Below are 142,923 nucleotides of genomic sequence, written 5' to 3'. Positions count from 1 at the left end.
CAGAGCGTCTATGGGTTTTCCGTCTGCCACCCGGCTTTCTGGCTGGCTCAGCATTTTGGGAAGGAACCGAAACTTCAAAGAGAGAGGGAATGGCAGGACATGGTCAATTTTCCACTATCTGAGAAGCCAGAACAGTGGTCTGAGCCCTCTTTGCTGTAAAAAAGGGGAGATAAAGGCTGTTGTTGACATGGTGAGTGTTGAGGGTGAGGAAGGCAGCTTCATCAATGCAGAGCTGTGAGTGTCTGCGTCTCTGGTGGCTGAAGTATCTGCAAGATCTAAGGGAGGATCTGGTATTCACATGTCTGCATGTGCACATCTGTGTGGGAGTAGGGTTTGTTTATATTATAACGATAAGTTGCAGATGGAAACAACCCATTTTGGTGTCTAAGACCTGGTTCAAAACCCATTAAAATCAGCAGGAGTCATTCCCCTTACAGTAGTGGGTTTTGGCCACATCTCTCCTTGACCTTGGGAAACAACCCATTTTGGTGTCTAAGACCTGGCTCAAAACCCATTAAAATCAGCAGAAGTCATTCCCCTACAGTAGCGGGTTTTGGCCACATCTCTCCTTGCCCTTTCCCAACATGCCTATGACCTCAAGAGCTGCTCCTTGCTGCATATCCTCAATTTAACCCTGTGAGCAGTGGGGCTTCCCATGTTTCCCAGAGTAGCGGCTTTACTGGGGATCTGTGGACATGCCCCACCTCTGCTGTCACACCCTGCAGTTACTGAGAGGCAAGTTCTGCTCATTCATCTCTCTTTGCTCAAGATACCAAGCAAGGAGAGGCACCTAGCAAGTTGCCTCTGTTTGATTTGGTTTAGTAATTTGGCGTCACCAGGCGTTTTTATTTCCATCTTTTGTGTGGGTTTTATCTGAACACACTTCAGCATCATCTCCCTCCTCAGAAGTCAGAAGTTGAGATCAGAAGGGCTCACCATCCTGTCACCTTCATCCAGTCTATCACATTTCTCCCAGCTTTGCCTGAACTGTGTTTAACTTGTCTGCATCCATTTCTGAAAGGTCTTCATTCTAGGTGTCAGACATCAAAAGCTGATGAACCTTTGGTCTAATGGCTGCATTCTGTGCACAGTGATGGCATTGCTTTCCCTCCTTTGGTTTTGTCACATTATTGCTGCACTCCCGTGTATAAAAGAGCCCTTTAAGATCTTATCAATTCCACGTAAGTGGAAATTGATAAGATCAATCAATTTACAGGATGCCTGTAAATAAGGCGCATCCCTACCTTTTGTTTTGCAGTAAAATCACAGGATTATGCTCCTGAAAACTTTCACTGTAAGGCATTTCATTTCATGTTTTCCATTTGTAGCATTTTAAAATGTGGATGTTGGAACAGGACCAAGCACAAGGGTATCAGTCATAAAGATGCAGGGCTATTTCCACTCGTCACTCCATCATTTATGCAGACACAGATTGCAGCAGCTTTGTTTGCCACAACGTTGATTTAGATGTCAAAATTAAGCTGCTTCTGCTTTCTGTACCACAAACCCTCATCAGAAGTATTGATGTCTGCTCTCCCCCTTGTCCTTCCCGAAATACCTCCCCAGCACCATGGCTCTCTGGATCTGTATCACCCAAGTCTTGACCAGGCTGAACAGATCCATTCAGCTTTTCCATCCTGATAACATCACAGGTTGGAGTGGAATGAGCAGAAAGTGAAGGGTTGAGCCATCGAAGCGGATCGCGATCTACCACTGGGGTGCCACGGACAGTAATGTAATGTTCCACGTGAGTGTGCAGGAGATGTGTTCAGGGATAATGAACTTACATAGATAGAGAATTTTTTTAATTCCAGGATTTTATCAGATCTGGAAAAATGCTGAATGAGTGGGTCACTGCAGTATCAGTGTATGGCTAGACCATGAAGAGGGAGCTGTGTTCCTTCTTTAACATCCACACTTTGTACAGCCTCTGCAAATAATTAACTGAGTCTAACCAGACTCTTTTCCCTGCATTAAATCTGTATTAAATGTTCACTCCCTACCTCAAAAATTAATTTTCACTCTCAGACCCACACCCCTTTATTATAATAGATAATGTGACATTTTATCCCAAATAATTTGGTGGGAATACTAGAAAGAAAGGATTTTCAGCTTGTTTGGGAAGAAGGGAAAGTCAGGGGAGACAAAAACTGCAAAAAAAACAGGTTATAAGCTGATCACAGATACATTCATGCATACACATGTAGGCGTAGTCATCTCATTACTGCCACATGTTGTGGTCTGCTTTCAGCAGCAAAGGCTTTCCTAGCACTGAACTAGGAGATAAAATTGCACTGCTTGATCCCTGGAACTCCATGCCTAAAATGCGTGCTTGCCCTGTTGAGCTGGGACTTTTAGGGACAGATATAACCATAAACTTTGCTTAATAGTCCTGTAGTCTGCTCCAAACTGGGCCACTCGCCTGGGAGCAGAGACACAGGGAGATGTTGAAGTTTGCTAACACCCCTCCACTGTATACCTCAGCATCTCCCAGAGCTCTCACCACTCCATCCTGTAGCCCACAGCCAGTACTAACTCCCAGGTATGGCAATGCTGCCTGACAAAGTGTTTTTCTTCAGTGCTTCTGTGTGATATCAACCCAAGGATCCCTATGAGGCAAGGGGTGGCTGGGGCAGAATAGCCAGGGGGTGGCAAATGTAGAAGTGGGAAGGCTACACAAGTGTGGGTGTAGCTCAGTCAACAGAGAGGAAATAAGAATTGAGCTGAAGCTTCCCATTAGTTGGACTCCCAGTGGTCTGTCACCATGGAAAGCTCCCTTAATTAAAAGTTCCCAACACAAGCATTTATTCCAGATAACCAAGAAACTTAAGACTAAACGGGTGAGTGTCTCGTAAGGCAATTTGCCGGGTGCAGGTTGCTTACTGTGGTGTCTATTCTCTGAAGCAAATACCACTTGTGGCCCAGGGCCACAGGCAGCCCTTTGAGCTGAGGGACTCCTCCTACTCAGACAAACAAGATACAAGGGCTGGAAAAGGGGAAAGTGACATTTCTACCAGGAGTGAGCTTCTCAGGAACTCATGTCCAGTCCTTTTCAGAGCCTGGAAAAGCGGCTTTGTAAGTTGCCACTTATATTGAAATTGTGAATGTAGATTCTAAGGTTGGCTTCAGAGCACTCACTTCCTGGGAAGGTTTGAAGACTTCACACAGTCTCGTATGGTCTCAGTATGGACAAAGCACTGAGAGAATGCTACACAAAACCAACCACAATTGAACTGATGAAGATTTAAATGAGATCAAATCAATGAGGAAACAAAATTGTGTACGTGCTGTCTTTATTCAGTTAAAATATAAAAGAAAAGCTAATCTGAAAATAAAATCCCCATGCAGAAGAAGCTACAGCAAAAAGGACTAAGTTGCAAACCACTGCTGGGGTTTGCTGTGGGTTTTGCTCAACGCAGCACTAGTGAGATTCAGAAAAGTACCTTCTCCAGGATGAATCCTGATAGGACAGGAAGGAAGGTCGTGTGTGGAGGGGCAATCCCAGCACTGTACACCACGCTGTACATAGCAGAAGCTGGTCTGCATTGGAACCGTTTCAACTTTATGTCCATCATCCCCAGGCTGTTTTTTCCATCTCCTACCATACTGCATTCAGAAATGGTAGTGCAACCCTTCATGGCAGCTTTCAGAGACAGTCCACCTGTGCAGGGGAAATACAAGAAATGCATACCATGTATCAGGGGATCCAATCCCCAACATTAATCCCACCCTGGCCAGTGCAGTCCCCATTTCCAAGCTAAGAACTGCCCATTCATTACATCCAATTGGTTCCAAACCCACCAGCACTGTCTGTTCCCATCCCCTGAATAAAGCTGAGGAATCAGCAAGGCCATCTTGGTTGACTAGAAATACAAGTGATTTAAGGTTTGTCTCCTTTCTTTCTGCTAAATAAAGATGACTTTTAAAAATTCTAAGCATTTAAATATAAAAAGTGAAAATGCTTTAAGTAGTTCTCTTTCTCACGTTTAAAGATTCTTCTGCCCAAACTTTGGCTTCCTAAAGAAACCAGGGCTGTGTAACAATACATCAGGTATTCATTGTCTCCTTCTCTCTCTGACCGTCTCATGACATTCAAACTGAATGACTTTCTCTCAGTCAGATTTGACAAGGAATTGAGAAGTCTCAATGACAATACAGCCTCAGCCACTTATTAAGAGGAATTCATTCTCAAAGTCTTTATAGGATTTTAGCCAAACCAAGAGAGAAACCTACTGACAGGCCCACTGAAACCTGAACTTGCCCTTTGCTACCACTGGAGCATTTACAAGAGGAGACCTGAGCAGGTACTGAGTGCCTAACTCCCCATTCAGATATTCTTGCTCCTGTTGCTTGCTTTTGCTAGTGCTGCTCTCTACTGTGCAGATTACACAGGTCTGGAATACTTTGTTGGAAAATTTTATCTCAAATACAAAGAGCAGGTAAAGGCACTTCATTAGCTCCTCACCTTCCTGTGCTCCCCTACACTGCTGCTTTCTCTGCACAGTTTATCACGCAGCACAATCCTTCTCCATTCACAGTGGCTGATCAAGTTAAGACAAGTTGGGAGGATTTTTTATTTCAGTCGTACACTGAATTAATTTTGCCACTCTATTTTCATTGCTGTGACTATGAAAATTCTTATTTTCCTTCATGTTGTCTCTGTAAAACATGATCTAACTCAGGGTTGGGACAGCACATTAATAAAGTCTATAGGAAGGGCCTTCAGGCATCACATCATCACCTAGCAATATTATCAACTCAAAGAAACTTCATCCATAACCATATACAAGATAATTGTTTTTTCAGTCTGGTCCTACAGCTGGTATTTATGTCCTTTATTTCCATGGGTTTTTCCTGCCTTCTGGAGCACAGGTGGACCATGACAGGTGGAAGTCTTTTACCTGCAACAGGGGTGGAAATGAGAATGACCAGAAAAATTGCTGTCTACCTTCCTCTCTGTAATTACAGGACCTGAGGTGGGAAAAAGATTTCTGATGGAGCTGTTCAAAGGCTGGACTACAAGGCAGGGGACCTGTCCCCGGCTTTCCTCCTGCAGAAGCACAACGGCAACAGTGTCTTGTCCTAGGTGACTGGTATTACCCCATGGGAAAGCAATGTTTCTGCAAAGCTCCACCTGAACCTCCACTGAGCTGCCAACTGGCTTAAATCCAGACTCACCCTCATACATCCTAGCAAGGGCCAGCAGGTTCAGGGGCTCAGTCAAGTTTGTTACACACCCATGTACCAGGCTACCCCAAGAAAACAGTTCCACTCTTGATCTCAGTTATGCCACGCTATGAAGAATTCCAGCAATTATCCATGCATGACTAGGAAGAAGGAAAGGGAAACAACACTTCCCCTTTAATCATCTTGAAGTTTTCAGTTTTCAGCTTTAAGTTCCTTCTATCTTCCTCTTTTTTTTATTTCACATCTTTTGCCCATTCTTATCTCAGTAGTGCTTTATCTTAGACTAGTTTCACCCATTTTACCAAGAAGATGAAAAATAGCCCCAAATGATAGGCAGTTACCAGCATTCATTAACCCAGCAAGGTCAACACATTGGTCTTCAGATCCAGTGCAGTTTACAACTTCATTGCTGCACTGAAAGGAGTCCACACTGTAGCAGGCAGGACACTGGTATCCATTGGGCACATCATTATCTGGTGGCACTGGAATGAAAGACATGGCCTGTAGCTGGTTTCAATAACAGAATGAGAGGAATAACACAGGTGATGGCTTAGCCTGGAAGGCCTCACCATGGGATGGATCAGAGAGGGGATGGGCTAAAAGGACAATAAATAGTTTACATGACACAGATGTGGTCCGACAGTCATCACCTGTGCAGCAAACCAAGTGGCTCTTTGCTTTCACCTTCCCATAGTTCACGGTGACAGGACCAAGGTGGCAGACATGGGATGGCAGGCAGGACTTGATGGATGAAGAGATGGCCATCCCCCCTGTCATGAAGCAGAAGGCAGTGCCCAGTCATTCAACACAAAGTAACTCCCTTCCCCTCCTGTTAGTTCATGTACCAACTTCTAGGCAGGTGTCCCAGGGCCTAAAAGGGACCCCTGAGCCCCCTGAGAAGCATCACCAGTGCTCCGGGACACTGCAGAGATTATGGTGTGGCACATGCCTCTGACCCATAGCACAAGCTTGCTCAACCTGTGTAAAATCTGCAGAGTGCACAGTCCATCCCAGCCACAAGAATCCTGACACGGGCAATTCTGGCCTACCCTCTCAGCCAAGCCCAAAAGGTATAAAGGGGAGCAGAACAGCTAAATGGAGTCTGCTGAAGTGCTTGAAGGATGAAACGTGGGTGCAGCAGCAGAAGGCAGGCACTGGAACTGCCAGCCCCAAAGCTGGTAGGATATGAGCCAGACTCCAGTTTAAAAGGCAACAATCAAATCACTAAGGCTGAGTGACAACTGAGGCCATGCCTAACACAATTGAGTGACCAGCTGTGTCAGGGCTCAGCACCAGCTTTGACTTATCAGCTACAGGGACATGGTTACTGGTTAACAACCTTTCCTCTGAGGACAAGATGAAAGAGTTGCAGTTGTTCAGCCTGGAGAAGGGCAGGCTCCTCCAGTGACCTCATAGCAACTTTCAGTACCTAAAGGAGCTACAAGAGAGATGGAGAGGGGCTTTGGACAAGGACATGAACTAATAGGGTTGAGGGAAAGGCATCAGACTGAAAGAGAGTAGATTAAGATTAGATATTAAGAAAAACTTCTAGACAGTGAGGGTGGTGAGACGCTGGAACAAGTTGCCAGGGGAAGCTGTGGATGTCTCCCATCTCTGGCAGTGTTCAAGGCCAAGTGGATGGGCTCTAAGCAATCTGGTCTAGTGAAAGGTCTCCCTGCCCAGGGCAGGGGGTTTGAAACTAGATGATCTTCAAGGTTTCTTCCAACATAAACCGATTGATGATGATGACGATTATGATGATAAGGGGATAGCTCAGCCGTAGTGGCACTGCACGATTGCATGGTGACCCCGTCCCTGCTTGAGGACAGCCAAGCTTCTCTCTCCACACATCATCAGTGTATCCCCAGTACTAGGCATCAGCAGCTTAGTGTAAGTCATGGTTCAGTCTCCCAACTTCCTGACTCAACTACTCACCTTCATCAGAATTAAAAGCCAGTGTCTCCTCCCACTATGAGGTTTTGGTCCTTCCCTCCACAACTAAGAACCAAACCCTCCCAGTAGAAAACTGCTTCTCAAAATAGAAGAATAAAGAGCTTTTTCTATCCCAGACTATTCTGATCTCTGGGTCATCTGTCAATAAAAGAAAAATGAACAGTTTATCCAAGGATGGACCATACTACCAGTGACAGAAGCGGGGAGAGAGAGACAAGTCCCCAGGCCACCCCACTCTGAAAGCCACACTGGCTTAGAGGATGTCTCACCTATTAGGACTTCATGCAGAATAATGCCACAAGTGTCTTCACCACCAGTGCAGGTTTTCATGGGGCCAGAGCAGCTTTTTCCTATGCTGTGACATATCTCACACTGGAGGCAGGTCCCTGTGGAGAGGAGGACACATTCCTGAGCAGCAGGGATAAGGGATCCCACTTCCTCTTTCACTGATGTTTGATTTCAGCACTGATCAGCACTTTTCACATTTCCCTTATATTTCATTGTGCAATATGTGTTGGGCTCTTTCAGAGCTGCTGATGACAGCAGCCCTACAAATGCCCCTTCATCCTGGCAGGCACTCAGGTGTTCCTGGATTCACAGACCCCAGATTCTTTATTTGTAGAGAGTAAGGGCACCTGAGTGGCTGGGGAACAAGAGCTGCAAGCAGGTACAGCCTGTACTCTGTACAAACTCCAGACTTTCTCCGTAACCTTTATCTCTTTGTATATCTCTTTGTAGGCATTAGGGGAAACCACTTCACCAGATACCTGCTGGAACACTTTAAGCAGATCAGAATATCAGATACTCATCAGGAAACACTTAGAAAGGAATAGCATGTATTTCAACAGAGAGCAAACAGGACCTTTTCCATGACACACACCCACAAGAGTCCAGCACATAGATTAACAGGTCCAAGGCATGTGTCACTTCCCTAAACCCAGGTGCCAGCTAGGGCACCTTGCAGTCGCCGTGGCATCTGCTGCAAGCCAAGACCTCCAAGATAGCTTTGTTTTTCTGGAGCAGAGCTGAGATGGCAGCTGAGATGACATTATGTCCAAAATGTCCCAGAGCCCTGGATATGAATAAAATAAATGATCCTGGAGATCAATTCAGCTTACTAAAGGTCTGGCTGCCTCAGGGTAATCTCACTCTGATGCCTGTCCTGGCTATACCACCAGTGAGGACACAGAAAATCAGACCGTGAGCTCACGTTGTAAATGCCAACACCTTCATGTGCACATTGGCTCATAGGACCAAAGATCCCCTCAAGACCAGTCGCCCTCACCCCTCTGCAGTGCAAATCCCACAAGATGAGGGGAGTTCACGGCTCAGATAGCAGCAATTGCCTCACACACAATGCACTCCAATCCCAGACCTCTTTTGTGTCTTACAACCCCACAGGTCTCAGTGAAAAACTCACCTGGGTCCAGGAAAGCCAGGAGGAAGCTGAGTCCAAGGGATAGCCTCATGATGAGACGTAAGCACAGGGAGCTGCCAAGTCTCACTCAACAAAGCACTGTGTGCCACAAGGGTTTTATAAACTGGAAGGAAAGGGTTTTATTGGGGAAGTAGAGGTTGGGCAAGTTTTCTGAATTATATATATACACTGCTGAGCACTAACACCCATGTTTGCTTTTTCTTTTAAAACACAGGTTTTGCCTTTTTCTTCACATGAGTGATGTTTGATTTTCTCCTGTTTAGAGCATGCATCCTGTGGGATAAGACTGGTTTTCCTGGTGATACCAGGTATGTCTCTGGTAAAGACTTTGAACAACGTTCAGCCTCCACCATCCATACGGATGATGGAGAGGAAACCATTTGAAAAGTCCTCCCACTGTGCTCCCTGAGTATGCTCTCACGGTTAGGCCCAAAGAAACAAAGTACAGCAAGGAGCAGCCAGGAAATTCCCCTGTGGCTGAGTTTTTGATGGGTGGTTTCCCATTTTGTCATTCCCATCATAGAGTCAGGAGCTCTCATGCCCAGAGTACAACCAGAAAGCAGCAGTTCCAAAGCAGAGAGCTTCCTCTCCAAGCTGGAGTGCAGCTTCAGTTTGCAAAGTGACTGCCAAAGCACGTCTTGGAGCAGACTCAGTCCAGGGTTCTAGGGGTTGAATACATCAGAGCAGCAAAGCCAGTACTCCAGGGTTTGGGTTTTGATATAAAACACTTGGCAGTTGATAAGGAAGTCTCCTATTTTCTTTCTGGGCTTTAAATTAAACCAAGACAGCATAGAGAAAGCATCGATGTGGTTGCAAGACAGCCTGGTCACAGACTAGGTAAGTTTATAGCAGTTTTCCATGCCCTGGCATCTCATGATGGGCTAATGACAAGCAGCAGTGACCACCTTGCCATTGCCCACAGGCTCCCTGCCTCATGTCCAGGCTTTATCAGGATGTGCTGACTCACTGAAACCATACCATACTCTGAAGATATCCTCTTGTTCTGCACCATATTGGACACAGATCCTTTAGGACTTTTTGCATTGACAGGAAGAACTGAAGTGCCCTCATGCTCCCTTCCCTTTTGAGACTAACCTCTTCAAAGGACAGTTGTCTTTTGACATTTCCCAATATATTGAATAGTCCAGTGGGACCACTTCTTAGCTAAGCCCACAGTGCTATAAGAATGGGAATCACATTGGGTAAGAGCCTTGGTCCCCCATTGTCCAAAAAGCTGATATCACAAGAAAACCAGGGAGAATTATATCTTCACACAGAAATTCTTTTTCATTTCAGAAATGGTCTCATGCCACAGTAGGTATGTGAAAATGAAATCAATGTCCTGACTGCAGCCTGCTCAGGATCAAAATTAATTTCTTATTAGTCTTAAACCTCACAAATAATAAAATCATGTCCCCAGGCAGGCAGAGGTACCTGGATTGAGGTGATTCTGCCATTTGACTAAATATGGGACTGCAGATACAGATAGGAAGATGAGAAGATGTGACTGTCTCTGGTGATTTTAATTTCATGCCCTTTCATTTAAGATGATTAGTGAAGTGCTTGGGGGCTTTCCCTGAACAACATGACCACACTAGTCTCACTGAATTACACAGAACTCACCTGTTTCCCACCTCACAGGGAGGGAGGGTATGAAGCTGCAGCCTTTTCATGTGCTCTTTTAGAGATGAAACCAAGCACAGCAAGAAGAAGGCACAATCTGCAGCAATAAGAGACCTGGAAAATAAGACTTATTAGAGAAGATGAAGACAATAAAGGTGCTCAGGGGACACCCAGTCACAGGGTTGGATAAGAAAAACTATTGTGGGGGGTTTACATTAGGTATTGGGGGAATTTCAAGCAGTGACAATAGCGAAGCTGATTGCCTGGGAAGGTGTGTATCCTCCATCCTGGGTGGCTTGGTAAAACAGACTAGACCAGTATTTATTAGGGGATTATATAAGTAGATAGGATCCTGCTCCAGGGCTGAGAGATTGATTTGATGCTCTCTCTCAAGATTCCTTCTAAATTGGTTCTTATATTTTAATTTCATGGTGTGCATGAAGTGCCTGTCTCTGCAGCACATCCATGTTTTCAGGAGGACAGAAGGATGTTAACACAGCAGTCACACTTCCCACAGAGGCTGGAGAGGTCAAAAAGATCTGTAAGATGAGAAAAGTTAAAAATCCAACCCTGAAAATAGCATTGGTAGGGAGGGGAGATGAAAAGAGATAAAATGAAAAGGAAGCTGATTCTATGATCAGCAGAAGAAAGACATTCATCTAGGCTAAAGCATCTAAAAAAATATATGTGAATTTGTTCTGCAGAGTTGTAGCAGAAAATTTGAATTTCCAGTGGGTTTCACAAAATCAGAGAATTGTTTAGATTGGAAAAGACCTTTAAGAACATTGAGTCCGGCCATGAACCCAATAGTGCCAAGCCTACCAGTAAACCATGTTCCTAAATGAAATATCTACATATCTTTTAAATATCTCCAGAGATGGTGATGTCACTGCTTCCCTGGGCAGCCTCTTCCAGTGCTTGACCACCCTTTCAGTGAAGAAATTTGCCTAATATCCAATATAAATCTCTCATGGGAAAACCTAATACTATTTTCTCTCATTCCAAGAGCCCAAACATAAAGGTATGTGTTCAAAGCATGAAATTAATATATCAGATTAACATCACAGCTGAAGAACCCAGGTCAGAAAGCTCTGAAAAAGAAATAAAAGTGACAAAGGTGTGACCAAGAAAGTAAAGGTTAGAAAGGACTGGATGGAACAGTTCCTGCAGGAGATACTGAAGGAACGGTTTGCACAGTCCTAACTGGCATTCAAAGGGAGGACTGCTAAGGGAGAATTACAATGTTGGCTTTAAAAAAGAAGAAGTGAGATCAGAGCTAAGGATAAACCCTCTGATGGTGAGATCAGCTGGGGCCAAGAGGACCACCCTCTTCCTGTGATGAGACACTTGAGAAGGAACCAGAAGGACAGGATGCACCTGGATGAAGGGTAAATCCAACAGAGCCCTGGAACCAGGCAAGCACAGAGTGGCTGCCAGCCCTCCTCCCTCACAGTCACTGCAGCACTGTGACAAGTGCTCCCCTCCCAGCAGCCCAAAACCAGCAAAGCCCTTTCTGCAATGGCAGACAAATTGGTGGTCAAGATGAAGCCCTGTACACCAGGCTGGGGTGCTCAGCTGCATCCAAAGGGTCACTCAGAGTACTGCCAGCCACAGCAGGGATGTCACCCCTTACTCACATTACCAGGACATAGATCCTGAAAAAGGCTGGAGGGACCATCACCATAGCCGTTTTTAACCACAATGCATCTCCATTTCTTCTTCTCTTTATGAGACGGTCCTAACTGCCCAGCCTCACTGGGCTATCATTTGGGCTGTGCTAACATGGGGCTGTCTGTCACTTCAGGACCTTGTACACCTCCAACAGCTCTAATATCTCCAGTGAAAGAACATGCCTAAGTAATACCTCCAGTAAAAGAGCAGTGTTCCAAAAGCCCAGGCACAGGTTCTGCGGGTGCAGTAGAGCAAAGGTGTCTCATTATCTCCACTTAACCATGATGCAAGAAGACAGAACCACAATGTGTTATTGTGTGAACTCATCCAGCCCATGAAAAATGCTATAGGAGAAGATTCAAATCCACCCATTTTCTGAGCTGATTCCTAGTTCTCCAGAACAAAAATTGACAAAAACTCCCAGTCTGGTTAACCAGGCAAGGAAACATAACAGAGCAACTCTAACCACTCCATGCAACAGTTAGTGCATCTGCCCCAAAGGGTGAGAGCAGCAGGAGTCTCACCATGTGCTTATTGACTATAGGCTGAGGACATTTTCACAGAATCACAAAATGGTTTGGGTTAAAAGAGGCCTTAAGGACCACCTAGTTTCAACCCCCTCTCACCTTCCACTAGACCAGGTCAATTTGACAGTCATTTGTCTTAGCTGTGATTGCACAAATAAATTAACCAGCCAAGGGGTAGGTCAGGATAAATCTAATTGCCACTCCTGATATGGAGCTTCCCAAGGTACCCCCTCGAATGTGCAACCCCCAGTGCTTCACGAAATAACTCTAGGCCAGAAAGGAGGGAATTTTACTGCCTCTCCTCACCTACTGCTGATGTGGGGTCAGTGCTTGAAACAGGACCTCTGGAGGGAAGGCTGGTGGCACTCAGATGGTTCAAGGGAGCAAAGTCACACCCATGGCTTCATGGAAGCCAGAGAACCAAGAGTTTGTCAGCAAGGAAATTACTGTGTGTCTGGAAGAGCAGCATTCCTGTAATAGGGTGCCAATTTTCACACATTACTTTCCCATGCAGACTTTACATGGCATGGTGTCAATGCCAGGTCCCAGGTGGCTGCACTGAGCCCTCACTCTCCTTGCACCTCTCCCCAGACATGGGCTCCTTCCCTCTTCCTGCCAGTGCTGGATCTGCCTTTCTTAAAAATACCTTTCAGGGTCCCTTTCCAGCCAGCCAGATCAGTTCTTTAAGGTGAGATCTCCTGTTGGAAAAGAATTTGTGAACCAGGGAAGAGAAGTTGAAGGCTAGAAATAATATGAATGTAATAACATAAAAGTACTGCTTAAATGCTTTCTTCTGTGGTTAAAAAAGATGGTAGTTAACATGTTTGTGCAGCGTCACTCCTGGGAAAATACATAGAATCAAATTGCTAAATACTATCAAATCATGAAACTTCCTCTTTCAAGAGATCAAGACATTTAAAGGAGTGCAAGGGACATTTTATTTTGCCTTTAACATTGATGAAATGTTAGCACCCTGGCCAGTAGTTACCTTTTCAGTTGGAATAATTGCCAGGGAACTCAATTGCTTTTCAAATATCCTGAAGGAAGATAAATTTGCACGCACTTTAGTGTGCTCAATGAACTCTCTGTTCCAGCATGAGTCATAAGCAACGTCATCTTTGAGCATTCAAGAAAACAGCACCTGTTTGATCCATTGGTGGATAATGTAGAAAGTACATCCTTATTAGATATTCACACCTCTTATTAGACATTCATATTTCAACCTCCTCTTTGGTGAACTTCTCCAAAGTGCAACCAGCAGCAGAGTTCATTCACTGAGAGAGTTCCAGGCTGGCAGCTGAAGCAGACCAGTTTACCAGTTTTAACTGGTACATCAAGCCAAAGTTAATCCTGCGTGGTTTGGTATTAAAAAAAAACCCCAATGAATACATAAGATGAAGTCTTTTAATCCAATATTAATATCCACGCATTATATTTATTGTTCATGGCAGTGGTTAGGAATCTCAAAATGGAATAGAAAGTCAGTGTTTCAGGAACCATATCTAAGTGGGCTCTCAAGCAACCTGGATCTGCTCTTGTCCCCTGAAAAAGTGACCTGACCCCAAGCCCCTGGCAACTTGATTTAATGTGTTTAGATGGCTTTGTTTTTTTCCTGCTTTCTGCACAAAAAGTCTCCCATATAGCTGAAACTGATGATGAAGGTCCCAGCTCCTTGGAAAGTCAATGGACAAGTGGGACCCTTTTACATCCCACTGGAATTTGTGAAGGAATCAGTGAAAACAATGGGAACCTATGAAGTTCTTTTAAAAGCCTAATTTTGAGGGGGGAAAAAAAGGAGCCAGCCAAAGACAACCTGGTGATGAGACACTGATAAAATGTAGGTGCTAAGCTGATCTCGAAGATTTTGGAGGACAATGATCCTTTCAGCCACTCATCTACTCCTTCTCTCTGGCTATCCACTGCACCTATCTGCACACCTCTGGCATGGAAAACCTCCTTAAAACAGACTACATACTTGGAAGTGGGAAATGTGAATTGGCAAAGGCATTAATTTTTGCCCTGGACTGCATTTTTTCTCAAAAATATCACTCTATCAGTTTTCCACCCTTTCTTTGTCTTCAGTCAATTACCAACCAAGTCCCACTGACAGGAAAAAAGATTTTATCATGAAAAGCAGGAGTCACAGGTGAGCAAGATCTGCCTTGGAAATGGACATATGCAGCCCAATCAAGAAAAGTAAATTGTTACCAATGGGTTTGAGAAAAGACTATGCTGTGGCTACAAACTCTGCACATGGTGGGGAATGTTTGAAAGCAGGCATTTCTTTGAACCTTTACACAGATGCAGACTGTTTACACTGGACATCTTTGTAGTGTGAAGATCCAGACAACCTCATTTACCACTTTTTCTTAAGCTGAAGTGATCTGGAACTAACACTTACAATCTTACAATTTTTGGCATTCCCTCTTTCAGGAGTGTGATGTTACTCCATCAATGCCATCCTTTTCTGTTGCAGGACTTTTCCTGAGTGTGCACCCATCATCCCCAGTGAGTCCAGGTGTTATCTGCTTTTCAGCATCAGTTTCTGTTTCCTCTTGCCAGGCCTTTTTTGTGAAGCATCACACACTGCATAAGGAAGAACCCAGAAACCCATGCCCTGCAGCACAAGGAGACATGATCCCAGTTTTCCAAGTGATGCTCATTTTTCCCATCCCTTTACAGTCCAACATTATTCATTGGTTGATAAGCATCATAAAATAAAAGTATTCCCAAATGAGTATGGCAGATAGCACTTAGAAGATCATGTTTGCTTAAATCCTGCATTGGTCTGGGAATTTTTTAATCATCAGTTACTTTCAGAAAGCAAAATCTCTTGTTGGATTTGTCTGGCTGTTCTTTCATTCTCTCACACATTCATGAGGAAAGGCATCATCGCTCAAGGCAAGGCAGGCCTCCAGGCAAAACAAGGCTTTGACAAGTTGTAGTACCGTGGATGTTTCAAACTGAAAGAGAGTAGGATTAGATAAGGTATAACCAAAAAATTATATTTACTGTGAGGGTAGTGAGGCATTGGAACAGGTTGTCCAGAGAAGCTGTGGAAGCCCATGCCTGCAAGAATTCAGGACTAGACTGGATGAAGCTCTGAGCAACTTGGTCTAGTGAAAGGTATCCCCTATGGCAGAGGAGTTGAAACAAGGTGATTTCTAAGGTCCCTTCAACCCAAACATGCATCTGTGATTTTACGTTCAAATATTACAGCAAACATCAGATAAATATCCAGAAACAGCAAACAGTGAATGACAAGGGGTAGAGATCCAAGCAAAACTCCAGAGCACTCAGCATGGGGGTGCTTGGGGTAGCTCAGCACCAGCTGGAAGAGCTTGTGACACAGCACCATGTGGAGACATGGGTTCAGGTCCTGTGAGCAGGTTGGGTATGGGGTGCCATGCTGGCCTCCAGGATCCAGAGCAAAAGGAACTGTTCCAGTGGGGCATGGAGGTACTCACACAGCTACCTCCCACCTGGTTTCACCAGTGATGGGAGAGCTCTGAAACCAGTGTCAGGTGCTGTTGGCCTGTGTTTAGAGCTGTATATGCCACAAGGCAAATGACCTTGATATTGCACAGATTGGAAAGAAGAAGGTAGAAAGCACCAAGTCACCTGAATGAACTTGCAAGGGATAATCAAACTTTTCCATGAGTTGTGCCTCAAAACCTCTAATGAGTTTTGGGCCTCACATTACAAGAAAGACACTTAGGTGCTAGAGCATTTCCAGAGAAGGGAGCAGAGAAGGGCAGGGTGTGGAGCTCAAGTTTGATGAGGAGCAGCTGAGGGAGCTGGGGTTGTTTAGTCTGGGGACAAGAGGGCTCAGGGGAGACCTCCCTCTCTGCAATTTCCTGACAGGAGGGTGTTGCCAGGTTGGGTCAATCTCTTCTCCCAAGCAACAAGTGACAGGACAAGGCGAAATTGCCTCAAGTCATGCCAGGAGAGGTTTAGATTAGATGCAGGGAAAAGTTTTTTCACTGAAAACTATTGTAAAGCCCTGAAACAGGCTACCCAGGGAAGTGGTGGAATCATCATACCACAGGTGTTCAAAAAACATGTGTATGTGGCATCTGAGGGCACGGTTTGGTGATGAATGTGTGGTGGTGGTGGGTTGAAAATTGGAATCACGATGTTGCAGGTCCCTTCCAATCTTAACAATTCTTTCTAAGTTCTATGTCATGCTTTTACCTACTCATCCCAAAAGGATATGGACCAGGATTTCTTACTCACTAACAAACACCTTGGTTGTGGGGATAAAAAACATTCTGGCAAGGAGCTCTCTCCAGGATAATGTGTGACAATGAACACATTTTCGTAGACAGGCCCTCACTCTCCCATAACAACCAAAAAGTCACTGGTTTCAGCAAGTCAGGAGATCAGGCTACAGATACCTTAGCTATAGGAAATTAAAATTTTACAGCAGGAATATCCCCAATAAAAAGTTTATTAACTTATCAGTGACATATATGCAAACAAACTCCCCACCAAATGTGGTCTGTAATCAGTCTGCCCTGTTTATTCAAGCCTGAGATGTTACAAATGTAGCTGATAGGGATGATATACTGACAAATGGCTGGTGTTTGTGTGTCTTTTAGGCCCCAGGCAATCATCTGGGAAACCACAAGATTTTAATGAGCCTGCCCCAGAGACATTAGGTTTTATGGAAACAGATTAAAAGAATTTTACATAACAACTTAATCATGCAGTGTAATGAGAAAATAAAATTTTTTTTAAATGCCATATAGATAAGACATGGGAAATTCCAGCCCCAGTGATATGAAATGTATGGAAATGATAATCAGGTGGATACAGAATGAAAATGAAAACAAATGTGAAAGAAGAAAGGCAGATATTTAGAGGAGGGACTATAAGATTTTTAAAAGACTAGGGCAGTTAGATATAAGAGAAAAATTCCTAATGTAATATTTTTCAAGAAAGTTTTTGTCATCTTTATATTTTAACTTTTGCATGAACATAGAGGGAAAGGTTAAGGAATACATCTTAGTTCCAGATCTCTGCTTGGTCTTAAGGAGAACTTGAAAATATCTGTATCTCAATATAAGGAATGCCAAAATTACATTCACTGTAAAATTCACAGAAAACCTCATTATAAGAGTCACCTCACTCTAGATTACAGGATAAAAAAGGTTGCAAATAAAGATGAAAATGAAGGTGAAGCTGGGAAAGACACACTCTTCTTATCACATATGCCGAGTCCAGAGAAAAAAAGGAAGCATAGACTGCACAGCCCGCCACTGGACTTCCAAACCCTGTCAGTTTTGTGGGTGAAGATCAGTTTTTAAGCGCAAAGTGTTGAAGACAGCATGGGACCCCAAGCAGAGTCATTGATGTAACACTCAAATCTGCCGAATGCTGCCTTCGAAAGGCCATGTGAAGCTGCTCCTAGAGGTCTGCTACAATGCAGCTCCTGTGTCAGGCCTGACAGCCACACAGGGATTTTTCAGATACTGTGAAGCATTTCAAATGCTGCCTAAATGCATTTGGTTGCCCAAACTGCAGTCTTAGCCTACAAGTTCAATCCCACCTGAGGAGACAAGGTATTGCATTAACCCTACCATTTTCCCCATATCAGGTGATCCAAAGCTATTAAACCCACAGATGCATGAGCCGCTCTGAAAGTGCTTTGCATGACACAATCCCTAGGGAAATTTAACTGCAACAGACTCAGTTATGCCAGCACTGTGTGTAAGTATAGAAAGAGGCAACACCAGATCCTAAGTCCCTCAGTGAAGAGACCTAAACTCAGGTGTGATGGGGCATCCCCCGCCTTTTCCAGGCCACACTGCAGCTGAGAAATGCTCGCTAGGCCTCGGCCTTGGCAAACAGCAGCTGGGCTCCGCTCTTCTTTAGCTTATTAGAAACAGACTGCTCCCAGGAGCTGCTGCAGTATAACAAGCTCCTGTTTTCTTTATGAAGAGTCTGGGAAATTATATTTCTTCCCTGAATAGCAGAAGCATCCCTGTTCTCACACTTTTAAAGAAAGTGCCGACACAAACTGCGGATGAAACATTCTTACGAGACTAAAGCCCACTGCCTTGTGACCCTGTAAGAAATGGTTCAAAATGGACCCTTGGAGCTCTCCTGAGCCCCAGCAGGCTGTGACCAGCAACCTCCCTCTGAGTGGGGCCTCTCAGAACCAGCCAGCTCTCGTGTTTGCTGTGCTCAGAGAATCACTGGACAGCAATGAATCCTAGCCCAACACTCTTCTCCTCAGAGCCCAACCCTTGGACCACTGCAGAGGTGCAAAGGCATCCAAAGTGAGTATTTCCCTACTTTTGAGGGAAATTTTTAACAAGTACCTTCATTGCACTGACTCTGTCTGTGCTCAGGCAAGTGTGCATATGCTACAGCAAATCTGGGAGAAATGCTACTTTCTTAGATGTTTAAGTATCTTAGATGTGTAAGTCAGGCCTGTAAGTAAGGCAAAGTCATAAGTTATAAGCTAAGTTAAATGCTGCTAAGTGTTTGTTCTTTTGCTAAAATGCTAAGTTTAACTTTGAAGTTATAAGTTAGGTTGAACACTGTTAAGAGCTACTCCTCTATTAAATTGTTAAAGGTTAAATTGTAAGTTAAGTTTAAGGTATAAATTGAGTTATAAGTTAAGCCTAACTACTGTTGAGTGCTGTTAAGATTTTAGGCCATATTGCCATATTACTTTTTATCCTTGCCCTCACTCTCTTTTGTCACACACACACATGCACACACATATAGATAGTTCTTGGCTCATTTCTGTTTTGATTGGCTGGATTTTGTTTGATTTTGTTGTTGCTTGTTTTTCCTTGGTGTGCCTCAACTGTCCAGTAAGTAGTAGAGTGAATCTTGCCAATGAACTTTGTCATGCTATTGCTCAATAGTAAATCTGTTTTTTACTGATACCCTTGCTGGTGATTCTTTAAGTGATTTCAAACACTAATGTGTAACAACAAGCAAGCTAAGCGAGTTCCTCATGGTCTCTTGGACAGCAAAAATACCCTGCTAAAAGTGACCCTGCAAAGGACCTGCTGCTTGTATTTGTATCACTCATTCCCCATGACAGTCCCACCACGGTGACAACCCTGTGTGGCAAGGTTGGAGACAGTCGCTGACTCTGAAAGCAACATGCAGGTGAGTCAAGACACAGCATCCTGTGGGGGTAGCTCCAGCTACTCTGATCTCTTGTTATACCACTCGTTGCCAAGGCAATAGCTTTTGTGCTTCACATGGGTTTGCAGCCATCAAGATCTGCAATTTATGAGGCAGAAAATCACTGTGGAATACACGTCTTGACCTGCCTTTTTTCTGTGCCAAGGAATAGATTTTTTTCCTGCCATACTGGCTGTCAGAGAGGAGCTGTTCTTTGGTGTGGAGCTGGGGAAGCAGAAAACTATTGCCCTCTTCCTATGCATCCAAGGGGCTCCTAGTGCCAGAAAAAGAAGCTGTAGCCATGTGAAGCAAAGCCATGGTGCAACTTAAGTTTACACTGCTGACAGAAATATGTTCCAAGGATTAACTGTGATCTGGCAGGCTTTGTTTTGGATCAGACCCAGCATAGACTGTACTGGGCTGTCCCTAGGTCAAATCAGGTGTCATTTGACTGCACTAAGTCTTTACAGTATCTCACCATGGCAGTTAAACCAAGATCACATCTTCCCTTTCCTCTACTGTCTGTTCTGTGTGTCCTTCTCCTGCTTCTCCCTTGTGCCACTGCCAGTGCTCTTGTGCTCCCCTGGAAAGGCAGCTCATGGAGCAGATCTAACAGTTACAAAGGAAAAGGGTAATTAACGTGTTCGGGCCATGCTGGCAGGGACAGAAAGGACAAGGTTGTAGCTATTCACATTTAGCTTGTCTGATGCTGGCAGGGAACCACACACCAACTTTGCGCATGTGCTTGGTCAGGCACATATAAACACCTATCTGTTGCCTAAAGTCTGTTTTACAAATCTTGGCTAATTGAATTTAAATTTATTCAGGACTCAAACCCTGTTTTGATACAAATCTGTGTTATAACATGACCCAGAAACACAAAGACCTGGTACAGAAGGTTAGGGAAGCACAACCCCCTCCTTCAGTCACACAGTCCCTGACTTTTTTTGCTGGGACCTTTTGCAGGATCACAGGTTCAGCTTCAGGCATGTGAGCCCACCTCCTTCATGGTCTGAAAAACTCTGTGAATCTCCTGCAGAGGAAGGTAAAAAAATAATTCCTCATCTCATGGGGCTGAACTGACATCACTCAATGCTTGGAAACTCAAATACGCCATAGGTCTCTTATGACATCCCCATTCCAGGAATGATCTGATGATTCCCATTTCTTAGACCTTCCTTTGCCCCAGGCTGTCCAGAGTCTGGCTTGCTATAGATTCAAAGCTAAGTGCATGACACTTGCCACCAATAATACCACGTCCCTGTAACATGGGATCCCCTACTGTGCTGGACTGACATTTATACCAAAAGAACAAAGGTTTTTTCTTCTCCTTTTGCCCTGCACTATGGGGCCGTCATGTCATGGTCAAAGAAAACATGTTCCTCTTATGGACTGCAGACAGAGGTTCCATGAGAGGGATGAAAAAAATCTGCCTAAACCAAAGCCAGGATTAAAACAGCGTAATCCTGGACAATAGGCCAGTACCTCCTAAAAATGCCTTTGACCTCAAAGGAAATGACTGTCTAATTAATATCAGCAGAATTAGCATGTGCATGATTTGTATGCGGTCTCTGCCAAGGTTACAGTTGGCAAGAGCAGACTTTGCCAACAGCAGCCTGCTGGCAAAGCCCCATATTTTCCTCTGCCTTGAAGCATATCTCCCCTCATTTCAGATACTCTCCTCCACCTGTGGTCTGCTCTTGCCAGTTCAAAAGCCCCCACCCATGGGACACATTAATCGCTTCAGAGTCAGCCTCTGCATGCACTAGGAAAGAGAGCTGAGTGCCTTATGCAATATCTAACCAGCCCTCTAAACCAGGGATGGTTTTTGTCCCCATTTCAGCCTGGAGCATGGATGCAAGACACAACTAGCCAGGAACTTTAACAAGACATCACCAAGATGAATCATTACTACTAAGTTATGTGATTACTTAACAATCTGTATACATAACTGGATGAAATGAGCTCTTTCTCCTGTCTTCTTTCTCCTTTGTCCAATCTCCCCAATTATCTTCATCTACTGAAGCCAAGATCCTTTCAATACCTCCAGTTTGCCAGGGAGAGCTGCCCCAGCTTGCTATTTGAATTATAACACACCCTCTAGAAAAGTCTCTGGCTCAGAATTCACTTAAGGGAGAATATCCCTTAAATGCATAACAAGAAAATCACAGTTGGGTGAGTAATTGATTCCATTCAGATTGAAATGGAAAAATCTCATTGGGTCCTACTCTCAGTTTTCTGCTTCTGTACTTGCTCAGACTGAAGCAGGTCTGTTTCCAGGGATCAGAGATGAATTGAAGGCTCTGGGCTAGCTTCCCTGCTGAAGTGCTGGCTCAGGGACACCACCTGGGATTCACAAGCAGCTGTTCCTTTACTGTTAAAAGAGAGCTGGGAGAGGGAATTCCAGGGCTGCACAGGTGGAAAGGACATTGGGGGTTGGAACTAAATGATCTTCAAAGTCTCCTTCAATCCAAAAAATTCCATGATTCTATGATGGGAGAGTGTTTATAATATCATGTAGTGCGGGAAAATGGGGACTGGCTTCAAATTGAAAGAGGGCAGGTTTAGATCAGATATTAGGAGAAAAATCTTTCTTGTGAGGGAGGTGAGACACTGGCACAGGTTACTCAAAGAAGTTGTGGATGTCCCTTTCCTCAAATGTTTAAGGCCATGTTGGATGGGGCTCTGAGTAACCTGGTCTAATGGAAGACATTGCTGCCCACAGTAGGGGGATTGGACTAAGATGAACTTTAAGGCTCCTTCCAACTCAAACCATTCTATGACTCTGTGATTCTTCTTCTTGGGACCTTCTCTGAAGGTTTGTTTTGCAGTGGGATGATGTTCAAACACTCAAAACTTGACAGTAAAATGTAAGATTGAGATTATCCCCAAGACACAGCACAATTTTTGGAAAAGACACTTGGAGGAAGACCACCAGGAGCCAGGTGCCTCCCAAGGGAGGAAACAGAAGGATCTCATCACCACAAGGAAGTTGAGATCTCTAGATTTTTATTCAGGAGAGTAGTTGTAGTGTTACAATTTTTCACAACAAAGACAGGTGGAGGTAAGCTGCATCCCTCTGTGCCTCCATGCAAGGATGTCCACCTGATGTGGAGCAGCTGTTTCTTGTCCTGCTTTCACCCATCTGGGGCTGTAGGATCTCTGACAAATTTTTTGCTAGGTGCACATGCAGCACCTGCTGCAGAGGATCCTGGTGCCCAGCAAACTTGTCAATCTACTAAGGAGACAGTAAATTCAGCAGATGATAGAATCTCAAAGAACATAGAGTAGAGAAAGAAGCCTCTGCTGGGGCAGGAAACTTTTCTCCTTCTTCTTCAGCAAAACCAACCAATTTCTGTTGCTTCATGTGTGGGGAGGAAAGACTGTGCAAGAACAGCAACAGAAGCAGGTGTCAGCTAGGCCATGACTAAGCCAAACAGGTCTTCTTGTCCCTCTGACATGCCTATCTCCAGCTATCCTAGCAGTATATCTGTTTTTCCTTTGCAGATGGTGTGTTTGAATACTGAACACAGATGGGCAGAGGATGTAAATGGTGTCAGCTCTGAATGCACCGTGTACACCAACCAGCATGTTACAAGAGTTGTGTGCTCACAGTATTGCTGCCCTTCCACCAGTGGTGGCCTTCCTTTTTCCATAGGAAGGATAGCAAGTGCATAGAAACAAAGGTCCGTGGTCCCTATAATACCTACTAACAAGTTTTGAAGAAAACATGAGATTTGTTAAGAGTTTTGCAGAAAGAATTGTGGCACCCCTCATGTCACCATCCCCAATGTAATCCTTCATGACGTCACCCTTCTAGAATAACAACCCAAGGTGTCTTTCCATATGTTCAGGCTGGTGCAGCTGAAAGTGAGAAATTGGCTCAGGACTTCCTGAGGCGAGGGAGGAGGACTTTTCCCCAAACATTGATTTTCAATGGATTTCCATCTCTGTTTCTTAATGTGCTTTTTGTGCACTCTTGATTCCCACTGGTTATTCACCCCAGGGCAACCACTTGAGTGTTGCCACTCTATTAAATGTGAATTGAATTAGGCAGGAGGCAATTATCTATGTTGGAACTTTCCCAGGGTATCAGAGCTGAGATCCTCAGCAATATCTGATGAGATATTTACAGACCACAAGCAATGCAGACATTATTTAAAATTATGGTGTTTCCCACAGTGCTTCTTAGTATGTTTTTGGGACACTGGGCTTCAGAGTAAGTGAAGTCAGAGAAATGAATTAAATCACACCTCTCTATCACAAAGCAATAGAATTTCCTTTGAGATCTCTTTGAGTGAAGATCTGCTGCTACAGGCTTTTTTTTCCCCCTCAGGTGGATGGAAAACAGTCCTTTGACATGAGCCATGTTTTGTGTGCAAATTGAGCACTGACATTGCTGAGTCCATGGGAAGGATCTATCATCAGTGCAGCTACTGATGATGGATATTCTTGCTCTACCCTGACCTGACTGCGATATCTTACCATACTTATAGAATCACAGAATATTCTGAGTTGGAAGGTGCCCAAAAGGATCAACAAGTCCAACTCCTGTTGTTAATGTCAGACTGATTATGAGCCAACAATGTGCTCCTGTTGCAAACTGGGCAAATCACATGTTGGTCTGTGTCAGGATTTTTGTGGCATGCAGAGAGCTAGGGAGTTACAATCTCCACTGCTGGGTGTCCAGTTCAACAGGGCTACCAAGAAGAAAGAGCAGAGAGCGACCAAGACCAGGAAACAGGACACGTGTGCTAGAAACAGAGTCTAGGAAGCTGGAATTAGTCTCGTGAAGAGGAGTCTGAAGGGGAAATCTAATAGGAGCCAACAAATAGTTGAACTACAGTGGTGGAGCTGTTCTCAGCAGGTGCAGCTGACCTTAGAAGGAGTAACAAAATGAAGTCTGGGAAGTCCACAGTGGACTTGAGGAAAAACTTTTTAGCTGGTATTGCAAATGCATAGCTAGAGGTCCAACACTGGATGGGAAAATAGTCAATGACCTATATGTCGAATTGCATTCAAAAAAGTGGGATTCACAAATCACACAATTTATTGCATGCAACACCTGGGGGTTTTTTGGTTTGCTGGTGATAATGCAGAACAATTACACATAGCACCAAAAGTACAACTGCAATCACAAGCTTAATATCCTATGTCAACACTCACACAGCTGAGGACAAAGGGCTTACCAAAAGGTGTCCAGTCAAGAGAGAGTGGAGGGAACAAACCTGTCAACCTGTCCCTGCAATTTCATGTACAGTTGTGATCCTCTGGTTAGATGCAGCACTGGGGTATTTTTTATACCTTGTTAACCATTATTGTGCAAAGGCCTGTGGTTGGGATTGTGGTCAAATCTTCCATTCTTTGTGGGCGTGTTTTATAGAATATTTTTTGATAGGAGATGTACATGACATTTGTGGGTATGGGGTAGAAGAACAAGGCCATACAGCTTATGCCTCACTCCATGATCCTATGCACCAATGCCACGGTGACACAAACCACAAGACCTCCATCTGCTTTCTATGCTTCCACCTGTGTGCTCCATGGCATATTAATCTTTGTATTTTCTACTCTATTTTACTTTCAACAGCTGGGATGTATCAATTTCTCAAGGTTGGGATTGAAGGCACTTGACACAGTAGTTCATGATTGGACTCAGGTGTTTATTATTTCTGATCAATGAAACAGTATCATGACTATGAGTTCTGCGGCCGTTCATTAGAAAGGCACAAAATGGCTATCTCTTGTTACAAAGTCTTTTAAGACTAAATTATGTAATTAAGAAAGGACACTTAGGTTATTTTCCCTTTTAACTCAATACGTGATTCCTCGAAGTCTGCAATGCTGACTTTTCAGATTAATTACAAAACATCACCCAAACCCATGAAGAAGAAGGAAGAAGAAGGTAAAGAAGAACAACTTGCCTCTGCCTTAAAGCTTCCATCTGGCTTCATAATTATTTCTATATTCTAAAACTCCAAACTCAAAGTTTTCTGCCCTGTGATATTGCACATTACACACCTGTAATCTCAGAACTATCAATTAATTTTGGAAGTCTGTTCCACAGCCTCAGGTCAAATGCAGTGTTCTCTTGTGGGTCTGTGCCTTTAAGCACAGAAAGTTTAAAATTCTCAGCATCTAAGACTCCAACAGGGATGGAGGACCAGCCCTGGATCTGGTCACCAGAGTTATCTCCATCCTCAGAACACAGGTAAATCAATGTATGTAAAGTGGCCAGCCTTGTGAAGTGCTGGGGATAGCCCAGCTAGTCTGAGCAGAAGACTGAAGATGTCTTCAGACAAAGCTTCTGGGGTACAGTCTTCCATCAGCCTTGCCAATTTTTTGTGTGGGCACAGAGAGGTTCAGTGACTTGTTTTAGTTGAAAAATAAGCCAGAAAATTATTATCTGTTTCAGGCAGATACAATCTAGATGTTCCTATGCCAGCCTGAGAGCTGTCATGAGTGGCCAGCAGCAGACACTCTCTGAGTTGCCACCACTACCAACAAAAGGTGTACAGGACCATTGATAATCTAAAATCGCCTCTACTTCATAGTAATTTGTATTTGGGTATTAACGCAGTAAACTGGCTTGCTAACTGAGGTGGATTCATGCCCACGTTGCACACAAAAGATTACAGCCCGCAAAACGTAAATCAGGGAGCAGTTCCAGCCAAATCATCCTTGACTTACTGGTTGTCAAACCCAGTTCAGAACGTAATGAACCTCATATGTATGTAGGAGAATAAAAATCGTTCCTCACCTCACGATAACAATTCAGTGTAAGTAATTTCACAGGCAACAGACCTCCTAACCAAGTCAGTTACAAAAAAGCTCATTTGCAGGGAGAGGAGGTAAGATTTGAATCTGAACAGAACTTCACAGTGAGTTTTGGTACAAAAGAAAGATAAATACTGAAATGTGCATTTGCTTCCATGAAGAACAATTTAAAGCTGCATAGCTTGTCTAAGAAAAGCATGACAGCACAGGCAGAGAGAGGGATCCCGGGCTGGCTGTGTGGTGCACACTAAGAGAGGTGATGCAGGCCAGCCATAGGATGATTAGTACAAAATGTGCTTTTCTCTTATTTGTCTCTTCTTCCAACACACTAAGCTCTTCTGGTTCGTTTGCTGTCATATACAAATTCTTTGTTTAGTTTTGTTTAGCTTGACTGACATTGCAGTTCTTGAGAATCAGTGTGTGTGATAATGCTCTCTCCTGCTCATGATAGTGCAGTACTTCAGGAAACAAAAGGATTAGAACCCCACGTCACTCACCTGCATGGATCACACTGGGGACAGCTAATAGAGTGGGCATTTCCAGGAAAATAAGGATTTTCCAAGAAAGTTCTTTGCAGTGCAGCAGGAGTGGGAAGAGCCTCTGAGTTCCCCTATGGAGGCTGTGCTATAAGTCTTACAGTGTCTGTGACTTGCAGTGACTCTGGCTCCATCTGGAATATCACCAAGGTACAAAATGTGTGTTTCTGGTCTCACACATTCCTACTCTTAAGCCAGCTTCTTTTCTTTTCCCCTTCTTTTGAATAGTAGCATTGATTAACCCAGGAAGAGTGGATAATTTTTAAGTATTGTGGATTCATGGTGAATTAACTGGTTACAAATATCTATACAGATGGGACAGACTGAGAACACACAATAATTGCAGCTCCCCACAATTTATTAAGTTGTAATATCTTGGTTGGTTCTGTTCACATGCACATAGTCAAGAGTGAACCAAGACGATAAGGAGAATCAGCAATCCTGAATTCTCATCACGTCCCACATCTGCTACCAGACCAAAAGCATAAGCCAACAGCTGCAAAGCTGTACTATGCAGTGTTAATAATAGCTTCAGAAATATTTCTCCAAGCTGGATTCCCAAAAAAACAAGTGTCTGAAGCTGGGTAGGAGGAACAAAAGTCAGTGGTGAGCAAATGGTACCTCACAAGTTCAGCAAAGCCGTTGCATGGCAGCTCCCATTCTGACTGCACTTTCAAGGAACTTGACAAGGGTCAAGGCAAGGGGAAGGATTAATAAGACACTGGGTTGATGGGGTGCTATATCACCAGGATGTGTGAGCACTTCCTTCAATTGGTCAAATCCTGCATGGGATTCCATCAGTGGTAACCACAAAGGCTTTCAGTCCCAATCCAGATAGTCCAGATAACCTGTATTGCCTGCTGGTTTTCAAATATGTGCTTTTATCTTTTATCCCATGCTCCTCATTCTTGAGGGAATTTTCCTTATCCATCATCTTCTGACACCCCCTCTGTGTTCAAACCATCATTTTCCAGGCTGATCCTTAGGGTCTCGCTTCCTTCTTCTGCCCCCTGGCTCTTCATCCAGCTACTGTTCTTGTCTGGCATTGACTGTAACCACTATGAACTAGCATGTGTCCTCAAGTGAGACACAGGGGAATCCATGTCCACAATTATGTCTCTTTTCTCTATTATGGCAATAAAGAGGAGGAGGTAGGGAAGCAATGCATAAAACAATATAAAACTATTCCAGGAAAACAGGCTCTGGAGGAATCCAAAAGCCTCCTTGTTTGTAGAGCCAACATCTAATGGTACAGTCAGTCACTGTTCTTATTTAACTTGCTTTTCAGCCAATTATGTATTTCTTAGGAAATGCTCTCCAGAGACAGTCACTTTAGGGAAACCATAATCTGATGGCTTGCAGGTCAGGCCCTTAGAGCCCCCTACAAAATCATGCCAGGAGAGGAAGACCTGCTTCAAACACCAACAAGGCTGGAAGACACAACACGAGTCATCTCACAGCTGCCTCTAATACAGGGTCTGTATATCACATTTAGTTTCTACAAGATACTGAAGCCATAGCAAATACATTTTTTAGAACTTATACACAAGAGACCCAGAGCCAGACCTGCTCTTATAGGAAAGGCATAGAATAAGAGAGATCAGGTAAGAAAGAACAGAAAAAGCTGGAAGGTGAAGGGGAGGATAGTGCTGAGGAATACATTTGACACAGGCAGGTTGGTGTGCAGGTTGAGCTCTGGAGAGCAGAAGCCAGAGGCTGAGCCCCAAGCCAAAGGATGTGAACTGCTGGCCCTTGGCATAACAAAGGACACAGGGTCCTGCAGCCTGGGCAGGGGACTGGGCATTCAGGGGCACATCAGGAACCAATGACTCCAGGCTTTCCCCACACTTAGACTGTGCAGGTATAAAAGCCCAAGGATTTCTCTTTTGGGGCTCCTCATCAGAGGCAATACCTCAAGCTGTTATTCTGTTATTGCACCATGATTAAATTATTTTAAGGATCAAGATGTCTGAAACTCTGCTTCTGTGGGAAACCTGGGATCAAGCCAGTGAGCAAACCCAGTCTGACTGTGTGAATCATGGTGGGAAGGGGCCTCAGCACAAGGGGTGTGAGTGTGGTGGCCAGAGTGGCTCCTGGATGTCTGGGCAGGGAAGTTTCCTTTACAACAGTTGTCACTCTACATCAGAAAAACAGAATAGACTATTTTTGTTGGAAGGAACCTACAGCAATCATCAACTTGCTCATGGTGCAGTCCTGCATCCAGATTGTTGATAAATGTATTGAACTAGCCCTGGAATTGACCCCTGAGGAAAAGCACTGATTGCCAGCCAGATGAGGCCCCATTCATTACCACCCTTTGAGCTCTGCCTTTAGCCAGTTCTTCACCCAGCACACCTGCTTATCCCACAGCTGGACACTTCTGAAGGACAGTATCAAAACCTTCTTAAAATCCAGAAAAACTACACCCACTCAGTGGGTGACCTTATCATAGAAGGATATCAAATTAGTTAAACAGGACATTCCCTTGGTGAACCCCTGTGGACTGTGCCTGATGATTAGATTTTTCTTTGAAATCCTCATTGAACCATGGCTACAACTGCCACACAGTAACTACAGGTGAACTATGTGTTCCCCATTCCAGATCTTCTCTTCTTTTTAGAGACTTAAAAAGCCTTGTGGCCAAATTACCCTTTGAACTGTGGGCTTGTGGGACACACCTGAGTGTGTTGCAAAATCCCTAAAGCAGGAAATCACAGGTTTCATGCCTTGGGCAGAAAGACTGAACACCCTGGAGTTGCATCCAGGAATGGGAAAAGAAGTACGGAATAAAATAACCACACCACTCCCCCAATAAAAGTATTTTTCTGTTATAAATGTGGCTGAGAAAAATAAGTGGTTTATGCTCCTGGCTTTTATATCCTGGCAACTGCAGTGTTGTAATACTTACCATGCATTACTGTAAATAGGATCTAAATTAAAGGTTTACATTACCCCAGCTGCACTCACACGAGTGGGAGAAAAACCCGGGAGAGCAGCCCATATACTCCGCAGCTCCAAGCCCCTCTGATGAACATCCCAGCACAGCTTGGATAAAGAACCAGCCCTGGAAGAAAATTACCTTCTTTCTCCACTCTGGGGCTTTGAGTTCACTTTAACCTCCCCAATGAGTTGGCCCCTTCCCAGCAGGTTCTCTAGCGCCCTGATGACTTGACTGTGTTTGCCTCATGTCTGGAGAGTATCCATGTGATTCACGCACAGCTCCTCCGGGGCCTTGCAGCTTTGATCCTGGTCCTCATTGCTCATTTTTGTTTTCTCACAAGAGAGGAAATAACAAAGATGACTGACAACAAGCAAAATGAGGAGTCTGCTCCATGGTCACCAAGTGCCAAAGGTACAGGCCCAGGCATTTAACAGGACTGGCTGGTGGGCGGTGGGTGCAATGTTGTGTTGGGATCTTACAGCACACAGCTTCCATGAGCCAACTCTGCTCCCTGGAACAGCACACATTTTCCCTCAAAACCAGAGAAACCAATGTAATTGCCTTCCTGGAAATGGGTAACAGCGCAGAGTGACAGACATTTTATCAGTTGACTTACAGCAATTAGTCAGGTTTTCAAACCAGGGCCTGGTTTGCCCAATGACACACTGAAACAGGCAGAAGGCTTTAGTCTCTCTTTTCCTTTTTAATATTTTTTTAATATATATATTTCCAGGTATGGGAAAATAAGCAAGAACTGAGTTTCAGCAGCCAGCAGCTGAATGTAGAGGGGGCTATGTCTAACCAGAAGGGAGTTTTATGCAGAATAACCTAATAGCCAAAACAGGCCTTTCTATCTAAAAAGCACAGTCACCTTTGTGATGGTTTTATTGTAAACAAGAGAAATTTTCAAAACAAATATTTTTTCCAAGTTAAAAAAAAAAATGAAAATAATTTACATATATATTTATCTCAACTCTGGGATCCTGTTATTGCAGGTCACTGCTTCCCTTTTTCCAGTCCTTGGAGGCTGTCATAGTTTAACTGTCATGCTTACTAATGTCCTCTCAACATAGTCATAAAAATATTTCATTTCTCCATCCAGCCAGAGACGTTTCATAGAATCTGTAGGAATTCTCCACTCCTGTTGTTATCGGCCCTCCTCCTATTTTTCCCACAATGGGCTGAGTGCTTCAAAGGTATCAGGGGAGCAGAGAGATGCTCTGCAGTGCAGGCAATACACACACTCACCTTCTTGCACACCCCTACTGCATGATCACATAGCCCTGGTCTCCTGGGGAAAACAGACAGAAAGGGATAATCATCTCATTGTATGTCTCCAAGAGTAAAATTATCCCCCGCAGGAGAGAAGACTCCTTGTGTGGGTAGATGTCCCTGCCTGCAGAGCACTCCTATGCTAAAAACAAGAGAAGAAGGGTATCACGTGAGCTCTGCATCCAAGGCAGAGATGAAGCTTGTATTGAAGATGAGAGCTTGTTAGCACACAGATCACTCTGGAAGAATTTTCCTGGGTTTCCTTTGAAGAAGCTGAACAAAACCTCACAGGAAAAAATTGTGATAATTTTCTGCTTATTTACCTGGTGTACAGCTGTTGAGAAAGGGTACAGCCAAGAGCTAATCTGCAACACAAACTGTCCCCCAGAGACACCACACTGTCCCCTTCATGGGATATCTGTGGTGCCAGAAGAGAGGAAAATAGGGGACCAAAACTACCAGCAAGGACATAACAACATGGAAGAAGACTCTCACACACTTTCAGTAATTTCTTTGTTCATGCTTCCTCCTGTCTTTGAAGTGGGGTTTCTAAGGAATGTGCCTCCTGATGCTCCTAAACATGCAAGGGAAAGTAGAGTAAGGAAGTAAGAAAGAAATGAAATGAAACATATTAAAGGAGAAGCCTCTGCCTGAGCACTGTCACACCTTTCAAGGAGCTGCACACAGATGACCTGAGACTTTTAACTTCTGGGACTAGAGTCCCACTCCAGTGAGATATATGTATGCAAAAAGGGTTAAAGAAAATATGCCCAAGTGGTGCCAACTGACACCACCTGAAATGCAGGTACATGATAAATAGCCTGCAGACAAAGTCTTAATGAAAATATTTTTCTGAAAATCAAAACTGAACTCAAAAGGGAGGGGCTATATGCTGTCTGAGTGTATTCTTACTTTGCTGTTAAAGTTCTAGGAAAAGAAAACTGGATACACCATTCTCACATCAAATAAGTAGTACTTCAACAAGCCAGTTTATTTATGACAGAATCCTGAAAATCAACAAAAAATTAATTGGGATCTTACTCTATTCATGATGCTGTCAATTCAGGTTACAGTGACAGCATGACTGAGTAGCAAACCAAAAAGAAAGAATTTCCATCACTTTCCAAAGTGGTGGAAAAGTAATACATTTAGAAAGAAAAAATTTACAAAGAGTGTTCAGTGTTCAAGTTCCAAATCCTTGACTCTCATTTTTTGTTGTGAATCAGATAAGGGACATGATTCTACTGTGACAGAGGTAGTAAAAAAAATTAGATCTTATTGTTCCAGTCATGCTTGTTGTTCTTAATTTCAGGTGTGGAAGTTAACAGTGAACTTGGCAGATTACAAATTACTTTACCTTGTGAAAAAATTGACTCTATGCCATCTACAGTCCCTCTCTCCACCACAATGAATCCAATTTCCACTCTGCTAATAAGAGAGGAGTTGATCCCACAAATATCTGAAATTGAACAATATGCTCTTAAATACTTAGGGACAATAGGTATTATTTAATCCCTCATGATCACTGAAACAAGTAGAACTAATGACACGAGTTGGTGTTTCTACAGTCAAACTGACCTGTTCACCATTCCTACACACATCCTATGTGAGATGGTGAGCATGGCTGTAGGAGCAAACCTTTGGACCCTTGAAATGAACAAGAGATGCAGCTGGTACTAGAGGGACAGGATTGAGACCCTTAAACAGTATATATGTGCTGATGTACTTGTGCACAAATTGTGCATAACCGCAAGTGACTCAAGGAATTTGGAACTCCCAACGTGGTCCTCTCTGTTAGCATTTGAGACTAAGCAATGGCTTGGGTCTGATACATGACCTCAGTGGGAAAAATCAGGGCAGGAGACCAGCATTTGACTGTAGATCAACTGCTTTTGCTGTTGCAGTGCTCTTGCAATAGTCCAAGGCAATGTTTCACTTGGCTTTAGCTGCATCCAAGCTCAACTTGTTACTGAAAGTCACCTTGTACATAAAATCTTGAAGAATAATCACATAATTTGAAAGGTTTCATGGGCTGTGTTCAGCATGTGAGTAGGAATTCTTAAAAAAAACCAAGGGAGGACTGTTGAGATATATTAGTTTTTTAGCTTAAATGAGTAAATTTCAAATAGAATGAGCCACAGAGTTATACTGTTATGTGATTCAGTATGTTGTTTTCTTAGCTTTACTCGCTTAGCATGAGTAGCTGAATTTGCTGAAGCATTAGTCTGCAAGCTATGGACTTTCACCTAGATAAGTCTGTGGCTAAGAGTTCATTTTCTTTGTAATTTTCCTAGTAGCTGGTACAGTACTGGGTTTTGCCTTTAGTGTAAGAAAAACATTGATGACACACTGGTGTTTTGGTTGTTGCTAAGTAATGTTTATCCTGAACCCAGGAGTTTTTAGTTTCCAATGTTCTGCCAGCAGGCAGGTACATTAGAAGCACAAACCAGGGCATCACCTGAAGGAGCTGTGGTCCCAGGCTCATGTGGTGCCCCAGGCAAGGCCATGGCATGGTACATGTGGAGCAAAGGCTGGAACAGGTAAGCTCCAGGGGATGGAAACTCACCTGACCCTGTTTCTCCATCCACCTCCACCATGGAGAAGTCCCTGGTCACCTCAGTGAAACCCATGTGGAGGTAGACTTCAACAGGAGGGGAATAGGATGGAGGAGGGAAAGATTTAAACAGATTTTCCCAGGTTTTGGCTGAAATATCTGAGTGATTGCACTGAGAGGCGAGGAAGCACTGAAGACCCTCTCAGAGAGGAAGGTTAAGGCACAGTAGGAAGGGAAGCCTGGTCAAGGTCAGAGATTTTAGAGAGAGAGAAAGGGGAGCATGTGGAGGAACAGAGCTGGGAGGGTGCATAGGGCAGCACACAGACTGTGCCCTGAACTCCTGCCACAGCTCTTTCTTCCACTGGCCACCTCCTGGCCTAAACTGCTCAAGGGAAGAGCTCAGTTCCCACATGTTTAGGGCATAGGTGACCACAAAGCTGTGTTACCTTGGCTCAGGAAAAGGCTCTCTCATTACCCCTGCTCCCTTTGTATGTTACTTTCCTCCCAGGGGCTGACAGAGCTGCAAATGTTTCCTCCTCAAAAATGAAAGGAAGAAGCCATGAAGAGACCAAGCCCAGAAGGGAAATAATAAACAAACCCATGACAGCATCACCTCTTTGATAAAATGCTGGGAAGATTTTATGAAAGCTCTTCAGAGAAATGTGGCTGGCTGCTAGCCTGAAGCAAGAGCTCCCAGATTCCTTGTGCCCCCAAATTCACAGCTTGTTTTATCAAAGCTTGTCCTTCACCCCTGCCTCCATCACTCACAAGTATAAATGATGTTGGGCGAGGGGGGGCAGGGGGGGGACTCTGCCACCAAAGGGGAGGAAGAGTGCCTTAATGAAAGAGAGGAACAGGACAAAACCTGGAAGACAAATTAATCTAAGAGACACCAAAATGCAGAAGAGGCACATAAAAGGGCTGAGTGGAGGAGAGGTCATGGGAAGGGAAAATACCAGGACACTTAACCAAAATGATTGAATAGCAAATGCTGTGCACAGTCTGTCTCCAACATTATCATCTTCAACATGCACCTTCTCCCTGTGCGCCCAGGGGCAGGGTGGTGCTGTGCTCTCTCACTCTCTCTCTCTCTACTTTAAAGACACCCAAAGACCTGTGCCCAGACCAGCAAAGGGTCTCAGGCGTGGGAAAGCTCTGCGTCGCCACTCCTCTCTTCCAGACACCTGGCATGCACACTGCAGGAGACACACAAGTGCCCTATGGCACAAACAGGGAGATCCACCCTTCCCAAAACCAGTTCCCATCTCCCAAGACCAAAGGCAGCCCTTGAGATTTTCCATCCTCTGTTATTATGCCCTTCGTTATACATACAAAGCATAATTTTTTTCCCTGGTTCTACAGTTCAGGATAGATCCAAGTGCCCTGGTTTTTAGTTAATGGTTTCCTTCTGGCCACTCTCTTTGAGCATGGAATTCAAGGTTTAAAAGTCACTGAACTGAAATCAAGCAGAACTATTGCTGCTGTCACTTCTTCAGAGTCATGGTCTGTCTTGCTTTGCTGCTTTCTGTCACCAGGATTTTCCTGCTAGTAATCCCAGTCCCAAAAGCAAGGAGGGTAGAAGACCGCATTACCCACACCTTGTACTGCGGGCAGTCAGGATCACACAGCCCTTCACAGCCCCACTTAGCTTATGAATCTCAGAAGGACGGGTACAAAAGTCAGCTTCTTCTGTCCAGGGATCCTGGTTGTGGAGTCTTCCTCACTGCAAGTATTCCAGAACCATCTGAAGACAATCCTGTGAAATGGGTTGTAGGATAACCCTGCTTGAGCAGAGACATTGGACCAGATGACACAGCCAGTGGTCCTTTCCAGCTTGACTCATCATGGACTCAGTGATCCATCAAACATGCTGGAGCAGCAGCATTGCTGCTCTTAGATTTCAGGGAGTAGCTGAGCTATGATTTAGTGGATTGTGGCTTTCCTATGGACCTGTATGTCAGTCCCACTGGCCCAGAGGAAGTTTATCAGCATGGCTTCTCCTCTCCCATGATCACCTTTCCTCCTGGAAGGGAAATAGAGCTGTAAATATTTCCTAAGTGAGCTTCATTTACTTTACAAAGTAAATGAAAGGACTCAGGCAACTCTTTGCCTGGAGATTACCTAAAGCAATGCAGAAAGAAAGGGAAAGCAAAGTTAAAGGACAAGAGAAACTCTGCCTTTCTGTGCTGGGTGGAGTTCAGAAATTCCAAGAGAGCCCAGAAGGTTTAAGTGAAAATGTAATTGTTTCAGGGTCCAAGCTGGCACGTCAAATCACAAAATACAGCTATTACAAGTTGTCCCTGTGACTCATACCTGAGAGGTGAGTGTTATCCAGTATTAGCCTTTAGCATTAGTGCTCTAGGTTTGTGGCTCCTGGCCAGGGACCAGGTACAGTCTTAATAAGAGCCTGTCATATGAAATGACATGTTTGTGTGACTGACACCTGAGTGTGCTCAGTTCAGATAGGACAAGGAAACCAGTATATCTTTGACTCTTTGACTCAAAATACATTTCTTTTAGCTCCAGTATCTCAGGCTGAGCCTTAGCTGCTATGTCTGGCAGGGAACATCCACGTGGGACCATTTACCACTGAAAGCAGCCAGAAACCTCACATCTGGGGTATTTCCTGACAAGTTCTTCAGGAAGGTGTTCCCCTGTACTCCCAAATACAATTTAAAACAGGTGAAGATCTCCTGGGACAAGTTAAACCTGCCTGGCAGGAAAGTTGTCTTCTGACGAGAAAATTAGAAAAAAATAAGCATTAATTATGAGACAACATCAGTGTTTCTTCTTGGGATAGGGAATGAGATTGCCCCTCCCCATATATACCAAACAAATTCCTTTCAGTTGCTATGTAAATGCAGTGTTACTCCAGCTCCTCAAGAGAGCTGGTGTCAATGTAGGCTGTCACAAACCAAACCAACAGTGTTTGGGAGCTCAAAGACACCTCATCCATGTGGTTTTTGCTGCTCCCTGTTGAAGCATTCCTAAAGAGGGTAGGGAGGTGTAAGTGGCTGTTGTTGGTGACTGGGTGCAGGGGCAGGCAGACTTTTCATCTGTTCCCTGTGCCACTCCTATGCCTTTGTGGAAATGGGTGCACTACCACAAAGGCAGTGGAACTGTGGAGATTTGTTGAGTTTCTGCCTCTGCCCAGGCCATAGTTTCCAGGGGGGAATTCCTCTCCAGTTCAGTGATCTCCAGGACTTGACCCAGTTGCACACAATAGGACTCTTAAAGCTCTCTGCATGGGTTTGGACACGTGATATGAGGCTTGCAGGAGACCTCAACCCCTCTGGAGTAGCAGCTAGAGCCAGACAGGATGATCCAGGGTGTCTCAAAGGGCTCCTGACCCTGCACCTAGGCATCTGAGTTTAGCCCATAATCAGCACAGTCAATGAAGAAATTCAGTACTCCTTTCCAGGTGTTCTCAACAAAAGTTCTTGTTGTCACTTGCCAGTCACAGCAGAGTCATGGGCCTCCAGACTTCTCTCAGCTGCTCTTTGTCCCTCTTGCACTGTGCTTGTCTCATGCTGTAGAGCTCAGATAGCTCTTGCACTTGCTTCCTCTGATGGGTTTTTTGAACACCCTTACACCTGTAGGTCCCCAGAGACACCACAAAATTCTTCTCAGTATTCCATCATTCTTGTCTGGCGTCTGGAGACACTCTTTCCTCTGTCTGGAAGAACAACTATCATCCCAGTATCAGGAATGTTCATCCCTGTGGCGTGTTTCTTAAGCTCAGCTGTTCATCAGGGTAGGCAAAGGGCTGGGCTGCAGTCTGCTCAGCACTTGAGTGCTGTGAAAGAAACAGACACAGAGAGAGCTCTGGCAATGTGTCACTCTGTTGCTCAGAGATAGAGGAGACTCTCTTATCTCGTTTTTCCACCAGGGACAGTGATGAATTTGAAGAGCTAGTGGTGTTCCAGACACTGAGAAGTGGGTAAATGCAGAATGTCCCCAATTAGATTAGCAGATCCTGTTCACAGATGTATAGCTGTTCTATACACAGTACTTTTCAAGGAGCACAAACGTTTTTAGGACAAGACCTGACCAGAGCCCCAACTATGTCTATCCCACCCTGTTGTTGTGCATTACACACACACTATTATGTGATGAATATTACATGACTCAGGGACATGTTTTCCCTCCTGAAGGTGGTAAAATGGGAGCACCCTGAAAGTTCTAATGTCTAATGAGTTATACTTGAGTCTCACATCTTATATCCAGATTGCAGATTTTTGGCCCTCACGAGAGTTGTACATGAGAGGGACCAAGTCACATCCCAATACCCAAGGAACTGTTGTGGGAATGCATGGCACTGGCTGCTGGGACAAGCAGGGGCAGCAGGTAAGATATTCTTAGCTGTCCTGGAGGCACGAGGAAGGTCTCATCCCAAAGCCCAGGCCCTTGGACCAGGGTGGTTACCTGCATTCAAAGGGAGCCTTTTCCCTTTTATGCCACCACCTGCAAAGCCAGGTGTCACACAGCCATGCAGGTCCTGTGAGCCAGCTAGTCTGGGCCAGACTCATGGACTGAGATGGAGATGAACTGCGTCCATGCTTTAAGTGAAAGATTTGATGCCAGCAAGAAAAAGAAGTCAAAGATACTTTCACAAAGACAAAGTGTACAGGAGTGAGGGATATTTTAGACAAAGTTTCTCAGATCCCAAAAAGTTTCATTAAGCTGGCTCCTGGCCAGAAGCAGAAATTAATAGAATGCAAGTGGATATCCTGGGAGGGAGGGAAAGCAGGAGCTGTAGTAAATCGGAACTGGGCAAATTCCCTGAAAAGGGCTAAAGCAATCAATGATAGTGCAACCAACAAAACCACCATCTCAGGCAGAATATTTCTTATATTTTCAGAAATCCTCCTGTAGTTTTAGAAATCTTTAGCCTGAGAGCGTGTTCTCCTTGTTGTCTTCCTCCCATTTACTTATTTTATCTTCTTCACCAAGGTGTAGATGGTGGGGAGAAGGGAAGGCAGCAAGCAGATCATCTGTCAATGCTCATCTGCTTTGAGTACATGCAGAAACCTGCCCTGGTACAGCCCCACCAGACCTGCCTGCAGCTGCTTAGCAAACGTAACCAGGTCCTGCATCCCCAGCACACACCACTTCCAAATGGAGAGCTGAAACTCAGTTTGAGATTGAAGGGCTGCAGAAAGGGAGATTTTGCTATTCTCCCATCCACACTGCAATGCCAAGCAGCCTTTGTTCATGCTCTCACAAGGTGAAACAGAGCAGGGTTTGAAAGAAAACAGCACTGCTGCTGCCATTTTACAGATGGAATAGAGCAAATAGATGTGGAAGAGCTTCCCAAGATATACCAAAAATGTCAAAGCACCTGCAGCGATAATCTTAGATCAGACAAGAACCTAGAGCAACTGAATATATGGCCACTTTCATCTTGCATTTTAAATTTCATAAGTTTTAAGGTCAGAAGGGACAAATCCTGCCAACTTGACCTCCTATAATGGAGAGGTCTGGGAATTTCCTCCAGGGAGACTTGCAGTTTGCATTTTAACTGAAAGAACTTTTTGCAAGACAGCCAGTCTTAATTTGAAAACTTCACACAATAGAGAATCCAAAACACCTTTTAGCATTTTGTTCCAACAACAAATTACTCTCCCTGTCAAGCATGAATAGTTTAAATTGTAGATTTATTGCTTCCTACAAAGCATATTTCAATAGCTTGACAGCTGGAGTTCATCTGACCTAAAACCCAGATTACTTTATTTTGCCAGATGAATCTTAGCTCTCCAGTGAGGCACTACAGTGTGATTCATTGCCTTTGAAATTTAGGTATGGATGGGGAAAAAAAAAAAAAAAAAAAGAGAGAAATTTTTGGATTTGCATGGGTCTGCCAGGTGAATAACACCCAGAAGGTGTCTCAAGGCAGCTAAACTGAAAACAAGCAGAACCACAACTTGCAGCAATTTAAGGGTGTTTGCTGCCAGGGAAAACACCTTTCCTTCCCCAGTTTAATAATACTTCTGGAGCTCTTGAAATCTGGTGTATCAAACTGTGCTGTGCACTGCCCTCCTTACATGGCTAGCAAAGACAGAATCATGTCTCCTATGGACCAGACCCTTCTGCGGGCTGTGTTCTCCACAGCTCCCCATCCACTGACGGCAGGCAATGCCTGCCCCTTTTCTCATGTTGATAGATCCACTCAGCAGTGCTTGGTGCTTCTCCAACAGCAAAGCCAAGGCTTAAGACAGTGGTTAAAAGAGAAAATTTAACATGAAACTTATACAACATTTTATTGCCATTTTAATAAAGGTAATAATACATCATTGACACATGAGTAAGGCAGGGACATAGTAAAAGTTGATTACTATATGCCAGGCAAAAGCAAGAGGAATCTGATAAGTAATGTAACAACAACAACAAAAACCACAAACAAAGGGAAAAAAAACAAACAAACCAGAACCCCCACTACACCTTGAATCAAAAGTCTTAAGCTCTGCAGCGAGAATTTTCATGTATTGATCAAGATAGTTGAAGATACAAAGTGGTGGAAGAGCAAAAAAATAGACAGTCCTGAAGAGAAATGAGAACTGAATTCTACAGCAATGTTAGTTGATCACAGCACAGTTGATCATGGCTGCTACATAGAGTTGGAAGGATAAACTTTCATGTTAGAAATGAAGAAAAAAAAAAAAAAGAAACAATGTGCTGTCTGCATACAGAATAAATCGAACAAACCTGGGAAATTTCTTTCCAAAAGCCATTTGATTCCTAGCTGGTGAATTGTCGGAAACCACATCCATCCAGACCTCACTGAATTCTTCAGTATGGCATCATTTGGGAAGTGAGGAGTTATTTTAAGGCAGCACAATTAATACAGGAAAAATGCGGCAGTACACACACCAGCCAAAGAGCAACAGTAATTTTATTTATAGGTAAGTTGCTTGTCTAATTCTGTGAGCACTGCGTTCAGGTCTGTTGTACTTTTCCTTGCCTGGCATAGCTACAGAAAAAGAAAGTTGATTTGTGTAATATGCTAGATGGGGTTTGACAGTAGGTGAAGGCAGAGTAGGATTCTGCATTCAGAACTATGTTAAGTGAAAGAAGAGTAAGGGAATTTAAATTGTATAAAGGGGGAAGGACAAATACTTACCCAGTGTTTTTTGCCTTAAGAATAAGATGCCTGACAGTAGGACAATCTCACCCCCAGCCCATACCTTGGTCACTATACTGAGCACAGCTACTCCATCTCCTCCACATGCCTCAAAACCACACCCCAAAAGGGAAAGGCAGAAAACACAAACGGAGCATGTAGATGTACTGCCTGAAAGGGTTAATTCCCCTTTGCTCAGGCTGAAGAGAAAAAGGGCTTGAGGAAGCTATTGCTATGGATGACTTCCTTTTCATGGTGAAGTTTGCTGACAGCTGCTTAAAAATACAAGCAACACTACCATTTTACAGTGTGGGTATTGATATTTTATTTTTTTAAAAAGGGAAAAAAAGAATACATCCTTTTAGTGACTGGAAATGTGTACAAAGATACATTTTTAATGAATTCACACATTAAAGAAATAGGCTTTGAACAAGTTTCTCTAATGCATGTGACTTACAAATTCTTTCACAACCAATAATGTTTTTTTTTCCAAATACTTTGCAATAATATGGCGTTGGGAGAGTCAGAGATCCCCTGAGATGCCAGTACTGCTAGTACAGGAGGTGCCTGACCTCAGTCCCTCAGCCATGAGTACCAGGGATATCCCAGTTATTCTGCAAGGTAGAAAAGGAGGTGCTCCACAAACCACAATGCCATAATCCAAGGCCATCCCAGGAAAACCCAAAATTATCTCAAAGCTGATAGAGAATCGGCAGTTCCCATACATCTCTATATGAACTCATCCCAACTTTGGTATTTAGTAACAGCTTTAAGGAGTATATTTATATATAAATCTACTAAAACAACAAAAAAAAACCCCAACAACACCACTGTAAAATTTACGTGAACACACGCAACTTAAGCAACACTGTGTTTCCACTGGATCTTTGCTATTAGCTGCTTGCAGTTTATATACAAAGCTGATTAATTAGAAAGGCTGCTTCTGGTAGCCAAGCTTTCTGTCTAGGTTAGCCCTCATTAGAACAAGGATTTCCTGCATGTGATCTTCTAGGAGATGGCAATACTAAAATTTTTGATTGTAACACCAGGATGTACTTGTTTGTAAACATTTTTTCTTACTATTAAATGAAAATCCAATGTATTCTTACTCTCTGCACTGACATTATGGATAAATATCTAGGAATTCATAAGAGATATGCAAGTTTGGCTAATAAAAATCCTCTAGACTAGTTCATTCCTGGTGTCAAGGTACTGACTTTAGAGCAACATCAAGCAGAATTTGATCCACAGAATCACAGGCAAATTTCCTCCAGGATGTAGGAGGTTCCAATCCATGCCAGCAAAACAATTTAAGTTTTGCATGATCCCCATTCTACAGACTGGAACACAGGTTTGAAGGGAAGCAGTTTGCCAAGGTCACAGGCAATGTCAGCAACATAGCTCAAAAGAGCTTCAAATTCCTGAGCACCCAATTTGTGTTGGACAACAATGCCCACTTCTCTCCTGACTCCTACAGTCCTCAATCCCCTTCTATTAGGAAAAGATTATATGGTACTGCATTTGGAGGAAGGCTCACAGGGAAATGTCAAAAGCAAATGTGTCAGGGATATACAAAAAAGAAAAAAAATTACTAGACAGGTAAAAAACTCTTCCTGTTGTTCTTGAAGCTCTTCTTAACTTCTCCTTTTTGCCAGCTGCAGTCCTGAGTAATGAATACCTGCCAGATCTGGGTGGCAGCTTCCTCAGACCCTCTCCTTGTGCTTCACATTAGCCAGCTTGACTGTCTCCTGCTCGGAGGCAGGTGGAGAAGGCTCATCGTGACATCCAATCGTCAGCTGATAGACAATCACTCCCGCAACCGCCCCAAGGAAAGGAGCCACAACTGGAACCCACCACCAGTGGGACGGCTTACCAACCCTGGAAAACAAAAAGAAAGTGCACAAGGTAAGAACTGCAGCCTAAGCATTAGGATATTTGAACTTGGACCTGGAGCCATGCAAGACCTGACCCGCTGCAGCCATCACCACCCACTTGCACAGGACAGTAACACCTGCACCTCTGCAGAGCTTCCAAGGCAAATGTTGCTACACAGACACAGACAAACACTTTAAGTCCCAGTGACAAGCAATTCAGAACAGCTACTTTCAGGACTTCCAAGTCTATCCACCAAGAAAGGAGAGAAGCATTTGTTGTGCCTACACTAGGCACCTTCAATTCCCTCCCACTGCTTGCAGGAAAGCAACCCTTGACGACAGGCTCTCTTAATTGTCCCCAAAATTAACAAACACTTCTCATTTTCTACCATTAAAAAATCATTATGTGCTCATGTTCAAGGTGCAACTGAAATTCTCAAGGATGCTCCTAGATTTCCTCTTTGATAGCAAAGTTGTGTCATTTGCTCTCACTACTGGAAGTTGCCCAGTTTCCACGATTTCTTAAGAAGTCAAAAAGCAGACAGTGTCTTTTAGCAACATTTAGACAATCCAATGATACCTCGTGGCTGCCAAGACCCTTTATAGTGCCAGAGCTACCATCTATTTGGATTCATAATTTATTTCCCCTTGATGCTCAAGGTTTTTATTGTCAAGCACTTACCGGAACACTTCAGTGCCCCAGCCAGCAATGGCTGTGAAGAGACGAGGCCCAAAGTCCCTGGCAGGGTTGACAGCATAGCCAGAGTTGAAGCCCATGGAGGTTCCAATAACGAGGACAACAAAACCAACTGTGAAAGCCTCCAACCCGGTGGGGACAGGGTTGTTGTAGGGATCAACAATCGCCAAGACACAAACAATCAGGGAGGCAGTGCCAATGAACTGGAGAGGGATGGGGAAGGAGAACAAGAATTTAATCCAGATTAGTCTTCTAACCAAGTTATTTAACTCCTCTGGGGTGTAATTCTCTTAAAAGGAGGAGGTACACCAAGTCACTATCAGACACAGCAGCCATAGGCATAAAAGAGTGGAGCGTGCTCCTGTCTTGAGTTTATGGCAGACCAGAACCTCAGTCAAATCCCTGCCTTCCTCCCTACCCCCAGAAGAGTTATGAATATCTGTTTAGGCAGCCAGAAAAGCTGGAAACATCTTCCTAAACCTCCTTCCCACATGCCGTGGCTGGTAGAAGCTGTCCCTTTTGTGGTTGATGGCAAGTTTAGGAGACAGCCACATTTAATAGCAACCACCACCCCATACCCAGCTGACCTCTGGATTGTGCCACACCACAGTACCAGGGTGAGAGTGAGGAAGAGCTATCATTCCTCACACTATGGCTCTTCAGTGGCTATGACAAATGGCATTCTTTTCTCTGGTGTCCTGACCAGTGTAGTAATCCCTTGGCACAAACCTTCTGGCTGTAAGGTCCTTTCTAGTGCTGCTCTTCCTGTGGGCTAGTGAGACACCTGTGTCAACTCCAAAAAACCTTTATTGACATCTTGTCTTGAAATTGCAATTCATTTTCTAACTAAAGGTGAGGCCCAGACCCACCCAAAAGATTCCTCTTCAAATGCATTTTCATTCTGCCAGCCCCCTCTTACCTGGTCAAAGAAGCCATTCACAACATTCAGATGCTCAGATGGGTAGGTGGCAAAAATACCAGCAGTGGCATTCTTTCCTATAACAGTGAGCTGGTTATTGTCAAAAGCCCAGATAGCATCTAGAGGTAGAGAAGGAGAAAAAAAAATCATTTTCTGTAGAGCAAACACTTATTTGGAAAACTTAGGACATCATCCACCACAGCTTTTTACCAGTCAGGCTCAGAGGCAGATGGCATTAATCCCTGTTCCTAACAATTATTTGCCAGGCATCAAGAAAGAGTCAAGAAGCAAAAACTAAGATGACTCCAACTCTCTCCCACAGGTAACCAAACAGCTGTGGTATCAGTCTTGGTGTGAAGACATGATATAGTGATATGGATTAGCAAACAGGATTTGGGCTGTTCTTTCACTTTTCTGAGTTACAGCTCCCAAGGTTGTCTTTAGAGCCACCAGTGCCTTGCTTACCACGGTGTAGAAGCTGGATAACTAACTTAGGATGGTCTATCTTTCCTTCATGGTGAGTGGAAACAAAACCAGACACCTGTGAATGCAGCTTTCCCATGGGTTAGGTAGCTAAAATGGGGTTAAATCCCTTCTTAAGAGGAGGCCTCAGTCCACAAACTGGAAAAGTGTTGAACTATCACCCTGATGTTTACTGAGAGGAAGGTAGGTCTCCTTGCTTCTTCTTAAAGTGAAAAGTAGTTCCAGCCAGTACTGGGGTGGCAGCTTCGTCCTCCAGCTGGAAACAGCAGTGACCCAGATGCCCCACTCAGCTACAGGGAGCATCAATCCTATTGCTAGAAACAATCAGGGGGCAAAGTCTGAGTCCAAGTGTCACACTTGATATTAGTAGAACAGCAAGGACCAGCATAAAAATTCAGTCTTTGCCCACTGAAGATCTCCCTGTGATGATGAAAACACACAGGAGAAATAGAGGCATGAGGAACTGGATTTGTAAGGTGCTTTCCAAGGTATGGAATCACCCTGATAAAAGCAGCAAAATCTGCTAGAAGTCACGTTATCTGGAAGCTAACACAAGACATGTATTTGACATTTGCAATGCATTTGACAACTTAGTAAAGACTTCATTTTTTAAGCCAAGAATGAGAAAACGGTTCTGGAACAGTGAACAGATATAAAAACCTTCATCACTGCTAGTGTTTCACTGACTTTTCTGGAAGAGCAGTAGATACAAAAGAGCCCATCCAGAGGTCCAGTGTTCATTACTCAAGGGCAAAGATTTGCACTTTGACAATGCTGGTTGGCCTTCAGATTGCTTTGAGGAGGCTTGAACTCATCATCATGAGAATGGGAAAGCCATCCCACAAATTCAGTAAGGAGATCTCTTGAATACTGCACTGCAAGTGCTCCTCTCTGATATGGAAACCTGCCTCCCTGCAGTGAGTCACAATCAGTAGTCTCACCTCCAAAAAGACACAAGGTTTCCACACTTACCATAGTACAGCCCAAAGACTATGCCAGCTCCAAGGAAAGCCCCCAGGGTTTGTGCAAGGGCATAAATTGGCAGCTTGATCCAGGGCTCCCGGGCCAATAAGCACATGGCAAAAGTGACAGCTGGGTTCAGGTGTCCACCTGCAGAGAGGTTGGTGGTTAGTGTACTTTTATGGGCAGAATGTAGGGCCCAGAATTGTGCCAAGGGGCACTAGCTTCCATACCAGTGCCGCACAAGAAAAGCAGGCTTACACAACAAGTGACACAAGTGAAACTCAGCCTACGTGGAGCCACACGTACCTGACACCTGTCCTGCGATCAAAATGCCGAGCGTCACAGCGAAGCCAAAGGCCAGGTTGACAGTCAGGAAACCTCCATGAGTCCCTCTGCTGAGAATGATCTGTGCAACAGAGCCACAGCCAAAGAGCTAGGAGGAGAAAAAGAGATTGAAATTACCCTCTCTGTTTCACATCAGGGTCAGTTGCTGACCAATGCCTGCAGTTGCTCTCCTTACACCTTCACAGACCATCATAGTTCACTCACAATTCAAATCCTGCACAGCTTTTATCTTTGGTTAAAGTATCTACACATTATCTGTAGAGATGGGAGAGGAGAAGAAAGGGCACAGACAAATCTATCTCCTGGCAGGGTGGACTGAAAACAGGGCTAAAATTAAAAGCAAGATGCATCTACAGGAGTCTGGAATTCTTTGTCCAAACATCTAATTTTAAGATGCCAGGTGAGAAGGAGGAGTCAGATATCGTCCTGGTCTGAGATATTCACAGTACAGCTATGCTGATGAGGCATCTGGGTTAAAAAGGGCATCATTGTGTTAAAAAGACTAACAATTGTTTGAAACAGTAGCACATAGGGAATAATTCTGTTAATGCCTGGAAATACAGTCGTGACTGAAGAAGGTCACATTCAGCCTGACATTCATGGAGTTCTCTTTCCACGCTCCATCAAGAAAGATGCTCCATATTCAAAAGAGTCCACCAGCACAGCCGGTCTTGTCCTTCTGTCCAAGATCAGGGGTGCAGCAAACCAAACACTCTGGCAGAGTTTATTTTGGGTGATAAAACTGTTTCCTAGTAGTTAAGAAAGGTCTTGCTTAAAGGTGTTCAACTGGATAATCTTTCTCTTCCCAACTGCACCTAAAAGCCCTCATTCCTATGCTCACTCTTAACAACTCAAACCAGTTTCTCCTGGCAATTCAGTTCATCAGTCATCCAGCTGCAAGCTTTCTATCTTGGCAAGTCTTTCCACTATGCAACATGTAATTTAAAGAGCTCTAAGCCTGATCATCTGTATGCTTGTATTTCCCAGTGGCTCCACCTGAACTGACCCTTGATGTACTATCACTTGGAATTACCACATTAGCAGGTACTGAGAGGATCCTTAAACTAGGACAGAGACTACAGCCTTCTCATGAAATGCTCAAATCTAGGGATCAAGGCTTGACTTATTTCTTCTGACCACATGCCCATGACTACGACCCCACAAAGACTTTCTACTTCTGTGAACTCCATCATCCCACAATTACTCAGTTGCCACAGAGGTAGTAGAGGTGGTATCAACTCCTAGAGGATAAGCCACCAAACAGGCACTGAAGTGGCCAGGTTTGCTGCTGTCTATTCTTCAGCCAACACTGGACATGCTCATTGAGCAACACACGATCCAAATCAGAGACAAAGACAAAACACACATAACTTAACCCCTCCCCTACCCTTGGCAACTGAAGAATTGCTAACAAAGCAAAAGGTGCACTCAGCTTGCTTGGAAAGGAGCAGCCAGGTAGGCTGCAGGCTGATTCATGAGGTGGACACTCTGTAAATAGGTGCCTCTTGACGAGGAACCAGGTGTCCAACACAAGGGCCTTGTGTAAAAAAATAAAGGAACCAGCTGAACTCGTTGGAGAGGGAGGGATAGCCAGCACTGCTCTCTACTGGGTGCAGTCAGAACAGCCCCTACAATGTCCTTACCGAGCTGGGAAACCATGGCAGAGGAGACTCCAAGACAAAGGTAAAAAAGATTTGTTTAGTGGCAGCAAACAGAAACAGCTATGCCCAAACCACCAAGGGAAGCAAAGCTCCAACTGAGCAAATAAATACAGGCTAATGACCAGGGTGAATCCTGTTTCTCCCTTTCCCCAAACAAGACCCACCAAGCTTTGGAGAGATTTCAGAGAGTACATGTCCATGGTGTTTGCCTCTCAAAAGCCACACAGCACATCAGTCTGACCTGGCAGGGGACAAGCCCACAAAACCTGAGTTTGGTGGAGTTTACCCCTGGTGATCCCTAGGGATTTTGTGTTTGTGTTATTCACTCTGTAAGAACTGGCAGTTCTGCAGGTGAATGGTGGTTGGCTCGTTATACACATACCTTTTGGTTGCAGAAACCACAGAGTAAAATTTTCCCACCTCCACCTCCCTGATCACCCACAAAGGTCTTCCCTTGAGCTGGAGGAACGCCAGGTCTGCCATTTCTCAAGAGGTTATCTCAAGAGGTCATTCCCCATCCTCCTCTCCTCCATCCTCCACCTGGCAGTAGCTCTCCAACTTTTCCTCAGAAGGGAGTCCATGGGCCATGCAAAAACACCCTGAAGCCACTCCACAGGACCATTACAACCATTTATCAGATGAGCCGTGAGCACTATTTAGCTTAATTCAGCGTAACAGTAGAAAACTTAACCCTCAGCAGATAAAAAGAGCACAGAGATACTTAGGGACAGGTTTGAACTTTGATATGCAAGTGTTCAATTCCATCCTGCACCAGTGGAGTCCACTAAACACAAAAATACAGTGTCATGCATGACATCCCTCCATGGCATTTAACTTTAAGGAACCAGTTCAAGTCATGCTCACCCAGATTTTTGTGGCAAGTACCTCGACACTACAGAGTTTTGTTGTGGTAATAGCTAATACAATTTTTAATCACACCACTTTCACTTCTGCTTTTTGCTAGTTTTCTTTCCAATTCCTTTACCCAGGTCAGACAAGACCAGAGAACCTCAGCTTTCATTTTTAGGGTTTTTTTGTTCACTGCTCACAGAGAGCTGTTCGGGAGCATCTAGCTTGGATTGAAAGGCAAGGAATGTCAAATAAAAGTGATTCAACATTTTTCCCAGTCTTTTTAGTCCATGCAATGTATTTAAGAGTTCTTAAGCTCACTGTAGTCAGGCACAGTGATGCACACCCAAGGGGAGATCACACACCATTCCTTTGATTTTAATAACCTGCCTCCCACGGCGTTTTGTTTTGTGGTTTTGTTTCTCATTTGCATTTGTTAGGTTTTTGTTTTGCTTTTTCATTTGTTTGGCTTTGGTTTTGTCGGGGGGGGGGGGGTAGAAATTTTATTTTTGTTCTGTTTTTGTTTTAAAAAAACTTCTGAAAGAATATCCAGCCAACAGAAACCCAGGTTAGCACCTCCCATGATAGTAGGTGCAGCAGTCAACTGTTACACACCCACGCTACTAGCCAAGTTCAAAAGTGGTTTAAAGTGCTAATAAAATACTTGCAAAAAGCATGACTCTGATGTGTTAAACTTGCTCTCCAAGGAACTGAAGTCAATGCACCCATTAACCAGGTTAATAGAAGCCTGCTCCCTAATTTCATCTTACTGACTCTAGCAAATCTAACAGGGAGGCTTCTTACTGCTCATGGGGTGATTCAACTTCTTGCACTGTGAAAAAGGGCTAAGTCCTTGTTCTGCAGGAATGGGTTCAAGAGTGGCAGGGCTGACAGACTCCAGAGGGGAGAAGAGCACCCCTGTACAAAGGAGGCACCAGCAGCAGCAAATAATATGAAAAGGCAGCACATTGCAGGAGATACCTCACACTCAGGAAACCTCGAGATCCTTGTGTCCAGGGCATGTTTGGAGAGTGAGCAGCTGGCTTTGTCACTCAAGATAAAAACACCCTATATCAATGTCTGAACACATGAAAGCCCAGTAGCCAGTGAGTGATGTTAGGAAACAACCATGGAGGTTAAAAAAGTTGCAATAGCTCATGAAGAAACAAGGCTACAAAGGCAGCCTATTCAGGCAGACCTTGTGAAAAACTGCTCCATATGTGAGCTTCATGCATGGTGTGCAGAACTCTTCACACAAGCCAGGTTTCTTCCTTTCTTGTCTCCTCCTTTCTTTGCCAGCACTTTTTTACACCTTCATGTGCAACACAAAAGGCCTGGGTGCATTTGCTCTTCAACTTCAGACAGACTGGTCTCTAAATGTAGGCGGGAAAGCTTTGCTGGCATAGACCAGGAGGAGTGCAATTACCTGAATTACAGCTTTTCTGCCAGCAAATAACAGAGGGATTAGGCAAGAAACCTGCTGTAAATTTACCCTAATCATCCTGGTGGATGGGAAATACTGGTCAGCCCTTGATGTACTCTGGTTAATGGGGAAGATGCCAGAAGGGCAGTCAAACAATGAGTCTGCTTTGAAGGAAGAGACCCAGAGATACTGACGGATGATTTTAAGTTTTGGACACACAGAGGGTACCACTCTTCATAGGGAGAAGGCAGGGAGCAAGAGCAGCGTGCAGAGATCTTGAACTCCATAGCTCACATGGCAGGAGAGCCTCCATCAGCCAAAAAGACAATGCAAGATGCACTGTTCATTATACTTTTCCTTAAAGCATCTCTCAACCAACCAGGCTGGTCACCATTCTCAATTTGCAAATCAAGGAGAAACCTTAGACCCCACAGCCCAGTTTTTTGTCCAGCACAGCTGGAGGCAGGGTATACAGAAGCAGCCCTGCAGGAAGGGCAGCAGCAGATGGTCTGTTATGTTACAGCACTTTGTGCACCACCCACTGAACGAGAGCCAAGGCAGGGCTGCAGGGCTGGAGAGATGAGAGATTCTAAGCAAAACTGGGCCCCACATACATCACATGCTACAAAAAAACATTGCACAAAGCTGGAGACATGAGCCTCCCTCAGCTCAAGAAACTTGAGCAGAGGAATTGGGCATTAGGGAGGAAATTCACTGGTTTAGGTTTTTCACACATGCACAGAAGGAAAAACACTTATTCTGATGTCCCCTACTATTGTTCAGATCAAGAGGTTTCAGCCATTAGAAAGATCGGTGCATCTGGTGGGGGTTTTGTCACAAGGCTGGGCACTCCTGGGGAAAAGCTGCCTTCCCACCGAGGGAAAGTCTTGGTGCCTGAACTGTCCTGTTTGTAGGAAGGAAAAATGTCTGGCTCCTGGAGAGAGACAGCAAGGAGGGACAGTTTTGGACAGTTAATGAAGAGCTTCAACCTCTTCTGGTGAAAGGGTTGAGGGAAAGCAGCAGCACTGCCACTTCCCATGTCCCCGTACCCAGCAGCACAGGACCCACCAGGTCCTTCCCTTGCAAGGAAGAATTAGCAGCACCCAACATGCTTACAGCAAGGGATTTCCACTCCCTTTTACAGCCTTGCAAATCATTAACAATGAAAATAACTTTCTTAATTTTCTTTTTAATTACATTTTCCAAATGTGACAAGCTGGGTTTAAGCAAACCAGCCCAAATCAAACAGCAACTGTGGGAACTTCTGTGCTGCGCCCAGACCATTGTGGGATGAGCAGCAACTTTAAGTTGCTGACACAGAAGTGGGGCTCCCCTTGCTGTGGTCATCTCATGAGATGAAGCTCCCTTTGCTTTAGTCATCCAAACCACTTTGCCTTTTTTGTTTCTGTGGTCTACAGCACCATTGTATCCCAAAAAGCTACCACCTAGCCACAAAGTCAAGGCAGCACCAATTGAAAAGCAATTAGGAGTTGATTTGCTCTTTCTTTGTGCCTCTACAGCACAGTGAGAGATTCACAGTGAGTCCCACTCGGAAATCAGTCATAATCACATTACTTCTCCTGCAAATGTAAAAGACAAACAGAGCCAGCTTTAGTATTTACAGCTAGCAGAGCAAGGCAAACAGACCGAGCCTTAAGAGAGGCACGGAGACCCACCATGGAAATCTGGCATTAGTGGGTTGCTACAGTAATAACACAAACAACAAGGGACTGGGAAAATGCCTTTGGCGTTTGTAGTGCTTAACGATTGCCAGCAAGCGGTGCTTCCAACACAGGTATAAAGCTCAAGCCTAAAGTGCTACTTAGAAAGTGAATTTCGAAGAGGGGAAATGCCAATTTAAGTATCAAACGAAATGTATGTAGAATCAGTATTACTATTTTTGCAACAATAGAGACACCACCCACAAACTAAATAAAAGTTATGCAAGGTGCTCTGCACAGCAAAAGTGGCTTGCAAGTAGACAGCAACTTGCCTTGGCATTCTTCAGGGCTTGGCTGCCTTAGCTGGATTATTTTCCTTATCTTAAAAAAAAGAAGCACTATTCTAACAGTCCTTTCCAGCTCAAGCCACTCTATGATTCTACCTTCACCATCTATTTAAAAAAATGAGAAAAATAAAATCAAGCACTAGGTTCATTCTTACAGGCAGCAAGACTACGCAGGGATCTGCAATAGCTTTTGTCTAGAAGAGTTTAAGAGAGCTGCAGTCATTATGCAAGTGAAAGGGAGGAGGGAAGAAGCTGAAGCAGTGCCAATATCCACAGCAGGACAAGTTTTACATTACACACTGAAATTTAAAGTAAACTGCAAACTTTAAACCGTCTCCCTCCCTTGGAGCTCAAGAAGTTGATTTCAGTGTGAGCAATATCTAACCTTAAATCCATCCCTGAAAATATTCTGTTCAAACATATTTGTGTTTAGTCAACTCCATCTCCCATGAAGAAAATTTTCATGGATTCAGGTCTTTCCTCAGGCATTTTACTGTGAAGACCAAAACAGATATTTACTGGGATGCAATGCAGCCAAATGCATAGACACAGCTCAACCTGCTGGCAGGGTGCGCAGCAGGGACTTTTGCAAGGTATAAAAAGGCAACTTCTCTGCTGAGAGAAAATCCAATGCAAACAATTTTCCAGGCTAACTGAAAGGGGAAGGAATTCACTTCCAAGACCCTTTCTATTTCAATATAATAAAAAGATGAAAAGGAATCAGGGTGGTAAAAAAGAAAAAGCTGCAAGTTTCCTTCATTGAGACAAATAGACTGAGACAGCAGAAGCTGGAAAGGGATTGACTGGCTTGGATATTGCAAGTTTCCAGTCCTGGAACCCATTTTCCTCTGGTGTAGCCTGTTTTGGACTTCTGACTCTGCGAGAGCATTCACTGCCTTTGGGACTTTCCCTTTCCTCCCACAAGCCCACCCCACCTTCCCCCACACGGACACAGAATGCCCACAGCACTCCATCCACTGCAGAGCTGCTGCAGGATATCCTAAGTGAGCTTGTAAATCCTACAAGACAAAGCTGAGTGTGCCACTAAAACCAGTTCAGGAACTCCTGAACACAGTAAAGGCTCAGGCTGTAAACTTAGACACACACACACTGAAACAGAGCAGGTTTGATGCTCCTGAGGACCAGGTATGTGCTGCCCACTTCTGCCAGTGCAGTGGTCAGTGTGGCTGATGGGTGCCCATCACCACTGCCATTTTGGAGGTTGCTTATGATTTTGGACCAAACCCTTACTCAAGCTCTTAGCAGATCCCAATTCCTCTCTGCCTGGAGAGGCAAGGTGTAAAGAAAAGTAGTCACTGTTGTTCCAGCTGTTACAGTCAGAGGATGGACTAACAAGGTTTGGATCATGAGGCCTTCTGAAAGCTCAGATCCAAATGGCTAAAGGCTTGTCTCGTTTCTCAGCAATATTAGCTTTGCTATCAAGAGGCATTAGTCCACCTCACAAGACTCACCTTGTTTCAATCCTGAGACTAACAGCAGCGACATCAGTGATTAATAGACAGCAATCTTCTAACTGTTAATCACTTTCCTATCACCTTCTTCCCACCTTAATTCCAAACAACCCTTCCTGGAAAAATCAACAGGACTTGTTTGCAAATCACCAAAGCTGGGTCACTCTGACAATAAAGCCATTGCACCATACAAAGCTGCTTTCTTTTAAGAATGGTAACATTTTACACAGTCTTAGCAGTGTCTCCTAAGCTGCCATAGATGATTTCAAAATCCTCTCTGCATCATAAAAAAAAAATCTGATTTATGAAAGCATATAATTTTATCAGTCTTTTTGTGTTGTTCCCCAGGCGCTCATCAAGCCTTCCTCTGCCTTCAAGTATTCCAACCCTTACATTTCTCTCCAAGCAGTTCAGCCACCAGTTACAAAGAGGTGTAAACCCACAGTCACTCCACTGAAACCTTCAGGATTGCTCTAGATTTACACCACCTCAGAGGAACCTGTACATGCAGATATTCACTGTGCAAACTCCATCTCATTTCTGCCCCAATATATGTGCATCAAACCTGTGGCCAGTTGGGCAGTCCTGTGTTTTCAGATGCTCTAAGCCAGATATCCCTGTCACTGTTTTTCTACACCAGGATTTACTCCACACAGCTCATACACAACTCACCTAGCTGTTCATAGCTGCCTTTAAAGCAAATTGCAGCCACTCTAAACATGTGCAACCACAGGCATTAGACACACACTTATCCTGTTTTGTCCCTTATATTCCACCCCTTTGGAAACTGAGCACTAAAACAGGCAGAGGACTTTTATCTCCATTGGCCACTGAAAAACACACTGACTGATAGCAAGCACCAGCTCCCAGGTGGCTGTCAGCAGGAGCTGCCGTGGTATCGTGCAGCCCCACTGACAAGCCCCTGGGGAATCAGGAGCTGACAGCAAAAGGACGCTGCAACAGTTTAAATTCCAGCTATTTCTTCATGATGCGATGCATGGGGAAAGCTAATTTAAAAAAAAAAAAAAAACCTCTTTCACTTCCTCGGGTGATAACACTTGCAATATTTCAGAGCCAAGAAAATATCCCAAGGCAGACAGAAAGGAAGTTTTGTATGATCTCTAGCAAAACATTTGCTGCTTACACAGAGATGTTTTGCTCCCTGCACTTTACAGATGCACAGAAGCTTCCACACACTCAGCAAGCTCTTCAGAGCCCACATTTTGCAAGAAACCCCAACGTCCACCCTTAAACAATATCATTAATTTTTTCCCTGCGCACAGGGACTGTCCTCCAGACCCCTTGCAGCAGGTTGCACCAGAGGTGGGCTCACTCCCAAAGCAAGCCCTGGCAGCAACACAGCTCCTTCACCAGGACAATTTCCCCCAAACCCATGGGTTGAAGAGCATCCCCACACTACAGCACCCACTCACCACCAGGATCAGCGTCCCCAAGCACTCAGCCAGTGCTTGCCGCACTAATTTGTTTCTGATCCTCAGGTGCTCCTCAATGGTAGCAAGAACGTCCTTTTGCCGCCCCATCGCAGTAGAGGTTCTTCTCAAGTGGTGTCAGGGAAAAAGCAGCAGCTGACAAAGCCTCAGCAAAGTTTCTTCTCCAGCACAGCTGCCTTTGCTTATAAATAAGTTCATCGATGTCTGACACACCTCCTGGGTAACCACACCCCTTCCACCCGCTCTTCAAACCCAACTTTTTTTTCCTGCTTTTCAGCACGAGACAGTGTGGGCGGTTTTTTTCATTTTCCTTATTGCTTGCATAGGTGAGCAAAACATTCAGGAGCTTCATAAGCAGAAGGAATTAAATGTGTCCTGCTGAAGCCACGGCTGTTTTCATCACCAGCTGAAATGCAGGGCCATACCTGCCCTTCTCCAGCTTCAGTTAAATTCATAGACTGAGCAGTGCCTTACCCATTTGTGAGAGCCTGGTACCTTGCATTCAGATTTCCTTCCCTCCCAAGCTCTTGCAGGTGGCAAAGTGATGTGTGCTGCTGTGCTGATTCAGAGGCTGTAGGTGCTTTGACAGAAAAACTGGGAGGCAGAAGGCTTTGAACCCCTACAGCTAAGTCTGAGGCTCTCCTGAGCTCCAGCAGTTAGCCAGCTGAAGCTGGGACTGTGAACAAGACCAAGCCTCTTTCCACAGAAATCTACATTTGGGTCCGAATTCTTTTGTGTCATTACAAAGTTACCTCACCCTCCTAGAGCTTTGGGAGAGCCCTTGCAGCCCAGTTCCCCTGAAAGCTGTAAAGAAAAGACATGAGACGCCCAGTGCAGAGCCAATCTCCATCACAGGACCTCAGTGAGGAGCCCACAGACTTACCAAGCCACACAGGAAAGAACCCTTGCTGCCTTTTCATTGTCAGTAACATCCTGTATCACTCTAGGACTGTTCCACAAGATGGCCTGGATGAAAGCAGTCCCAGTCTGTACCACCTGAGGTGAGGACTGCTAACAGGACATGTGCAGCTCATGGCATCTGGTTTTTGTTAAGTGAGTAGTAAAAATTCCCTGGGCTCCTTGACTCACCAGGTCTTGATGCAGACCAGCAGGGCTGAATTTGCAAGCCTGAAAAGGACCCCTTTCCTTGATTTTTTCCCCAGCCTTCTCTGCAAAGCCACAGATGCCCAGCTTTTCCTCTTCCCCTTATTTAGCCATCAACTTTCCTGTGGAATAACCAGAGCTTTTTAGTACAGTGGTGAATGAGCCTTTATTTTGTACAGAAACTGCAGCCAACACGAGAAGCAGTCAGGAATGTACCTAAGAAAGCAATAATGTGTGAGGAATCAAGCACAGGGAAACACTGAAGTCCAAACATAATTACAGGGACAGGAAACTTTCCTCATTTTTTAGTGCTCAAGCCCAGTCTGGAAGTGCCAGCATCAATGGGGTCCTCTGAACCACAGTGAGTGCTCCATCAGCCCCATGCTTGCTTGCTTGCTGCATCTGGGATTTGCAAATGAGGGCTCAAGACAACCATTTTCAGCCTTCTCTCTATATCTTTCCCCTCATCATCTTGCAGTGTATCACCAGAGCCAGGGAGGCTCCCCAGTTCCTCCCGCACTCCCCTCTCCTTTATATTCTGCCCTGTCCTTTTGCCCTGATGCTTTATCAAAGCTCTCACAGCTGGAAATTAAGCTGTATGTTGGGGTTTTTAGCCTTTTGGCAGTTCCCCAGCTAAAACATATGCCCACCAGTGTGTAGATGCTGTGTTCTGTGGTGTAGTTAATTATTGAGATTTATTTAGGCTAGTTCCTATTCCTTCCCTGATGGTGAGGACAGGGCCAGCAGACCAGCAAGGGAAAGGTGAGAAGCAAAAAGCATTGTGATGTTCTCCAAGCAGGTAGGAATATTTGTTCTGTCTCCAGCATCTGAGGCCCTCTGATACAGGTTGAGGATACAGGCATTTCCTCACAAATAAGGAAGGGAGGGGAGATGCCGAGGTTCCAAGGTCGATGGTATGTCTTGGTTTTGGCTGTAATAATTAATTTCCTTCTTACTAATGACTTGGATTCAGTAGAGAATAATGCTGATAACACACTGATATTTCAGCTGTCTCTCGGCAGTGTTTACCCTAACTCAAGCCCTGGTCAGTTTCCCAGGCTCTGCCAGGCCATGGAAAACCAGGAGGGGGCATGGCCAGGAGAGCTGACCCACACTGCCCAAAGGGATATTCCATGTCACAGAACACCATGGCCAGTGTGTGAACTGGGGGGAACTGGCTGATCACTGCTGGGAAACAGGCTGGGCATCTCTCAGTGGGTGGTGAGCAATGGTGTGGTTTATCAGACAGCTTTATTGGGTTTTATTGTCTATCTTTCTCTTCTTCATTGTCATTGTTATTACTACTAGCAGTATATTTTATTTTATTTCAATTATTAAACTATTCTTATCTCATCCCACAAGTATTACAGTTTTTTACCATTGCCTTCCCCACTGGGGGTGGGCAGGGGACAGTGCATGGTACTTTGTCTCTGGCTGGGTTTTTTTTTTACCACGACATGGTAGAAGATAATGATAAGACCAGCATCAAAGCTGGTGCTTGGAGAAGTCTAGACACAGGCAAGCCTGAGGTGCTGGGGTGGGTGCTCCGACACCATCTCTGTGCCTGACTCACTGCCTGACCCCAAGCACATCCTTCACCTTTCCACACCCCAGCTTTTCCGTCAGTAAATTGGAGAGTGATATCAGATTCCCTTCTTGGGGCGTTGTGAGGGTGAATCACTGCAGCCCAAGATCCAGTGACTTAAAATGAGCAATAGGGAGTTATGCAATTGCTTTCCCAACAGGCAGCCATGTTATTATCTAGGAAGGAGCTTGGGGAAAGTACAGTGATGCAATGGTAGAAAAAGAGGGACATCCTTTCAGAAGCAATAATCAAATAATCAAAGTGTGGGCAAGGCCTGAAAGGTCCCAGTGCTGGAGCTTCTCTGTGCCAATACAGGAATTGCTGTGCTACACCAATCTGCTGGACCTAGGTACACATAATCTAAACAGAAATCATTTAAAGATGTCCTTAAGCAGCAATAGATTTCCAAGAAAGCCCATCTCCTGCAATAACTGGTGGTCAGGGTACTTGTACCCATCCTGGTGGTTAGAATATATCCACAGGATATATTCTATCCACAGGTAGAAATAAATAAGGTTGGATGTAGCAGCTAAGAATAATGAGACAAGACCTCAAAGCTGCTTGGCTCTCCTAGAGTTGGGTGGACATGGAAAGACATCCATGCTTTTAGGGTTGCCTTCCATAGACATCCAAAGAACCCCTTTCACAGCACAAAGTCTCAAAGAAGGAAAATTTCCAAAACTCCATCACAAAAAAACTCATGCTTGACTTCCTGGTGGTTTTGCCAGAGCTATTGAAGTGCAAGCAAGGGATTCCTCTTCTCAATCACAGCGTGATTAAAATATCAGGTATTAAGGTATCTCGAATGAACTACCCCTACCAATCTGTGCAGTGTCAAAAATCAGGGCCATGTACCACCCTAGTTTATGGAATCTGCTTGTTGCCCAGAGGAAACTCCAAGAGAAGGGAAAACTCAACTCAGTGGGGAAGTCAGAGACAACATTGTTATGTTGTGCTCCTGCCATAAATCTCAAACTTTTCTTCCAGTGTCTTCTGGGACCAGCAAATACAGCTGTACCTTGAAATTATCCAGGGTTTGAACCTATGTCTTTTGATCCTGGTTCAACAGGGCACTCCTCTGTGATGTTTGTCACTTTTTTATTCCCTTCCTTTCTCTCCAGCAGAACCATGCAATGTGCCACAATAAACTCACTGTGCACTCTGGCTGTTATTTGTAGACAAGATCCAAAACTAACACCCAGGTTCTAAGCGTGCTGTTTGTGTTTCAGCCTTGCCACTTGGCTCCATCTTCATTACTACATGCCAGGAGAAAGATACAGGTGAAATTATGAAGGAAGAACCAATTGCTGACTGCTCCCATTCAGCTGTTTTCCTACTGGCTATAGTGACACAAAATAAATTCAGGCTCGTAAACTTTTAGGCTTCTGCAGAGTTCTGAATCATCCCCCAGCAATCTAATTTTTCCTATTAAAATACAAGTTTAACAAAGTAACAAGACTTTTTCTTAAGTAAGTGAATGGATAAACCTGGGCTGGTGGGTTCCACAGCTTGTCCAAGCCAAGTGTATTCGCTCATCCCAGGATGGATGGTGCAATCCGATAGGGAGAAAAGTGTGAATCACTCAAATCTGTAATGAGTCACTCTTTGCACGGATGGCAGGGTCACCCAGTGCAAAAGCCGTTATGCCAAGAGAGGTCACTGTGTCAAGGCATGGCAGGATTCTGCCTTGTGAAATCTCCCTTTGGAAGACACCTCTAACCATCTCCTTCCCATGATCTACTTGACAGAGCAGTATGGTGACATGTTCATTAGATTTCATTAAAAATAAAAATTATAGCTTGTCTAGCGAGGCAGGGTAGGAAGTGGGTGGGTAGGAAGTTTATAAGCTTTCTAAACCATTCTAGCTGGAGGGTTAAGCACTGAGATTTCAACATCCTGCCTTGAATCTCCAGATTTGCAGAGGCAGGTGTTTGTTTCATGTCTGGGTCTGCTTTGCCCTCCAAATTGAGTTAGAAAAATGAAGAAATTCCTCCAGGAAAGAGTGATAACCCACATAGCTGAGTACTGTTTATGACACCTGGTTTTGGAGAACTTAAGGTGAAACTGCAATCCTAATTTAGGATCCTGGGGCACTAAAGAGTGGCCTGGAACCCAGCAAACTGGGTTTGGACTTGAATTACTATATAATAATAGGAATAATATTTTAAATTTCATTAAAATAGCTCTTCATGAAGCCCACTGATTGGGACCAAGTGAAGGAATGGGCACCCTGACATGAGTCTGTGCCTGAGGTAATTCAGAAATATCTCATAGGGATGGATCCCCCAGAGCTATGTTGGGCATGGGCCTACAACCTGTGCCCCTGGAGGTTCCTTGTCATATCTAGTTTCCTCCTCACCCCAAACCTTGTCCTAATTTAGAGGAATAAACAATGTACATCACATATCATTCCTGTAGAGGTGCCATTTTCCACTCTCAGTGGTTGCATGCCAGAGCAACTACTCCACACTGGAAAAGTATCAATTGCTCCAGAAGAAAGCTTTTTAATAACACATCTGAAGGGAAAGCTATTACAAACAGCTCTCCTGAAGTAGGGTTTTGGCAGGGGCTTCTCTCATAAACTGCTCTGTGTAGACAGCTGTTCTTCTGAGAGCTGCAGAGCCAGTCCTGACTTGGAGACACTGCTGCTGTTGTGCACCACAGCAGGAGAGTTCAAAGACTGCAAAGGCAGAAGACACAGAAATGGTGTGAAGCTCCACCAGCCCGAAGTGTGAGTCAGGAGCAATGACAAGAACTTTCCCTATCAGGTGAGGACATGTTCCAGAATGGAAAGTGTGCCTGCTCTCCAACTTAACCACAGCTAGAGGTGTTCCTCAGCACAGAAACAATCACCTTAAGAACAAAAGAACCCACCTAGGTGTAATTTTAGATGTGTATTCCATGAGATCACTTTAGGAGCGTCTCTTTGTTGGGCTACAAAGGAAGACTAAAGCAATTATCCCAGGTGGAGACAGCTACATCTAACTGGTGTAACCCACCCAGTCTCTAAGGGGGTGCAGACCTGCAAGATTCAGAGATGTTTCTACTACAGGTGGGGTGCAGAAGGAGCAGGGAAACTTTAAAACTGTTCCACAATTCACAGCAGGGTCCCTCTCTGCAATGCCACTTAAATTCCAGATCACCTTTGCTCAAGAAAGGTGAATTGAAAGCATAAAAGGTGCAAAGGAATGTCAGAACAACAAACGGGTGAATGGAGTCTTACCAGTCCAGTGTGGGCCAAAAGTGCTCAAATAAGGCAGTGAACCCAAGACCAAGCTGGGACATACTGCTGTCAGTAGGTACATTAGGAAGAAAAATAAGTGTTTGCCTTGGCACAAGTGCAGCTAGGGATGAATTAGCTGTTGACAATCTTAGGCTAAAGCATAGAAACCATAGGAGTATGGATATTCAGTGTTTTCCAACTCAAGTAACATGTTTTTCCTTCCCAGGAGATGCAAAGGCAGAAAGTATCATTGGGTTAAATCTGAAAGGAGGTGTGGTGTCCCTCTTTTTCCCTAGTTTATGTAACCTGACCTAATTCTATACCCCCAAATCTCACTTGCAGGAAGACTTCCTTCTAACCTTCACCCTCAGAGAAGAGAACTGGGCTCCTGAACTGTAAAAGCACTTTGGAGCAAACTACATGCCCTGCCTCTTGTGTCTTCAGGGCTGTTGAAGGACTGTAACTACCAGTTCACCTGGACTCTCCCTAAATCCACCTCTGCAAAAGCAAAGTGAGCTTGTCTACACTTGCTTCAAGCGAGAGCAGAGTCTGCTGTCCTCTTTGGGACATTCATTCCTCCAGCTGATTTTAAACCAGCCTGAGTCCTGGGGAAATTTCCATACTGACCTATTTTTTTTTCCCCCTGGGTAGTTTAAGTATTAAACATCATCCTTTAGCAAATAAGCATTAAGGAACTGCATTGTAATGGGCATTTCTGAGATTCCATAATGAAACAGGGATTTGGCATGGACAAGCTACCTGAGACGAGTGCCTGCGGCTGTGGAGATAACAGGGCTGTAAACAGAAGGGCTGGGCTGTGCAGTGGATGCAGCACCCAAAGTCAGGTCAGGCACCCACCTCCTGATCCACCACAAGAGCCCCTCTCCCAAAAAAAGGAATAATGTCCTTTACCTGACAGACATCAGTAGGCATGGGACATGAGCTGGTTTGAGGCAATAGCTTTTAATCTGGTTCTGGAGTCTCCAAGGAAGTCTTGATCTCGTGGGAGGAGAAAAGCAGAGAACTTGAAAGCCACTGTGGTGAGAGCCACTCTCTTTTCCTCACTCCCCAAGCATGAAGTTACAATCATTGACAAAACCTGTGGCTGACCTGGAATATCCCAAGAGTAAAGAGCCAACATTTCCTTATGAAAATGTCCTGACCTCTTTTTCTTGGCCAGCCCAGAAGGAATTAATGTGGGGATTTACACGTAGAAAACCCCAAGAAGAGTCAGCAAAGCAGATTCCAAACTAGGATCCAGGAGATATTCAGAATTTCAGTCCTAAGCTAGGACCACTGAAACAGGGCTAATCTTGTGCATGGGAATACATCCTTTAGATCCTGTGTGAGGACACAGGAAGCCCCAACTTGCTTCAAGGTTCAGGGATGGATCGTTTTTGAGCTTGAGAAGCCCACAGTTGGATCAAAGTGGTTTAAGGAAGCAGAGAGCAGTGCATGACAGAGGCGATCCCAGCCCATACAGGCAGTCCAAGATCTCTCTGTGCCCCTTACTTCCAAGGGCAGGGCGGGGTGTTGAGAACAACCAGGCCAGAAGCCGCAGGATCTGCCTGTCCTGGCACAGGATGGGTGGGACAGGGATGAGAAGCTGGCAGAAGGGAACACATGCTTTCCTTGAGCCACCAGTGCCTTTTGAGCCAGTGCTGGCAGTAGCTTCCAGTCCCACCACCTCCTCCTGGGGTCAGACACTCTTTTTTCCCTCAGGCAAGGAAGCCCCCATCCCTGTCAGCTGCCAGCATCCAGTCAGAACAGGATGAGACCTAAAAGGAGCACCAGGTGGAGGCAAGCACTGGGTGTTCTGAAGATCCTCTCCCTCCTCCACACACAGAGAGCTGTTGTGTATCCTTCTGGGATGCAGAGGCAGTGGGTTCCCTTGTCCTAGCAGCCCATATCTCCCAGTAAATCCCAACAGTAGAATCCCATCCCCACCACAGGTCTTGTTCACTTCCAGACTAGAAAAGAGGGAGTAATGGGAAGGTGGCAAGAGCAGTAGTCATCCAGGGAGCTCAAAAAACACAGCTCAAAAAAACAAACCCCTCCCCAGGCTGCAGCAGCCCCAAATCTTGCCATCACAAGCACTTTGTCACACCAAGTTTGCAGGGTGGTAAGAGCGGGGCAATACTGCCAAGGCATCAAAATGATCATGCCGTAGCAGGGTGTCTTGCCACACACCCCACTTGGGAAATCATTTCCCAGCAAAAGCTGTCAATGAAAGTCTGTTGTGTGTGACTAGAGTTTCCCAGAAGGGAGCTCTGGATCCTCTGGGAACAGCTTTACCTGTTAACTACACACTGATGTACCCATTCTTGAGCTCCAGTGTGCAGATACTAAACTCTCCAGCCTGTCGTGGGAGGTGCAGGTGATGGATCTCTGATGTGCCCCCTGTTTCCTGAGCCTGCCACTCAGACACTGCACCCACCACCTCCTGCAGGAAGCCCAGAGACCTGAATCAGACATGAGTCGGGCACCTGGAGTCAGCAAATTGGATACCTATTACTGAAAAGCAAGATAAGATCTCTAATACTCATCCTGCTTGTGGCTCGGGAGGATCTATTGCAGGAACCCAGCTGGGGCATCCTCTCAGCCTTGCAAAACCCTCAGAAAGAGGCACCAACCCTGGCTCCACACATGCTCTCCCACCCTTCCCATGATGAACACACTCAGCTGGCAGAAATGACAGAGCGAGGGAGTGGGGCTTGGCATGGCTGTCGTTCTGCTCATTCATTCTTCCCCCTGGCAGATCAAGTCAGGGATGAGGAGGGAAGGGTAAAAGGGCTAGAGAAAAGCTGGTGGGATATCCCAGTGTGGATCACTGAAGAGGAATAAGGCATGCCAGTCATTTGTGGCAGGCTTCCACAAGGGATGTGCTAGGAAGACTTGGTCCTGGTGGCTCACACAGAAATCACAGGAGTCTGAAGTCTGAAGTTGAGGCTATTATTTACCTATACAGGAAACTTCTTGCCTTGCTTCTCATCTAGGAGAGCAAAGGTGTGTGGGGAAGGAGAGGCAGCAGTCTTCCTCTGGTGGGCTTTGACATCCCAGCACTTCTGAGATCCCTAAGAGGCAGGAGCTGTGCCTCCCACTCTCCCACTAGTGGAACAAGTGGCTCCACAGCAGGAAGCACAGCACACTGCATCTCTTCCAGTGGGCATCCCTGAAGCCCTGTGGAAGCAGCAGCAAGCTGCAAGGCTGGTGGCTGAGCTCAGCAGGCCTCCAAGCATGAGCTGTCCAGAGTCTGCTCATGTGGAGAGCCAGCAATAACTCTGGGGTTTTCAGCCAAGGGCCATGGGTTCTGAGCAGCCCTCAAGGATCCAGGTCCAGGGCATGAAAGAAGGCAAAGCTGTAGCAAAGAGAATTGCATTGGTGGTGGTGTGACCTGCTTCTGGGATTGCAGCCCTTCACTGCAGTGTCTCATACTGCTCCCAGGGTTTGTCACAGCAGTAATCCTGCTCCTTCAGAAACAGGCCAAAACTCTTTGCTCGTCTCAGTGAAGTGAAGAGGTCTTCAGCAGTGTGTACTAATGTACAAATGATGCTGCCCATGCTGGAGAGGCAAGGTATCCCTCAGATCAGGCATATCTATCAGAAAAATATCAAATGGGGGATCAAGACACATGTCCTATCCTTCAGCAATCCTTTACACCAGTGGTGTCCCAGCAGAGAGATGCCTCCTCTTGGGCTAAACAGCCTGGTGAGTTGTGTCAAGTTGGACCACAGCAAGCCTGGGAAGCAGGGCAAATTGCTAGTAATAACTTTTGCCAGGTCCTTGTATTGAGAAAGGAATTAACTTTTGCTGTCTGAAACACAGTTTCGTTGCTCTGGGAGGAACACTGCTCCCACGACACCAGCCCAATGGTTTTCTTTTTGTTACCACTTACCATAAGGTGCTTCAGAGGTGTTTCTGGAATGTACACTGCCCTTAGGGTGACTCTGGGCCATGAAACTCTAGAGTAGCTTATGGATCTCTGTGGTAAAGGATCACATCTGTTGTTATTACTTCCCGCTGCTGGAGCTGTTGAACTCAGGTCACTGCTCTGTCTTTCATCACTATTGTTTTTGCCGCTTGGTAAACAGGCAACTTTCCGTCCTGTTTCTGGGACAATGCATCCTGCAATGGATGGGCTCCAAGCTAACATCGCAAGGCTACTCTTGATTTGGGTAACAAAAAAATGCCAGGATAAGTCTTCCATGCGTGTAAACTGTGGTATCTTCAGCTTTCAGCAGTAGAGAATTTAGCCCCAAAAACTTGATGACCCTGGGTGACGATGCTCCCCTGCTTGCCTTCTGCACCATTGGCCTGCGAGCAACACTACAGGTGGTTTAGACATGTTTGGGCTCTGCCCTAGCATGTGCAAGAGCCCTGGCCACTGCCTGGGATTATACTTGAGATATTACCTCCTTTCACGTCACCCAAGATGAAGGAAAGCAGAGATATATGTGTACCAAAGCTGACTACAAACCTGAGCTGTAATAATGTTCAAAGACCCCTGCTGAGGAGTTTGCATGAGTGCAAGACACATTTCTTAGTGCTGGATGTCCAACAATAATGGTGTTCTGGCTCTGCATTCCCATCTCCCACGGGGATTGCAAATCCACCAGCGTCTAATGGCAAGAGCTAGAAAGCCCTGTAATGTGCCTGGCCACGTGAGCCAGTTTTTGAAGGGCATGGGAAGGAAAAGGTTTTCAGAGGAGAGGAGAGGAGAGGAGAGGAGAGGAGAGGAATATCCACAACCAGCCTTGATGAGTACAGGGCTGTGGGGTTTCAGATGTTTTTGCACTTTTGAAATATGTTTAAAAGTGAAAGACAGTGAAGACAGCACCAGGAAATTCACCCGAGGGCTAAAGCAAATAACACTTTGCAGGAAGAAGCTGGGAGTTCAGCATGTTCAGCTTTTCAGAGAGAAGATGGAGAAGCAGCTTGATTATAGGGTACGATACCACTGTGAGGAGAAAAATACAAGGTCTTTAATTTCCAGCAGAAAAGCTTGTCAAGACAAATGTGTTTTAGCCCTGAGCCAGGCAAATGCAAACAAGAAGCCCAGGCATGGTGATTTGCTCTTACCCAGTGCAGTGCTGGCTCTCCTGTGGGCTGAGGGCTCAGCAGAGGGGTGTCCCTTGAGGGAGAGGGAAGTCACAGTAGAGAGCAAGAATGTGTTTCTGGCTGCCCCCTGATTGCAGGTGCTGCTGCTTCAGAGCATGCTCCATGAAGCCCCCCTTTGAAAGAGCGAGTGGAAGGGGAGAGACAGGAGCAGAAGTGATTTGCTAGCCTGAGGCTCAGACGGGCTGAGCCTGTGCTGCACTAGTCATGTAGTGTGGCATCCTTGAGCTCCAGGGATCCGGAGCCAAGCCAGAATAATTAATTGTGCAACACCTTTATGACTGGGAAACCTGCCTCCCTGTCCCTTTATACAATGGCAGTGCCCAGGGGCAAGTCATCTCTTGCTGATTGCAGAGCTGCCGTGGCAGGAGCAGGGTCCCAAGGTGGGTGACAGTGGCTGGCACAAGGCAGGGCAGGGACCGTTCCTGCTGCCCCTGCGTGAAGGGCAGGATGCATTTGCAGACCCATTCACTGCTTCTGCAATCCCTCAAGGGAATGAGATATGTGCTTTAACACCTTGTCCAAGCCCAAAACAAGAATTTCAACCACCCCAGCAGGTCTAGCTGATTTTTTTTCTTTATCCTCTCTGTTGCAGGCTCCTACAGTCATCTTCCATTCATCCTTCACACCACGTGTGTGTCATGGGACACAGCCAGACTGCCCACACCAGGAGGATGCAGCCATACAAACAGTCTCCCACACGGTGCCCCAGGCACAGCCGGTGCCCAGCGCTGGCACGGAGGCACCCAGCGCGCAGTCATGCCAGGCACTGCCCTCCTCCTGCACTGCCTGTGCAGGGCTGCCGGCCCCCAAGCCCTGAGTGGGCAGGGGCAGGGCAGCAGCAGAGCCCAGGGCTGGGCAGGGAGCAGTGGGTGTCACTGGGATGTCGCAGGGAGCTGTGCCTGCACTGCCAGGGTGGCACTGGGATACGCTGGGCTCTCCTCTGCTGCGGGGCCTGTCCCAAAACAAGCACATTTGGTCACAGGGGCCAGGGGTGTTTTTGGCTGTGAGGTCCAAACATCTGCCTGCACAAGGTCTTCTGTTGTGCCTTGTTGGCACAGCTGCCAGCACAGCCTGTTGCTCTGCTCCCAAGCTTGCCCAGAGCGTTGCCATACTGGCACTGCTGGGGGTTGGATGTTTTCTCACCTGCTGTTTACCTCAAGCATATATTTATGTCAAGCACTTCCAGAAGTAGGCTAGTTACAAATTTATGCTTTTACCCATCTTAAAAATCATAGTTGTAAAGGCCCTGGTAGCCCTGTCTTGCATCTGGGACTGAAGAAATGGTTGGGAGACAGAGTTGCAGGTAGGCAAGTTCTTCGGCCCACCAGTGAAAACTTCCAAGTGCAGCTCAGGTGGCCTCAGCAGAGACTGGACAACTCCTTGCTGACAAAACATCTCTGAAATTTTGGAAGTCATTCACCTCTTATCTGAAATTTCTGCAGCTCATAGAGAGGACAAGACCACTCACCACATTTTCCCCACAAAGGAAATGGATCTGTTCCCTCATGCTCACAGAAGCAAAGAAGCCCCAGATGGGTGAGGCTGGAAGGGACCACAGTGGGTTGTATGGTCCAACCTCCCTGCTCCAGTTGGGTCACTTTGTACTGATGGCTTCTGGTGGTCCCATGGCAGAAAGTGAGATGTTTTCTCTGTGAGATGGTGGCTGGGTAGAAGGATTATCTGAGAGGTAACAATCTTAGATTGGGGTGGTGGGGGGAGGTACAACATTATAAACACTGCTCATAAAAGAACTGGACATGTGGGTGGAAGCTCTGGTGTTTAGAGATGAAGACAAGGCATGGAGATGGAAAGAAAAGGGTTCGGGAGAGTGTTTAGGGTATGATGCCATGGAAAGCCATTCTTGGAGAGATCACCCCATGGTTCCCCAGAGAGAAACCCAGACAGGAAGGTGGTAGAACCCAGAGGTGGCTGGATGTGGTGACAGGAACTGCCAGCCTGTGGAGGGCATGGGAATGGACAGGAGACAAATGAGAGAGCCACAGAGAGACCTGATATCAGGGACACAGCATTTGCAGCAGGGAAAGGGAGGAGGCATGTGTGGAGCTGATAAGACTTGGGAGAAGCTGCAGAGGGACTGGGGCCAGTGAGCTGTGTGCAGAGGCAATTTAAACTAGAACTTAAACTGGGAGTTAAGACAGCAGATAAAGGGCCTGAGGTTAAGACAGGGAGAGGGGGAATGTCTCTGCAGACAGGCAAAGAAAAAAGGAAGTAATTTAGGGCTGAAGGGCCTGTAAGCAGAACCAGGCAGAAGGACAAAAATTGGGAAGGGCAAAAAAAGCTGAGGTGGACAGGAGGAGATGCTCAAAAAAAGAATGAATAAAGGGAAATTAGTGTGTATCAACCACGACAAGCTCTACCATGAGACCCAAAAGATCTATGAGTCTCACCCCTGTCCTCTGCTGTCAGCAAATACCCACAAAAACTTTCAGGAAAAATACGTTTCACTCCCACTTTGTAATGAGACAGGGGCCTCCCACCAGCTGGTCACCCTGGAGTCCCTCTGCTCCAGCTGGTGGAAGGGGAGGGGTTGTAATGAATAATAAGAACTAAGACTCAGGTTTTGATCAGTTGGGTGGCTTTTTTCAACCACAGAGAAATGCTCCACACATGTGCAGTAAAAGAATTGTGTTAAAGATTTTAAGTCCAGCCCTCTACCAAGAAAAGTCAGCCTGAAGTTCACCCACACAGTCTTTGGTTTAAAAAAACCCTGAGTTCACACATGAACACCTAGTCTCCACTACATCTCCTTTGGGATGTAAAACAGGCACTTCTCACCTGGTGAACAAACCTTGTATCTTCTGATTCCCTCCTGCTTCTCCTCACCTGTCTTCAAATTCTTCAATTCCATTCCAAAGGACAACATAATGACCTCAGCTTTCCCAGGTCTTTCACAACCCCCCCAGCTGGAGAAGTTCCTTCAACTCCCTTCACTCCTAGGGAAGAGAACATGAGAGGGAGGCATCACCCCGCTTCAGCTGAGCCCAGAACAGATATACATCTGTCCCCCATGTCCATCGTATCAGAGGACCCAGGGCTGCACATGCAAGCCAGCTTATCTGAACATCCAGCAGTGACCACTGACGGTGCAGACCAGCAGCGTAAAGAGATGTTAACTCAGCCCCCCCTTGGAGGAGGCCAGTCATGGAAATCACTGAGGTCAAATAAAGCACAGGTCACATAAAACACCAGGAGGAAGAAGCCAGAGCTTGACCACAGCAGGTAGATTCCCTGGTATAAGCCTCTGCTCTGGTTGGGACCCCAAGATGCTGGAAAAGAGAGCATATCTACCCAGGTCTTGTGAGTGCTCAGCTATGAAGTGTGGGGACACTTGGCTATCCCTGATCTCCTCACACCATTGTCATGTAGACCTCCTCTAACTGGGTGTCGTAGGTTGACAGGGAAGTGAGTTTTCTTGGGAAGTTATAGTCAAACCAGCCAAACCATGACACTGGGAAAGACATAAACACAAGCAAGAAGTTAAATCCTATCACTTGGCATTACAGGAAACTTGGACCTTGACTGAAGACGTTGGGATAACAGTGTCTGACTTGGTGATGCTGCTTTCTACTGACACAGCACTGGAGTGAGAAGGATATTGAGGGGAGGCCTCCTGTGCAGCAAGCCTTGGGGATGATAGCAAGGGTCTGAGAGCTCTGAGGGGAGCAGTAGATCCTGCAGTGACCCTGTTCCTACTGCACAGCTGTAGTATCAGCAGGCAGAGATCTTTCCAAAGGTCCTAAATAACTTGGGCCTGAAAGCAGCAGGTAAACAGAGGAACTGGAAGGAACAGAGTGCTTAGACTCTTTACCCAGAGAACAGTAAAGACTTTTTAGAGGATGCTCAGATTAATTTGTTCAGTGTCTGGGCATCAGGCTACCTGTCTAGAGAAAGACCTGGATGTAGTGAAACACATGCTGGGCATGCACTGCCAACACAGGCCATAAAACTGGACATCTGGGGCATGATTCAGTTATCTAAAACAAGGAGGTCTCAGAGATGCCCTGAGGTACCTAAACAGTCAGCAGATCTGACATGGGACCTTCAGCAGACCCTTGGCCTTCCAAAAGTCAGCTGGAGAACAGGAGGAACATCCAGGTAATTTAGGCAACAGAATCAAGCTCCTGATATGAGACACTGGTGTGAGTTTGGAAACCCCACAGAGTGTCTAGACACATCTCCCTTTACCCAAATGCTTTGATCTGTGTCTGGCCTCCAGCTGGCCTACAGTGCTTTTGCAAGGACAATATAACCAAAGTAATTTGGATGGTTTGGTAAATGTTTTCTGGGCAACCAAAAAAACTTGTCTACGATATCAGACCAGGTCCAGCCAAGGTCTAGATTCACTCCACTGCTTTGGGTCTGTCAGATGCCCATCTCACCTTTTGCACTGGAGTCTTTGTGATTAGCAAAGTATCAAAAGCAGCAAAAGGAGGAAGAGTCAAGGAGGTGGAGAGGCACAACCTCTGAGGAATCAAGGTGTTGATTAGTCCTGTGGGACTCTGTCCTCAACACTTAGGAATTCACCCCTCATTTTAGCCCCAATTTTGCCATCAGTGTCTTCAAATGAGGCTGCAACAAACCTCAGCTTTGAGAAGTACCAAGGCATGGCAAACCCTGCAGACAGATGTTAGACCTGCCTCATCCTGATATGTCTTTCCACCTCAGTTTTCCCTTCTGCACAATAAAACCTTATCTACCTCATGTGGGCTATGCAATGATGACTAATTAATGTTAATGAAGTGCTTTCAGATCATCCAATTCAAGGGCATACATAATTGCAAAATATTAATTACTGTTTACTTATTATCATGAAGCCAATAGCAAACCCAGCTGCTTATCTTCCTCAGCCATGACTCAGAAGGAGGATGATGGCTGATCAAGATAGAGGTGCAGAGTCCAGCTAATCCTGTACAGTGACACACGTGCATGTCTGTGTGTGTGTTTATGTGTGCATGTACACGGGCACCTGACACAGCAGGGACCAGGCCAAAGCAGGCCGTACTCATGGCAAAGCCATGCAAGCTCAAAGTCCTTGGAGATGAGCAAGAACTCACCTTGCCAAAGACCCAGATGGGAAAACGGATGTCTAGCAATGATTCATGTGTTTGAAAAAATGATGCTCATGAGAGGCCGTGTGTCACAGAGAATTAAAAGAGTAAAAGCTGTAATGAATTACTGTGAATGACTAAAAACTTTGCTGTGCTTGAAAACATCATTGTCAAAGATCCCAAACCCTGCTTGAGGGGCAAAAGAGAAAGAGATAGGGAGAACAACATCCAGGAATGGAGAGCTTGGCAGACACATGGAGAAGAAATTGAGCATGGTGATAGAAATGAGTTTTGGGTTAGGCTTTGAATGAGCTGATGGTCAGAGAACTGGGGCAGGATGGGTATTCCACAAGCAAGAGCCACACAGATTATATCCTCTGGTCAGATCAGGGCTGACCTTGTTGATGAAGCAAAAGGGGTTGATTATATTAGAAAAGCAACAATTCCAGCTAACCACCAGTAGAGAGACTTAGGAAGGACCCTGCAGAGTGGTGAGGGGCTCTAAGTTGCTTGCTGAGGTCTCAGAGGAGGGGTGAAGAGTTCACACTGCTGGGTCTAATGGAACTGTTCTTTGCAAGGAACAGTGGAGAAGAGAGGAGGGAAAAACATGTAGTAACATAGTTTTAGGAAAATGAGAGAGGAGGTTGGGTTTGGGAAATCCATGCCATGGATGGTGAAGAACTTAACATTACAAAGTTTTTCAGGCATTTACAGGTGTCTTTAAATTACCATCTGACCTCAGAAGACCTACCAAATCCCTTAGGCATTATAGTATCCTTAAACATGTCAAATTGCAGCCTAGCATTTCCATTGACATGCAAAATTGTCTTCCCTGTGAGGGCTTGAAAGAGTGACCTGCAAGCCCATGGCTGCGTCTCCTGCTTGGGCACTCGCAGAGCGTCAGGAGCCTCTGGGCCATGGTGACTTTCTCTGCAGGTCGGTTCAGAGCCAGGTGTGTCCACTGCCAACAAGCAGAACAGCTCTGCCACCCACACACCCATGGAAATACACACGGGGGAGCTGGATGCACTCCCCTAAATAGGTCCTTAGAACTACAAGAATGGTTATGAGCTACAAAAGCAGGATCCGCACATCCAAGTCCATTTACTTTCAGGGGTCTTTAGTTAAAATAAGTGACCATGACAGACAAGTCCAAGGAGGTTATCAACACTGAGCAGCATCAACACTGAGCAGCATCAACACGGAGCAAGTGGATGCTGCTCAGTGAGGTGAAAGATGGGGCTGCTGATGTGCCATGGGAACAAGATGCAGAGCAGGAATGTGTACTGGTCAATGGCAGCAGCCAGCAGCTCCCTTCACATGGAGAAATATCAGCAATACAAAGCTGGCTGCTGGACGCCAAAGTCCATGGGGCCCTCAAGTTGTTCCCAAAACCATAAAATGTGCAGTGATGCAATGTCTTCGAGATGCTGCAGAGAAAAGCCAGAGGACTCCCCAGAGCCCACATTTTGGGTCTGGAGGTGGAATTGCAGCAGTCCTGTATTTTGTCCACCGTTCACCAGGGTAGAAAACCAATCTGAATAGCAACTGTAATCTGAAATCAAACACTTTTGCTGCTGACTTGTGACATCTGCCTAATTCCCAAGAGAGATGTACAGCAAGCAGCTCCCATCAGAAAATCACTGCTTTTCTCTGAAACACAGTGACATAATGATTGTTCCCCTCCCATCCTGGTGTCATGATCCAGCTCCTGATTATATCCTCATCTGGAACAAAGAGGTCTAGCCTAAGAAAATGCACTTAAGCTTCAGGGTGTCTTTGAGATATGATCAGTCTGGAGGGCCCAAGTCTGATGGGGAAGTTTCCTCCTTACACTGCAGTGAAGGTTCAGAGCAGTCCGAGTGCTTGCCCAAAGCTACTCAGAGAATCAGGAGCCCAAATGCCTTTGGCCTGACACCTGAGCCCCCACACTGATAGCTCTGAGTGTGTTATTCCCATTCTCCTCTTCATTAATTGCTTCCCAACAACTCCTGGCTACGGTGGAGTCAATTTGCGCAGCCTGAGCATCACGACATGTCCTGCTGATTCCTGAGTGCTCTCGGGAGCATTCCTTGCTCTTGGTAGCCACATTGCTTTTGGGAGCAATATCCTTCCTTAGTGCTTTCAGTCATCCATTTGAGATTCTGCTAAGGCTCTTGCACTGTCAGGATTCCATTGACTTCAACCATTCAGAGAGAACAAACAAGTTAAATATAGACTTGTTTTTCAGAAGAATGATTTTGCAGCCCTTTCTGTTCCCATCCCTCAAGTTCCGGGAACCATGTATTTCCAAAAGGTCTCCAAAAACCAAATTTTAAACCCTTAAAAACTATGCCTGAGCCTAGATCTACAAAAATGAACCACATTTACTGGTTGCCTTCCTACAAAAAGCAGATTCTTATCTTTGTAATAAGTGCACTTAACAGCTTGGACTAAAAATTTTAGTCTTAAAAAGCAGATTTTATTACTGCAGCCTCTTGACAGAGCTGTTTCATAGCCATGAATGTGGGTTACATCCACATTGCAACCCTAGCTTGATCATCCAACCTATTTAATAGCTTCAGAATTAATGGGACTCAACTGCTAACCAAAAATAAATTAGTTAAAAGGTAGGTGTTATGCCTCACTCTAGACCTGGAGTCTGATGGTATGCTGTCTCTTCTGCCTGGAGATCCTGTGAGGAGACACAACAGTAGCCATAAATACTACTGACTCCAGGGTGTTGAACTTGAGGTTATGTCGGGGATCTTTAAAGTCAGGAACTTTCCTGGTCCCTGATGAATGGAGAGTCAAAAATCATATTTCAAACATCCAATCTGTCTTTTATTGTCCAACAAGAAGCATAAATAAATAAATTATGAGTCACAGCATCTTCCTGTTTTTGCATCTTTAGCTAAGGGGAGGTAGATTTCCATCTGGGCAACTCCACCCCGTCTACATCTATTGTCTTATTTGTCCTGGCTCCCACACTCACTAATTTTACACTCTCACACAGCTTCTGCAGCATTGTATCTCCTTCCCTGGCCCTGTGTGTGTGGAACAACTGACCTCTCTTCACCGCAGAGAAACCAAACACCCCATCTGCCATTGCAAGGGCACCCACCAGAATAAAGGTCTCACTAGTGCTGCTGATTCAGTCCCAATAGGGAAACTGCGTTTGCCATTTCTCTGTTCCCCAACATGGATATGCTCATGTGGACAGAACAAACCTAGATATATTTTATCAAAAGATATCTGCAAACTGTCCTTTCATAAGCTGGAATCTTGCAAAAATCTGAAGTACTCATGACATGGATCTCTGCTCCAGCTGGTTTCATGAGATAGTGAAAGTTGTAAGGCAGATGCATACCACGATGAGGAAAGGAGAAAGGAAGTGCAAGAGGACTTGTGAAGGTGAAGCCACTTAGCCCTCATCTTCCACCACCCATCAGATCCCACAACTTCCTCCTCTCTGAGATTCCCAGTGGCTCTGACCAAGACTTCACACTGGAAAATGCCTTTGTGTCAGAAGGGACAGGACTGACAGCTGCCGTCGGGGCACCAGGTAGAAACCCTCCCTTGTGTTCTGCAGGTTGGAGGAGACCACAGCAGAAAAGATAATGTGTGGAGGTTTTCTTCCCATGTCAAACTCCAGCAGCCTTCCCACCTCAGTTGTACTGCTGGATCCTGTGTGGCACTAATGGAATAAGAACAGTGGTTTCCAGAAAGAAGATTTGAAACATGGATCATAGGTTTCAACAAAAGGAATAATCAGCAAACATGGGGAATTCAACTAAGGGAAAAAAGTCAGTAATGCAAGTGCAAGAGAGCCTATGTGCTACCAGAGGACATTTTGGATGTGTTTACTCAACACAAGAGACCAATTAGTGCATCGGAAGGCATTACTGCCAATCAACTAATGTAATAATTCACTATATGCAAAAGACTAATTCATTTCAAATGCGATAAAAAGAGTTTGCTTAATGTAGCCATGAAGGTGTTTAAACTCACCCATTTAATTTCACAATCAGGACAGGCTCAAACAGAAGAAGCGAGTCAGTTACTATGTTTCATCTGACAGGTAATAATTTCTTATGATGTGTTGACTTAATTCTCTTGCAATCACATGAACATACCCTTAATTAAGCACACAAAGGCAATCTGTCCTGACGAGCAGGGGAGAGAGGAAGTGCAGTGAGAGATGACAGTGACAGCATCAGACACCAGCTGGTAACCTGGGAATCAGAAAGGAATTTTATAACAAATGGAAATGCTGTCCTATGAGGAACAATGATCATGACAGTAAGGCCTGGAAAGACAAGGATAAGCTCCTTAATTAGGCTGAAGAACCTGTAAGGGTTAGAAACTAGTGGGAATATATGAGGGCCTCTAGAGAAATTGTTCTTGAATTGCACTGGAAGTAAGTGGAAGATGAAGAAATGCAGATCTACTCTCAGCAGGAAATGAGAATGCACAGCAAGTGATCCTGGGTGCACAAGGAGGAGAGTGGACAATGGTCAAGGGCACTGATCCTCCCCCTCTACTACGCCATGGTCAGGCCACCTGTCAAGTTCTTCGTTCACTTCTGGGCTTCCCAGCTCAAGAAAGACATGGAAGTACTGGAGAGGTCCAGTGGAAGATTATAAAGATGGTGAGGGGACTGAAGCATCTCTCTTCTTATGAGGAAAGGCTGAGAGAGCTGGACCTGTTTAGCCTGAAGAAGATGTTTACATCTGTCAGTGTTTACAATTACATTAAGGACACCTAAAGGTGTCAGAGGATGAGAGCAGGCTCTTTCCAGTGGTGGGATGAGTGTGTGACTGAGTGAAAGCTGGCACATCCCATACCCTGCTCCAGATGTAGGAAAAGGTTAAACTGGGGCATATTACCAACAACAGAAAATGTTAAGAAAGGCTGGGACAATAGTCCAGAATGGAATAAACACAGCATGAAGCCCAGTGGGCAGAATTTAATAAACCAGGAGTACTTAAGGAAACAGTCAGAGACACTTCAAACCCATTAGTAATTATCTTTGAGAACTCTTGGCATTCCCATAAGACAAGGGAAGGGTAAACACAACATCTATCTTTAAAATGCAGACCTAGGAGGGCACTGGGAATCCCAGCTCAGTCAAGCCACCTTCTGTGCCAGGAAGGACCCCTGCTTTCCCTGTTGACTGATCTTTTGTAAGTGCTGGGAACATAATGAGGTGCTTGGTGCAGGTAAGTTGGTTTGTTAAGGAGAAAAGACATCAAAACAAACCTGCTTCCTGGCAGATCATCTTGTGGTCTGGGAGGAGGTGGGAGATGTGGTACCACTCTTGTCATTCTCCAGCATGAGATCCTAATTAAAAATCAGCAGAGTACAGCTGCAGTTCTAGTTAAAAGTGATTTGTTATTGGAAACTTTCTTCTGCAAAGTGTGCTCTCAAGTACAGGAACATCTCAAAAGGATGCACAGAGGGGGCCAGGCTTGGACACATTTTGGTCTGTACTTTTACTAATTTTAAGGCAGAAAAAAAGGACACTTACAGTAAGTCTGGGAAGGCTCCAGAGAACAGGCTCAGGTAGAATGCAAATGACTTTATTAAAGCAAACTAAAAGTCTGTAGTGCCATAGGGAAAAGGGTGGCTATCATGTGGTTGGGAAGGACAGGAGAGCTAGAACTAGGTCATGAGAAGTAATTATTTTGCCTTTTCCATTGCTGATAGAGCTGGAGCTGGAATCCAGCATCCAACTGCCCTTACAAACCAGAGGGAGTCAGAACAGGAGAAGGGTTGGAGGTTTCCAGAGGAGAGTTTTGGTGTGAGTTCAACCTGTCTGGGGCACAGCTCCCAGCTGGAAGAAACCCAGCATGAAGACCACAAGCAGCACACACAGCAGGGACCTGGGGCAGAGCTGGGCAGCCACATAGCCTAAGAGAATGAGGGTCTTGCAGGAATCACCACAGTGCTCATCCCAGGAGTTGTGGAGTCCCAATTCCAGCAAGTGCAGGTAAGACTGGTCCCCTTTCCTAATCCCACCCCAAGGTTTCATGCCTACATTCTTTGGGGTCTTTGCAGCTTCGGGGAAACCAGCACTGTGTGTGCAAGGCCTTTGCTTGGCTTTTCCTCATACAGACCTGGTCTTCAGGGTTTCCATCTATAGCGTGGGCCTTTCTCCCTGTGCTTGGGCAAAATAAACCCAAGGAGTGGGAGGCACTGCCTGGGAAAAGAAAGAGAGCAATGGGGGCTGGTGGAAAATCCCACAGGAGCAAGACAAGTAGGGTAAAGGTAAACCTCAGCAGTCCAGTTCCCTGACTAATGCCCTGGGTGGCACAAGGCAGGTGAGTCAGCAAGGAAGGAGGGAAGCAGCACTCCTCCACTCGAGCTAACCACAGGGTCCCCAGCTCCCTTGCCCCTCTAGTTCTGCTGCCAAACCCTGCTGGGCACATCTGGCACTCAGGGACAGCCCTCTTGCAGGTATTTACCCTCTTCCCAGCACAGTGTCACCTCACCTTGTTCTCAATCATTCCACACCTGAGGGACCCCATCGACTCATGACATAAAAGGATTATTCATCAGCAGCTGGGAGAAAGTTAAGTTGTGGTATATTTTCACAGGGAATTAATTTTTTTTACTCCATTCCCTGCTCCAGGGGATGCCTCTGCAGCTGTCAGTGAGTAGGATAAGCCAGGACCATCACAAAGGAATCACATATTCCTAAATCTGAAGGACGCTTTCCCAGGCTAGCAATGCTCACCAGTCATGCTGCCACAATAGTTTGAAGGAATTCAGATCGGCATGCAGGCAAAGAATGGATTCACTTTTCAACTGACAAGCATTTAGGGTCAAGCCTAGCATCATCTGTCCACAACTTGAGCCATGTGAGCCACCCCCCACTCCTCCACTTCTTTTACACAGCCTGCCCCCAAGCTGCTCCCCCACATCTCTTACTGGTACAGCAGGGTCCTTTGGAGATGGGTTCACCTTTCAGCAAAGTCCTCTCAGCCACAGCAGGGCACTCAGCACAGAGCTGTACAGTGTGCTCTGCCCCTGCTCATGAGGTGTAAGCAGTCAGCCACCTCATCTCCATTACTCCTCACTCTTCCCCCAGTGTGCAAGCAGAGCAAGAGCGGGACATCTGCTCCACAGCTCCCTGCACCTGAGTTTGGACCTTCCTCCCTCATATTGCCCAAAAGTAAATGGGGTTTTTTTGTTAAACTGGAAGAGAAAAATCATCCCAACCCACCCAGTTAGCATGGCTGCTGGAATCTCTCCCAAGTATTGAGCTAATCAGATCCACTCTAACTTTTTCCCTGTTCCCCTTGCCCAGCCCAACATCTCTCTCCACATCCTGCACAGAAGCAGGACTTGGTGCTGCCAGCCCCAAAGTCCCCAGCAAACTGCTAATCACACACACACACACTGTGCCAACACACCCACACCCAGCCCTCTCAATTCCTCCTGCAGAGAGACCCCTCCACTGCTCGTACTTCCCAGGGAAGACACAGCACCTTGTCTCCAGCTCAGTCCTATGGAGAGTGGCTCAGTGATGTTCCCTGAGAACTTCCACCTCCACTGCACTGGTTCCACCAAGACCTGATACTCCCTGGGTCTCTGGTGCTAAGAGCAGCTCTGACTGATTCCCTTGAGACCAGCCTGTGCCCAGCTCAGAGGTAAACACAAAATGGGACACTGCTGGGAAAGGGTTAAAACCCCAGCCCTTGGATGTTGGAGGGGAATTTTGGAAACCACAAGGAATTCAAGCTGCTTTGTAGCAGGGTGTACAAGGAAACCCAAAGAACCACAGGCAGTTGGCTGTGTGGTTTAGGAAGCTCTCAGCTAATTGCCACCTCCTGTCTGAGGTGGTGCTGGACTGTGTTGTAATTTAGATGTAAAACAAGATCAAGACATTCACCTGAACTCAATCAAGCCAGAAAATAGAATTTACATGCAACTTATAAACCTGCTTGACAGAAGAGATTGTAAAACCAGAGACCCTCTGGTCCAAAAGGCAAGAAAACAATTAATGTCTTCTTATGGGAAAGCAACTCCTACGCATACATCAGATTTAGTGTAGACCCAACATGTACATGAGGAAAGCAAGCTTTGTGAGGTATTTATGTTATTCAATGAGAAATTATTGTGCAAGAAATACTGTATATCTTGTTGGCTGGGAGCAAATATGTAGGAGGGTGTTATTAGAGCCATTAGAGATATTAGATATGTCATAAAAACACAAGCCTACGTTCTGCTTGAGAAAGGTGCTGGTTTGAGAAATATGCTGCTTAAAGAAAGGCAGCAGTGTAAGTACAGACAAAAGGCACTGCTGATTCTGTGAATCGTGAAAAGCATGTTCCTATGGAGGCACTTTCTATCCCCCAAGCATCTCAAGCAGATAGATGTCTCAAAAAAGTTTATGTGGATGTTGGTTATCTTTCTGGTTCAAGACTCTAACTAGTCTAGGCTATTCCTAACTGATTGTGATGACAAAACCCTTTGAAGAAGTTCAGTGTGGATTTTCTTCACCTTCATCCTTTACCTTTACCCTTCTTCACCTTTCTAAACCTTTGTGTAATTAGTCCTTTACTCCTTTTTTTGTACAAATCCGGGAGAGTTTATGTTTCAAATGCCAAACTCCCCTATTGTTAGCATGGCAACTCACAAAATAGAGAGTATTTGCAAGAATCAGGAAATATTTGTTTGGCAGCACATAGGCAAACTCCTTGGGAAATTCAAAAAGACCAGAAGGATATTAGGAAGAAAAAGATACTGGGATGTTTAAAAATAAATTCAGTGTCAAGACTTTTTTCAAGGATTATCTTCACTTCTGCAAGATCCTGAATAACCTTAAATGGCATCTCACCTGTTGAAATTCATTCAGATAATTTCTCCACTTTAAAAAAAGGAGAAGCAAAAATAATTTTTCTAAGAACAGAAAACTCCCCAAAGCTATAAGCTGAACATTTCAACAAATGAACTCCACAAGAACACTGACTCATTGCAAGAACACAGAAGAAACACAAACAGCCTTCTTCAGATCCAGACAAGTATAAAATAATTGCACTTTCTTTCTTTCTTATTTGGGTCTTTGAAAAGAAGTGATCATAAAGAAACCTCTGAACTGAACATGTAAATGTGTCCTCTATCCTCATCTCTCAGCACTCATCACACCCTCTCTGTAAACAACCTCAGCAAGACAAATAACTGAAATAAAAGAGTTTATCGCATGGCACAATTGCTAGACTCAGCAAATTTTTAGCAAAATGACATATCAGAGGCTTCTGTGTTCTGGGTGAGGCAAAGCATTTAAAATACTACCCACAAATCAGACTGTCACTTTCATATTTGTTAATGGACTTTTTAAACATTCTCATTAATTCAGCATATCCCTGTTAATCTCATGATTGGGACATTTTCCTCAAGATGAAACACAAACAAAATTACAATGAGAAAGAAACCCAGTAGGATTTGGTTGTGCTTTAGCTAGCTACTGAGGTCTCAAGACAAGTCTTCAGATTACTTATTCTGAATAATGGGCTTAGAGGACTTCTTTATTTCATAGAGCTTATTAATATCACCTGTGCATGTCCTTTCAGCATGTGAGTTTTATCCTGGACATGCCCATAAGGATTCTCCAACAAGGAAATGGTGAAGCCTCTTATCTACTGCTGATACTTGCAGCTCGTCTACTAATTTGTGCAAATGGTGAGCCCACTTAGAGCTGTAATCCCTGCAAGGCCTTTCTGCAAAGGGGTTGAAGATAACATGAAACACGCTTCGCTGTCTGCTTACTTTAACATCCTAAAAAATACCTTTGTCCCAAAAACCCCTGGGCAAAATCATGCAGGAAATCCTCTGGAGTGGAGAGCCCATCTCCACCAACCACAGTTAAGAGAGAGCCTGTTAGGAAAAATAAAATGTCAGTGTCCTGAGTGGCGCCCATGCCGAGGTGAGATGCTGGAAGCTAAAGTGGGTCAATGAGTTATTGCATTCCAGAGACAATGGCTGCCCCACTTCTAAACTGTGCCCTGAATTACCAAAGCCTTCTGGCACATCAGCCTAGGGTTTCAAAGACAAGAAGATTTTAAAACTGAAAATGAGCTGTAATTAATGGAACTGGATTAGAACCAAAATAGCAAGACAAAAGAAAGCCCCTGCCCTTGCACTGAAATTACAGAGAACCTGGATCCACCCAGGTGAAGTGCAAGTATCTCACCTCAGCTGGATCATTCTCATTGAATCCCTGTCCTAAAAACACTTTTCAACTCCATAATCTCTTCCACTCTTTCTTCTGCCTTTCAGTCTCAGAAGTATGGACTCTCTAAAAAAACTACACATGCTGCAAGACTTTATCCAGTTCCCAAACATACTCTGTGATTTTGTAATTCAGTGATCTCTCCTCTCTAGCAAACAGAGGTATTGTAGTGAGTAACTGCAGGTTTTGCTTTCTTCAAGCCACTGCAAGTATTTTTAGAGGAATCAGATCCTTGTCAAACAACAGCAGTAGCATCACAGCCAAGCTTCCTGGAATTACCTTTTGTCTTGCTGCTACCAGGTAAAATTCAAGATAGTGCAGATTAGCAGAGAGGTGGATGACATTCAGGATGTTTGTCAGCATTGTGAAAAGTTAGGATCAAATCTGAGGCCACTGTATTTGCCTCCCAGAATCAACATGCCAGGCTTGTGATGCAGAATCATAGAAAAAATGGAGCTGGGGATGTCTTCCTAGCAATTCATAGGTACCTGGGGCTGGATTAGTGGATTAGTATTGCTCAATATACTTTTACTAATCCAGAAAAGGAAGTGAGCAGTTAGGTGACAACTCGATCATCGCTCACACCCTTCTCAACTGTGTTTATGAATATATTAAATAGCAATGACCATAAATTAACACTAGTTTGTTACACAATCATAGAGAACTGGGATGCAGAGTGACCTGGAGAGAGCCAAGAAGGGGTCAGCCCTAACCTTGTGATTACAAACAGATATTTATCTAGCCTGTTCTTTGAGATTCCCATGCTGGGAATTGCCAGCCTGCCCAGATCACACATTCCAGCCCGTAGAGATCCCACCGTCCCTAAGATTTCCTCCATTGTATTTGCTACAATGCACTCTTCCTAACTTTCTACCTTCCCAACCAAGAGAACAGGTTCTTCCTTCTATTTTATGCTTTTAAAAGTTGGCATTGGGCCTCTTTCACTCTTCTCTGTGAAACAGGAGTGGTTCATTGTCTCTCACTTCAGTGTCGGGCCCTAAGTTCTTTTGCAAGGACAGAGCTTTTTAGAGATACTCTATCTGTAGACAGCCCTAAAGCATAGAGAAACTTGCTTTTCTTACTCACGTTTTCCAGACAATGTACAAATAGACCAGAAACAACAGGCCACAGTCTGGAAAACCCCTACTCCAGACCCTGGTCCCAGCCACAGGTCATGTTCCCTAGCCCTCCAGTCACTTCTGTTGCATTCCTCTGAGCCCTCTCCCACTGGTACATAACCTTCCTGAAGGGCAGTGCCCAGAACTGGTTATATTACTGCCATGTAGGCATGACCCACACTAAAAAATCATTGAAACTATTTTATGTGTCCTACAAACAATGCCATTGTTTATACATCCCAGGGATTTTATTAAATCTTCCTTTCTTTTTTGCAACACCATGACTCTGTTGACTTATGGTCAGCTGATATCTGCTCCAGCCACCTGCACAGCCCTTTCTGTACAGCTGCTGCCTCCCAAGATGACTGCCTCTCCCTTGTTTGTACAAAGGACTATTCCTGCATCCACACCATAATCTGCACCTTCCTCCTTGAAATACATCCCTTCCCTGTTGTCAGAGCTGACAAATACCATGAGCAAAGAGCTGATGGGGTTTGGCACATCACAGTGAGCAAGGAGGGACAGCATGTGGTCTGTAACACTGGGGGAAAAGCCTCCATATTGCAAACTGAAAAATAAAATATTTTAATTATTCAAAACAGGCTTAGTTCAGCCTCTCTGCTGAGAGACCTGACCACCACAGTAGTCAACTCACTGGCAACATCTGTACCCCCAGTTATTAGCCACATTGTTTATTTTTAATCAAAAATCTCTGGTTCCAGCTGGGAACTTCTCCCCACTTCTGGTTCCTTGTTGATGTTCTGCAAGATGCAGCACAAACAGCACATCTCTCAACAGTCTGGACAAATGAGGGTGGGATTGCAATGCTAGCACCACACAGCTCTGGTTACCATGGGTGAACAAAGTTTAGGCAGGAATTCCCAGAACCAAAAGTGAAAAGTGTGGTTTCCCCAGTTCCAGTGCCCAGCACAAGCTGCCTCCCTGCAAAATCCTCCTCCTGACACAAAACCCGCTTGCACAAAGCATTTCTGTGGAGGGAAGTGGACCTGTAAGCTCCCAGCAAGAGGAGCTTTAACACCTACCTGGGCTTTACACCTCAGCTGCCTGGTAGCCTGAGGTGGATAAAACAGGTCGTGGCATCTCTCAAAAAACAGTGACCAGGAAACCCATCAGAGTGCTCCTGGCCTTTCATATTCACCTTTGCCAAAGCTGAAATTCAAAGCAAAATAGCAGCAAGAAGCAGGATGGATGGATGAAAGGGAAGTCATGAATTTTCTATAATATGTTTCCTTTTTCTTTTTTTTTTCTTTTTTTTTTTATCAAAAGGATAAAGTCTGGAGGATTTTGACTTCATAACTTTACTCTGAAATGTCGCATGGGCCAGAAGTGTGTAAGGTGTCTCATACAGGGTGGTCTTACAGACCCTGCTCCCCAGGGAGGCCAGGACACCCCACCTCTACAGGTGGTGAGGATAAGCCAAGCAGATCCATGAAGGATCTGGTAATACCCATCTCATATAAATTGTCCTCTTTAATTTCTCTTCATGCTAAAGAAAATTTTAACAGGTATCAAGCACCTCAGGTAATCAGATCACAGTAGTTCAGATCACAGATAAAGAGAAAGGAAGGGTCCATCAGGTGTTCTGCATATCTTTCCTTCATATCAGGATCTCCTAATGACTACACTCTCCCTAATTAGACTTCTGGCAGAATGAGAGCTGGGGCTGTTCAATGTGGAGAAGACTCTGAGGAGACCTTCCAGCACCTAGAGGGTCTTCAAGAGAGCTGGAGAGGGATTTTTTACAAAGACATGGAGAAGATAACGAGGAACGGGTATAAACTGACAGATTGCAGGTTTAGATTAGATATTCAGAATTCTTGTCTGTCAGAGTGGTCGGGAAGTGACACAGGTTGCCCAGATAAGCTGTGAATTCTCCATCCGTAGAAGTGTTCAAGGCCAGGCTAGGTGGGATGGCATTAACTGGTTCACTGATGGCAGCAGTGTTGATATTAATCAACAAACTTGAATTTCAGTATCAGGTGGACTTTTGAGCAACCTGGTCTAGTAGAAGGTATCCCTTTAAAGTCTCTTTCAACCCAAACCATTCCATGAGTCTGTGACTGGGGAGTGAGTGCTTTAGCACCCAAGAGCCCTACAGCTTCCCCTGCTGTGGTTTATCCTGCAGGACACTGTTCACACACCTGGCAGTGCAGCTCACACACAGCCAGGTATCAGGTTCTCTTGCCATTGCAAAACACTTACAGTTCAAAGGTACACAAAAGAATGTAAAATCCTAAGTTCTTCCACAAGCACAGCTTCCGAAGCATGAGAGAGCATTGCAAGGGCCCCAGGGCTCAGTGAGGATGGGGCAGCCCCACCTCACCAGGCTGTGCAAACCACGCCAGGCCACAGCCAGGCTTGCACCACATCCCTGGCAATCTCAGCAAGAACAACCCAGCCTCTGCTGTAACAGGAGGGGAGGAAGGCTGGAGAGCGTTGATGAGAGTGCCTGTGAGGCCCTGGGATGCTGCATCATCCCTGTTTGGCCATCCCCTGGGAGAATTCATGCACTGGCCACTCAATGAGCCAGTAGTGACACTGGGCCAGAGCGAGAGGGCCCCACAGTTATTTTTCTCTTTTTTTGGCATGTGCAGTGGTTGTTTCCAGCACATTAGCTGTTCTGTCAGTGCCTAGGTGTGGATGATTCCACTCCTGGGGCACAGATGAGGCCCCATTGATGGATTAACCACCTCAATAGGCAACGTGAATGGCAGGCATGATTTGTGCGCTCAGCTGCCAGGAGGAATTGGATTTTAATCTCATGCCAATATGGGTCATATCCTCAGCTTGCAGCCTGAATCACATCCTCACCTCACATTCCCGACCCACCTTCTAGCACAATCCAGCCTCATTGGCAAGGAAATTGTGAGGGCTATTTCAAGCACCTCAGGTTCAGCAAAGGGGGAGCTGTGCCTGAGAGTCCCATTGTAACCAGTGGAACTTGGGTGCAGATAAGCCCCCTTTAAACCTGGCCCACAGAAGGAAATCTTAAGCCCTGCCTTCTTTCTTTTTAAGGAGTTTGGAGAGATCTTTCTGAAGATGGACATGGACAAAGAGCCACCAACCACAGCTGCATGCATTTGCTTTCCTGGCCCCCAAAAACCACACCCTCCCAGAAACAGCAAACCCATCCACATAACAGGAATCGGGTCTGGTCCTTGATTTGGTGAGTGCCCTGCAAATAAATTACATAAGAAATCTCTGATTACATAAAGTGCATTGCACAATGCATTATATAAAACTCAGGTCATGGCTTAATCAACCAGCACTCAGCTCTCTTATATCAATAAAAATTAATCTGAGGAGCAGCAAGGAAGGAGGAGGAAGAGGAGGATGCTCTCCCTCTCTTAAGGAGGCGTCTGGCACACATGACCACTGAGCACACCTCCATTCCTGAGCCAGCCCAAAAGGAGCAGCTTCCAGCCAAACTCCAGCTTTTGGCTCAAAGGCCACCTGCAGGTACCTGAACAGGGCAGGAGATTTATGTATCCCTCAGAAAACAGACCCATAATCACAACCACCTCACCATCAATCTTGTCTGGCTCTAATGGGATTGCCCAGAGGCACAGGGTGGCCACCAACCACTATAATGCACCTCCGAGGGGAGAAATGAGAAACTCCTCATGAATGCATTGTTTAAAGAGGCCTGGTTTTCTTTTCTGACACTTATTGATTTCAAATCAGTGGGAAATAGCCAAGGGAAATGTTTCAATGCTGACAGTGATAGAGGAAGTTTCACAGCAGCAGATGGAAATCAAAACTAACTGGGAATTCTGTGCTGAATCTGGTGCCAGAGGTGCCCTAAGATACGTAACAGAGGGCATAGGTCCCACTTCTCTGCCCCAGCATACAGGTTTTTTCTATAAAAAATAATGTGGGTTTCATAATTTTTAAAGCCCAAGAATGACATTAAATTAGTCACAGGATTTCCAATCAATCCACCACAGGGCTGGAAGTGGGACCTGCTCCTTCTCTTGAAAAACTTTGCTCTTAGAGAACCCTGAGGCTACCTGTGGCTTTAATACAACTCTTTCAATCAGTTTCAACACGTCTTGTACAGGATTTTGAGCAAGCAAGCACTTCAGGGTAAGAAATATCTGCAAAAGTTCCCACCATGTCTTGCAGAAACAGATCGAAGCAGCAGGGGTGTCACTGAAAATCATTTTAACAGGTTTTGGTTTCGGTGATAATAGCATCCATTAAATAGGAAAAGCAATAAATCTATAGGGGACATATGCTGACAATAAATGGTGAGATTTCAGCCACACTTTGAAGTAGCATGGAATGGACCAGAGGCAAAGAAGTGCTGGGAACTGCTTGGTCCATTGTTCCATACAGGCAGAGAACTTTTGTGTACCAGCAGAGAGGTAGAAAGTTGCAAGAAGAGGAGAAAGGCCCTCTTTGATGGTTGATTTTGCAGCTGGGCTGTTTCATGGAAGGTGAAATTCTGAAAGGAGAGATGGGAATGCAGGAAACAGCAAGGGCAGTGCAGAGAAATCCTCATGGGATATTTCTGAGCCTTGGAGGCAGATGGTTTCTAATAGCTCTTCCCATGAGAATGGCCATAAGGAGCCTAAGAGGAGATAGGATTTTTTGTTCTGTCCCCTTTTCCTTCGGTCACAGGAGCATCAGCTGTCACCAGGGGAATATAAGAGGTGGGCCAATTGGATAACATACAGATTGAGGGGTGTTACACCACCCTGGCACTTCCCAACACAGCTGTCAGCATATTTAGGGGGGAAAAAACCAACATAACAAACCAGAACCTTGCCCTGTGTAATAAAATCCAAAGGGAAATCATGAGAGGCAAGAAGGGAGCCAGAGCAAATTCCCTGTGACCAGCCATTCCCAGGAAAGGAGTTCCCACCATGTCTTCTGCAGAAAAGAATGAGTCAAGGAGAAGTTACCACAGAACATGACAGAGCATGTAGGTGTGCACAGGGAGACACCTTTCCTCCTTTGGTGCTGGTAGTGGGGAACATTGCTCAGGAAACCTTCTTTGCAGCCAAGATCTCCACGGGTGAGGTCAAACAGGTCCTCAGGAGTCAAGGATTCTGCAGACAGACCAACGTGCCTGGATGCCTGGATGTGGCATGAGGAGAAAGTCAAACACCTGGAGCCTGTCTGTGTCCAAAAGCCATTGCAATAGCAATGGGTTTGGGCTGGAGGAAGAGGATGGGGAGTTGCTCCTAGCTTCTCCTTCCACCAGTCCTCCTTTTCTTTGTGTACTGAATAACCCCTGGATAACACCAAAAACCTAGCTTCTCCTTCCACCAGTCCTCCTTTTCTTCCAAAAATTGTGTTATCCAGGGGTTATTCAGTGCACAAAGGCTCTCTGTGCCAAATAACCCCTGGATAACACCAAAAATGGTGTTATCCAGGGGTTATTCAGTACACAAAGGCTCTCTGTGCCGAGGCTAGATTTCTGAGTCACTAGATGAAAAGCAAACCTATGCCACCAGGGAGATAATGCCTGTAATGCAAGAGGTGAGAGGGCTCTTGCACAAGGCGCTGGGTTCCCAGTGATCACACCTGGCCAAAAGCTGTGGGCTTTAGTGCTCCACATAAAGCTCCCTGGGTAGACACAAGATGCCAACCCATGGGGCGCTCAGGCTGGCTACAGCTCCTGTTTGTCCAGTTGGGAAACTGGTTCTGCAGCGTGACCAGGGAAACCTGGCCCCGGTGATGCCTGCACCAAATCCTCCCTTTGTGTGAAACAGCAGTGAACAGGTGCCTCCACTCAGGCTTTCTCCAAAGTGTCTCTGCCACCCACACCTCTATCCCACACAAACTGTGTGCTCAGGGGATTTCAAATAATCCCCAGCACAAACAAAGTTTGCACCGTGGCCTGGGGAGATATTCACTCACAGAATTCTCAGTAAGATCAGGATTTGCAGCTTGTGTTAACACAAAGGTCCCATCAAAGCCAAGTGAAAGAGAACAGACTTTGACCACAAGGTCTCCTGGATGGCTCTAGCAAGTTTTAGTTACAGTCAGGCAATCCAGAATCCTGTTTGATGCACAGGCTGATGGCTCACAGAGCTTTTTGTCACTGTGGGTTGTAGCACAGGATTGCTCAGATGCAAAAGGGAGGTGAGATCCTCTGGCTGCAGAGCAGCCCCCCGTGGGCCATGCAGCACCAGGGAATTCCCAGGTCTGGGAATGGATGGGGATGAATACACCTTGCATCAAAGAATGAGGCTCAGAGGAGAGCTCTGCTTAATCTCAGGGTCAAACCCTGTGCCAGAGCCAAGTCACAGAAAGCACTAATGGCACGCTCCTGGCCAAGAAACAGCTGTGTTGGTACAAGGTAGGCACTGCACAGTTAGGGTTCCTGGCAGCACACTGGTCCATCAGGCAAACCTTCAAAGTTTTGTTGGGCCTCAGATACAGTGCAGGGGAGTCAGCACTGACCTCCTTCAGCCTGGGGTGTTCACCTGAGGACCAGGGGATTCCATACTCAAATCCCTTCTCTGCCCCAAGAAATGAGACACAGAACTGAAGTGAGTGACCCCCAAGTTAACCCCGCTGTGAGTGTCAGACAGACACAGGTGAGATATCCATATCTCCCCTTTGGAAAGCTCCCTCATTTTGCACAAAATAATCTGAAAGAGGACACACGAAACACTCCCATCAGGGGCATGGCAGAGGGCTTTCAGCAGGAGAACTGGCAAGAGCCCTTCACCTCAGCACCCTCTCACTTGAGCATACAGGAAAGGCTTGTGTTCAGGCCTCTGTAGGTGGGAAGGGAACCAGACCTGGATCTCCTGAAACCACAGGATGGTAGAGAGGTAAACAGGTAGAAAATAGGAAGACAGCCAGGAAAGGAAGCCAGCTGTAGGAGCACACAGACCAGGACTACACACCTTCCCCTGGCTGGAACAAAGAGGAATAGAAATTGTGGATATTTGGCTTAAAGAGCGGTATTCTCAGCCTGCAGTATTTTGGGAATGTGGAGGATTCCCCTGCTGTGCAGTGTACAGAATCCAGGACAGTTAACACCTTGTTTCTAGGTGGGAAAACCCACTGGGGTTAGAGGTTCTGTCCACAGCAATTCCCTTCCCCGGGCATCCCAGGGAAGCACCATCACCTGCATGTGATCAGATGCATCCCAAAAGCCCCACAATAAAGTCCACCTCTCCTCAGGCTCTATCATAATAAAGAACCTGGCTCTTCCTCCTCTTGCTTCTGGTGTCTAATGCCTGGCTAAGGAATGGCAATGGAAAGTGACACATGTATATGGAGTGAGGCAGGTAGCAGAGACATTCAGAACGATAGCTACCACTGGACTTAATTATACAGGTATCATTGTATTTTTTTAGCCACGGTGAAATATTTGCCACCACTTTTCTGTCATACTTGTTAGTTGCCATGGAACTTAAGGTGTTTTCAGGGTCTGATAAATGTGCACTAGATCAGACACAGCATGAAGCTGTGACAGAAGCTATCCATACCATGTGAAAGGAGGGATCCCAAGTGACTTGCACCAAGGAAGAGCTGGTCTGCCTGGCTCAACTCAGCCAACAGACCTTGATTTTTGTGACACTCTGCTGCTCAAAAGCTCTATTGTAGAAGAGATCCATCATTTGGGGGAGACCCTTTGCAAACAAGGTTACATGTCAGTTTTTGGCCAGAGCAGAACCAGCGATGTTGACCCAGAGCTCAGGTGATGCTGTGTGCATGGGTTGAGATAGAGAAGGTTTTTCTGCACCACCTTCCCTTGCTGGTTTCCCTCTAAAGCATGGGAGAAACACAATCACTATGCTGAGGGCAGGAGGAAGCAGGTTGTCAGGCAGCTTGGTAAGTGGTCATCTTGGAGGCATGGACAGAGAACACACCATGGAAGTAATATGGGAACACTCACCTTCCTGTCCTTGGGTCACCCAAGCACACCTTGCACCTTCAGCTGTTGCTGTGTACTCTCCTCTCTCTGCTTGTGGGGGTTGGCTCCATCTCACATCAAGATCAGTGATTAAAGCAGGGAATAAATAAATACAGTAAATTGGGAAAGATCAGCTCATCAGGCCAAGTGCAAATGCTGCGGTCTCATCCAGAAAGCATCCTGTAATGTGCAAACAGGAACTGATAGAGATCCTCTTCCAAGGGCTGAGCTTGTTCATAACTGATGGATTCCCTTGGCCAAAACCACCTCCTGCATATCTGGGTGTGAGCTCTGCTATCTGCTGCTGCATCATGCACAGCAGAGATCTCTCCTGGGCCGAGGGCAATTCTCAACTTGGAGAGAGTGGAAGCATCAACAGGGGCAGATCTGTTGTCCTCATTAGCCCATTCTGTCAGGGAGCATTTCAGGATGAACGTGAGGGAAGAAACATGCCTTTTTATCTTGTCACATTCTTGCATATGGAAGGGAATAACTGAATCCCTGTGGCAAGTTCTGCCTAGCAGAGCAAGCCCAGCTGCAGAACCTCACACTGCAGCCCACATAAACATCACCTTGGGAAGATCTCTTGGGAGTCACAGCACAAAACAGCTCTGTGCCTGGCAACATCTACAACAGTGGAAAAAATCCCTCACTATGGAGCCTGGGTCTCAAGGCACTGTAACACAATAAGTCTCACCAACTCATTTCCTTACCCTGGGGAGGCTGCACCATGGGAAGCCACGCAAATCCTCTCATAGGATGTGCTGTGATGGGGAGGATGCTCAGCAAATCAGGTGGTACCACACCTCACCTACACTGCACAGGGCATTGTTGAAAAAAAGGATATCTTAGGAACCTTCAAGGAGGGGTAATGAGGCAAGACAGCAGAAGGGTGAAGCAACAACTTGGGCAGCAAAAGACAAGAGCAGGAAAACCTGCTCTTGGGTCAGATTCTTTAGTCCAGGCCAGATCTCCCCTCTCTATCCCATTCCTGTCATTACTGCTGCTGACCTTTCAGAGCAAACTCCAACATCCAGAGATCTGCAGGGCAGATGGACAGTAACCATCAAAGCTGACCACTGGCATCACTCAGGCTGAAGAGCTCCACACCCTATGTCTGGTTTGCATGCCCAGCTTGTGGTAGGAGAGGCACTACAGGAGCGGCTTCTATGAGAAGCTGCTGGAAGCTTCCCAGAGCCAATGTCAGGTAGTTCCAGGATGGACCCAGCATTGGCCAAGGTAGGGTCAGTCAGGAATGACAGTAATGCCTTTGTGATATTTAAGAAGGAAAAAAAAAAAAGTTATTGTGCAAAAGTAATTGCATCCAGAGAAGAGCAGGGTGAGAAGATGTGAGAGGATCAGCCCTGCAGACAGGCAGGGCAGGGCAGGAGGGGCAGGAGCTGCTCCAGGCTCTGGAGCTCAGATTCCCCTGCAGCCCCTGGAGCAGCCCAGGGTGAGGCAGCTGTGCCCCTGCAGCCCAGGGAGGGCAGGGGAGCAGAGATCCACCTGCAGCCCCTGGGGGAGCCCAGGCTGGAGCAGGGGATGCCCAGAGGAGGCTGTGGCCCCATGGGAAGCCTGTGCTGGAGCAGGATCCTGGCAGGGCCTGTGACTCCATGGAGAGAGGAGCCCAGGCTGGAGCAGGATTGCTGGTAGAACTCCCCTGTGGGGGACCCCCACTGGCACAGCCTGTTCCTGAAGGATTGCAGCCATGGAAGACTGAGCCACAGCCACGGGATGGACTCACAATGGAGATGTTCATGGAGAGCTGTCTCCTGTGGGAAGGTCCCCACTCTGGAGCAGGGGAAGGACTCCTCTCAGGAGCAGCAGCAGGAACAATGAATGAGGAACTGACCATAATCCCCACTCCAATCTTCCTGTGGCACCGTGGGAGGAGGTAGAGCTGGGAAGGAGGGAGCAGTGGGGGAAAAGTTGTTTTAAGACTTATTTTGCTTCTCATTACTCTGCTCTGATTTTGATCAGTAATAAATTCAATTAACATTTTCAGTTTGAGTCTGTTTTGCCCATGACAGTATTTGATGAGTGATCCCTCTGGGTCCTTAGCTCATGAACTTTTGTTACATATTGTCTTGTCCAGCTGAGCAGGGGCAGAGCAGCTTTGGTGAGTGCCTGGCATCCAGCCAGAGTCAACCCACCACTCCCTGCAGTTCTCAGCCTAAGCCTAGCCATCCTCATGGCTAGGATTTGGTGAGCTCCTTGGCGAGGCAGTAGTGTGCTCACCACCTCAGAAAGGCACCCAAAGAGCTTTGCTGGCCAGGGTCTGCCTGTGGATATTTACAGCTCTGAGGGACTGGCCCAACAAACCCTGACTCCCTGCCTTGGTTCCTCTAAGATTCCATACTTTTCCCTGCTACTGTCATCTCGACCATCCCACCTCTGTGCAGTCTTACCTTTCTCAGCACTGCCATTTCTCACAGCACATGGGCAGGGTATGGCAGGACCACAGCTGGGATTTTGGACTCAGGGAGATGGGGTCTGGGAGCAGGAGACTACCCAGAGATGGAGTTACAGGGAGATGGGGTGAGAGACGGCAGGGGTAGGAGGGATGGCTTCCCCATGCCTTTTCCTTGAGCTGTTCCACCTCACAAAAAAAAAAAAAAAAAAAAAAAAAAAAAAAAAAAAAAAAAAAAAAAAAAAAAAAAAAGAGTCCCTTGGGCCACAGAACGTGTAATAGTGAGCGCAGCTCCACCGTGAGTCATCTCTGCTTCGAGACAGGACAGCAGGGCTGAAGTTTCCCACGACTTGAACACAGAGGACAGTCTGGCATTGGCACTTCATTTCAGGGGAGCATCTCCCACAGGGACAGAGACACACAGCCCTCAGACACAGCCCAAGCCAAAGCTCAGCCTGAGAGGAGAGAACATCATGATACATCATGATTTGTGGTTCTCAGCTCCTTGTCTTCTCTGACATTCAGCAGGATCCCTTCCAAGCCTTGTGGAAGCTGTCCCTGCCTGTAGTAGATCACCTGGGAAACAAGGTCCTTTCAGGTCCTTCCAACCAAACCATTCTGTTTCAAATCCCAGCTTAATGGGGTCAAATCAAATTTCCCTGCAGAGCCAGGATCCAACCTGTGTATAGAGAGCACAGCCAGTACCTGACTATCCACTGGAGAGGACTCCTTGGATGTGTTACTGCTGAAATCCCAAGATTAACACAGGAACTTCTCACACTGGTGCCACAATCCCTCTGGAAAGACCAAAGGCAAATCTACCCTTGGATCATCCTGTGTGCTTTATGCTGCCATAGAGAGAGCAACATGAGAAGCTTCCACCTGCTCTGCCCTTTCCCACATTTCCCTGCGTGTCCCTGGAGATGTAACATGGCACAGAAGCAGCACTAGGGATGACAGTGCTTGTGGGACCCACTAGATTCAGGATCCCAGCTCAAGCCTCTCTGCTCCCACCCCAGAACCAGATTATGGTCACCCAGCCCCCCTAGGAGGTGTGTGGGGAGGTCAGTGCTGCCCTCCAGCCCTCTCAGCTCATTTGCCAGACACATGAGCTGAAGGCATAAGCTGAACAAGTATAGCTTGTGCAGGGAATTTCCCTCTGAAGGCTTTGCAGCCCTTTTTGGGGTTACACAGGTTCAGGCTGTCCTAGTAGGCAGTGCAAGGGTAACCCCAAGACCGAGGGTTTCACTGGATATGGGCACGCTGTAGAAGTCAGCATGGAGGAAGCTTGGGCAAAGCAGAGGGGCAGTGCAAGCCCTCTCAGTGCTACATCCATGCCCATCTACCTCCCAGGCTGGCTATTTTTGTTGACTGCACGCAGCCAGATCCTGTCTTCTCAAGAATTCTGTGTGGGTGATCCCCAAACAGACCTCAGATTCTCTGGCACCAGTTGCAACATTCCTGCTGTGCACACTGAGCTCTGCCTCAGCAATGCTCAAAACCTCAGAAAAACAGATTTCTTCTCTCAGGATACCCAGAGAGCTGCTCTGGCAGTGAACTCACCTTTGTTGTCTACAGCAACTCCCAAAGGAGGCTGTGTTGATCTTTTTCCTAGGAGATGAACACCTTCTGGAGAGAAGCAGCGCATGCGCTGGCACAGCCAAGGTCTGCCCTGACTCACACTGGGACCCGTTTGCCCCAGGGGTACCAGTTCCAGCCATAAATCCCAGCCTGAGCAAGGCCTGCCAGCATGCTTGGCTCGGCCAAAATTCCTGCAGAAAAGCTAATACTAATAAATGAAGGTTTGCTGGAAGTGTTGGCACAGGGCAGCGGGATGTTTCTGAGCTCTGCACAGAAACCTACCAACAGCGTTGTGGTTTCAGATGAAACTCAAGACATGTGAGTCCTCCAGCCAAGTTTCACCACTGGGTTTCAAAGTCACCCTCAGCAGCAGGAGACAACCACCACCGCAGCACACCAGAATATTGGGCTGGGAGCACAGCCAGATCCCCGGCACATCCAAGGCTGGATGTGCTCCTGGTTCAGGAGGCAGAGGGGAACTGGTCTCCCCTGTACCCACAATGACAGTGTTCCCTGGCAGGTCTTGGATTTCATCTCACTCCCCAAAATGTGGTAGGGAGGTCCTACCCCAGCCCTCTCACACCAGGGACACAGGAGAGGCACATGTGAGTGGCACCTGGCTCAGCGGCCACACAACGCAGCTGGGACCTGGGAGGTCAGCCCCCACGCCTGCACCACCAGCCTGGCTTGCTCCAGTGATTAGTGAACCTCAGGCAGCCTCCATGCTGAGCGACCTCTCCATCCCTGCCAGCAGCACTGCCACTGGGAGCTGCAAGCCCAAAGCCTCCTCTAGCTTCTCCATCTCTCATCCTGCAGCTTGTGGATTCAGGGCTGCTGCTTGCTGCTGAGCAGGCTGTTTTCTCCAATTGCCACCACCAATAGGTTTTTGCCCATGCAAAACTGCAGACAAGCCACTTCCTATTTCCAGGTGCAACAGGTTTGTGGGGAAATCCCTCCAGTCAGACAGGGCTCTTCTGTCCTCATCATAGAAGGGATGGCAGCTTTTCAGCATCCCATTTCCATGGAGCTGCCTCGCAGCAGGAGAGGTGTAGGAGAGGCCTTGAAGAAGTGTGTTACAGGCTGATAGTTTATCTTGGAACTCTCCTGAGCACTGGCAATCCCTCAACCCTTGGAAGAAAACCTTCTTGGCTGCTTTGAACGTTACTGTTCAAGCCCAGCAGCAGACACATGGAAATATTTTCATGCTCCTGGACATGTCTTGCTGAAAAAGGAAAAAAGAGTGGCTGGATTCATGTCCCTGCTTCCAGCTGGTGACTTGTCCTGTGACCTGGGTCCCACTGTTTCACAAACCATACCAGGTCCAGCTGACATGGGAAGATAAAGGCAGCCCCACAATGCCAGACCATGGCTATCAGGTATTTGTATAGCACTTTACACATACAGGTGGTAAAGACTGCAGCCTCAAAAGGGAACTGACACATTCACCCCCCAGCCTGGCTCTGGGTAGCTGAGGGAACAGCTGCTGCACTGGGGAAATGGTGTAAGCCAAACCAGGAGCAGGAAAAGGCTGATGCTTCTCCCCATAGTGGCTGCACCAGTGACAGCCCCACCTTGGGATGGACACCACATCACTGGGGTGAGCAGGGGGTGCCAAATGCAATTCTGGATGCTGCTTTGAGATGCACGTCCACGGCATGGAGAAGAGCAGGGGAAGGAATCCTGCAAGCCCATATGGCTGCATATCAGCATGCCAGCCATCCTCCTGCCTTGCAAAACAGGGACAGGCTTCCTCTCTTCCCAGGATCATTGCCAGACTCATGGCTGTGATGTCCCACCCATTCCTTGCCCAGACCCCATCCTTACCCCGAAACTCCCTCCCCATGTGGCGCTCACGCCCTCCATGTCTCATCCTACCTGCCTCCAACCGTTGGTGCTCCAGGGCAGGGAAAGTATCCCATTGCCTCCTTTCCATGGGCTGTGGCAAATTGCTGGTGCTAAACAAATTGCAGCTCCTGCCAAGAATCATCACTGTCGTGGGGCAGGAGCTGGGAGCATTACTCACCCAGGGAATTGTATTTGCCTGTGTCAAAAAGGGCAGCTGCCTCACTGGCTCTCTGCTACAGGCCAGGGGTGACATGGCACAGGCCACCAGTCCCCCAGCTACATATTCCAGGAAAGGCATGTAATTCCCCAAGTCCTCACCAGCCTCCAACAAGTACCCAAAAAAGTGAAGGAAAGGCATACCTATATAAATATAAGGTATGGGGCAGGTATAAGGCAGGGCAACACCTTGCCCTGTAACCATGCAAAGGAGGGATATGAAGTACACTTTGAAGGGCATAAGGGAAAGGAAATGTCCTTGGGATGGACTACCTGGGGAAGAGGTCCTGGTGCTGTGGCAACAGGAAGAATGTTAACCATCTACACCCCCAGGCTGTATTGGGAGGGAGCATGGGATTTGGTTGCCAATTATTCCACCTGGCTGAGCCTTTAGCAAAGATAATCCCCACTGACAAGATCTAACAGAAAGGGCTGGCTCAGCCCTGCACTGTAGGACATCCCTTGCACCATACAGTCCTGCCCTGTGAGCCCTGATCCCACTGGATGGAGGAGAGGTATCACCCATCCTCTCTTGACCTTTGGTTTGGGGAGCAGCCTTGTTTTGGGACAGGGTCTGCTGATCCCTGGTATCTTACACAGCTTGCTGCCCACCTGCAATACATAGCCCCCCATCTGTTCCCTGTAACACTTTAGGGTCTCCCATCATGCATAAGGACATGGTTATCCCATGGCAGCACCTCCAGCCCACAGCCATGGTCTTGCCCTGCATTTAACACAAAGCAGGTCAGCATTCCACCAAACCAAGCCTGGCTACCATGTGTGCTCACAGAATCACAGCACAAGCAGAGTTGGAAGGGGCCCAAAAGGATCATTGAATCTAGCTCCTAGCCCTTCACAGAACCCCCCAAGAGTCACACCATGTGCCCAAGAGCATTGCCCAAACACTTCTTGAGCTCTGTCAGGCTTGGTGCTGTGACCACGTTCCTGGGGAGCCTGCTCCAGTGCTCAGTCACCCTCTAGGTGAAGAACCTTTTGCTGGTATCCAACCTAAAGCTCCTGACACTTAAGGTCACTCCCTCAAGTCCTGTCACTGTCACATCAGGGCAGAGATCAGTGCCTGTCCCCCCTCTCCCCCTCATGAGGAAGCTGTAACTACAATGAGGTCTCCCCTCAGTCTCCTCCAGGCTGAACAGACCAGGTGACCTCAGCTGCTCCTCACATGGCTTCCTCTCAAGGCCCTTCATCATCCTTGCCCTCCTTTGGATGCTTTCTAGTAGCTTTATATCCTTCTTTTATTGTGGCACCCAAAACAGCACCCCAGTGCAGAGCAGAGCAGGACAATCCCCTCCCCTGCCCAGCTGGCCTGATGTCCCCAGGACAGGGATGTCCCTTCTGGCTGCCAGGGCACTGCCAACTCATGTCCAGCTTCTCATCAATCAGGATCCCCAGAGTCCCTTTCCCTGGCACTGCTTTCCACATCTCATTCCCCAGTCTGTCTGTCCCATGTCCCAGCCCTGTATCCAGGGTTGTTCCATGGTGCAGAACCCGGCACTTTCCCCTGTTGAACTCCATGTAGTTGGTGATTGCCCAGCCCTCTAATTTGTCAAGGTCTCTCTCAGGGCCTTCCTGCCTTAGAGGGAGTCAGCAGCTCCTCCCAGTTTTGTATCACCTGCGAACTTGCTCCAGTCCTGCATCCAGGTAATTTATGAAGATGTTGAAGAGCAGAGTGCCACGGATGGAGCCCTAAGGAACCCCACTAGTGACAAGTCCCCAGTCTGGTGTCACCCCAGCCACTACCACCCTTTGTGCCTGACCTGTGAGCCAGTTGGTCTCCCATCCCATGATGTCTTTATCCAGCTGTGGAATGGACATTTTGTCCAGAAGGACACAGTGAGATACAGTATTGAAAGACTGACTGAAATCCAGGAAGTGGCTTCCTGAACTGGCTTCCCTTGATAACTAGGCAGGGAAGAGACAGAAAATTACAAACTTTAAGCCTAGTGGGGCCACCACTGTAGTTTGCCTCCCAGACACTCTGATACTCATTATTTTACTATGCATGAAACAATGTAATGTAGCCAAAAAGGAGAGACTCAAAGCTAATAAATCAATACAGTACCAGGTTCCTGACATGCCCTTTTCTGGCACATCCCTTAGACTTCCCATGCATATCCAGGAGCAACATTAACAGGAACAGTCTGTCTGGCAACTTTGGCAGTGCAAAGTCACCAGCACAAGGCACAAGTGTTTCTCTGCAGGCTCACTGCCAACACAAGCTCTCAGCACCTTCGTTTGTGACAGCAAATGAAACCCTGGGGAACAAATTCCCCCTTTCTTGCTCTCTGGTGGGAAGAGGCAGAGTTTGCAGAGCCTGGTCATGATGCTCAGCAAGAAAGTAGAATAATGGGGAGATCCTTGATACACCCCCAGTTCATTCCTCTACCAGAGCCCACCATGGCATCACCACCTACCCAGCACCTCCCCACTGTGCTCCTGGCCAATGCTGATTTTTCTCCTGGTGGCTGCTGAGCCCTAGCACTTGAGTCTATGCAAAGGCTTCACAGCACCAGAGAATACATCTTTGTGACAGCTCGTATGGTCTCAGCAGCTTGCAGTTTTGCTCTGCTCCCCCTCACACAGCCCTGGCATGCCAGCAACCAGCATTGCTTCTCCCACTACCCCTTGTGTCCCAATCCCAGCCTCCTTCCAGACTGCATTTCTTCTATTTTGCAGTTCCCCCACCCAATATCTTGATTTCCCCTTCCCTGTGGTGCACCCTGCACTCACTAAATGCCACCCTCACCCCTTAGCTGCATCACTCTGCCTTTCTGACGAGACCACAAGCACTAAAAGTTGCCACCTACCAAAGCTGCTTTGCTGAGGAACCAGTACTTCCCAAAAGTTGCTGCCTTGGCTGGGAAAAATCACTTCAGGTCCAGAGCATTTTCCTGATAAGAGAAACCCCAGCAAACCAGCCCAGCCTAGAAGAATGGCCATTGTGGGAACAGCAAACTAGGGGAGATTATTCCCCTTCTGTGCCGAAAAAAAGCCCTAATCACTCCTTCCCTAACCAGTTGTGGAAATTTAACCTAAGGGTTTTCAAAAATGACTAGTAATTGTGGGTGCCTGAGCAAGATGCTTCTTTAAAAGGCCTTTATTTCCAGGACACATGTGCTTCGTGCTTTCCAAGGGTCAGCCTCAAGCCAGACAGCCTCACAGAGACCCCAAAGAGCCTCTGAAAAAATCTCAGCAGCCCCAAAGAATGAACATCAAAGTCTGAACAATTTGGTAAGCAAGAAAACCTCACAGCACTCAACCTGCTGTGGTCATCCCATCATCTGAGTTGGGTTTCATCAACCTGCTCCCTTTCACAATTCTTGTTATGGTCACTCAAAGCTGTCAAGGGCACCTGGCAAGCAGGGGTCTGGTGGCACAAGGAAGGCTCCATCCCCTTCCCCTTCTCCTGAGCCTCCCAGCACTGCTGTCTGCCACATCCTTGCAAAGCATGAGCTGATCCTTTAGGAGACAGCTGCCCAAAGGGTGGCTCAGCTAAAGGCTCGAGGGAACCCACCAGCATTTGGAAAGCCCTGCTAGAAAGCAGAAAGCACACATAAGGCATGCACCCCTTGAGCCCTGTCTTGGCTGGCTCCATCCATACACTAAGCATATCAATATCATCACGCCAGCCCAGTCTTGCCTTTGGAAGCCCCTCCCTGTCTGCACTCACCCCCCCACGCACTGGAGACCCCCATAAAGAGCTTCTGAGGTAGCTTTGCAAAACCAACACATCAAAGCCCATTGCTGCTGCCTCAGCTCTCCCTTTGCCCTCGTCCCAGCTCTTGCAACATGACACGGCATGGGCTCCCCAGGGCAGCTCTGTGTTTGTGCAGCTCTTGTTTACGGCTGGGACCACAGCTAATCAAACAAGCGAGTGCCCACTCACTGCTCTGGAAGTGGAAACCCAGCATGGTTGTCAAACAAGAGTGCTCTGAATAACCCAGGCCCTACCCCAGCTTTCACAATAGGAATTAGTCACAGTACTCCAACGGGAGCAGCAAATCCAGCAACAGGAGATAAAGTTACAGCAGAGACCTCACTTGTCCTCTCTTGTGCACCTGAGACACCCCTCTCCTGTGGATCCTGCCTTTTCAGACCCTTTAGAGGTGCAGGGACCCTCTGCTCCTGAAAAAGGTGTGTTGAATTTTGCTTTAGGTAAACTGTTGCTCAAGAAGTCAGAGTACAGCAATATCCACATCCTAAGAGTAACCAGCAGAAGTCCAGAGGAGGCCACCAAATTTATTAAACAGATGGAGCACCTCTCTCCTATGAGGAAGGGGGAAGAGAATTGGATTTGGTCAGCCTGGAAAAAGAAGGCTTCAGAATGACCTAACTGTGGCCTTCCAGTACCTGAAGGGAGTCTACAAGGAAGATGGAGAGGAACTTTCTACAAGACACATAGTGGCAGGACAAGGGGGAATGTCTTAAAACTGAAAGAGAACAGTTTTAGACTAGGTATTAGGGAGAAATTCTTCCCAGTGAGGGTGGTAAATATTTGGACACTGGGTGATTTAAGGCAATGCAGAGTTATCCTTCCCCTGAAAGTAGAGCCTGTGGATCACCTACAGCTTTGGCAACAAGAGTACTGCAAGCAAGGCTGGGATAATTTTTTATCTGGGTAACTTTTGCTGACACAGGTGTATCCCTTCCAGGTGATGTAACCTGGGCTAACAGTGGTCAATATGGTGAGTCTTAGGTGAATTCATTACAAGGTCTTTGCTGAGGTACCCCTGTTTGTCACCTACACTGGACTCCCATCTGGCTTCTGAGCACAGTGCACCACATTATGAAACACCAGCAGGTTAGGACTTGTACAAGGGTTTGCTTACAAGTTTCATTTACCATCATTTTATTGGGACCAGCAAAAGATTTTCCTGGATGTTTCCTGTCCCTTTGCTGCACACTGAAAATGGCGGGTGGAGGAGCAGCTTTATGCTTTTTAAAGGCAAAAAGGAAAAAGTAGAAATACAACACCTGACAGTGTAAAAGAAGCAGATAAAAGCAGAGCTGGGGTGGGGAGGACAGGGCAGAGGAGATTACAGCATTGTTCAGCTGAAAATGCAGAGGCCATCACCCCATAAATATATCCAGGCAGGGAATAAGCCACTGAGGGGCCACATGCCATGACAGCCCCAGAGAAGGGCGAGCAGGACCTTCAAGCCTACCTGGTGAAGAAGGTAGCTAGAGGAGCTCTGCTGCTCTGGAAGCTAATGCAGGCTCTGGCACGTGCTTGTGACTGGGGAGAAAGCAGATATATGCAGTGGGGAGAATGTTCCAGCCTCCGTAACATCCGGCAGAGGGAAAAGCAAAGGTAGGATGGGGCATGGAGGAAACAGGCAGAGCTCTGGCACAAGCAACCACTGCACCAACTCAGTGGTGTCCAAAAGCCGTGTTGGAAAACGTATGTGATTCTAATGTCAAGCTGCATGTTCAGAGTGAAGGCAAATGGACACAAAAAGAGGGAACAATCCAACCACCGAGGAAAATTACAGCCATCGCTGAAGGCAGGTTGGGCAATTCCAACATCTAGAGGATGATAAAGCACAACAAAGAGAAGATTAAGAATTAATCCCTAATTAGCTGCTTCTGAAACCTGACGAAATCACTGCCTGCACCATTTGTTAATGGACTTGTCAGCAAGTTCTGAGGATGCAGGGGTCACGGCAGCAACAGAATGTGCTGTTTTGTTCTCAGGTGAGAGGTCTGTTTTGCCCATTAAGAGCTTTTGATGATTTCAGTTTAGGTGTACTCAAAGCTCTTTCCAGAAACAATGGGCAATGGATTCCACATGCAGCCTCCCTCAGCCACCAGCACAGGGAAGAGAGAAAAATTATCCTTGTAGTTGAAATGTACCTGATTTATCCCATAGCCAGGGGTGCTGCACACATGTTCCTACCCCACTCTGTGAGGACACAGTGTTTCCAACAACAATCAACGGGCACTAAGCAAGGAGCACAAGCCCAGAGTCCCATCTCTGCCACAGCCCACTTTAAAATTATTCAGAGAAAACATCTGAAAAACAACTTGTGAATTTCCTCAACAAAGCCCTGGGCTCATTGCCAACAGCTAAAAAGACCAGCAGGTCTTGAAGCAATACACTCAACTTCCCATCCAAAATGCTCCTAACCAAGCAACAACTGCCTATTTATCAGGCTGCCTAAATATCCACTTGCCTTTCCAGGCTTGATCTCCAAAATCAAGCAAAATCTGCTGTCATGAAGTCTGTTTTCTTTGCTCTGCATCTGATTCAACTGTGCCTTGCTGTTGGAACAGGTTTTCTGCCTCCACCAGAAGAGGGGATGGGACAGGTGCATTTGCTCCAACTTATTTCCTTCTCTGGCCTTATCAGGAGTCTCCACAATCATTCCACAAGAGAGAAATAACCCAACCTCCCTGCTCTGAGTAGGGTCACCTGAAGCAGGTTGCTCAGGACTATGTCCAGTTGGGTTTTGAGTATAAAGTATGGAGACTCCACCTGGGAGTCTGTGGGCACCCTGTGCCAATGTTTAACCACCCTCAAGGTAAAGAAAAAGCATTTTAGGCAGAACTTTCTGCATTTCAATTTACCCCTCTCACCCATCATTTGGAACCAATCCATCTTATTTACTGCCTCACCAGGTATTAAAACACATTGGCAATAACCCCCTGAGCCTTCTCTTATCCAGGCTGAACAAGCCTGGCTCTTCCACCCTCTCCCCCTCATCACAGAGGCTTGAATTCCTTTATTGTCTTTGCTGCCCTTCACTGGACCTGCTCCTTTTTATTGGGAAAACCAGCATTGAACACAATGTGCCAAATATGCCTCACTGGGGTTGAGCAGCAGGGAATAACCTGGTCATTCTTTTAATAAGTGTTTTTTTGGTTTTGCTAACCCCTAGAACAGCAGCAACTTGTATCAACTCCCTACCAAACCAGGAAACTGCCTTTCCATTGCACACTTCAGCCCTATTTTTCAGACCTTTACATTTTTATGTGAACACATCTCCAATTCCTACAATGAACAAGAAACAGGAATATTTTCAAAAACTTTATCCCATCTTTATATTTTTTTCGAAATAAATGGCATTTGTATTCTTGAAAACAATAACAGGTTCCATTGCTTTTCTGAACCATATATATAAAGATAAATAGAGTAAAACATATAGTACTGGATTACAGTACTGGGAAGCTAAAAGGCTCTTCTAGGACCGATTTATAGAAGGGAACAGACCCAGAAGGAACAAACTGCCTGAGGAGAGGCCACTCTGACACCTCTCAGTGGTTTCAGATAGTCCATTTCTCTGTACGAGCTTCCACACTTTTGACCAGGCCTTCTCCCAAAATCTCAAAGTCCTCCAGAATTGCCTCCACATTGGGAACACAGACCAGCTCGTTGTTCAGAGTTGTCACCTTCCTTCCCCTCATGCTGGAGACCTGCAGGACACAGAAAACATTGCATGAATGGGAGGACCTGCTCAGAGTTGCAGTGCAACCTCTCCAGCCCCAAGTAAGAGAAGTAAGTTCCTCTCCTGCCTTGTCACATCCAAACCCTGTTACACCACTGCACCCAGCTCCACAAGTTTTACTTCTAACACTGTCAGTGTTCATTTTTAGAGCTAACAAAGTGCAAAAGTGACCCTTCCAGCCCCTTTTAGGGTTTACCCTGGAGCCACAGTCCAAAGACTGTGAGGAAGTCAGGAAGCAAAGCAATGGCCAGGGGCATGGTGGAATGACAAGTGTGCAGATGCATGGCAGAGCCTGGATAAGCAGGGCACAAGGAGTATGCAAAAGGGACCACAGCACAAGGCTGAGTAAGAGCTGCTTCTGCTCTTTGGTGGGTGTCAAGACCTCAGGTAGGAAGATATCCTTGGCTCCAACAGTGGCAAAAACAAAATCCTTGTGTTTAATCCAGCCAGACTCAGCTCCGATGCAAGCACCTCCTCCTCTGTTTCACCACTCAATAACTGGGTTTCACAACAGCAGCCAGGCAGAATGGCCAATGCCCTCTGGCCGTGAAGAGAGGGGAGATAAATCACCAGAGACTGACAGAAGAGCCTGGGCTGCCAGCTCTGAGCCATGAGTAACCGGTTTCTTTGCGTCTTTCCTTCATAGAAAGCAGCATGAATCACTCCAGCGTGCCTCACACCTGGTTAACCACTTCTAGGGTTTGCCAACCCACACAGTGCAGCTGGAAAACAGCTCCATGCATCAACGACGACATGGGCACTCTGGACCTAAGCTTCTTGTGGGTTGGGTATTTCTGGTAAGATCCCAAAGCCACAAGAATGGGATAGTCTATTTCCCTTCTCAGTTCTGATGACTGAAGACACTGTGGCCACATCTGTGTCTTGGTTTCTCCCCTTCCAAGAAGCAACAGAACCATGACCTCCATTTCTCAAAGCGCTTTGGAGCTGATGAGAGTTGGACAAAGAAATTACCATACAGAAAAATAAAAAGAGCCCTTCAAGCTTTCAGGGTATAAAGGTAACACAAAGCTTAAAGCAGAGACAAAAACTCACCTTAAAAGGCTGAGGCTGGAAGCTCAAAGGTTTCCACAGAACTGCAATCACTTCCCCTCCATGCTTGTCATAGAAGAACAAGGCAAGATCATCAAAGGCGTTCTGGGTAGAAAACAAACACAGGTTAATGACAGTGACCCCTCAGAGACAACCCACTGAGTGTCCCTCACTGTGGTCCTCCATCAGCTGACCTGGCACTACCAAGATGTACTTTTCCAGTGTCCAGCAACCATATGCAAAACTTTACAATGCACGAGACAGAAAGAGGCAGGCCCTACCCAGCAGGCAGTCCTGCCACGGTACATTTCATGGCACCAACCAGAGACCAGCACCTCAAGATCTGCAACCTGTGCAACCAAGGTATCAAAGCTCCTTCTTCCACCAAGATAAACCCCACGTGAGCTATCAGCACTTTATCCAAAAAGGAAACATTAGAGCAGAGGTTTTAAGTAACACAATGTTCTGTGAGGTGGAAAGAGATGGAAAGCTCAAAGGAGGCACTGCAGCAATCTGTCCTCCTTGCCCCTTGTGTTTCAACAGTGGTGTCAGTGAGCATCTCCTTTGGTGGTGCTGGGCAGCAGAGATCAAAGAGAGATGTGTCACAAAGGGATGACTAAAGCCCAGTCTGGCTTCCCCCAAGCCCACATCAGCTGGATTCCCAGGGCTGCAAGGAGGCAGATGAGCATCACAGCAGAAGGAAACAATGCTGTGTGCAAGCAATTTCTTGAACCCAAAAGTCTGGCCCTACAGCTCACCACCCAATGTGCTGATACCAAGAGATGTGTACCCTGAAAAAGCTGACCAAGACAGCCAAGCAGCTGCTCCCTGATACACCTTTGTCTTGGTGCAGATCAACATCAGGCAACAAGATGTATTTACCAGGCTGAGCAAACAGTCCCCAGCATCAGTACAGAAGTGTCTGCAAAGGGTTTCACCAGCCTTGGAACAAATTATTGCCCGGAATACAGATCCTCTTCTCCCTCTTCAGCCTTCTTCTCCACCACCTTTGTTTCCTAGCTTTTACCAAGAGAGGTCTCTGCTGGCATCATTGTATCATGAGGTTTTCATGAAGATGTGCATGAAAAGAAAATCAACATCAAAGAAAAGCTTGGATGGACTCTTGTATGGACATACTGGGATTGCAGTAGGAAAAAAAAGGTAGAGTGGGTTGGTGTTACCAGTGATCCAAAAAGGCGAGGTGGCACTTTTAGAATACAGACCTGATAAGAAAGGAGGGGTGGTGTTGTCTGCAATCTTCAGAGAGATTTGAGTTTGGACTGAGGGCAACAAAATCAGGTCATCAAGATGGAAAGATCCCAAGAACTACCAACTCATCCCACTCCATGGGGTTTCATAGGGGCAAGCCTGGTCAAGGCATTATTTCAGCAAACTGGCTAGAAAAACCACTGCCTAAAAATACATTGAGAAAGAGGTAATCCACCCTGGCATTTCTGTACTGAGAGCAACAGGTTCTGCTCAGAGCTCAGTCAACAAGGGAAGACTTCTCTTTTTTTAGCCAAAGAGGGAGGGAGGGAAAGCTCAAGGAAGGGTAATAAAGCTCAGGGCACACTGACTGCCAAGGTGCAGCTTTCTGAACCAAAGGGGAGCAGACATGTGAGAACCTGAAAGAGCCCAGCTACTCTACAGGGCGAGGTCTTCAGCGCCACGCGATGCTCCCTGTGAGAACAATATTTTTTACAGATGCATCTTGCTGGACAGAAGCCAGGAGCATTTGCAGTAAAAAAAACCTCCCAGGCTCAGCTAATTTCCCAATAAAACCACTGTTTGGCCTGATACCCAGCAGGGGTTTTTTTTCCCCAGACAGCAGGGAGCAGAGGGCAGATGTTAAAAGGATGGCATCCAATTCAAAATCTCAGCGCTTGTCCTGCTCCCAGAGTTGTCCACGTGACAGTGTTTCAAACTGGCCCACCGAGCTGTGGAGTTCTTGAGAAATGGCAGCATTTAAAGGGTCAGGTGTATTAGTCACTGCACTGCTGTTTGTTCAGAGGCTTGGGGAGTAAAAGCAAACAGTTCACCCTCCTTTCCACATCCCATGTTCTCTGCCCAGTGTCACTGGACTTGTCTGAGCCTGCAAACACCTTCTTCCAGGAAAAGTTTCAGAGAAAAGGGAGAAAAGGCAGGGACTACATTTGTTCACTTCTCCAGGTGCTCTATCTTTGGTTGCAATTCGGCTTTCAAGGCCCATGGAAATCCCTGCCATCAACACAACCCACAGCTGGTTCCCATCTCACAGAGATATGGGTGACCTACAGGCTCAGGGCTTCAATTTTGAGACGTCTCATTGTCCAGGGAGAAGGTGTATATGACACCTGGAAGAAGATTAGAACAAGCTCTGTAAGAAACCATCTGGGTTATAGGAATGAAAAGGGTGGAGAAATGCAGTGAGTAAAACAATGCCTGGATCTAAAATGTGATTACCAGATTAAGCAGCTCCATCTGAAGCGTGGATTTTGCAATGAGCTAAGTGAAATTTAGTTGAATATCTACTAGCTGTTAGGTATCTACATTGTTAAGTATCTACTAAGTATCTTGCTGCTAGTTAAGTATCTATTGTTTAAGTAGCTACATTGTTTTTTAGGGATAGGGTTTTTTCCATCTGGCCCTTTATCCACCCAGTTTTTTCACTGCTTCTACAAAGAGAATTGCATCACAGATGCTGGAAGAGCCTTTTAAGGAGGTCTCTGCACACAAAAATGTGTCCTACAGTAGTATTTCCTGGTTCAACAGCAGCTCAGCAGGCAAAAGCATCAATAAACACTTGCTCAGTGCTCAGAGCATTTTAAGTGCTCTTAGCAAGGAACCCACCAGTGCAAAACCTTACTAAAGCTACTTACTTCCAACAAACAACTACATTTGTGGTTAACATTTCGAGGTCTCTGTCATCCTATTGTGACCTGCCCTGATGCTCCTGGTTATGTGACACAGAGAGAGCCTCCTCCACGACCCAACAGAGCAAGGAGCACTGTCCAAGTAACCCCAGGCTGGGGCTATCTATGTGACTTTCTTTTAAAAGACAAAGGAAACCCTTAGGTTTGGGATTCAGCTGATAAAAGGTTTCAAATTTAATTCAAACTAAGCAAACTTTTCCACCTGGGAGCTACACACACATCCTTGTCCTGGGCTTTGGTGCAGCAGGAAAGAAACATGGAAAGGAAAGAAGCCACTCATGTCCTCCTGGCTCCATCAGCAAACCTGTCAATCCACCAAATCACTGAGACAGAAGTCTGCTGTCACTTCCTACACGACAAACCCTGCACAGCCTCTGGGAGGGCATTAGCAACACAGAAGAAATGCAGCCACAAGTCCCCTGTCAGCTCACCCCAGGAGCATGGGGGCCTCATGCCCCACTGAGCAAGTGGGCACACACACATGTACCCACCCTCAGCCCAGGGCACTATGCTAAGGGTCTGGTGGCAGCTCTGCAGCCCTGAAAGCAGTGACTGATTTCCTGACACCTCTGCCCTTCCAAAGGTGCAGATTTAGACAGGAAGTTTCCTGCCCGACATGAGAGCCCACAGAGCTTTTTCAGCTTCTCCTGTGTACCTGGTGTCACCATAGAAGGAGTCAGCCCTGTCAGTCAAAACAGGAAGGGAGCAGACTGACCTGGAAAGATTTCACCAATCACAGCTACATTACATGTTTTAGGAGACAGAGAATTTTTATTATCATTAACTCCTTTCTAACATGCAGTAGCAAGAGACATTTTTACACCATGGGAGGAAGAAAGGAAAGGTCTCCAAGTCTTCCTGATAGGTCTTGTCTTAAGGTGCAAGAAATGCGAAACATTACTTTAGAGGGATGTTTATTGTAAAGCAGGAAGCATTTTCCTGCTCGTCCACCCAGAAAAGATCTCACAAGATGGACAAGTTCTCTGCCACAAGCTCTTCCTCTGGCAGGTACAGCCCAAGAAAGCTAACTCCCAGTGCATGACAGCACATCCCACCAGTGACCTGGTGAGACCAAAGACCCAGTAAGAAATGTGAGGTCTATTACAGCCATAACAGACAGACAGATGGACATGGCACAGGCAGCTTCACCCAATTTACCCCACAATGACTGAACAGCTCAGGGAGGTGGTCAGAGCCTTTGGTTTTGTGAGCTCCATAATGCAGGCAGACAGGCAAGGCAAGCACATCCACAATCCATGTCCTTTGGATGTTCTCAAGTCCAGAGGACAGCCAAGTCACCCTGGAGCAAAAGCTGCATGGACTGAGCCTTCTAACACCACATCCCCAGCAAACACAGGGGCATTCTGCAGCTCCACAGCCACCACCACACAGATCAGCAGTCATGATGGAGACTCAATAGGAGCCTCATTCCAGACACTTAAATTTAATTTAGCCTTGCTGGAGAATCCCCACCAGGAGCCAACCCAGGGTTTGCTCAATAAGGCAGTCTGAACTGTAAGTGGCAGGGAGGCTGTTGATGGGCTGAATCTCCAGGGAAGCCCTCTCTGTGGACGTCTGGCACCTGCTTTCCCTCAGAAGTGTCTGTCTGCAAAGCCTTCTCCTGTGGACAGGATCACAGAATAGGCCTTCTCTATGAGATCTGTTCTGGAATTTAAGAATTTGCTGCCTGAATCCCACAGCCAGCCTTTCATCTCTACCCAGAGCGTCCCAGGCACCAGAGCAACTCAGGCCAGTTCCTGCAGCACATCTCCTTGAAGCAGGAAAAATTCAAGCAGTCAGGACTCAGCAGTTCCTCTCCTTTCATCTTCTACTCTGATTAAGCTCCCTGGAAAAGGCACACAGCAATCCTTCAGCTCCAGAGCACTACTGCCTTGCTAAACCCTTTGACTTTAGAAGAACAGGGGCAAACAGGCTGCACAGAAGACTGGATCTCCTGGTTACCAGTCTGAACTAGGGGAAGAAGCCACTCCCTGCCCCTCTCAATTCAATCAAAACACCAAGACATTTAAATCCTGTTTTTGTGTAACTCTCAGTAAATGGCAGATGTTTCTTTTCTGCCCAGAGAAGAACACAAAATCCCACAGCATCTGTGAGGCAGATGTCTCCCTTTGTTGCTACAAACCCATCATGGCTGCACTGTCAGCCATGGCTGCAGCCCTGTTGCTCAATTCTGCGGTTTGTGCTGTTAAGAGAGAGCAAATTACTCTGAATCAAAGCCAGTCAGTTCTGCATCCAAACTGCCTTCTCATCCAAGTCCTCTCAGAAGGATTCACTGCTGTCACCACACTCCTTTCTGGCATCAACTTCTTGCAGGGTTTGGATCACCCCCAGGGCTTCCAGCCCACAGGACAAGGAAGAGCTGAACACTGCTTAGAGCAGCAAGAGCCAGGGAAGCAGAAATAAAAAGGTGCTGGAGAGGCTACCAAGCAAAGCCAAAGTCACTGAAAAGGTCTTGCCTTGAAGCAACAGCATCAATACACTGAGATATGAAGTCAGGTAATTTCTAATGGATGGAGTAGCTTCTACTGACAGCCCAGCATCAGCAGGTTGCAGTGGTCCTGCAGTGCAAAATCAGCTTTTGAGGCATTCCAATTTAACTGGATACAGCTGAATTCTCTGAGACCATGCGCAGCATCACCTCTGAGACTCTTCCAGGAAAATAAACACCTGTTTGCCTAGAAAAGCAGATATTTACTAGCTCCTTCAGGACTGCCTGCTGCTGATCTGGATGCTATGAATGACAAGCAAACTATTACTGGAAGATACCTCCAATATGATAGCCACAAGAGAAAAAACAATATCTAAGAGCCTCAAAGACAAAAAAAAGCCCCCCAGACCGAGATGCAAATTCTGGGCTCTCTGGCTCACAGCTCACTCCTCAGAGAATGCTGCAACCAGTTCCTGACCTATTCCCTCCTGAGAACCCTCACGTGAAAGAACAAGGGACACTAAGAGAATCAACACTGCTGCCAACAAGCAATGTGACCTTTGCTCATATCCATCTTTCTTCACTGGGATGTTAGCATATTGGGTTTAGGAGCAGCTACAGTTTGCAACCTGACCAAACCAAATACCCATTCTATTATAACCTGTATTAATAAAAACAGGCAGTAAAAGCAGTAAAAATTCAGGCAATTTGGATGTCACTATTGACCAGACCACATAAATCATAACTGCCTGAAGATTAATGAAATTCTTTTCTCTACCTTTAACTTCCACATCCACTTACTGACATCAGTTTCTCTAGATGCATAAAAGTAAACCCTATAAACCCCGACGAGCCTCCTGATTGGCTGCCTCAATCTACAGCCAGACCTGCTGCAAGCTTCCCCAAAGAGACAGCGCTCCCACTCAGCTCATCCAGCATCCTCCAGTTTCTCTTCAAGCAAGCATTCTTCTTTCTTTTAGGCTTCCACGAGAATTGCTTAGCCCTGACCCCTTCAGAGAGACAGAGGCTCTGTCCCTATGCATCTCCAGCACCTTGGTAGCTGCTGAAAAGCTCTGTTCAGCTCTAGAACCCACTTCCAGCACTGGGCAGAGAAGGATTAAAAGAAGACTTAATTCTATTTCCTACCCACATCTGCACCTCTTGGCTGAGGTTTCACGGCAGCAGGTCAAACATTCATCATGGAAAAGCAAGGGGCTGGTCTTGATACTACTCCTCAGACACCAGAAAGGAAAGTGAAAGAGCAAGCAGTTCCAAATCTGCTTCCACCTCCCTTTTAAAACCCTTGTGAAGGATGCTTCTCCCCTTCTTTCTTGCCCAAGAAATCCCCCAGTGCTCTCTAGAACATATCTGCAGGACCTCAAGGTCTACCTTCCTTCTCAAAGGGAGGAGAGCACTGGGCACCTCCTCTCCCAAATGTCCTTCCAGCTAAGGAAGCAGTGCTTTTTGCAGGGAAATTGTGTGACAATTTTGTGGTCTTCCTCAATTTCATGAAGCCTTTCACACATACCTGTCTCTCACTTCCTCACCACCCAGGACTGTCCCAGGCTGCTGTGGGTGACAGGATGAATAAGCTTACACCTTGGCAGAGCTGGCAGCTCTGCTGAAGCCACAGCAGATTCCCATGGGCACAGGTTATCATGTACTGGGGCTGGCATGCAACCAACCAACTTGGGGGGTAACAGGGCTGTGCCCAGGATGAGGAAACCTTCAAAGAAACCCTTGCAAGTTTTCTTTGCCCAACTCCTAAGGCACCTAGTTAAGGTGAAAGGAGAGCTTGAACTGAAAGGGCCCAGAATCTTCCAGCCTAAAATGGAGTTTCAATTCAGGCACCACTTTTTCAATGGTGGCCAAACATCGGGGCAGGGAAGCAGAAAATCACTATCCCTGGAGACACACAGCATCCAGCAGGACTGGGCTCTGTGCAGCCTGCTCTAACATGAAAGCTGGCTCTGTCCTGAGTGGGGAACAGGACAAGAGACCCCCACGGGCCCCTTCCTGCCACAGCCAGCCTAGATGCCCATGCTTACAGTTCTGACACTGCTCACAGCACTCCTATCAGTAAGGGATGATGGCACCTCAAAGTCAAGGCAGGCTTTGAGAAGAGGGCACCACAATCCCACCTCCCTGCACATCCAATATTAACATTTAACCCAGCCACCACATCTGAAGCTGGGAAGTGCCAGGTGCTGCACAACTGCAAAGCACAGGCTGTCCAGATCCAGGGAGGATCACTGCTATCATCCAGGACCTTGCATATCTCTCCCCTTGCCAAGGCTTTGGCTTGGCCTTATGGTGGAAAAGAAGATGGGTCAATGAGTTTGGGTACTGATGCTCTCCATATTCCCACACTAACAATTTCCTCTGTTGTTATGCATGCGGCCAAACAGAGAGAAACCACTCTGTGACCAATACTGATTTCCTTTGGCTCACACAACCACTGGCCTAACAGCAGAAAGCTTACTGGGACCATGTCATGGATACCTCTACTTCCCCCCAGAAATTGTATGTGGCTACTGCCCATCATGCACACCAACTAGTGGAAGAAGCCATGAAAAGTGAGTTAACTAACTGGAGACAAATGGCCTAGACACTTTTGTGCTGAATACGATGTTCTTCAGCAAAAGCTCCTAGTGGTTTGTATCTGAGCTTATCCTCACATCACAGCAGCACCCCCACTTCCATGCAGGAGGAGAGGTATTCACCAGGACTTCTGCTGGAGAAGCAATGCCCATCCCAGACAAATACCTAAAGATGTCACCAGCCATGTCCTGCACCACAGGCAATCCATAAGCCAGAGGGGAACTCCCCCTCAGGCACCACATCTGCCTCCCCAAAAGGCCGTGCTTACCCTCAGCTCTTGGAGGTACAACTGCACAGGGTCATACTCCACCACAGGGAAGAGAATATTCGTGGCAGAGCTGTTCTTCACCACGCCACGGGAAACCGATTTCACCGGCCGGTCCACGCTCTCCAGGAGCCGAGGAATCTGGTTTGGATTCAGGTGGATCAGGACATCATACAAGTCCAAAGGAGGGCGGAAGACCATCTGCAGGGAGAAACAAACAGTCAATACAGGACACAAGCAGGCAGGAGAGGTAAGAGAGGTTTCCCAAGTCCTTGTTTGCATTTTGTCTCCTTCTCCCTAGGAAGCAGTAAACCAAAGACAAAACTTTTGTGAGATTAATGTTAGAAGTTTGCCACAGACCCCAGGAAGCCTATCTGAGTAAATGCTAGTGGGGTGGGCTACTGAGAGAGGAACAAAGAGGTGAGCTGAGATAGGTAACTGCACTGCACATGGCAGTCTCAGGATGAAGAGGGGAATCAAGAAGCCAACAGGAACTGGACAACATGCAGGGAACAAAGGAGCTGTTTAATAATGGGATTTGCCCCATCTGTCCATCAGGATTTGCCCCAGAGGGCAACAGCACTTTCCATCAAACAGACAGAGGGGGAGAGCAAAACCCCATTAATGGAGGGGAGCAATCCCAGACACGTAAATATTTGGACAGGCAGGATCTAGCTGTGGATACAGCTGTATTAAAATGGAAAAAACTTAAAACTATGTGTACATTTTCAAATGGAACAAATGATGCAGAGACATGAACAGAGGCATGGGACACTGCTCATCTTGGCAATGGAAGAAAACCCACTGCCTGGAACTGGTTTATAGCCAGGCCAGGGAGAACACACATGAAGAACATCAGTGACCAGCACTGAGTCAGTCCTAGCTCTGTTCCACAGAGACCTCCTGTCTCACCCAGTGATCAAGTCCATGGCGTCCTGTGTGTGCCCTGGGAGCAAACCCATGTCTGCATCTTCATGACAGCAGGCATGCCCCCATGGGACCCAAATGCAAAGACAAAAAAAACAGCTTCCAGCACTCTTAGACACAGGAGGCAACTCCAAAGTGAACTGGAAAGGCTTTTCCCTCCTCCCTGCCCCAAGCTCTGCCCTGGAAACAGCATCCCATGTTTATCCCTAAGGAACATGACAGGCCTCCACACACTGGAACGGACCAGAGAGATTCCATGGCAATGAGAAACATTCCCACTGCAATGGAAGGGAGGAAGATGTCCCAAGGATGTTGAGTGAAGGTGTTGGGAGGCTGCTCTGGCCACGTAACAGTTTGTTTTAGAAGCTAACCATCCCAAGCTCACAATGTGCCTCTTGAATTTCAGTCTTGGGCCAGCACTGTGACTGCAACACACTGGACCATGCCTCATTCCTTCACAGCCCTGTAACATACACTGCTACTGTCTCAAGTACATCTTCACCTCATAATATTTCCAGTGCAAAATAAAGCAGAACAGAAAGCAGTATCAGTAAGTCCTTTTTATATTGCTTAGGCAGAAAAAAATCCACTGTATGTGCTGCTTTCTGGTTTTGGTTTTCATTTGGAGTTTTTTGTCCCTAATGTGAATCTGCCATATCTAACCACTGCTTGGCTTCTTTAGTCCTTTGATATTCAATCTCCTGGTTCACTAAGTGGTACACCAACGAAGTACCCTTCAAAACACGTGTATCTCCCTTCAAAGTGCAAATAAATATACATCTATCAAATCCATTACAGCAATGGACATTTTAGTTTACTTAAAGAATGAAATCACTGAGAAACTGAAGAGGGTTAAACTCCATAGGGTTTTACTCCTCCACTCAAACAAACCAAAATAACAAAAAAAAATAAATCCTCCTTAAGTGCCTGGTACTGTTCTGCCAAAACCTTCAACACCCTGAGCCTGGTTAGAGTTGAGCAAGCAAGCCAGATTTCCACAGCTATTCCAGAACAGTCTCCCAGAGGACCCATTTGATCTGGTCATGGACACACCAACTGGTTCGGCAGAGGAATATTGTGGGTTCGCTCATGTCCCAAGAAAACTAGGGAATACAAAATAAACTTGCTCTACTCTCCCCAAGCTGCAGTGCACAGCTGGGTCCCCCAGAAGCAGGGTGGCATAGAGGGACACCAGCCTCCTTCCTCCCATCCTTGCAGCTTTATATTACAGGGCAACCACATGGCCACAGCCTGAAACCTCCTAACACATGCCAGCAACCACCACCAAAGCCCAGTCTGCTTGGCCAGAGCCTGAAAACCCCTGTGCTGCTGCTGCCCCAGCAGGTTACCTTCACATCCTGGTCCCTGAGTGGGTCCATGAGCTGCTCCTCCAGGGCACGGAGAGACTCTGAGGCAAGCAGGACAAGGCGCTGCAGGATCTGGGAAGGGAAGGAAGTCAGAGGGTAAAACTTGGCAGTCTTGGATGTAACAGGGACATCCTTCCCTCAAGGGGCTCTAAGAGTAGAGAACTGCCCCAAGCCAGCAGCCACCAGAGACAAGAGGACAAAGGGCCCAGCTCACCTGTGCTGAGGGACGCTCCCGGGTCCACATGGAGCTCCACTGGTCCTTGGGGGTGGCCAGGAACATGACCGGGAGGCGAGCGCGAGCTGCTACAAACTTGTTCTTGATCTCTGTGCAGTCAGACTCTGGAGAGGACAGCCAGACAGGTGAGATGCTCTGCCCCATCCACAGCCCTCTGACCTCCTCAGCCCCATCACAGCCAGGAAAAGGCAGCACCCTCTGATCCCACAGTCCATGTGAAACCAGAGCTCCTTCACCTCGGGCTTGTGCCTCGCTACCATTAGATGGACCTTTGCTCTAAACCCACTCGGGTGGGCTCAGGCATGGTAGGTACTGAGACTGACACAAGCTGGAAATTCACATTATAAGCTAGTGACAGTTTGTATTATCCAAAGAGTGTTCCATCTTTTGTCTTTTATTTCCCCTCAAGTGGGGAAAAGCTCTTTAGTTCATTAAAATAAGTTGGAGGGCACTTAGGAAAATATTAATTTTCAAAACCCAATTCTCTCCCTAACACCTTTACTTTTTTTATAAATCAGCTTTAAAAGCTGGGTGTAACTATCTCCCCCACCCCATAACTCTGCAGAGCCAAGACAATCCCATGGTCTCCTGTGGCTCCAGCATATACCCAAAAGACAATCAACAGACAAAACACTAGAGGGCAGGAAAAGACTGCTTCAAAGACAACACCACATCCAACACCACCCATGCTTGTCACAGATTTCAACAAGACCAGAAGCAGCAGAGCATCATCACTGAGACCATCTCTTTAGAAGCAGGCAGGGAAAAAAAGAAAACCACACATGGCACAACCAAACCCATCCTGCAGGCAAGTGAAACATGACAGGACAGGAGCAAGGGAGTGGAAAATCTCCTTTTCATAGCACAAGCTATGATGTATCCAAGAGATGTGGAGCCAGGCACTGATCAAGGAGGGCTCAAGAATCTCATGCTGCAGCTCTCCTACCCACTGCCTGCTCACCTGTGAGGCCAGTGTTTAGGTTGACTATAAGAGGGTTGTTTTTCCAGTCAAAGGTTGTCAGCAAGTTGAGGAAGCGCAGGAACCCCACCTGTGGAGAGCTGCAGACGGAACAAAACAATTCAACATCAGCAGCAAGAAGGGCTGCACTTGGGGGTGACTTAGTGAAGGCCCAACCCATATGCAGCCCAACGAGGGATATCTGTGATGGGAAAGGGAAGTTCAGAATGAATTTGAGACACTTCCCCTTCTCCATATCTCCAGGGAAAATCTTTTCACCCTTTCCCCTCATTCCTCAGGAAAAAGAAACCAGCAAAACGTAAATCATAGTTCCCCCCAACCCCCTCCCAGCTGCCCAATCTCCTGATCCTCTTTCCACCCAGACTCCTGGGTCTGGAACAAGGAGGGGGTGGAGAGAAGGCTGCTCCCATCTCTGGTACAGGTCTGAACACCAGCCAAGTTCCCAGAGCGCCTCTTCCCCTGCAACATGACACATCCACAAAGCCAGATAGCTGGGAAGATGGGGATTCTATTATTTTGGGAGACAGGAAAGCATTCTAAGCATCAGACTGTTGTTCCTGCTACTTTGGGAAAGGAAACTGCACCGCAAGTGCAGGGCAGAGTAACCTTTTAACTCCAAACAGAAGAAAAACATTTCCTTTAACTTCATTTCACTTCCTCTGGGCTCCATAACATCTGTCTGCCAGGGACCAGGATTTACCAACACACTGCTCCATTCAGTTTACAGGGTCCGACCCCTCATCCTTCCCTTGGAAGCCTTCTCCAGGAGGGGGGGAGGCTGGCGCTGCCATCACTACCCTAACATCCTTCCCAGGGAACCCAGGAGACCCAGCATGCTGGTGGCCACAACACAGCCCTCACCCTGCTTCTCCTGGCCACCACCCCCAGAACAAGGGGCCTCACCAGTCCACCAGAAGGCACAAGACACCTGCAGTTGTGCCACCAGCACCTAGAGGCCACAAGGACACTCACTCCCAGCCCTACCTGCTCTCCCCCTTTCTCTGCAGTGCACAGCAGAGGGAAAGCCATAGCCCTGCAGTGCTAAGTGCCTCCATCACCTCTGGCAAGTCCCAACAGGACTTGGGACAGTATTGTGTCAGCACAGGGGCCTCATGCTCCCTGCTGTGAACCCTCACAACACCTCCCACCTGAGCAGCATCCCACTCTTCCTCCATGCCATGTAATGGAAGGCACTAAACCACCATCACGCCAGTCTGGGCTCTTCATCCTCACCTGGGTGGTGTGAAGGGAGCTGGGTGGAGGAAGAGAAATGCCACAAGCAGGTCCACACACTCCTCAGAGATGCTGTCGCTCAGGAGCTGGGCGCTGATCCAGCGCTTGGCCAGCCGGGAAGTGCTGCCAAACACAGGGTGCTGCTGCTGGAGCCTGTGAGGAGGGAGACATGCCACTGCTCAGCACACACACCCCAGGACCCACAACAGCCTCTTGGCATTTTGCAAGAAAGAAAAGAAGGACAAAAATCTGCAAGGAACACTTAGACAGCATCACAAGCACAGAACTTTCAGCAGATGCTGAGATATTGCGGGAAGAAGGGAAAATGCTGCCTCATGCTCCCCTCTAAGTGTACTGCATTTTAATATTTGTCTCCTCACACCAGTGACCTCAGGGTGAGAACTGGTGCTACCCACATCCTTCCCTTAATCCTTCCAAAGAGCCTCTCACAAGGCTGGCTGAAGGGCCACTTCCCCCAGCAAGCTCCTCTACCCACCATCACCCTCCAGGATCCAAGGGCACTCCAGGCGGGTTTCCAGCCATGTCCCACGTTCTGACCTCTCAGGCACTTTCTACCTCACTTACCCATGCAGTGAGCTAGTTAGATAGGGCAGATGCAATGTTTCCAGCTCCAGCTGCCGAGATTCCTCTGTGTCCTGGTACTTCAGCATCCCTTCCGGAGTGACCACTTCCTTCAAGATCAGGGGCTCCCGGTGGTAGGCTACTTGGAGACGGAAAACGTAGCCATCCTGAGATGGGACACAAGGCAAAGTTAAGCTGGATGGTGACATAAGCAGCATGATGTGTGTTATGCTGCCCCTCAGGGATACAACAGCAGCATCCTGACATCAATCCAGTCTCGCCACACTCTTTCCTAGGCCCACCATCCAAATATTGTTTTTATAGAGTGGGACCACTGCCATGGCCCCCCCACCTCGAAAAGGTCAGGACTGGACAAGGTTCCGGGAGCCCCCTTACCTTGTACACGTCAGTGTGGGTGACTGCAGGTCTGCAAACCAGCTGGTGCTGCTGCCGGAGGAGCTCTGCCAGCTGCAGGTGGAAAGCAGCCTTGATGCGCTTGATGGCTCCTTTGTCCTGTGGCCACTGGCCACTGCCTTCCATGTGGCAGATGACTGGGGGCAAAGGGAGAGCAGGAGGTCAGTGAATCCCACACAGAAATAAAATGTTGGATAGGGGTGTCTGGAACTACAGGTTACAGCACAAGGGCACGAGGAGACAGGGTTCTGCTCCTGCCTGCAGCACACAGCAGTAACAGAGGCAGGATTGATGCTTGCCTCCACTTCACTCCACCATATCATCTCCCACTCACATCTCACCCCACTTACTCTTCAAAGGGGTTATGTAGGCCGGGCAGGGTTTCTCCTCTGAAGGAAGCAGCAAGTGCTTGCTTCTGTTATGGAAGGAATAAATTGGCTTCACAGGAATGGGAGGAAAGACCTGAAAGAGAACAGCCACCCAGCAACTGAGATCAGGGAGCAGAAACCTCTTGGCTATGTATATTCCCTCATTCAAATCTCCCACACCAGGAAAGCCCTCCAGTACAGAGGGTTTGGTCAGCTTGTGCACAGCCAGCCCAAAGGATGGAACAGCAAAGAAGAAGCACCATACTGCCCTAAGGGCTCTCAGGAGCCACAAAAGCAGAGAGTGACTCACTCTTCTCAGTCCTCCCTCAGCCCAGCTCCCTGCAGACCCCCATGCATGGCCATGCCCCTGGACACTCACGTCTGTGTACCGGAGGGCTGGATGGACACCCTGCACAGCCGTCACCGTCAGCGGCAGCTCCTTCAGGTTCCACAGCTTGCGGCTCAGGTCATCGTAGGAGCACACAACACTGACCAGGGCCTCCTCGCCTGTTCCCCCTGCCTGCGGACACACAGCGAGTCTTTCCAAGCACCTCTCCGGCTCTTGCACTCATCTTACCTCCCTCATAGGCTGGCATCACATCCAAGCTCTGAGGAGCCAGCGCTGCCACCCCCGGGAGCAGCTCCTGGCAAGAGCACTCAGCAAAATGGGAAGGTACAAAAGAGAGAAAAGACAAGGGCAAGGCTGTCTGCAACTCCCCAGCAGCCACAGCTATCCCAGAGGCAAGTAAAATTATTTCTTTTGCAAGGCACTAAGGCAGCACCAAGAGCTGTACTGCCAGCAATCACTATAATAAAGGAGAAGCCAAGAATGATCAGGGAATGAAGAGATCACAATACATTGGCAAGGTGAGAGCCCTGCTACTGTCTCCCCAGGAGTTACCATGACACTAACAGAGGCAGCAGTTAACAGAAAACTCCACTGACTACATCCTTAGCCAAGGCAGAGCTCTGGCACATGGCAAAAGCAAAGACAGAAAACACTCAGAGCACCACAGGAACCCTGTGGAGGGCAGCAGAGAAGCACCAGAAGGAGAATTTGTGCTGCCCTTACTGCTTCCACCTCCCCAGATAACAGCAGAGCAGCCTGACCTGTCAGGGAGGACACACTGGTGACACCAAACCACCCAGCTCAGAGGCAGCTGAGTCATACAACGAGCCAACCTTGCTGGAGTTTTCCGACCTGGGCTTTGTGGCGGAGCAGCAGCACCCTCTGTGGGTGTGCTGAACTACAAAACCCCCTCCTGCTTGTGGCTGCATCCTTCCTCTGCCTTCATCCTGTACATCCTCACATTGCTGGCTCCCCAAACTGCCTGCACACAAACAGTTGGAGGAGCAGGTGCCCTGCACCCATCACCTCACACTCAACAAAAACTTTCTCCTTTGTTCCTCAAGGACTGGCAACAACGGAACCCCTAAGCACCCCTCAGGCTCCAGGAAAATGCATCCCCTACCACACTGGGGTGTATCAACCCTGCTAACCCCAGAGCAGCCTGAAGGGACAGCACACAGACCTTCCTGCCCCACCACACAACAGGCTGTGAAAACCAGCACCTCATCCCAAATCTGACACCCAGCTCTGCCAAGACCACAGTCGGTTCTGGCACAGGAGATCCTTTCCATCAAATGTATGCTCCTTCAATCTAAAAAAGTGGAAAGGAAACAATTTCTTCCTCCATTCAACAACCAGGTAAAGAGCTGTTTGTACTGATACCTTTTTGGGACTACCTAAAAACGGAGGCCAGACAAAACTAAGGGAATAAAAAGTGGTTATATTTATTGAAGGGCCTTCAGGTACATTTTAAGGCAGATGAAGCCCCCCTCAGGGACTACACCTAAAAGTGGACGATGGGTAATGGGTTTTCATACTTTTATAAGTTTGGTTCATTTACACATTAGGGGTTAATCTTCCAATTACAGCTTCAGGTAATGAAGACATCTACTCCAAGTTTACTCCCTCTCCAACTCACTTTTGTTTACATTTCTCAGGGCCTGAGACAGTAAGGTATCACTGATTCCCAGGCCTAGAGAGGAATTGTTTTGTCTAACCAAAATGTGAATACAGCAGCTAACACTCTACATGGAATTTAGAGTTATACAATACAGAACTGCAGGATTACAAATATATGAAAAATATTAACACTAAAACCCTAAGGCATCAGTACAAAAAGACCAATAAAGTGTGCCAAAGTGCTCATGGCTCATCTCCAGACTTTAATTTCACAAGCTGAAAAGCAGAAATTGTAAGAAGGGACATTTCCCAGCCTCTGAGATGCATCTTTTCTGTCTGAAAGTGGAGTTTCTCTGTTTCAGCTGCACATTCAGACGGAGCACAATCTAGCACTTTGCAATATGCCAGGAAAGATCCTTTCCCTGGGTTTGCCAGCTGCACCTAAGGGATGGGCAGCACAGAATTGTCTGGCCCATGTCCTGAAGGATGCAGTACCTCAGAGATGCAGCCAGAGGAGCACTGTGGGACAGTAATATATGCTCAGGCATATGGACAGGGGCAGAAGCAGTGAGACTAGGACAATGGGGTGCTAGCAGGGCAAAATGAGATCTGGGGGATGCTAAAGCAAGAGGATTTCAGCACCTATGCATTGGCTGCCATGAAAGACTTGGCAGATCCTTACCCATACTATATTCTCTTCGGGACCACCCAGCTGCTTCAATGACACTCAAATGATCTTCCTACAGCCCTTCCCTCACTGCTCTTCTTCCTGGAGAGAGCCCCAGCCCCACCAGGGAAGCAATCGTACCTCTTTCCCAATTCTGATCACAGATTCCAGCAGGGCCCCTGTGTAGCAGATGGAGGACTCAGGAATATCCGCGTGGCTATATAGGAGAAGACAACAGAACATCAGAGCTACAGCATGCCAGCCTATCGACCCTATTGACACTGCATGGGTCAGCCCAAGGATGAGCAATCCCTCTCCAAAGGAAGCCCTGGTGAAAAGACAAACCTCTGTGCATTCCTCCCTGCCCAAGTAATCCACCCAAAGTGGACCAGTACTTGTGCAGCTTCACAGGATGCAAAGCCAAAGGCACCAGTGTGCAGCCTTCCCTCACAAGACCCCTCCTCAAGTCAGGACAAAGAAGCACAGGCAAACCCTCCTTTCTGTGCAAGAGGGCCTCACTTTTGGCAGATGGTATAAACTGCAGCAGAGGCATTCCAATGCCATAGGGAGGACACAATCTTGTGAACCACTGCAAGGTCTCAGAGGATTTCACAAAAATGTCCTGCAGGGTCCAGACAGCTTCTCTTCCAGCTCTGAGGAGTGCCCTGGCATCCCATCCACATGGTAAGGGCAGGACCAAGCTGTCTCCTTGCCCTTTGTATTACATCCAGCAGAGGCTACAGCACCAGGTGCTTGGCCTTCCCACCCACTCTTGGGAAGCAGCTCACAGCTTTAGGATAACTAAAACGATCTCACAAATCGGAAACAACCCACAACATCCCAGAAGCATGAAGCTGACAATGGGGTCACCAGGGACAGGACACATGGCAGGAGTGACACATGGAGCAACTCACAGCTGCTGCTCAGTGCAACTTACAGCTTCAGCAGGTGCCTGATGATCTGCTCAGGAATGAGGCGCTTCTGGGAGACAGTGCTGGCCTCCCACACCACAGCCTCACAGATGCTGCCATCCTGGAACCGACGCAGCTCTGACTTCTCTCCCCAAAAAGTCCGGAACTCCAATGCCTGTGGGAGGACATTGACCAGAGCAGGGACAAAGGTCATTTCTGGGCCAAACAAAACCTTCCCAAGATCACCAGCTAGCCTCCCAGCTGCCTGCAACCACAGCACAGCACCAGCTTTGCCCTTACTCAGCACAAGCAGGGCTCCCCTCACCTTGGGGTGATCAGCCTGAGGACCCTTCTCCAGTGCGCTGGCAGCAAACTCTGGGACAAACAGGAGACCAAACGTCAAGGGCCCAACATCCTTGTGTTTTGGGGGCTCAGCATCAATTGGCCACTGTGGGAAAATGAGGAACATGAGGCACAAGGAGAGATGAGGTTTCTGAAGCAGCAGCTGCTGGGATATTGGGGTGCTAGATGAACCTCCTGCTATGTTCTCCCAGGTGCCCAGACAAGTACAGACAGGGAAAGTCTCATCTAATAGGTCTCCCCAATGACAAGAAAAGCTGTCTTCATCCTTCCTCATTACTGGCCCAGGATTTGTGCCCAGACCAAGCAACACAGCTGCATCCCACAGGCCAGGGCATGGTCTCAGGTTCCATATTCCCAACAAGGGAGACAAGCCTGTCTCCTTCCCCAGTGAGCAGGGATGCCTCCCTGTGCTCTGTAGTGCCACAAGAAACAGCTGAGACCCCACAAGCTGCAAAGGATGCAGTGTCATTGTCAAGCTGCATTACCTCCGGGATCTGGGGCAGGGAGTGAGCCACAAGCTGTGCTCTCTGGGACAGACCACGTGCCAGCAGCGAGACAACGAAGGGCAGGGCTGCAGCCACGTAGTTCCCACCCCGATCCATCAGCTCATTCAGCAGCTGCATCTTCTTGCAGGTACCCTGCAGCTTGGAGACATGCTTCAGGCTACGGAGAAGAAGAGAAGCTGGTCACCTACCTCTGCCACCAAATCCTTTCTGAGAGAGGGCTATGTTAGAAGATGGATAAAATGGGGAACTGAGGGTCGTAGCCCAGCATGGGTGCTACAAGAATGCCCTCTGGCATCTCAGGAGATGCTGGTCATTGTTACCAAGGCCTAAAGATTGTTCCCCTCCTCTGAGAGGCTATCTAGACAGTAGAAGTGGAACAGCTCAGTGCAAGGAGGCACCAGTGTCTATCTCAGAGCCTAGCAGAGCCACTTCTCACCAGGTAAGTTCAAATCTAACCCACACCAAAGCCGGAAGCAGCTCCCTTGTCCTTGAGCAGGCTGCCTCAGCACTACCCCACCAGCACAGTGAGACTCACTGGAAGACGTGGTCAAAGGTCCTGAGCATGGGCTTCGGGGTCATGAGCAGCACCTGAAAGCCATCCACCATCCGGTCATCCAAAATCTCCATAGAGCGCTTGGCTTCAAACTGGACCTGAGCAAGGAGGGAAAGCAGCTCAGGAGCATGAATGCAAAGGGAGAAGGAAAGCAAATCCCTCCAGCAGTGGTCACTTGTGCTCCCCCATCAACAAAGGCCAGCCCATTTCCACGGTCAGCAGCACACCCTGATCCCAGTCTCTGTCCTTAGCATGAAGCAGCTCTCACTGCTGGCCAGACAGTCTCCTTTTTATATCCCTGACACCAAGGTGATTTTTTTTCTCTCCTACAGAACAATTACATCCGCTAAACAGCTGCTTAGCTTCACCCAAAAGTTCACACAAAGAGGGAAACAACTTTCCCACACCACTCAAGCAAGATTGGTAAGGCAGCACTACATTTAAGTCTCCAAATTCACTTCCAAACTTCAAAGCTGAAGATGCTAAAAGCTTAGAAAACCACAATGAATGCTCTCCCTTGGTCCTATATCCTCCTTGAAGACATCTAACCATCCTCTTTCTGAGCTCACTCCTAAGACAGCACCTCAAGAAGCCACCACAATCTGCTCAGTACCTGGTGATATTTGCTGGCAGTCATATCAGCACAGAGATTGACCAGCCCAGAGGGATCCACAAAGACCACTTCAAACGCCTGGTGGAAATCATCCAGGGCAGGCTGGAAAAGCAAACATGGTCCTTAGTGCTACAGTGCATCACATACACCAAGACACCCCAAAATTGTTGCCATCTGCCATCCCTGCAACAGGCACATCCCACCCCCAGAAGCAGTGGCAACACAGACAGACTGAGGCACAAGACCCCTCGGAGGGCTGCTTACCAGGGAGGGATCAGCATCCTTGGCTAGACTGATCCCTGTCACACTCAGGTCAGTGGTGGCTGTGGACAGACAGGAAGGAACAAGTCACACCACCATCCACATCTCTCCCCCTGGAGACAGTGGCACGGTTACATGCCAATACCACCAAGGTCTCACAACGTCATCAGTGCTACAATACAATGCTGGCCTCCACCCTACGATGGTAGGTGCAAGGTGCACCATCCAGCCCTGCTCTGTTGACTCATCCCCTCCTGTCCGTCCCACCCACAGGGGCTCAGCTCAAAAGAAAAGCCACAATCGCCTCTCTCCCCCTTCCTCCACTGTGTTCAGGCTTTGGCAGAGACAGCAACCTTTCCTTGTCCAGAGAGGCCCCTGGAAACTCACCCAGGAATTGCAGAGTGCTCCTCAACACCTGGTAGCCACTCATCATCTTGACAATCTTGCGCTTCATCAGCAGGTAGGCAACAAGCATGGAGACCAAGAAGCCACTGAAGCACCCCAAGCCCTGTGAAAACAGAGGTACCACAACCCCATGGCAGCCCACAAGTTAGGATGGGGCCTCCATGTATTGTATTTGTGGGGTGCCCCTGTGGCAGGAAGGAATGAGGAATTTGACTCCATGTTCTCAGAAGGCCAATTTATTATTTTATGATACTATATTATATAAAAGAATACTATACTAAACTATACTAAAGAATACAGAAAGGATACTCACAGAAGGCTAAAAAGATAATAATGAAAACTCATGACTATTTCTAGAGCCTCGACACAGCTTGGCACTGGTTGCCCAATACGTCAAAACAATTCACATGAAACCAGTGAAACAACCACTTGTTGGTTAACAATCTCCAACCACATTCCAAAGCAGCCAAACATAGGAGAAGCAAATGAAATAATATTGTTTTCATTTTTGTCTGAGGCTTCTCAGCTTCCCAGGAGAAAAATCCTGGGCAAAGGGATTTTTCAGAAAATACGAATGGATGTCACCATCCATGAAAACCTAACACAGTTCAAAGCAAAGCCACAAGCCACCAGCCCACCCACCAGGATCAAAGCACCACCCTTCTGCCATAGGAAGGAGAGCAGGCCAAAGGCAGATTAGCCAGGTAGGCAGAGCCCACCTTGGCACAGGACATACCTTGCTGAGCTGCCGCTGATTCAGCCAAACTTTGAGGAGGGCCAGGCCATCTTTCATGCCTGGGAAGTCCGTGGCTGCATTAGACAGGAAATGCAGGTGGGGGAGCATCACTGTGTCACAGAGAATTGAGTTGTTGTAGTGTGGGGTCGGGGGCTCGGTGGCTCCTGTGTGGAGAGATGACAGCACGTTGGACCCAATCAACTGCCTGCCCAAGGAGAAGGGCTGCAATGGACCCACCCACAGGCCCTGGGGGCAGTCTGCCTGAAACAAACAGCCCCATGTTCCCCCAGCCCCAGGCCAGACCTTCTTTGGGGGCGCTCTGCTCCATGAACCAGGCGGTCCGGACGTTGTTCTTGCTGGGATAGAAGCGGCTGGGTTTGAAGAGATCCGAGTCAGGACAAGCATGGAGTCGGACAGTGACAATCTTCTCATCCTTTCCTGTAAGCAGCCGAGGGAAGATGTACCAGAGGAAGATATGTCAAAGATTAAACTGGGAAAGGACGGAGCATCCCCAGCCTGGGCAAAGGCAAATCCTCCCTCCCAGCAAAGTTCCACAGCAGTGGAAATCACCTCAGAGCAGAGAGTGACCACATCCCAGAGCCAGTGATGACCTTGAGGTCACACAGCTCATGCCCCAGCCCCATCCTCCTCCTCACTGCTCAGTCTGGCAGCATTGCCTGCCCTGGCCTTGCCATGCCATGTCTGTCCCAGATCCCAGCCAACTGTCTCCTGAGGGCTGTGGGAACAAGCAGCACCCTGCATCTCATGGTCCCCTTTCACAGGGACATCATCTCATCAGGGAAGAGACAGACTGTATACAGGTTCCTCGGGAAGGCAGGAGGACAGTGGGGAACAGGGCTGGGGAGAGCAGGAAGAAAGGGCAGTGCTGGATACAGGTGTGTTTTGTAAGATTTACTTTTTTAATCCTTGAAATACCCACAGGATATGCCAACCAGCGAGGCCAAGGCTGGAGAGCCCAGCCAAGCTGCAGAGGAGGATTGGGAAGGGGAGAGACCCTGATGACTAGACTCTGGGTGAAGAGAGAAAACAGATGAGAAGCACCCAAAATTTATCACCAATTGTGATGGCAGCCCCAGACTGATCCCTCTCCAATGAAGAGTTAAATGGTATCAGATCACCACCAGCACCCTCCACGCAACACCAGTACCCAGTCACACCCCACACCACAGCAAGGTTCAAGTGCCACCTTGAGGCCTCAGGAGCAGGATGGGCTTCAAATGGTTGCTGTTCATGTAGGCAAATTTCACACTGCCGAAGAGCTTCTCCTTGGAGAAATGCTGGGCAATGTGGGACAGGTACAGGGCTCTCTTCCGGTGGTAGCGTTGATTCAGGTTATCTTTGTCCTGAAAGATTTCCTGGGAAGAGAGGGACAGGACAATGCCACCTCAGCAGCCTGCCAAGTTCAGTTCATCCCAAGGCACCCCTGTACCCACAGCTCCCCCTGGCCCCACAGGCAGCCCTATCTCAGCACCAAGGAGCTCCAAGCTGGTCAGGAGCTTGATACTGGCTCACCGAGCTCCAGGACTGCAGGAGACAAGAGCAGTCATGCAGCCAAACAGGGTGTGCTTGATCTCAAACTTTTCTTACAATTAAGTCTGGGCAGCAAGGGGAGGCTACCAGGCTCCAAACATCTCCCTCCCTTTAACACAGTCTTGGGAGCTGCAGTAGAAGTGCAATTGGGTACAAAAACAAACAGCATGCATCTGCCTGGCAATGTTCCACCCAGGCAGAGAGAAGGAAGATCCTCATGAGGAACTAAGATCAAACAGCTGCTCTGATAGAGCAAGAGGCCAGCACACACTCCTTGTGGAAGTCACCCTGCATATCCAGAGGCTGTCACCTCACTGAGGAATGGAGTGGGCAGAGCAGGAGTCATGGAGGACAAGAGAGGACAGGGCTCTGGCAGGCCCCAAGCCATTTAAGAGGTGGCATGGCCACTTGTGGATGTGACAGCCTGGTCAGAGAGCAAGAAAATTAAATTAGTTTTCTCATAGTGGACTTGTGAGACTTTTTGGGCAGTTGTAGAGAAACTATGATAACCTGTTATTATAAAGAACCCGCAGGTGGTGTTCTCCTATTCTCTTTATTCCTGTTCTTCTCAAGGACCATTTATGAGGAAGGTGTTTTTGTTAATTAGCCAATCAAGTGGAACGTATCAGAACTGTCTATAAAAAGAAGAGTTTTCGCATTAAAGCTACTGCTGTGCAAACCAGCCTGCTTGGAGTCTGTGCTGCTTTCTTACTCAACAGTGACAGCCACTCACCCGTGGCATGGTCACTGCAATGTCCACGTTGATCTCTGGCCTGACGCAGGTGCCCAGCAGGTAACTGCCCACCACCTTCAGCTCGGCTGGGGGCACGAAGCGGAATCTTCCCTTGACGTTGAACGGCACCTGCAGGAACGGGACCTTCACATCCTGGGAGAGCCAGGCCTGGTCAGTGAGCTGGGAACAGATATGACACATAAAACACTCTGAGCATCAACAGCAGCAGATGTGCAGGGACCAAGACCCCGCTCCCCACACAGCCGCACACAGAGCTTGAAGATAATCTCCCCACTTTTTCCTCAAAGAAAAAGCAAAATATTATTTTTCAGCCCCTAAGGGATACAGTCTACAAGCAGCTCTGCTTGCAGAACAACAGCAGAGCCTGCTTCTGCCCCATCCAGGACAGGGGTCTTGCCACCTCTTCCATAACCCTGGAACATACTTCAGTTTCTGGAGTCTCTGGGATGGTGCTCAGCAGGCTGTTAATTTCATGGAGGAAGGCATCGATCTTCTTCTTCTTTTTCTCCTTCAATGTCACCTCCTTCAAAAGCTCTTCGATCTGTAGGGGGAAAGGGAACCATCAAAGGCATCTGTAACTCTGGAAATGCTCCTTTTACCTTGTCCTCCAGCACCAACCACGAGCCTGCTGCAAAGGACAGCTGGTAAGCTGGGGGACACACCAAACTCTCCTTAAATCCTGCCTGGAGCTGGCAGTTTGTTCAGTTCCTGCCATTTTCTGTGAGTGCTGGATTGCAATCATCTCCATCCCAACCAAGGTCCAGGCAAAAAACCCTGATGTAATTCACAAAGCATAGTTCTCAGGCTGACTGTATGACAGAATCAGCTGCAGCAAACAACCACACAAGCTCCCACCACAAACCAGGCCCTAGAGATCCTGCCACTGACAACAGCAAGTAGCTAGCAGACTAAAGCTGATCCTCATAAAAACCACCAATCACCTGAGGGATGGAATGCCATACAGAAGGACCTGGGCCCATGAGATTCAACAAGACACCATGTGCAAGATGTTGTATCTGGCATGGAGGATGAGCAGCCCCAGAGCAGCCCTGCCCAGAAGGGCTTGGGGGTGCTGTGGCTGAGAGGCTGCACATGCCCCGGCCATGGCACTGCCAGCCCAGAGAGCCAAACGTGTCCTGGGCTGCATCCAGAGCCCCGTGGGCAGCAGGGCAGGGAGGGGATTCTGCCCCTCTGCTCTGCTGAGACCCACCTGGAGCACTGCATCCAGAGCTGGGCTCCCAGCATGGGAACCACAGGGACCTGCTGCAGTGAGCCCAGAGGAGGCCACCAAGATGATCAGAGGGATGACAGACCTTTCCTATGAGGAAGGGCTGAAAGCATTGGGATTTTTCAGCCTGGAGAAAAGAAGGCTCTGAAGAGACTTACTGTGGCCTTCCAGTACCTAAAAGGGCTACAAGAGGGCTGAAGAGGGACTTTTTATGAGCGTGCATAGGAAAAGGGGCAATGGCTCTGAATTGAGAGTAAGTTTAGATTAAAAACATGGGACGAAATTTTTCCCTGTGAATGTGTTGGCACAAGTTGCCAAGAGAAGCTGTGGATTCCGCATTTCTCAAAGTGTTCAACGCCAGCCTGGATGAGGCTCTGAGCTACTTGGACTAGTGGAAGGTGAATCTGGGGGGCTGCTGAAACTAGATGATCTTTAAAGGCCCCTTCAACCCGAACTGCTCTGTGATACTAAGATGTAGTTACCAGCTGATCTTCCCCTAACACAGACAGCTTGATAAGCCAGCCCATCTCCGACTCCGGGCTCCCGCAGCCCCCGCGCTCCCCCGCCGGGCAGTGCGCGGTCCCCCCGGCTGACCTGCAGGCGGAGCAGGCTGGAGTGGAACAGATCCTCCGTCTCCTTCAGCTGGGTCAGCTCCTCGCTGGTCGGCGGCTTGTAGAGCTCGGCGCGGCTCAGCTTGGCCGGCTGCGGGGCTGCGGCTCCCGGTGCAGCCCTCTTCCCCCGCCGCACCGCGCCCCCGGCAGGGGGCTCCAGGCCCGGCTCCGGGCCCGGCTCCGGGCCCTGCTCCGCCTCCTCCGCCGCCTCCGGAGAGCCCTGCGGGGAGAACACAGCACGGTTCGGTTCGGCCCAGATCAGCCCCGCGATCCCCCCGGCCCGCACCCGCCGCCTCTCACCGCCATGGCCGCTGCCCACGTGCACCTCCGTCACCACGTGCGGCACCGCGCGCCCCGCCGGTGGCCGAGCGCCGTTTCCTATTGGGCGCGTGTGACGGCGCGAGGCTTCCCATTGGCCCCGCTGCTCGCGCCTGCCCATGGGGGGCGTGTCCGCAGCGCCGCTCGGCTTCCTCAGCAATGGCGGCGCCGCTAGCAGGCTGTGTGGGCCGCGGGTTTGCCGAAATCACCGCCTTTCACCCCAAAACTGCGGCTCTCGGGCTAGTATGACGGGCTTTCGCCTTCAGGCGGGCGAGCGCGGGGCCCGCCTGCGGGCCGCAGATCCCGGTTGTAGTACTTGATGCTTAATCGGGGTGGATATCTTGGATGCGGCCTGCCGAGAGCCCGAGCCGGCCTGGCCGGCAGGAACGGACACCGGGAGCCAGGAAAACCCTTCTGGCCTGGAGGAGCTGGCACCGGGAGCCATCATCCTCCTGGCCAGCTTCCGCAGGGACTGGGAAGGACATCAGGAGCCACTGGCATCCTACGTGCACATTACTGGAGTGGGAGGAATATCCCCGTTATATAAATTAGATACATAGGCCTGTACAGAAGCAGCTCTGGACTCCGGGTCTCCGGGACTCGGATTTGGGTTGCCAGGGCATTTAAAAGACCATGCCATGTGTGTCCGTGAACAGGAGGACACAGATTTTGGACCCAGGTAATTTTAGTTCTCTTTCCAGAGATTCTTATTCTACTGACTACACTTATTCTTTGGATAAGTGTAGTCAGTTAATTCACTTTTCTACACCCTACCATGAAACAGGACTGCTGTGTCTCCAGTGGGACCGTCCCTCTTCTTCAGAGAGACTGGTCTGGCATAGCAGCCCTGGAGTCTGTCATCCCCATGCCAGGTCCAAATTCTCCCTGAACCCTGGCCAGGCTCAGTATGGCACTTTTTTCCTGCACTGTGGGAACACTACCAGCAGGAAGTCTTCAAGGGCATATGTGTAGGCATGTTAAGACAGAGGGTTGAAGATCAGATATCCATCCTGAAGGCAAACATGGGAGTTCGGAGAACTCAGTGAAGTAAGCGGAAGACCCCTAAGCCAGATCAGCCCACTGCTTATAGGCTATTGGGGAGAAACAGGCAGCTTTAGGGTAAAAGCTAAGCTCTGTTGGAGGGGGTTGGGGTGGGAGACAATCTGTGTTCAGAGGATGTTTGCAGCTGATACTCTGCCCTGCAGGTCTTTCCTGTGTCTGACTTGCCTCAGAGCAGGGCAGGCTCTCACCCATCCCTCTGCCAGGGAAAGCAGAGTAATGCCATGTTCTGCCCAGCTGCAGAGCTCAGTTCCACACACTGCAGCATCTCTGCCTGGGACATCAAAGTGCCAAGCTCCTGCTGAAGGCATTGTTTCTGTTCCCAAAGAAGGCTGGCACCTAGCCTGCTGCTTGGCCGGGGTGGCCATCAGCATTGTTGCCAAGAGCCCCTCAAGCCTCTCATCCCTCCCTCATATTTAATGACTTCCATGCAGGGAAATTTGCTAGAAGGTCTCAGCCTTGTGTCAACTCTGTTACAAAGACTCTTCTAGGTGGGTGTTTGGTTCCTGCTTTCCAAGGAGAGTGTCTGGAGACTCAGGATGCTGTGTTTGGGGAGCACATGCCTCACACAAGCAACTTGTGGCAGGGATACAGATGGCTGTAGGTGTGACATGAGGCTTCTGTCCCCCATTACTGCTAATGGCAGTTCCTGCCTGGCTGCTGCATTACAGCCTCTCTGGATCCCAGCCACCAGTAGCAACTTCCCCAACCATCTCCAGAGGATCCCAGGAAAGGATTTTTGCTGATTATAACCTCCAAATCATTTTTTCTTTCATCTCAGTGGGTCAGATTCCTCAGGCTTAACCCTGAACCTTGAACTGAGTAGACAAACCCCCTTTATCTATCTGCATCCATGCACACACTCCCCTGCATGCCAAAGTTGCCTCCAGAACTGACTTCCAGTTAATATGGTTATTTACTTCCTGTCCAATTTTGCAAGTAATTCCTGAGTGCAGCCTTAGTGATTCCACCAAGTCAGAATCAGCTTCTAATTTTGGAGGTCTTTATCCTCCCTGTTACCAAAAAAATCCAGTTTCTTGGCTGGAGGAGCTCCTGCTCCTTCCCCTTCCTGACAGGGCCAGGACTGCCACCCTCAGCTCTGCTCCACGCCCCCAGTGATTCACTGCCAGACACCTGCAGGTGCTGTGGCCATACCTGCAATGTCAGGCTCCTCTCTTTTTTAAGGGGAGGGTAATTACAGCCCTGTGCAGGATTTTTAGGAAGGCTGGGCAAACCAGTTTGGTCATCCCTGTCCCCAAGGACACATCCTCGTATTGCCTGAGAGCAGCAGGGGAGGGACTCACTCAGGGGCAGGTCCAGAATGAGTTGCTGGGGTGTCCATTGTGCAAATCCCTCAGCATCCTCTATGCACCCCTGCTGTTGCTGGGATGGCATGTAATGCCATCATGTTTGAACTAATGAGTTCAGGGTCTGTTTTGGGGGCACTGAGGGGAGTTTAGGGGACTGGGGGCACAGGGCAGGTCAGCTCCTGGATGTGTCACCTCAGGGCAGCCCAGCCAGCTCTGCAGTGGAGAGCAGGACCACCTCATGCTTGCCCCAGAACAGGTTCTTTAATAAAGCATTTCAGCACATAGTGAGTCATTAATTACACCCAATCATACAATGCTAATAGTAGTAATATTAATTTAAAATTTTTTACAGCATTCCATACCATGTGCCTGCCCTTGCAGGCATCATGCACCTCCTCCTATCCTGCCTAGCCCACAGAACTACTGCTGAGCTCCTGCTTCTTGTTATGCTTCATCCATGCTGCTCAGAAACACCTGGGACATTGAAGGAATGTTCCCTGCACTCTGTCCTTAAAAATCTGGGACTTCTTGGCTCAGGTGAAGCCATTCCCAGGTGGGTTTTCAACAATGCTAAGCATCCCCAAACTCTGTGTGCCAGCATCTCCTTAGCGTGACCTTTTGGAGCTCCAGCTTTCCTAAGAGATACAGACAGACAGCAATGTGGCATCAGTGCGCCTCTGGGAAAATCCCACTCTGCCACACTTGCAGAGGGACCACTGGGAGCGTGTGGAGCCGCTTCCTCGGTGCTGTCTTTCCTGGGAGCAGCACCTGAGCATCGCCAGCCCTCAGCCCTCCCCGCTGGTGACGCCCTCCAGCACACGGCTCGAAGCGCACGAGTGCCGCCCCGCACGCACACCTGTGTACACACACATCCCTGCTCCCTCGGCTCCGGCCTCAGGAATGCTGCCGGCGTCACGCGCAGCTGCCAGGAAGGGGCTGCGGTGGACGCGGCTGCCGAGCAAGTTTAGCACATTGATCCCGACTTCTGTCGGCTTAACCCCTGCACCAGCTTGTCCCCTCCCGGGGTCTTCCCAAAAACACCACTGCTGTGGAAATGCTCCACTCCCCTGGCAGCTGTGGAGAGCTAAACTTGCGGCAAAAGCCTTGGCACAACCCTGTAGCCTGGTATCACCTGCAGGTGTCTGCAGGCAAAGCCAGCTCCTGTTCAGAGCTCCCACCTCCAGCACTTCTGCATCCATCCCCATCTCTTTGGCCAGCCCATGGCTGTGGCTGTTGTTTTTTTTTACCAAGTACCCCAAAACCTCATCCCAGTGATAACACCTGGACATGGCACTTCTCGCTGTCTGGCACCTTCACCCAGATTTGATGGAGTTTCTTGCTGCTTCTGTGGAGTGGGGGCTCTGTCCCACTTCAATAAATCTGCATTTCATTGTAGGATTAAATAGTTCCTCCCTTTGGTTTCTGTGGTATTTTCAAGTGTTTTAAATTCTCAAGCATTAACACATAACAGAGTCATTTGTAACTCTCAAAAATAACCCGGCACATAGGCTAATGACACACTCCATAATGTTTGAGTGTCCATCCCAGGTATGGCCATATCACAGAAACATGTAGCCACTGAGCAATCTTCACAATGGCCAAGAGGTGGGAGACTTCATCAAGGCAACAGGGTATGGTAAAGTAGATGTTTGTAGTTTTAACTTCAAAACATTGAAGTTTTAAAAAAAAGCTCAAGGGCTTCACCCTGGGCTTCAGGCAAACACCCAGCACATTCCTGGCAGCCGAAAAAGTAAAGTCCAAGGAGAGCTGGAGCCCAGACACTGCCTGTGGGATGGGGTCAGAGGGACGCCCAGGTCTCTCCTGGGGCTCAGGGACCACCCAGGAAAAACAGTGTTGCACTGATTAAAACGAGGTTCAATCATCACTCTTTTCTTGGATGGATGATTGTTTGTTAAGTCTCACCTGGTTCATTAAGTCTCAGCCATCTGCATTGGGACACAGAAAGTACTTTGCATCCTCCCTCCACCAGCAGAAGCTGCAGCTTCAGGGCTTTATAAGGGCAATGCTGAGGTTCACAGGGTGATACAACAGCCAGAGCCCTCCTGGGTGGGTGAAATGCTGGGATGGTGTGTTAGACACCCTGTCTGAAGAAAAAAAAACCAAAAAAGCAAAGCTTAACTAAATCATACATCTATGTCAGGGGCAGAGAGAGAGACTGATTTTTACTGTCCGAAGTCAGTCTCTGGCAGCTTGATCTGAAAACTGTGGTGATCTGAATTACACAAAGAGAACTAATGGGAAGTTGGTATGCTTTGAAATGTACTGGCAGTTTTACCTCCTCTTAAATTACCAATTTGCATCTCGCACAGATTGTTTTGTGTGCCTTGTTTTTATTCTCTGGTTTCTTTGTTTGCTTTATGCAACAGGCAAGAGCAAATTTACCTTATTTCCTGTCTGTTGCCGGGCTTGATTTACACATAGCAACAAGGAGGAGAAACCCTTTTCTTTTTTTTTTCTGGTAGTAAAAAACAACTTGCAGTCTCTAAAAATCACATTGGAGACACTGAAGAAAAGAAAAAAAAAACCCTTTTCTCTTGCAGTCTTGTCATGTTTTATCAGTGATGAGTTGGTATGCCTTGCCTGTCCCACCAAGGCATCCCTTGGCAATCTCCCTGCAGTAGAAGTGCTCTGTTTCCCAGCCACAACAGAAAAAAAATCAGTCTTCAGGGCAGCTCCTGAGACAAGAGGGAGTGGAGAGAGCCAAGAACATGCAAGCGTGAGTTTTATTTATTTGTGGCTTAAACCTCTGAGTGCCAAATCACCTGGCAATGTGAGTGCCCTCCCCACCTTTCCAAACCCAACTTGCATATTGCTGAGCAAACGTCAGCAGACGTGATGGTGGTGGTGGTGATGATGATGACAACTTGATTAATTAAAATCTTCAAGCACACCTGACTCAGATTTCTAACAGCTCTGGCCTTTTTTATTCTTTGGTTCACACACACACACACACACACACACACACACACACACACCAATTCCAATGACTCTTCAAGACAGGTATGTTACATACTTATTCACCTGATGGGGAACAGAGGCAAGGCAGTGGAGAACTTCGCTGGAATGCAAATTCAGGAATTCAGGAAGAGCATTCAGGAAATTCCCTCACAGTTCTCCATTTTGCTTTTGCTTCTTATAGAAACAGAGATTAAGCAACAGTGTTGACTGTGTTTCTGCCACATCCCTCCTATTTTGTGATTTTCAGCCCACAAGGGCTGCCTCACCTCCGGATGCAGGTGCTTCAGAGCCGTTTTGTGGAATTTGGCAGCTCAGCTGGGTGGAGGAGAAAGACCAAGTCTTCCACTGCAGGGAGGAAGATAGTGAGGCACTCTGAACTGCATTACTAGCCACTCAAGGGTCCAGCAAAGATGGTGCTGTCAGAAATCAGCTTCAAAGCTCTGCCGCTCCAGGAACAACTTGCTAAAGACTTAATCTGTGAATATTGAATCCTTCTTTTGCACTGAGATGAGTCCCCAGCATGTGGCCTCACTTCATCCCTTGGTCTGCTTTTGGCTGGAAGGGAGAAGCACTCTGGCTCTGAGCTGGGATGAACCCCTCTTTCCTGGCTCCTAAAGCCCCTGCAAGGCTGCTCTGTGAGCCAGAGCTCTCATGTGCTTAGGTCAGATTCATTTTCTTCTCCAGCAAAGACACCTTTGGGCTCTAAATACGGGTTCTTCCACCAAAATAAAAACTGGGCATCAGCTTTGGGGGAATCTTGGCAAATCTTTACTGACCTTTAGCCTTGTTTGATCTCAAACAGTAGAAGTTACCTGTCCTGGCTTAGAAAGTGGGGAGAGACATACCCCAAGACGAGTCAGGGGAACACGGACTGAGACCAGATGCCTCCTGGAGGTGCTGGCAGCTGCACAGAGAGCTGAAGGCTTTGTGCTATTTAACATTCAGGTGGATCCAAAAGTCCCAAAACCCAGGGATGTCAGGCATGCCTCCCAACTGAATGGTACCTCATCCTGCCCTGCTGTGAATTACTGAGCCATGGGCAAAAGTCTTCACTGGCCCCTGGGAGATGGGCCTCTGTCCTGAAACAGGCTGGTTATTCTACTCAAGTTTTATGCTGGCCATGAATGACTCTGTTGTCATTTGGGGTTTCCTTTGCTTCCCCTCTGCCTGGTGTGTGAGGAAACACAAAGAGACAGATACCACAGGAAGCAGGTCTTGCAGTGTGTGTGAGGACAGAAGCAATATCCAGGGAAGAAAGTATGGGCATGGGACAATTGGAAGTCACCTGGCAGATGGTGGGCATCTCATTTTGGGGAATTTCCCTTTGGTTTGTTTTTAAACAATCTGTAGGATTGTACCCAAGACTCAGTGAGCAGGAGTGGAGACAAAAAGGAAACAATTTTCAGATGATCATAGTACTACAAGGTCTCTGTGTCCAGGGGAGGAACAGCTGTGTAGGCTGGGAATCTTCTGCAACAAAAAGACACCACAGGAAAGGTTATAGTACAGCCTGCAAAGTTACAAGGGGCAGAGTGTGGCTGGACAGAAAAGGATCATTTATCATTTTCTTCACTGTGAGGATGAGGGCATCAAAAAAGCTATGAGGTAGCAGGATCAAAACAAGCCCCAAGAAAATTACTCTGCACCCAAACAGATCATTAGATTGGGCAGCTGTTAGGTACAGGATGTTGCAAATGCTTAAAATTTATCTGCCTTCAAAAATAACCAAACAAATTAAAGGGAGAAAAATTTGAAGGCTATTATGTATAAGAACACTTCTGGCTCACGGAGTCTGAGTCACAAAAAAAAAAAGGTTGGACACTGAGGAAATATTCTGGGGAAATATCACTTGTCCTTGTACCAGGGGGGACTTGCATGAAGAGAAATGGTGGGGTAGATGGGTCCTTGTGGGCTATTTCTAGATTCCAGAATAGAGAAGCACCCAGCACTGAAGCTTTGTGCTGGCCATGACAAGTTTGCTATCTACCTGTGTGAATCTGCCCCAAGACCTCACTGCTGTGCTGTGCCAAGCACTTCCTGGAGGTTTGGGGGGGACAGAACACGTGGCCCCCAGCAGGTGGGGACAGAAGATAATGCCTATCAGGACTTGTGCAAGCAGGTCCTTGGAGATAAGACAGTGTCTGGGGAATCACTTAGTGCAGTGCCTTGATAGAACAGCAGCTGCTGGCTCTCAAGCCAAGAAACCAGCCCTGAAGGTCATGAGATAAAGTGAAGGCAGAGGGAAACCATGACCTAGCAGTGAGAATTTCCAAATATCCTTTTTCATTCCTGTGAAGGAAAATGAGATAAAAAGGGAAAATATTCAAAGCAATACATACCTCTAGCAGACACAGCTCATCCCAGCTGACCCAGACTCAGCTGCAAGATCAGGCTCTGAAAGTTTGTGCAGTATTTCCATGGTCTTCACGGTCAAGGTGCCCTGTGAGCTGTATGAGAAATGGACTGGCAGGAGCAGAATTCAATGTCATCCCAACACATAGGAGCACTTTTCAATCTTCTGGCCTGTTTATACAGCTGTGTCTATAAAAGAGGCAAGTTCACTACCCCCAAAACAGCTTCCAAGTCTTTAAGCCTTCCATTACCCCCATATCAATATTTTCCATCAGATGGCTGTACACTGTACCCTGTACACCAATGTCTCTGCACAGCATTGTCATCCCTCTCTCTGTGTGCAAACTATCTCTGGTACAGCTGGTCTCAGTGCTGATAGAGACCCTCAAAGTCTCGGGTCTCACTTGGCAACTACCTCCAATGTCAATAAAATATGACTCAAATGGGCCCATTGCCAAACTGATGACCACAAAACACAGGCAGGGATGGAATGTCCTCCAGAGGGACCTGGACAAGCTCAAGGAGTGGGCCCATGAGAATTGCATGAGGTTCAACAAGGCCATGCACACTTGGGTTGGAGCAACCCCTTATACTAGCCCAGGCTGGGTATGAACAGCCCCAGAGCAGCCCTGCCCAGAAGGGCTTGGGGGTGCTGTGGGTGAGAGGCTGCACATGCCCCGGCCATGGCACTGCCAGCCCAGAGAGCCAAACGTGTCCTGGGCTGCATCCAAAGCCCCGTGGGCAGCAGGGCAGGGAGGGGATTCTGCCCCTCTGCTCTGCTCTGCTGAGACCCACCTGGAGCACTGCATCCAGCTCTTGGGTCTGTGCTATAAAAAAAAGTACAGACTTGTGTGCTGGTTTTGAGTACAGTATCTGGGGTAGAGTTCATTTTCTACACAGTTGGCTTTCTTCACAGTTATGTGGCTGAGTGTTGAGTTTGTGCTGAACACAGTGTTAATAACATAGACATGTTTTTGTAATTGCTGAGCGGTAACAAAGAGCCAAAGCTTTTTCTGCTTCTCATACCACCACGCTGGTGAGACAACTGGGAGTGCAGAGGAGGCTGGGAGTAGACACAGCCAAGACAGGTGACCCCAAACTTATCAAACTGATTCCAGACCATATGAAATCATGCTGAGTATATAAAGTGTGGTGAAGGAGGTAGGGGAACATTTGGAGTGATGGTATTTGTCTTCCCAAGTAACCATTATGTATGATGGAGCCCTGCTCTCCTGAAGATGGCTGAACACCTGCCTGCCCATGGGAAGCAGTGGATTAATTCCTTGTTTTGCTTTGCTTGCATGTGTGGCTTTTGCTTTTCCTATTAAACTCTCTCAAGCCACATGTTTTCTCTTTTATTGCTCCAATTCTCTGCCCAATCCCACCAGGGAGAGTGGCTGCCTGGGGCTTGGCTGCTGGCTGGGGCTAAATCACTGCAGCCTGTCAGAGAGGGGGTGGATGCCCCATTCCTGGAAACATCAAGACCAGTTTGGACAAGGCCCTGAGCAACCTGCTGCAGTGGAAGATGTCCCTGCTCACTGCTGGGGCGTGGAATCAGGCCTTTACAGGTGCCTCCCAACCCAAGCCATTCTGATTCCATGATTCAATAAGTGAGAATCCTTTTGTTTTCTCCTACTTTACTAAAGTTTTGGAAATACCTCCATGGATAGGAACAGGCAGGAGCTTCATGAGCTCCTGTTTTCCAAGAGCCCCAGAAAAAAAGATTACTAAAATGTTTTTTATTACTTATTAATCATCAGAATATGAGGAGAAACAGCAGAGTAATTAGATTGTACTCTGTTATCAGAACTTTTGACTGCTTTTGCAGGTTTCTAGACAGCAAGCAGATGTGAAAGAAGCATATATGTATATATATTTAATCTATATGTGAAAGCCAGTATATGGATGACTGTAAGCAAAAAGAAGGTTAGGGCAGTGGAGTCAATGGGACAATATTTTCACATATATGAAGAAACCCTACAGAAAAATGCCCTATGGCATTGCAAATTGCTCTGGAAGAAGCAGCTTTATACTGTTATAGGACAAGTTAGGCACACTGTTTGCAAACCCTCCCTTCTAATTTCTTTTGCTTGTAAGCATTCAAGTAAATGAAAGTATGTCTCACTCTAGGGAAAATCTCTGCATTTCTGAAGCTGAGCACACGTTCTGATGCTTAGGGAAGGATCTGAGTGTCCTGGCAATGCTCACCAGTGCTGCACTTAAAGGGAAAAAAACAGAGATAAATATATTAATAATGGATGCTGAGAGAAAAACATGCTTGAGGTGGAGAAAGGCTTTTATCTAAGTTTTGTGGCCTTCGTGGAATGTTGGCTGCCTGTTTGCAGAGAGAAGAATTCACTCCTCTGAAAGTCCTTACTGATTCCTCTGTTCCCATCTTGCAACCCCTGCTCTGCACATTTTCCCTGAGGGAGAGGCCTCCACCCCACAGGCCTTTTCTGCTTTACCCCACTCTTACTTAAGGGGTAGCATGAAGAGAGAAATAGCTAAATAGCTAAAACTTACCCTTTTTGGTTATTTTTGACCACTGGCAAGTACATTCACAGGTTTTTAAACTTCCCCAGGGCAAAAGCAAAGTAAGGGCCTTTGATTGTCTTGGAGATAAGGAGATGCAGACCCATAGGGCCAGACTACAGCCAGCTCACCCAGCTGAAAGCCTTCCCTGCAGCACCACTGAATGTGTCAAAGACAAGAAGAACAGCATATTAATTTAAAGCACTGTGCAAATGAGGGTCCAGATACAAAGGCTTAGCTCTTAAACTCCGTCCCTCCTACTCTTCTAGATCCTTGAAATAGAAAAAACATAGGAAAAACAAACCCATTTGAGATAAAAACCACAGCTTATTGTTTGGGACAGCATCAGAGCTTTCTCCATCTTTAAAATGGGAATTCTGCAGAATGGACTGTCCCTGATGTACATCCAGACACAAACATGACTGTTGGCTCTTTTTGCACTCTTTCTGCCCTTGAATTGTCAGCTGAAGGTTAGAAGAGGGGAAGAACCCATCCTAGAGGCCAGGCAGAAGATCTGAGATCTGCTAGATGGGACAAGGAAATGGGATGTGCCAAAGCTGCCGTGGATTGAGAGCTTCAGGTTGGTGCAGCCAACAGGTTCCCTGCAGGATGGAGAAGAATGAGGTTAATTAATGGAAATCTCACAGCAGGTAAACAAGTCTGGAGATATACCTGGCCCTACAGGCAGCTGTAGATGGGGATTGAGATGCTGGCACAACAAAGCATTGAGGGACAACACCTGCAGGGCACAGCCATGCTCTACTCTGTCCATGTGCCCCAGGGACCCTTTTGCAGGTCTGAGTCCTCCAGCCTCAGTCACAAAAGCAAGGCAGAAATATAACTGTGGTTGCCCCAAGGTCTGCAGCAGGGTGCTGATGGAAATGGGGTAACCAGCAAGGGGTGGTTGGAGGGGACAAGAATGCAGAGAAGCTGGTGGAGCCAAAAGGAAGATAATCAAACCCCTGAAGAGTCCCTGCAGGCTCCTATCCCTTCCTCCTCCAAGAGGGTGTGTGAGCACTGCTCTCCAACATGGACAGTGCTGGAGGATTTCAGCTTTGTGAACTCAGTGGTTTTCTATTTGTTTTTTTAAGACCCCATAGAAGTTCTTTCCAAATTTCCATGGACAGCAAGCCCTGGGGTGGAGATGACAGCATCTCTCAGCATGCTCAGGACAGGCGGGAAGGCTTCTCCAGACTTGTTCACCTGTCTGGGAAATTTGCATCAATTACCCTCCTGGTGATACAGACTTCTGCTGGAAAGTTCAGCCTCTTCCTTTCTACACACGAGTGCCCAGAGCAGTTTTCAGGATTGGTGCAAGGGTGTTCCCCTGCCCTATTCTGCTTCACCCCCACCACAAAGCAGTTTCCAGAGCTCACAGCCTACCAGTGGACACAGCAGAGTGAGACCTTGCATGTGGCACACAAGCCCTACAAGCAGTTTTTCACAGGAGCATCTCTTTGTTTGGAAATTGGAGGTGGAGATGCTAAGGGAGGATTTCCTGCCCCTAACCCTCCCAGGACCTTTTCACCCAAGAGATTCTCTCTGCTATTCAGCCACCCAAGCCTGCTGGCCATGCCTTGGGCTTGGTGCTGATTCTGCAGTTTGTTTTTCTTCCCCTGGATCTGTTCATATTTAATGTGGGAAGAGGCACGAAAAGGCCAAATTCAGCTTCAGCAAACAAGATGCAATTAAACTCACTTGGCCCTCCCTGTTTCCTAATGGAAAGTCTTCCTGTGGTCAGTTTTCAAGGCCTCAGGTAGGATATGAGCTGTGAATCTTCATCTATGCCTTGCTCGGCCTGCATTTTAGCTACTGGCAGAAGGTGAGTGCATTGCTGCTGGAGACCAGCCCACAGAAACCACCCAAGGTATTGTTATGAGTAGAAAAGTTGTCCATTTTTTAAAGTTGTAGAGTTAGCAAGTTAAACCAATTGCTGTTGTTAATAACTTCATGTTGTAATCACCTGTTGTTAATAGTTTTTCTTCAGTTACCTGTTAATGGTTAGAAATCAGCTGCTTCCCAGAGGATTGACACCTGAGGCTGCAGGTAGTGGGGGGGAGGTGATGTCAGAGCTGGTATGCAAATGAGGAAAACCCCTCACCAAATCTTGCAAGAAAAA

The 142,923-nt window shown here is 47.0% G+C and overlaps 3 protein-coding genes across 5 annotated transcripts; all 3 read right to left on the bottom strand.

Moving 5' to 3' along the window:
• Positions 1–3,278: 3,278 nt before the first annotated feature.
• On the bottom strand, positions 3,279–8,692 carry LOC121345292 (phospholipase A2 inhibitor subunit gamma B-like). Its single transcript, XM_041422064.1, has 5 exons — positions 8,561–8,692; positions 7,410–7,526; positions 5,808–5,957; positions 5,529–5,669; positions 3,279–3,661 (listed from the first exon to the last, which is right to left on the bottom strand). The coding sequence occupies exons 1-5, from the start codon at positions 8,607–8,609 to the stop codon at positions 3,432–3,434; spliced, it is 687 nt and encodes a 228-aa protein (XP_041277998.1). The 5' UTR covers positions 8,610–8,692; the 3' UTR covers positions 3,279–3,431.
• A 32,475-nt stretch (positions 8,693–41,167) lies between these two features.
• AQP3 (aquaporin 3 (Gill blood group)) lies at positions 41,168–68,903 on the bottom strand. 2 transcript variants are annotated; one of them, XM_041422040.1, is made up of 6 exons: positions 68,733–68,903; positions 45,991–46,117; positions 45,694–45,831; positions 44,239–44,357; positions 43,305–43,522; positions 41,168–42,626 (listed from the first exon to the last, which is right to left on the bottom strand). In XM_041422040.1, exons 1-6 carry the CDS (start codon positions 68,805–68,807, stop codon positions 42,452–42,454), a joined length of 852 nt encoding a protein of 283 aa, XP_041277974.1. In that variant the 5' UTR covers positions 68,808–68,903; the 3' UTR covers positions 41,168–42,451. The 2 variants fall into 2 exon arrangements, with proteins under 2 accessions (XP_041277974.1, XP_041277973.1); XM_041422039.1 differs by lacking the exon at positions 68,733–68,903 and adding an exon at positions 54,876–55,084.
• Positions 68,904–103,316: 34,413 nt separating this feature from the next.
• Positions 103,317–131,196, bottom strand: NOL6 (nucleolar protein 6). Of its 2 annotated transcripts, none has more exons than XM_041422070.1 (26): positions 130,555–131,195; positions 130,238–130,474; positions 128,840–128,956; positions 128,395–128,574; positions 127,318–127,486; positions 126,414–126,548; positions 126,111–126,274; positions 125,357–125,477; positions 124,973–125,031; positions 124,709–124,810; positions 124,078–124,193; positions 123,522–123,699; positions 122,999–123,121; positions 122,700–122,848; positions 121,904–121,979; positions 119,506–119,646; positions 119,109–119,220; positions 118,741–118,895; positions 118,348–118,511; positions 117,763–117,915; positions 116,512–116,609; positions 115,530–115,654; positions 115,298–115,387; positions 113,025–113,222; positions 104,798–104,899; positions 103,317–103,712 (listed from the first exon to the last, which is right to left on the bottom strand). In XM_041422070.1, exons 1-26 carry the CDS (start codon positions 130,558–130,560, stop codon positions 103,563–103,565), a joined length of 3,420 nt encoding a protein of 1,139 aa, XP_041278004.1. In that variant the 5' UTR covers positions 130,561–131,195; the 3' UTR covers positions 103,317–103,562. The 2 variants fall into 2 exon arrangements, with proteins under 2 accessions (XP_041278004.1, XP_041278003.1); XM_041422069.1 differs by lacking the exon at positions 103,317–103,712 and adding an exon at positions 103,811–104,689 and having other exon boundaries at positions 130,555–131,196.
• Positions 131,197–142,923: the final 11,727 nt, after the last annotated feature.

This window comes from Onychostruthus taczanowskii, unplaced genomic scaffold, assembly GCF_017590055.1.
Source record: "Onychostruthus taczanowskii isolate IOZ18803 unplaced genomic scaffold, ASM1759005v1 scaffold70, whole genome shotgun sequence".
Taxonomy (NCBI): Eukaryota; Metazoa; Chordata; class Aves; order Passeriformes; family Passeridae; genus Onychostruthus; species Onychostruthus taczanowskii.
The sequence above is the reverse complement of the archived record's forward strand: the minus strand, read 5'-3'. Positions and strand labels throughout refer to the sequence as shown.

What these genes read in the sequence shown, in the direction of transcription:
- LOC121345292 (XM_041422064.1), bottom strand. Translation starts at nt 8,609, where the DNA reads ATGAGGCTATCCCTTGGACTCAGCTTCCTCCTGGCTTTCCTGGACCCA. An exon ending in CCTGGCTTTCCTGGACCCAG is followed by an intron (nt 7,527 to 8,560) that starts GTGAGTTTTTCA and finishes TCCTCTCCACAG; the next exon opens with GGACCTGCCTCCAGTGTGAG. An exon ending in TCGGACCACATCTGTGTCAT is followed by an intron (nt 5,670 to 5,807) that starts GTAAACTATTTA and finishes CTTTCATTCCAG; the next exon opens with TGCCACCAGATAATGATGTG.
- AQP3 (XM_041422039.1), bottom strand. Translation starts at nt 54,983, where the DNA reads ATGGGGCGGCAAAAGGACGTTCTTGCTACCATTGAGGAGCACCTGAGG. An exon ending in GATCGCAGGACAGGTGTCAG is followed by an intron (nt 45,832 to 45,990) that starts GTACGTGTGGCT and finishes ACCTCTCTGCAG; the next exon opens with GTGGACACCTGAACCCAGCT. An exon ending in AGTCTTTGGGCTGTACTATG is followed by an intron (nt 44,358 to 45,693) that starts GTAAGTGTGGAA and finishes CTCTACCTCTAG; the next exon opens with ATGCTATCTGGGCTTTTGAC.
- NOL6 (XM_041422069.1), bottom strand. An exon ending in CAGAGACTCCAGAAACTGAA is followed by an intron (nt 128,575 to 128,839) that starts GTATGTTCCAGG and finishes ATCTGTTCCCAG; the next exon opens with CTCACTGACCAGGCCTGGCT. An exon ending in CCCTGCCCCAGATCCCGGAG is followed by an intron (nt 123,122 to 123,521) that starts GTAATGCAGCTT and finishes ATTTTCCCACAG; the next exon opens with TGGCCAATTGATGCTGAGCC.